Raw genomic sequence first — 144,179 nt, 5'->3', positions numbered from 1 at the left:
TTCCTTTACCTTTTATACAGTAAGTAGACATTCCATAATATTGTACCTAATAGGTACATGATTACTTTTATGTCTTAAAATTGGAACTTAACCAATATTAGCAATAGTGTTAAAATAAAATTTATTAATAAGGTCAAAATAAAATTTATTAACAAAGTACAGTGTTTTTTATGTCACTGAAGAAAACAAGCATGCAGTCCATCTAATCCTACGTGCTCTACCTGAGAACCTGAAAACCAATACCTATACTTGCGTTATTGCATCTAGGTCAAGTACCTAACTATGAAGAAAGTATGTAGAAGTTAAAAAAAACATTACATTTCAACTTTCATCTTCCACATTCAAAAATTCAATATTGACAAAGATTCGAACTCTGTAGCAAACAAAAGACGCACCTCGCACCAGATACAAAAACTTGGGGATCAATAATCGGGTGCAAGAATAAACAACCTAACAACCTGTAAAGGCAATTAACGGACTTATCTCGTGAATAACGCGATCAAACGGCGGGCCGGGGGTGAGGGGGAGGGAAGAACTTGTAGTTGGAGCGGCCGAGAAAGAGAAATCAATCTTTGAACCGAACCTGTCGGACGGAAACGTTTATAGTTGACGACACGACTCCATTGCCTTGATAGAACTACAAATTATTTCAGGTTACCTTTTCAGGTTTTAGATTTGAAATTGGTTCTAATTCCTCTTCTAACATAAAATCGATTATTCAAAGTACATAGGTGCACACACAGGTGCTCATATACATATTAATCTTATCTTGCATATCGCTAGTAACAATAACAATTACTCAGTGTGATATACGTTCCATGACCCTACAAACTATGAAAACTAACTACTGCTAAATAAAAAATTGAATCCAAACTATAAAATAAAATGAAATATTTTTACAAAGTCTACACCCCTAAATATAATATTTATAAGTTGATGCCTAGGAACTTTATTGCAGCTTTTTTGGTCGTCGTAAAGTTTAAATGACTCATCGTCGATTGCCAGCGGCGGACTAATTTAAATATCAAAACTAATTTGTCGAGAGTGGCGCAGTTTGATTGTGGCCCGAATTAGGTGAAACATTCCGAGGTAGCAGGGCAGGGGAGAAAAATTGAAATCTTAAAGGGGTAAGTTTGATCACTCAGAGGAATAATGCGGGTATTTGCAAAAGGTTTGGTGAATTTCCCTTGCATCGAGTACCCTGTTTTTATCCTTTTCCTTCATAAGATAAAGTAAACACACTCTTTTTATGTAAATAGGTAAAGTACATTCGTAGTACCTACAAAATAATCATTGCGTCTTCGGGATAAGAATGCACGACTATTTGACTATTTCGTCATAGGTACTAAAATTTGACAAATTTCGATCTTTGGTAAATTGCTGGCCTTTCTTAGAAATCCAAAATATATTAAAATATTGGAAAATATACTTACACATTGAACTTAACTTTTTGATACGAGATAAAATCACTTTTGAGCATTAGTCCAGGTTCCACAGGTTAGGTTAGGTTAAACCTAGACCATAATCCACCAGGTTGGTTAATGAGATATTCTTTATATATTATTTAAATTTAAGTGATTACGTATTTAACTAAAAATTTGCCCAATTAATTTCGCCTCCCAGCTCCGAATCACCGGAACTACGCCCTCCGAAGGGTTCCGATCGCGTTTAATTAGCAAAAATCGCGCGACATTTCATCGGGCTGTCAAACTTTTCCTACAATTATACTAACTGCTTGAGTTCAGTTAATTTGTTTTGCGCAAATGACCGGCCCTTAATGAGAATTAAGGTGTTTATGGAAAGGGTCGATAATGGAGCAAAGTTGATTTCATTTCGACAATTAATGACGGCCTGCGACGGGTTTACGAGCCTAACTCCAGTTTCACTTCCTTTGCTTTACTTTTGATATACGAGTACTTACCTACTTACGCTAAGTTTGCGCCTTATAGTATGTCTGTATCTGTAGAAACTCATAAATATCTTCTTCTTATATTATCGTCATCTAGTAACTTTAGATAACTATAGATTTTTTTAGCTTTTTATGTTTTTTAGTACTTGGGTAATATGTAGAATGTACTACGCAAAAAGAACAAGTTTATTTTTTAACTAAGTACGATTACTAATGCATCACAGCAAAACACTAAACTCTAGATTAGAAAACTAAACTTTTCATTAGTTTACTCATAACTCAAATAATTAGTGTTTGTGGGTACATTTACTCATTAAATCTATGCAAGTACAAAACGCGACCTTGAAAATACCTACCTTGAATGACTTACAACAACACTTCGCGAGCTCCGAAACGCACATTAATCACATCTGAAATCAGAGGTATGCGGAAGTGAAGAACTACAGTAAAACCCGTTTAAGACGATTTCATAGGGACCCAACCAAAAATGCGTCTTAACCGAGAAAGCGTATTAACCGGGATAAGGAAAATAAAACTTACTAGTAATAAATTATGCACTTATAAATTACCTCACGATTAATAAAAATAATTAATTATGATTTCCTGATCCATCGGGTGTTATTTGCTTGTCGCATTTGGAGGTAAGTAAAAAAGCTTGATATTCTTTAGTTCAACACCTTTCGAATGAGCGGGACAATTACCAATGAATAGAATTATGCGTCCAATTTTTAATCTGGAAGTGTTCATCTAAAGATTTTAACAAGTCGATGAAACGAATGCGGTTCATCCAAGCTCGAGATTGTGCATCCTATGTACAGGGAGCGATCTTAGTTGATTTATCGTTCGGCCAGTTACGAAATAGGTGTATTAAACGGGATATCGAAGCGTATTAAGCGTTAACGAAATGTATGACGACATGTCTCAAAATGCAGGGACTGGCGTAAAATGGCGCATTATGCGAGAAATCGTATTAAGCGTGATCGTATTAAGCGGGTTCTACTGTATATATCTATTACACACAACAAATACAAACAAAATAAACAACTATTTCTAAACAATACAAAAAGGTGCTATTTTTTAACGAACACAATTATAATTAAAAAAAACATTCGTTCTCAGTGACTCTGAAAACCATGAATAATTACGTCTTGCAGCGTCTTAGAACTCAAATCTCAACCTCAAAGAAGCCTCGCAAGAGATAAAACGAAGAGATTCCAACAGGTATGGAATAATTTAAGCCCACGCTATCTGTGCAAACAATTAGCGGAAAGAGGAGCTCGGGGCAAATGTTTAAAAACTCGGACAAACAGAATAATTCATCCGAGATCTCTTCACCCTTCAAAGCGGATCTCAAGTCTGCCGCAGTCCGAGATTTTTCCTGGATCCGTCCGTGATGCACAAGTTATGAGAAAGTGGCGGTCTCTACAAAACTCTCGCGAGTAATTTAAAGCGATTTCTGTAGACATCTAAACACATATAACAATTTACATAGAATTGCTAATTCTCGCACATGATCAGCATAAGTTAAAATGCATAATGCTAGCATAATACTTACAACTCTACGGGTTTCTGTCTTGAGACCATTTGATCTCAAGACTAAGACGCTTATGACCATTCTATAAAAATGGGAAGTATTTTGATCACCATTATTGCATAGATATAGATATAATCTGATTTTAAACTATCATACTAACCTTTAAATATCTACATTTCACGATTATAAACGATAAAGTTTAAGTCACTGAGCTTGTAAAAGTAACCTACTGCGTGAGGTAAGCAGCGTTGTAGACGATGCAACCTCTCATCGTTTGCGCCGCAGCCTGATTTATATTTGAGACGGCGGAGCGGCAATTACTCGCCGAACTGGAATCATTGCCCTCCACTAATTAATTCCTCCCTCTTTTAATGTTCAAAAATCGCAGCCTCTAATTAGGTTTTAATTCGTTTTATTGGACCAGTCATGAAATAATGGCGGACCACTTGCCGGGTCGCAGGCCCGTTTTATTGCCAAACCTTTCCGATATTTCAAGTTTACGCTCCTAACTTAATATCGGCTAATAATTTTAGGGCTCACTTAGAACTTTGATTACGGTTTTAGTAAGGCATATTTTTGTTGAAGAGCGTAATTCCAGTTTCCAAACTTCCTGCTGATTAGGTTAGGCAAGTTTTTCTTTCACGTTTATGACGAACTTTAATCTATTGATTTGTCAATAAGCACGAAAATTCTACGTTAGATGTTGTCCCTGAAAATATTTACGCATATCAAAATTATCGGCCTATAGTGTTCAAAAGCGCTACATATTTATAATACGAACTGACAATAACAACCACAATATTAAATTCACTCAGTGGCGTCAATTAGATACAACTACTATTTAATATATCTATCAATTGGACTTCATTGTTGTTCAATTACTTACCTATGAGACTGTTGATGTTTTGATGTGGGTTATAAGTATCTTCAATGAGGTGTTAATAAAAAGCATGGTTGGTAATGAAGGCGCTGTAGGCGGCGCTGGGCGGCGTGAGGCGCGAGCCGCGAGGCGTGACGTCACAGCGATCGGAGGCGATTTTTTCCGGCGATTGGTAATCGGCTAAGTCATTAGGAGCCGCTTTGTTTTTTATCGGCGGGTAATGACGCGAGAAATGTCGTTAGCGGCGAGCGGGCGGCTGGCAGGTGATGATGAACAGGAATTTATTGACCAAGAAAAACTGTTAGAGATTTCTTACAAAAGTCAAGTTTTCCGAAAGCAATCGGCTAGGCTACGTTGATAAAGCATCATGTAGAACACTTCGCTCCGTTATTTTCCATTGCATTTCCCACGTATCGCGGCGATAAATTACAGACTCAGTGAGCAGAAGTCAAACAACATTGCCCGGTCGAAGGGAATTGTAAATTTGTTCAAAATCTGGTTTAGTTTTTACAGAATTTAATGAGTAAAAATACGAGTACCGTAAATGCATTAAAAATTCAAAATTGCAACTGCATGAGAAGTTTACTTATATTTTTTAGGAATCAAAGAATTTCACGGTTTTTTGCATTCACAAAAGGAACTGTTATAAAATCGCCATTTCTCACTCTATGTTTCAGCACTAACGTAATAAAAATGAAAAACGATGATCAGTTCCATTTCACGATAAACTAAACAAAACACGCAGCTTGGATCCGAAGAGAGCTTAATTACATTCAGAGAGATACCCGCTCGGGTCCAACTTCGCAAATTAAATATTATTTTTTCCTTTGGCATGTTCAAACTTGTCCGCGGTCATGTTCCGAGGTTAACTAGTTACACAGGGCTCAGTGCACGCCAACCGCTTTAATATTCGCCACTGGACGTCTACAATTACGCTCGAACAATTTCATAACTCCGGCCCGCCTTTGAGCGCAAACTCCACAGAAAAAGAAAGAATATTAAAAAATATATCAGCTACAGCGCTGCGCAAATAAACAAGCGATACAAAAAGCGCTGCCGATACAAAGGACCCCGTAATTAGATTAGTGCGGAGTTCTATCGGCCCGTTCCGCTTCTTTATAATTTGCTCCGGGTTTCTAGACCTGCGGCTTCGCAAGTGCACTTCCGATCAGCTTTGATTTCTAGTTGTTCTGGATTTCCAGTTCAAGGAGGTCACGGAAAGGCCGCAATACTGGGTGTACTGGAAAGTAAAATCCGGCCCTTATGCTATTCAAAGGAATACCAACTAATAAGCAAATGATTATGCTTGTGGTAAAACAGATAAAAATATTGATATCTATTATGAATCTAACGACATATTATTATGAGAATTAATGTGAACTTTCCCAGGAGATAAGATTTTCAAAATGTCTCCTGCATCCACATTATATTTACCAATCAACTATGTAGTCAGAAATATGAAGTTTACCATAAAACAAGACATAGGTAGATTCAAGGCGTTCCAACTTATCCCTCAGGGGTTAGCAACAGATCCGACCCCAGGTAGGACTCCACTTTGCTCGTCTGTTACTACTAACTATATTATAAACGAAATATTCGTAAATACCTTACTCATAAAGAAAACATATCTAAACCTTAACTCTTTAAATTACGATCAGAAATCAAATCACCTATTTCGTCTAGCATCGTCTAGATAGACGGTCGATGACCGACGCAATATCAACCGACACCTATCGCAAGCAATTCAAAGATGGCCGCTTGGGGCAGTTTTACACCGATCTATCAGAAAACAGGTTTCATGGGAAAAATCATTGACAATGGACAGCAATTACTATCTTAGCACAAAGCCTTTCTACAATAAGGAATTCTGTTTTGAATTAAAATAATCTATTCGCTTACGATTACTAGTTTTAGGTACGTTCCGATATGATACGAGTACGTACAAAACCATTAATCTGCCTCGAAATCAAAGTGCAAATTATTTTTTAATTTTTCATAGTAGCAAAAAGTTATGTAACCAGCAATAATTTCAACATAGACATGGCCTAAAAATTAGTACAAATACATTGTTGCTCTTGCGTCGATGCCTATGTAGGTACGAGTACTCATACCATTGACTTTGTAATTCTAGTACTTGGAGGCAAAAATCGGTGTGATGGTTGTACTGCTACAATTGAGTGACGCTAGATTCCATTACCTCAAAGCAATGCATACTCAGTTGTCTACATAAGTAGAAACAGCTAATAATCGAATTATCCATGATCATGATAGTATGATCAGATAGTGGGCACGGTCGTCAACCCAAGTAATCCCGCACGACACCTATCGACAGCCATTCAAGGAATCTTGCCCCTCGAGACATTTCCATATAGAAACTACAGAAACCTTCTCAGTCTTTATGCAGTGGCATGTTTTGAAATAGGAATGATGAATGAAAACTAAATTTGTATTGAAATAAAGCGGATTTACGTTCGAAAGAAAGAAGATGTTAGCGCCATGCAAATGTTACGACAAAATTGAATAAGTGAAATACATGTTAAATAAAATTTTACATATTACATTGCTGATTTACAAAAAAGTTAAAAATATAACAATAGCCGACACCGACCTACTAAATATAAATAACTGAAGAAGACCACGATAGTAATGTGTGTAGTCATAATTTTATGTTATTAGGTACATATAAGGTATTATGGTTTCAGTATTTATTAAACTTAAACTCTACTATAGTGATATTTATCGAAGGACTTTACACTCACAATGATTTACAATCGAAAACATTACGCAGTTACTTAAAAATTAAGTTTCAAAAATATTTTTCTAATTTCTAGTGTAGATCTTTCTAGTGTCTATAAGCAAAAGCACCTCATATCGACTATAAGGTTACCGATCAAATCACCCATTTGACACGACGGCATCTCGTAGGGCCGGCCCTCTGCCCGCGGCTAGCCATAACACCAAATCTTATGACTTTGACGATGCCTGCAATCTGATGCAATTACTTTTACGACTGAATTATCGATAAATACGCTGCGTATAGGTACTGGCAAATAAAAAACGAATGTTGTAATTTCAAATTAACTGATTTTTCTTAAGTTTAACTATTCTGGCAGTAGCATATACTGAGGCCTGAACTTATATTGACGAAAGTTTCACACAAGGTGGACTAGGTACCACTTTTGATTTAAAAAAGTCAAACGCAATGCGGGATATAATTATGTATAAATTAAGGGCTGGTAGATTCTAATTTATAGGCGTTATATTTCAGGAGGCGTTTCGACTTAGTCCTCAATAGCAGCGCAGTAATTATCGAGTTCAAATAGCACTACAATCATATTTGGGACAGAATATAGGCATTTAACACTTATTACACATGCTCATACGCTATTCGAATATATCTAAATAGAAAAAGAATTTTAAAAATAATGTCAATGTAAGAGTTAGATATATACGTAGGTGCCAATTATAGCAAATCTGTAGCACAATTATCGGCATTAGTAATGTCTTGTTACATAACATCGCAAGATGCAACATCCTAAACGTGTCAGCTGTACACGTGTTCCGTATCGCTACTGCCACGCGTAATGAGATTACATGTGATTCATGGAGCCGACGCAATGCAAGCTACACTGCCTATCATTGCATTCATATTGTATTCAATATGTCAATATTTGTGAAGGTTTTTGATTTAATATCAGATAGGAGAAATATCTTGGCCTTTTGACTACGCTTTTATAAGTCTGATTGCTAACCATCGTTTTTTTTAATTAAAACCACTAATCAAACCGCTAACCAAAGCAAATTGATAATTGACACTTATGACGCAAATAGTGTTAATACTTAAGATATTTTGAGTTTCGATATAGATTTAATTTATTTCAAACAATACAAACACGTATATATAAGTATATTTTACCAATGAAGTATAGGTATATGAAGCTTCTAAATATTTGTAACTCTAGTTTTTATGTATTGAAAAAATAGAACATGAGAACTTACGTAAAAATGTGACAATATTGGAAAATTGAGTTTCTGTGTGAGATCGCACCTCGCAATGAATTCTCGATTTTACACGCCGCAGGCAACCTACATATAATATCTAACACCAGCTCCTTTTATCTGCACTAGATTTCAAAGTCATCACAGTTCTTCTATGAGCTGACTTGAAAGATAACATAACATAAAAGCATCTGTGACCGTGTTTGTTCAAAAAAAAATATGTGTGATTTTCTTAATAATCTGTATTTAATTTTTGGATAAACAGTTTGTTTTTCGTTTTCTACTAAGATAAGTGTAAGGGTTGTATCTTTACGACAATATTACTGGACAGTGGCCGCATGAAATAAATAACTTTAAAAAATACTGCTATCTATCTGCTGGTTTTTACCCTTCACGTTCGGTCACAGTCACATTTAGTCAACTTCTAGTACATTCGGGAACAGGGGTGCAATAGATACGTACTATTTTAAGACACCCAACATAAATCTAAAATACATACTTACTGTTTGAAAAACATAAACTGGTATATTGTATACTACGGTATGTATACGTACATAATATCACTGTTTTAAGATTGAGTTTTTGTGTAAAATCGCACCTCCCGGCGGGTCCCTCTTTATTCCCGCCGCGGGCTGGCAATGTTCGAAGATTCGCCGCCACATCTCCTTTCGGATGATTGTCTCTCAAATAATCTTCAAATCTAACTGGCCGTAAAGACAAATAAGATTTGAAAAGGTTATTTTACTTTAGTGCTATGATCTTGTAAAATGTACCTTTAGTTATTATACTGAGTGTCTACTTATCTTGATATGTTTAAATTTGCTGATTATATGTATACAAGTATATGAGATTTAAATCATATCTGACTTGTAATCGGTATTATAATGGTGTTTATTTTATGATTAAATACTTTAATTCTTATTATTAATTAATGTAAATGGCAAATAAAATACCGTTATAATTAAATAAATAAATAATAATAATAATTAATAAATAATAAATGTCACGATTTTTTCTTTAAGATACAAAGTAAGAAGTAACGTCAATTGACGTGAGATTTTATCGAACATTTTTTATTTAATTATTCAATACTAAAATTATAATAACACAGTAATTCCGATTGTATTTCTGTATTTAAGAACGGAATTATGCTACCTGACATCAACTTCTGAATAGCAGCTACCTTTACGCAATACGGTTAACTCGTATCTCATTACAACGTCGATACTAACGCAAACATGTTTGTTGACACCTGACCTACACACGTTGACGTTGAAATAAGGAAAAACATTAATATAGATAATTAACGTAGGAGCCTAGGAAAATAGTTATATGCATTTAAATATGTACCCACATACATTAATCATAACGTATTATTAAGTAGAGAGCGCTTTAAAAGTTTTAGGTACTGACACACAAGGGACGACATACAAGGAAACTTCCTATTTGCAGATTGTGGAGAATTCGTGATATACCTTAGTAGTACGAACACGTATAACGTATAATGTAATTAACTTATAACGATTAGGATATATTGTTAAGGTTCATAGAGACTTTACTAAGCAGTCTGACGGTCATATCTTCAATATACTGCATTGTACCTTATACTAGGTAGATTTCGTTCATTACAGGAAAATTTAATGTACGAGTATAATAAAGTCTCAATGTGTGAAATCACGTTGCACGTGATGTTTGCATTAAAGATATTTTATTTACGAATTTTGACCGCACATAAAAGAACTTGCTAAGGACTTTAAATTTTGAAACACGAAATATAGGAAACACGCAATTATAAACAATATTTTATGATATCGGAAGAATGTTATTATTCCTTAACCACATATTATTGCGTGTAAAGAACAGTTCTGCAGAGGTTAGGGGGCAATCACTATGATAACACAATATGCTACAATAGTCAACTGTGTAACGGATTTCTACGAAACGGTAGCGGTTATCATAAACACGAAACGTAATTGTACTGATAACCTACTTAAGTGTCAGGTATTTGAATTATATTGAGATAGATAAGTAGGGTAAAATAAATATTTGATAGAAAAGACAAGGGAAGCTTAAATAATGTTTGAATCGTTTATTATTAAGGATTTGTTTCTGGAAGAAGACTTTATTACGGAAGACTTTAATATCTACTTAAGCGTGGTGGAACATACTCCGAAATTCGGTAATTTGTGATGATTGATAGATGTTCCGCAGTAGAACATTAAATAAGTTGCAAACATTACGAGTAATAGTTTTACGTTACCATAATATAACAATTTAGTTTACGCTGCTGTATTCAAATCCAGAAGAATTTTTCAAACGTTCAAAGGAGACGTGGGAGACAATCCAACAGAAGTTCTAACAATATCGTATACAAAATATATTCTTCACATAAAATGGGAAATCTTCTCTACAATCTCACACGCGTCTGCACTTGAAAATGTCCGTTGGACGCAGCGGTCATATCAGTAAGACGCCGCTCGAACACCGCGCTCCAATAAAACTTATCGCGTTTTTGTTCTTACCTCTCTGATACATCCCAACCGATACTACAGCCTTCCCAACCACTCGTAGTACAAGAGGATAAAGGATATTTTCGGTAGATGGGAGTTCAGTGTAGAGTGGTCGGTTTAATACCGAGGACAGCTGAGATGATCTAAATAGGCGGATTGGGTTTTATGAAGGTAGTTGATCGCGGAATTTCCTCGGGCGCGTGACGCGGCACTAGGGACCGCGGTTAGGCCTTTATATCGCATGAGTAAAGGTAAGGTTTTTGGTGAAATATTCACATGGTAAGCAAGTATTTAAGATAAGCAGCAAGTGGGTACTAATGAAGTAAATTCTTTAGCCTTAAACGAAAGAGTTAGTTTTTGTAAAGGACCACTTAATCTTATTGGACAAATATTTACACACATCGATATAAAGACCAATTGTATCAACAAGATAGTTTAATATATTTTTGTGGTAAAAACAAATAAAATAGCATTCTCTACTAAAAACCTAATACTAGTACTAATTGAGATTCCCAACGTAATGGTATCGTGGGCTCATAAAATATCTAAACCCTAAACCGAAATCTAAATTTTCCGTATAAGTATCTGCTTAGCAACTTTTCGTAACAGTGATACTGTAAAAAAGCTAATATTATCTACAAGTTTATTCTACCAAGATACAACTGAACACCATATGCAATATTTCACTGACCCTCTCCACACCGAAGTCAAAAATACATGTGAGCTTTCTTCACCAGTTACCGTTTAAAATTTATCAGGGCGGTAAATCAAATGACAGTGGGTGTACATTGACCCTCGGTCTTGCAAGGATAAGATGAATGTGCGGGGAGGGTGGCGTGGTGGGACACAGGTGCATCTGTGTGTCAGCCACTACACATATTACAATGCCGATCATGTAAATTATAAACAGTAGGTTATTTAACAATGATACTTTACGAGTGTTTAGTTTGTGATACTCGTACATAGGTAATCAGCTTGTATTTTGTACGTGTTACTGTTGACGCGATTTCTTCCCTGTAAGAGGAAAAGGAATCAAGCATACCGAACTACTGCTTTGTTCTACTTCAATGCGGATTAGTGGAAGAAAGTAAGGGTTCGTGGCTACTTGCGTTATTATTTTTTTAACTTTTAGAGATCCCGATGTTTTACTATTGTTAATTAAAGAAAATGACAATCACGAGCAATGATAAAACATGCAATTCAAAACATATGTAGAATAATACGTGCATCGGCACAGCGCGTCCCACCGCTGGACAGAGAGATGCATCTCTCCCCACAACCGTGAGAGGATTAAAACATTTTCCATCACGCTACTCCAACACGATAAAGTCTTATATCTAATGTTCATTTCTTCTTTGCATCTGCACCATTCCACTGATCCTCTTCATAACACCAAATATTATAAGATATATAGTGAATAATATGCACTAGTAAATGACTGGAAACACGTGTTCTTGTAAGATAAGATAAATCGGAGAAGGAGGGGTGGACGCAGGTGCGTGCGCGAGGTAAACGAGAGTCACGTGACCACAGGCGCATATTGCACGGTAGTCGTACGGCTGTTTCAGGTTATATTATGTTGTCTACAATTGAAGGTAACAAAGTGTTTAAAATAATATGTGTAGTAAATTGTGAATGATCAAAATTAAAGTACTAATTTGAATAAAGATTTAAACGTTGATTACGTATACATTTTGTATTTTATACATTCAAAGTCAGTCTTTTAGTATGCCACTACTAAATGGTTACGGTAATTTTCTCAGGTCATGATTCAATAAGAGACGGTTTTGCCTTTTGATTTTAGATCACGTTTAAATCCGGTTCAGTTAGAAAAGAACTATACTATCACACAAATTCTAAAATCATAACCCACCACGTGGCAACCCTACATACTAATTGTTTTAACAGCGGCAATACGACAGCGTAATAAAATCAGGAGGAAAGTATCGTGCACGTAACTTTACACGTGTAGTTGCCGCTCTCCCGCTCTCCCGCTCGCCCGCTCGCCCGGGTCAGGTCCCGCGGAAGCGCGCAACTTCGCGTCGCTAATTGTTGTTCACAATTTGTTCGCCGCACTCCGGCAAGGTGATATTTAACATGCCCACATTTGAATGTAAATGCGCAAACTTCATCCCGACCGAGTTTTGACGGCTACCTACGCACGTAATTTTCGTTTGTCCGAGTTATAAATTTTCCCGGAACCGACATCTCATTTAAATTTTAATCACCCACTTCCTTCGCGGAATTAGAATCACAATCGGCGGAGCTTTTCGACTGATTAATACAGAGCTAGACGAGTGTAGTTTCGTTCGGAAGCGGAGGTAGGGCCCTTCATGGCCATTGAAATTGAACAGAAACGTGAGTGGACAAATTGGAGCGGACCGGGTCAAGATAAGGGCGACCGCCGAAGGAAAGGGAAATGTCCATAAACAACAGGCGACTCGGTCCCAATTAATAAAGCAGCCAACACTGAAGTAGCGCAATTAATTCTGTGCCTTCGGAGATTTTAATAGTTCACATAAATCAGAGCGAGTGGCCGGTGGGTTAATCGGCGTTTAATATGCCGGACCGGGCGACGGCCTATCGCGCGCCGAACTATCTCCTAACAAATATATTGCTCGCCACCGACAGATAAAGCACGATACGTGATTCGGAAACATCCTATTTGGTGAGATTTTTCCTTCATTACCTTTTGTGGTGTTTTTTCTTTGCTCTAACCTTGGCGCCCAACGTGGGACTGAATTGCTTTGATTATGAAAGCGGTGCGTACGAATAATTTCACTTGTGACTTTATTTAGTCTTAGTTTTATGAATACACTGCTTGATTTTATCAAAGAAACAGTTCTCGAAAAACTACTTACAAAAAAGATATCCACAATCACGTAAAAAGTAAATGTACCTACACGTACCTACTGCCCATCTACAAATAAACGAGATGACCTATAAACAAGACAATAGTTCAAATATTCATTAATAGTATAAAATATGAAAGCTAACCATAAGCAGAAACGATTTCAATGTTCCCCAGCTGCAAGATTATTCAATTATATTTAGAACACGGGCGAGTGTGCCCAAATCCAATTGAAGCTAGACTTCAGTTCGCGTTAAGTGGTTATATCCCCTTGAACAGTGGACAACGCAGGGATGCTAAACACAAGGTGCAAGGCGGGAAGGGGTGCGACACCTCGGGATATTGAATTTGCGGTGGTGGCGACTCTCAATTGTTATCTGCCACTGCAAGGTCGCCGCTGAATAGCCCCCGCCAGGTACTATAGCCCTTTCTTTTAAAATAGGGTTGTCACTAATATTTCACATTTAAATATGTAAATATTACATTATTAGTATACCATACAATAAACACCTACAGCAAATAACATATTGGAGGCACATTTTAAAATCTCAATATTTTCTTTATTACTCAGAGTAATAATAATATTTAAATTGACCCATAAATTACCACAGAACAAAGAAAACTATAATTTTGATAGATGAAGAATCTATAATTTTGATGCATTTGGAATTAATTGAGCTAAAGATTCAAAAACAAAAATTGGAATTTGAAATAGTATAGCTTCGAATGAATGTTAAGTGGTAACTTCGGTCATCCCACGCCACCCATGACATCATACACTATTATTGCTAAAAATACTCGATATTCGTTACAAGTATCTATAGAATTAGTAAATACGTCAATATAAAAATGACGTTTGTTTGTTTGGTATTAATGGTTATTTGCGATTAAACTTTGATTAATAATATGTGTATAGATCTATGAATATGACAATAAAAAAAGATATTTACGCTCAAATTTTAAATTCCCAGCCCTGTCGTGTTCGCAAGGGCGGTCATTGGTCAATTTATTTCTTGCAGGCGGCCCGCAGTTATCACGATTGAATTAAGCAACTCGGCCCTGCACCGTGATTTAGGGCCAGCGGCCTTTGTACACCTCTTCGCAACACGAGAGCCCGTTAACAAACCCCATTCAATTTTGAATAATGCTCAGATTATGAGCATTTTAATCGTTTGTATGCCATTGGTATAGTTTTTATATTTATAAAGATGATTTAATGAAAATTTCATATAATTGAGCATTGTCAAAATACTGTGAATGGCGGTGAATTGCTTTAAGTACAATAAGTTGTCTACAACTTTTTCACATTTTTGTAGCATATTTCAACGCAAAGTTACTTTGGTACTTCCAAAGAAACGTTGCATTGAAGTATACTATACATTAGCCTAACCTATTAATTATCCATCGAGTATATGTTTATTGCTACATATCATTTACGATATGTTTCTTCATCTAATACGCAGGTGCCTGCCAAAGATATCATGTTTTGGAATCCATTTCATACCTTGAAGCAAAAAACGCTGATAGAAATCCGTGATACCGTTCCACTATTCTAAATCATTCATTGCTGATTTCCCAAAGTTTCCACCGAGCTCTCGGCCCTCAAATCGCTGGCAAAAAGGGAATTTGGAATTTTAATCGTGGGAGAGTGCGGCTGCGACCGAGTTCGGTGCCGACAGTTTATTTAAGGTTAATTTCGATGAATTGATTCAACGGTCAGTTTTAGTTTGCGATGTTGCCCAACGAGGTCAGAGTTCAGTGAAGTCGAAGCGATTTGTTCGTTTACTGGTTTTCAATTGATTTGCTAATGGCGGTAGCGGTGATACGATGTTATTATAATAAAGTTCGAATAAGAGTAAATAGAAATCATTTGTGAAAACGTAGATTCTTATTTATATGTTAGTAAATATAGTGAAAATTTAAATGTTTCTCGTGAATCTCGTTTTCGTAGTCTTACAACTTTCATACTTCTTATTTCCGTGTTTTAATAACAAAATATTAATCAGAACATAATCTTTTTCATTTTGACATTTCATTTTAAAACTAGATTAATTAATAAATAATGTCTATTATAATTAAATTATAACTAAATACAATAATCAAAATACATAATATAAATTTAATGACCCTAATGAACCAGCCGGCCGCTCGTAGCGCGTAGCCGTAGCGGTGTCTACGATGTCTACGAGTGCGGGCTACGAAGGCTGTTAATTGCGTTATAGTCGTCGATGAAAGGTGCTCTAACTTCGTGCTAAAACTTTCCACTTAACTTTGCTTAACTTCGCAAGTCTGCTTGACCCTCGTCGCAGCCATTAAGAAAATTCATTTCATTGTTTATGCTATAACTGTAAGTGCCGCTAAGTGTTATTATTTATTATGATTGCATCAAGGGAATTACTAAATTCACAGAATTTATCAATTTTCCTACTTCCATTAGAAATATTAACGTTTATATTTGTAGATTTTTTCTTTTCACGCAATTTCATATATAAGTCCTACATGTTCTTATGCCAACATTCCCTCACTAAGATGAAACAATCTCCTCATTCGCATTCGAAACCCGCGTCTACTTTATAGAGATCTGGAAACATCGCTAAGTAGAAATAATCCATAATTTATTGCAACAACTAGGAACATCGGCATTTGCATACAATATCAATAGAACAGAGATGATAAAAGTGAAGCATCCAATCCGGCCCACGTCGATGGCGGCGTTACATCAAATTATTCCATTCCATTTTAGACGAAATGTATACAGAGCAAACATGAAAAGAGAACAAAATTAAGCATTAGAGCGGGACGCGAGGCACGAGCGGAAGCGGGCGCGGTGCGGTGAACGCCGCTTGAGACAAAGTAAAGGAGAACTTAATTATTTAGGTTTTATCATTGCAGCACGTGTACCAGTAACATTATAAAAGCAGTATCAACCATGGCTATGTTCTGGTTAGAAGGGACGATTCTGTCCCAATGTTCAATCTTTGGGAGAACTCTAATCGTATATGAGATTGATTACAGTTGTGTATGGACGTTACTACTTACTATCACGTGAACTGAAGAAATTAAGTTACAACGCTTGATATTAAAGTAGTTAGCCACACCCTTCAAACAATAGTCTACCTCAATTATATAAAAGTATATTTTTATTCAAAGCTGCTGCACTTGTTTACGCTACAGTCATGATAAGATATCGACATTGAATTGTAGCGCCACAGAAACTATATACTAGCCGGACTTATCTTAAGCAAATATTTACATACTCCATACCAATGCAGAGACAATGTTAAATTGAATTATTCAAATACGACGTATGATCCGGTACCGGTGATGAAATTAAAATTTGTCATGAAATATGTGACAAATATATCTCTACCAGTGGGCGGGGCCTGTAAGTAATATGTTTTATTCTGCAAGAACGTAGACCCATGCTTGACACCTTTACCACACACGTGGTGTTTCAACTTAGACCTCATAGCAATTTAACTAAATTAAATGTTAGCGTGACTAGTATGACCCTTATCAAATGTACTGACTGTTTGTCTGATTTTATTCATTATAATTACTTCTATTAAGTATATAAATATCAGAAGAACACATTTTCAAATAGTCTCTTTACTGTCATTGGCTTTATTTGCCATTAACTTGTTATTCATATACATTTTATCTCACTCACGGTGTTTAATTAATCTATTTACGTACCGTTTGACGTCCGCACCGCACGGATCACTTGAGTGCGCTTGAACTCAGCTTAATAATAATAATAAAATATACGTGTTTGTTTATCACGTTTCGCAATTCATTAAACAAATATAATTATTTTCACTGCAATATCAAAACAATATGATTTAAAAATCGACGTTATATAAAACAACATATCTTATTTAGAGATAAGAATAGAGGTCAACCAAATAGGTTACTTTCACATAAAATCAACTTAAATAATCAAAGCCACATAATACTAAACCTTATGTTTACAATCACTTAAGCTGTATAAAAAATCTCTTATATTTCTAACAGTCATCAATACTAAATACATATACATACTCGTATTATAGGTAAGTTATAAAATAAAAAAAAGAAACAGTAAATATGATAATTCAACATTAGCATATCAGAATTGTTTCACATTTTGAGAATAAACATTGAAACGTGAACATCTGGAGTCAGGTAAGTATATTATATGCCATAACATGTTCGTAATCGCTGCCGCTCATCACTTATGGCGTTCACAATTTAGATCCGCGGCGGCTAAGGCGCGCTGGGGCGGCCGCGGCGGGCGGGCGGAGAGACATCAATAATCCTCCTTGTTATTCTTATGCAAATGCCCCGGTACGATAATAAGTGGAACGCGAATCACCAGACGTTATACAGATTGGAAGAATTCGCTGACAGCCCCACCGATCACACTATGCCGGATTTCCGCATGCAAACATAGAATATCATTAATTAATTAAATAATTCGTTAATTTTACTATATTAAATAGTTTAATAAATATAATTATTACTACGAATATTTGATTTATACCAAATTTTGTGGTTTAGGTTTCTAACTTATTAAGGTTAAATAACCAAACCACATGATGACACTATAAAAATAAAAATTTACGCATCAAAATATATGTGTCTTCAATTAAATATTGATAAAATTTGTCTCTTATGTTATTACAGGAAAATGATTTGCAATATATGAATAGTAGAACATAGTATTTATTTTGTTCCATTTTTATGTACAATATATTTTAGGAAAATAACTATACTCAAATTCTTTTGTTATGCAGTTTTATTCTTTTTTTACAATCAATATGTTTCCCTTCGAATTAATTTAAATTATTTTATGTAAGTACAAAATGTTTTTGTACTGTTTCCACCACATTAGGTGATATTATTAACAACACGTTATACGGTCCTAAAATATTATCGTATTTAATGAATCTAACAAAATATCCCCCCGTGTAGTCGTACAGTGCGTACGTCGTCGTAGTATTGTAACGTACGACGTACTGATTCGATCTAATCAGCGGCGGCGGCACAACGCAACGTTATTTGTGACTTCTTCATTTCTCTCATTGCTATCTTATTAAGTGTACTTGGCTTCAGCCCAGTGTGGTAAGGGACATGAGAAAACCGACTTGAAGTAGTACTACTAAGCCCGTGAAGTAACAATTGTTCTAAGGGAAAGTGAAAGAATTTTGTAATATTTAAATTACGTGTTTGATTGTAGTTTTAAAGCTTCACCAGTGCCACAAAAAGTATTCATAAGAAAACCTGGAATTTTATATAATATTTTTTATTTTTCTACTAAATAATCTATTCCCACAAATCCTGATCTCTCCGACATGATTCGTCGTCGTTAACCCATTACTGTCCCACTGCTGGGCACGAGCCTCCTCTCATGAGAAGGTTCCGATATGATTAATACTTATAAAAACTTCATGTCTTCTCTTGACAAGAGATATAGACCTATAAACCTCATTATTAACTTACAATTAAATACTTAAATGACATACTACAGGTACCGTGAACAGTTTATTTGACAAAAGAAATAATATAGCAGAATAATACCATTTACAATATTATTTTATTATGACAAATACCTTGTGACTGATAAGTTGTTTAATGTGAAATGAACGCAATTATGGAAGGAAGTAGCACACAACCCGCGGCCATACTCACACTAACACAAAATAACTCTATGCGTGTATACGTGTAGTAGTGTTATGAATGCCCACATACAAATAAATCGTTTATTCAAACAAGCGCGTGTTATCGGCGCCGGTGCGCAAAAGCGATAAGGACGCGGTCAGAGGGCAAGGCGTGTAACACCTACATAATTAAATGTAAAACTAACGTTACCCTGCGGCTTCACTCACATATATGTAAAATATCATTTAACCTAATTGACTGCAGTTCAATCAGTTTTTTATACTTACCCTATATATAGCAAAAATGTAGACATGCTATTAATTATTAAGTGTAGTCGCCTCAATTGTCCATTTAGCCGCCAGCACCCTTGAATGGCGCTATGTCCAAATACTACATTCTTGCAACCTAAGCATGAACCTTGAGACTGAAAGTAATAAACTTTTGGCCGCACTTACACCATAAACAGTTCTGTTCTTCTGGGGTTGTAGGCGACTAGTGGGAGCTCGAGCCGCCTGACCAGTAACCTCAAAGGGATGGCGGTATGTATGGGCACACAGTGTCGTACACACTAGACGGTGTAGCGAATCTTATGCTCAGCTGTGACGACTCCAGCTGCGTTGCTTTGGAGATCCTGGACCTCCTGGATCTTTAAGACAGCGTCGACGACGGTTATCGGGGAGGGTTTTAGTGCAGTAAGAATGCCACATAACCCCGTGTCCTTCCCGTGGCACCAGGCACCTTTTGAAGGTTTCCCCCTCGTCAAAAAGGGGCGGCCAGAGAATAAGACATACCGACATAGATACGTTCGAAAAAAAACACAGTCGGGTAAAAATCAAAAGAGTTTCAAATTAGGTACTCCTCAAAACCAGCGACCCATCTATGATAGACGGATAGGAACCGGAACTGCATTCATTAACTTCGAATAGTGTCACCTTTTTAAAGTTAAGCACTTTTATATGAAATATGTCAACCAAGATGGCGTCACCCCTACCAGCCATGAATGGCGCGTATGTAGGCGATAACGACACATGAATGAGGTGACTGATAACGCACACAGACACACAGCCACGTACGTTTGTAGTGATAATTCTTACCTTGGATCATTGGATCATTGGATGCTCTCGTTGTAGGCTACTAGCTTCTGTTCGCAACCACTTTACAGTAATTTACTTTATCTGCATGAGAAGTACGCTATTATAATACGTTTGAAATTTTTTTACATTATTTTTAATGAATATTGCGTACCTATTGCTGATGTTATTCAATTAATTGCCTTTGAATCCTTAAAAAATGATTCAGATGTCATTCAAATCAAGTAGTTCACATTCACATGTCCGCTATAAATTATTCTAATTTATATTCTTAAAATAATAAGCTTAAATTGTTTGGTATGAATGAATAAGTAAAGTTTGGTATTAAAAGTAAAGGTAGTAAAACCTTTCAGAGTTTGGACTGACCACCGCAGCATTTATTTAAGTATTATAAAAGGAGTGTTAATCGTTACAGTGTCCTCGCTTATAGGATATGGTAAAACAGAAAAATTTACTCAAGCTTGTTTTACCCTTATGTCCATTAGGACAACGTACTCAAATTCTATTACGAGCCTACAACGGATATCCATGGGCAGCAGAGTCCACTTACTATCAGGTACACTACATGATATGCACCTTATTTTCATAAACAATATTAGATAGCTTTAGAATTTGATAACATCTGTTTGCATTATGTATACATTATCTTATTAATACAGAAGCGAATACATAAAACATTTTGCAATCTCCATAAATTACTAAAGTTGTCGTGTTTTGACACTATAAAACGTGGGGCAGTTTAACGCAAATAAAACGAACCGTGACACCTACGTCTAGATGACGGGAATAAAGTACCTCACGATAATTATACGTCGTCACGACTCATCGCAGGCGAACCGTGAACACGTCGTGTCGGATCTGTCCCGCTGTATCGCAATATTCTCTTTTTTAATTTAGAGAAGAAAAATGCTCTGGGAAATAAAATGTTTTTGCATAGTAGTCCTCCGTGTAGTGTAATTTTTACACTTAATAGTTTACTTTACTATACTGTAATTTGGGAAGCATTTAGTCGTAATTTATATCATTAACAAAAACAATAAATGAAGACAGCAAAGAAAGACTGTAGAAAAACGTCTGTCTTTTTGTAAATATCTAATATTTTCGGTAGCATCACTTCATCTTCCATAAGGGCAGAAAATTTTAGAGGTTATAACTCATAATAAAATCGTCTTAATCGCTTTCAAGAATTCGTGAATTGCGTGATGGTTACTTGTCGGGAGCCATATATATCTAGCCACGAGACTATGTACCTATTTTTTTCAAAATTCCGACAAGCACAATTTCACTTTACTACTATAATTTAACACTTTGATATACCTATTCCAGCTTTTAGTAGAGCATGATGTATTAAAGTAGGCCTCCTCTTTTAGGGCAACAATAAAGAAGCCGGCTCTTGTTTATCGCATCACCGCGAGAGCACAATAATTTGCGTTACCTTATTACACTGCAGACGCGCTGTTGACGTGAGTAGAGATACTATTAAAACTACTAACATACAGGTTGAGCTGTAAAATTGTCCAAAAATAATATCTGAATTAATAAATATCTGAGCTACTTTTTATATTAACTGCCTCTTAATTTGATATTTTTCACACACTCATAGCCTTATCCTAGGATTGCTTGTAGTAGCCACAATTACATAAGCATAAGGACAATTAAAAAACACCTAAACGATTAAATAAGGCCCTCTGTGGGTTAGGCCGATATGCTGACCGCTCCGCCATACGGATCATCATAATCTTGTAATAAAAATTACAAAGAGTATTAAAATTGGACCTTAATTCGAACACTCGAAAAGTAACTGTAATAGGTACTCCAACAAAATCTCTAGTTTGTCGGTAATGACGTAGAACCATGTCTGCTGATATATATGAAGCATGGACTACGCTATGTATTTTAATTTTCAAAAATAATAAGTGTCATTAGCTATTTATCTTTTGTTATCCTGAAAAGCTGCAAAAGATCTAATAAAACCTACTAGATCTAGGTTACATCTGCAACACATCCAAAAACAGAAGATCTATCAGATATCTGATGTCTAGAAACTGTTGCTTTATTGTATTCAGTTATATTTTTGTAATTTTCCTAAATAATTGAACCAAAGTAGCGAAAAAAGGATAATATTTCTAGTTTCGTAAGTCATATCGTTGTTATATTAGTATTTATAATTAGTGTTCAACTTTTTTTTTGTTTACTTCATGTCGTTATTTTCTGTATTGCAGTACTTTACAATATTAAATTTACAACGGAAAAACTGCGGACGTTAAAAAACATGTTTGCCTGTTTGCGCAATTGATTTGTATTGTTTACGAAATATGTGGCAATGAAAAATAACTACTCGTATTACTTTCCTGTCTTTTAGTTTTAACAAATATTGTTATTACTAAATAGTGGTAAACAAATTTGTTACAAATGATCGTATGTAAGCATATTTTTTCGAATCTAATTATTATACCAACCAAGTTTTCTGTGAAAAATGTTATCACACTTAGGTACTACTACGTTATAAACGTCACAATTACGTTATAAACTTATACCTACTGAAACCTAGATTTGAACACACGTGTAGAGTTCTCCTACTTTTCTTTTTCAGAACTCATTGTAGTTAATGAGTACCTATATGTTTACCTAGGTATAGCATTTATGTATAGCATTAACCCACTATTGGACACGTTTACTGAAAATGAGAAGGAGAAAATGGATTGATAGGGTTCACACTCCTGAAGAATTTTTTTATATATCTCTCAGACATGTAAGTTTCATTGTGATCTTTATCTTCGTCGCTATAAAACATAATAGACGATGCCTGATTTCGGTCCTGGACCCTTTTTTTTCTTTTCGAGGGGGAAACCTTCAAAAGGTACCCGACGACGTGGGAGCGACGTCGGGTTATGTGGGATTTTTACCGCACTAAAGCCTCCCCGGTGGCCGTCCTCGGCGCTTGTTGGAGAACTCCGGGATCTCCAACGGAACACAACCGGAGTCCTCCAAGCGCGATGCCCGAATCGGGCTCTGCCCTAGGGGAGCGTTCGCTCCTCCCGCAACATCTGGTGATTACGACGGTATGCGACCACACATACCGCCATCCTTCCCGGGGTAGCATACTGGACGGTTCGAGCACCCACTCTTGCCGCCCGCAACCCCGGAAGCCCCCCTTTTAGTCGCCTCTTACGACAGGCAGGGGATACCGTAGCCCTATTCTAGTCCCGGAACTACAGGGACATTCGGTCCTGGACCTACAGAATCAGAGGCAAAATTTTAAACTAATTACTCAGTTTGATTATAGATTTTACATAATATATTTTTAATTATTGATAATATATCTAAAGAACTAATTATATTTGTTGATAGGCAACCTGTATATATTCTGGTGTAATTACAAGCGCCGCGCCACCAGTAGTCGCCGGCGGCGCCCGCGCACCGTCATTAGGCTAATCGTACGAGTATAAAGCTGTCTATGCATGGGATGACTAACGATCGACTAACGAAAATATAATTTTCTATATATTTACTGCAATTTAATACGAAATTTTCAACAGTTTCTATAAACTCGTTTTATCGTGATTTGAGTCGTATTGCAATTGAACACTGTAAGATGAAGTGTAAAAAACGTAATTCGTTATCATTGCCGTATCACCTTGTAATACCAGCACGAAAATATTAAAGCGCGAATATAGGTATTATAACTTATTTAAAACATAGTTTTTACGCGTCAAATCGCGTTCTTTTTTGCAACCTAAATATTAAAAAAAGCGATAACGATAATTCGACGTTCTATAATAAATAGGTACCTATGTACACTAAAATTAAAACATATATCACTGGTACACATGCTCCTAACTCAATAAGTACCTTTTTTTTTGTTATCGAGGGGGAAACCTTCAAAAGATACCCGACAACGTGGGAGCGACGCCGGGTTATGTGGGATTTTTACCGCACTAAAACCCCCCGGTGGCCGTCCTCTGCGCTGCGTAGAGGGCTCCGGGATCTCCAAAGGAACGCAACCGGAGTCCTCTTAGCGCGTTGCCCCGTCGGGCTCCGCCCAGGCGAGCTTGACGCTTGCCACACCATCTGGTGTGTACGACGGTATGCGACCACACATACCGTCGTCCTTCCCGGGGCCGCTGGCCGGGCGGTTCGAGCTCCCACTCTTGCCGCCCGCAACCCCGGAAGCCCCCTTTTAGTCGCCTCTTACGACAGGCAGGGGATACCGTAGCCCTATTCTAGTCCCAGAACTACAGGGACAAACTCAATAAGTACCTAATGTCAATGTCTATACTGACAAAGTACGGGTTAATAAAATTCTTAAACCTTGCAGAATTTTATCGAATTACGCAGAAATCTTATTCATGTACCTAAGTTTCCTCAATATGTTTTCGTTACCGCTAAATCAAGTAGGTAATAAAACATTTTATAGGCGTCGCATGACTTATAAATGTTTTGACAGGATTCTAAAATAGAATATGAACAATTCACAACCTCCACACCTATTTCGACCTTGTAACTTTGTAAAGCTGCTGTGTTCATTTTTAAGGGTGAAGTAATTCAGAAAAATTTACTCAAAACATTCCATGTTAATCTTCGGGAATATAAAAGCACCTGTTACTGACTAGATATAGAATGTAGATGTCTGAAGGTGGTCCCTTTGTGGTTCGACTCCAGCGGCACCGGCAGCACACCTACATCTGCCTCATAACAGCATTGTCAAGCGCTGCTGTGGACTGGTTTGAAGGGTATGGTAAGGGAGACCTACTTTTCCGAGGCGTTCCAGCTTAGTCCTCAGAAGTAGCGACGCATCTTTGGCTGACCTCAGATAGAAATATCCTATGCTATCTACTCGTATATTATAAAATATCTACATTATCTTTTACTGTTTATTTTATTGTTAATTTACACTTATAATATGAAACTTCAAAGCGAAGAATTTAAAATAAATAAATAAGTGTACATAACGCAGCGTAGGTACTCGCATGTAATAAAGTACCGTGCGTCCATACGTTATCACGCCGAGGTGAAAACCCACGATAGCGCAACGACCCACCGCCGACAACTTATCGCACTTTTATATCCTACTTCTAACCGACCATTATCATAAATAATATAAAAATAGGTACGTCGTGCTGTACACGACGAACTGTAACCACAGATTGAGTCTGTACGTGCTGTATATTTGCTGTGCCCCGCGGTTTCATCCGCGTTAAAAAGAAAAAGGGGCACAGCTAGTTCTAAAATATAAGCAGTACTCCTTATTACATCAGCTACCTGCCAATAAAAGTCCCGTCAAAATCGGATCAGCCATTTCAGAGATTAGCCAGAACAAACAGACAGACAAAAAATGTAAAAAAATGTTATTTTGGTGTACGTACCGTATGTACATTCATATGCATGTAGTAAAAAGCGGTTATTTCAATATTAAAAAAACAGACACTCCAATTTTATTTACAATATATGTATAGATGACAATGTTGTTAAAGTTCTACAATATTGTAAACCCAAACATTTTTGTCACCGTAAAAAACGTTTTCATCATCATAACTATTTGTGATAGCTATAGTACGTTCGTATACGGCCTCCACGTACGGTTAATTGTAACGCAAATTGTAAATACATAAGTTAATGGACCTGTAAGTTACACATACCATCTTATACAAAACTGTTTTCATATTTCTGCTGCGACTTTTTTATGTTTTACTATTCATGTTTTTTTTTACAAAATGGCGATTAATTAAGTATCCTACAACGATTTTATATTTCCATTCATAATAATTAGGTTTATCGAATTTTGCGTAACAATCACATTATGTGTGAATGATTTATCATTTATCATCTTCGTACGTAAATTAGAGCGTGCGCAAGCTCGTCATCAACTACGTCACAATCTTAGCTTTTAGAAATTACTGTGTTCATAAAAAGAGCAAATTACATTTTAAAGCCCTCGGAAGTACTAAGATATTATGATAATAGATTTCATTTTTGAAAGTTTCACGTCAGATTCACCATTGTTATACCTAGTTCTATCTACAGAAATGGTGTGAAGGAAGTGCTAATACGTATAATTTGAATTGGCCCTCAGAACAAGCATCTCATATCATGTATTTTATTCATATAATATGATAACATGAACACGTTTGCTGCAATGAAATCATAAAAAACGGAACTCAATCCACAAATGCATCGCCAGTAACTCATATCATCTGTACTTCCGGACACGGCATGTTTCACGGAAATGCTCGTGATAAATTACAATTACCAGCAACTAATCGTTCACTGGTTGATTTTTTGCTTCTGTTATTACATCATGAACGTGACCAGATGTAGAGGTAGGTAATATGTAACGTAACCCAGTTTAAGCTTTGATTATCTACATTTGAAAATCTTGCCCCGCTGGTGTGTATATTTTTTACAAGATGGGCAAGTAATAAATAAGACTCCGGCGGCACCACCGCCGCCTAATAATAGCAGTGTTAAGCGTTGCTATATTCTGGTTTGAAGGGTGTCGTAAGGGAGACATACTTTTCCGAGGCATTCCAGCTTAGTCCTCAGGGCGTCCTTAGGTATTAGCAGCGCATCTCTGGCCGACCTCAGGTAGGAATCTAATCTAGGATGTCCATGGGCGGCAGTAGCCACTTGCCATCAGGTGGACTGCATGGTCGTCTGCTACCCTGATATTATAAAAAAAGATTGCAGTCAACCAGATAGAAAGTTGTCACTGCCGCCCCAGTTGTCTCACACTATATTCTCACTCTATATTGAACAGGTTAGGTACAGGTAATTTGCGTCCTGCGAACTCACATAGTCGTCTCATATGTAAGTCAGACTCCGCAACCTTCCGCTGAAACGCAAAACTGCTTCACGCTAGAAATGAGTAGGGCAATGAGGTGTTTGAACCATACTAGATTTAACACTTTGGAGATGATAAGTTTTGATAGTAAAGTAAGTACCTAAGTAGGAAAACAAGTAAATTATTAGATAATCGTACGAAACGTGTAGAGATCTTTGAAAAACATCAATGAGCGTCATGTGATGCTATCCGACAGCATTATCCTATAAGGTTATTGCCTCCGTTATTTTTACTGGTATTGCGTCGTAATTTAATTTGTGAACCTCGGCGGAATGAGGCCGGCGGGCCGAGGTTGTGTCATGTAGGTGCACTGGACGCGTCCTGCGCTCGCACCGAACAACTTTAGCCCGTATTGCGTAGTGATAGAGATTCGGGTGCATGCAAATAGTGCTTGTTACCTACGCGTGCGGTGTAAGTGTTGACGTCAATCGGTGGGTTATTTGTGTGCGTATTATCTGCGCGATAGGCCGGGGGTGAAGGATCGCCGACGCAACGTTCACGTGTCGCCGATCACCCGTTTCTAGGAAGATGAGCGATACGACTGATTGATTGCCCTTTGTTCGCTACGCTTTATTACCTACCTGTTACGCACGGAGCCGAATTTGTCATACTTGAAATAGAGAGGAGTGCAAGTTGAAAACTACTCACGATACTACGCATCTATGATACAGGTGGTTCTTCCTTTAAGAACTTAAAAAAATGGTTTTATGTGATATAAGATTTTATTATGTATTAATAATCAATTATATCAACTTATATATTAATAATTCTTCACTGATAACAAGAATATTCTATTATTTTATTTAATAATATAAATGCCCAGTTTAGATTTGTAGATTAAAAATGTACTCACATCATGTGGAAGAGGATATTAACACAATTTTCCTCATTATAAGTTTAAATTTCAAGGGAATGTTCAAGTAGGTAACAACGGATTTAAAAAGGCACTTCAATTGAGGAAAACACTTTACCGTTATTTTTCTTAATAAAAGTTTAAACTACAGGAAATTGTTTAACAAAATATACTCTGAACAATTCCAACCCGTTGCTGAGCTTTTTTCAAAACGAATCTTCACTTTAAAACTTAAACTTTAGAACTGAAAACTGTTAGTAATCTAACGGATTTGTCACACTAGATTAGTGGCACCCATTGGCACGGTTGGCACCGCGCCAACGCACTGGCTTATTGACTTCGCGTCAAACACCTTGATCCATCTGAACTTCTGGTAAAACTCTATTCTTCCGATATAGCCTCAACAGTTCAAAAGAGCGTCACAGTAGCCTGCTGTCACTGGCCCGCTTGGCACCGCGCCAAAGCAATTGCATACGTAGTGTAGAAGTAACTATCTGTCACACGTATAGGATTTACGGTTGACATAACTGTAAATCGTATTGTTTTTATTGCTTTTATATCTTTAACCTAAAATAACGGCTCTGAAATTTACGGAATTTGACCTATTATAAAGTGTTTTATATTACTACGAAATAAGATATTAGCAGCTATAGATTAGCTAACATAAATTGAAAATTACAGGTTACAATTTTAGCAGACTTTTGCAATCATGCCGATTATGGTAAAAACAAAAATAATTTCCCTTAATTGATGGTCAAAATGTTGTAATTTCCTTGACTATACAGGATTAAGACGGATCCAGTGGCCTAGTGACTGGCTAGCCCTGTTGGCACGCTGCCAACGAAGTGCCAAACGAAATAAACTTCGATATTTGTATATAATTTGCAGTTGTGAATGAACGGTCTTTTATAGATGTTAATGCTCTACGTGGTTTACGTGTGGTATCACCATCACACCTTCTTCTGTATTAAAGAAGTGCAAGATATATTCTATAATCAAATTCAAAGAAAAAGATTTAAAGTTCTTTATAATTGTCATAAAGGACAGTGATTACTTTACACCAGACGTAATGCTATAATGCTTCTTCTCTTACTGTTACCTAAATAACAGTAGGTACATATCTGGTTTGTGTGATGTAGCGTTATCAAATATTTCAGTACTTAAGTCATGGTTATTACAATTATTCGTAATAATATAACTACCTATGTTACGGTATGAACTTACCTACACAGTCTTAAAAAATATATTTTTTTTATTTTCCAAATAGCCTACATATATAATAAAATACGGAGCCAAGCTACAACCTTCTATTAAAAATCAGTTAAAACAGACTTCACAAAGGCTCCGAAAAACTTGCTCAACACAAAAAGCCCCGAAAGCCGCTCCAAGTGCCCATCGCGCCAAATTCCTTGCATTAATTCCACCGGCATCGGAAGTGGCGCGCGAGGAACAAAGAGTGCGCGGCGGGAGGTGGATCGCGAAACTGCATTAACGCTCACGCCACATAAACCACGGCGGCGCCACCGCCGCCACCGCCGCGACGACCGAGCCACCGACACACTCACGCACCTCATAACACTTGGAGTTACACTTTATAATGTAGCGAACCAGCATTCAATCCCCCTGATGGTAACTCGCCCATAGACAGCCGTAATGAACACCTGATAACATTAGATTTCTACCTGAGGTCGACCACAGAAGCGTTGCTATCTATGAGGTCTAAGCTGGAACGCCTCAGAAAACCACACCATTAAAAACCTGAATACAGCAGCGCTTAATAGGTGATTAGAGAATTGCTACAAAAAAAAACCGACTGCTTAAAATAGCCTATACGTTCTTCAAATACGTTAAGGAAAAGATGAAGCTGAAATATTACCTAATACATGCTACAAACTTAAACGAACATGACAAAATTATCCGACAAACTGAATGTGATATATATGTAACCTAAAGGTACCTACTTGTATATGGGAATTCCACGTACCTTTAAGATAAGACTTTAAGTTATTCTACTGAAGTTGGAGGAAAAAGGTGTGGGGGAAGATCTTAACACGTACGCGTGTACCGATATGAAAATGATAACGTTACTGGCTAACTAAATAGCTTATGGTAAGTGTACTTAGTTATGCGTTACGACCTTCCTTATAAATTAAAACGAACTTAAAAATAAACATTTGAAGCATTTAGGAAATTTACATCATAGCGATAATTTCAAAACTTTAATAACACGCCAAATATTGGAACGAAGTATGTCAGCCTCAAAACTTGATAAATTACATATTTTTAATACTACCTACGAAAATACTAAAAAAGTCGACTTTATTAACAACATTAATATATTTCAAAAATGAATTTGAAACCATTAATTGTTTGTAGGTTTTCATAAAAATATTATATGCAGAAAGTAAATCCAAAAGGAATATGAATGTAAATAGGTTCCCACCGGAGCGGAACAGTGGTTGCGAGGCGGTGGCGCGAGCAACGGAAACCTGCGCCATAAACGCTCCTCGTGTTTTACAACCTTCACACTTTGAACACCCTTCGATCGTCTAATATTTTAGTACACAAAAGCGAATTTTGCATTCATTCCAGATTTGTTACAAGACCAACGCTTCGATTAATAAATTTAGGCTTGAGTTTAGAACGATGAAAAATTAGAAAGTAGTTAAAATACATTTGAATAGAAGTTGTAGACTTTACATACTTTTGAGAACTCGCAAGAAATGTTTTATTATTTTTATGTTAATATTGATATTCATACGTGTAAAATTAAAAAAGATCTTCGCAGATTCCGAGATTTTTAAACAGTTATCACTGTTATGATCATAAGTTTGTTGACGCCTGTTTCAAATAATTAAGTACTTATCCATATAACGGAATAGAATACTGTATTTTCACTAATAAAAATGGTCTCATTGTTTTATATTGGCTTACACATGATGAGTGTTTAAAAGCACAGTGATAGTGAAACGAAGGGCGCTCTGCGAACGGAAGCGGTCTCGTGCCAACACCCGCTCCTGCATCCCAAGTCCCAACAAACAAACAAATACATTATACGTTTTCTTTTTTTTTAAGTATAAGTACAACAATAACAATTACAAAGCTCGTATATTATTTGTATTATACATAGTTTTTTTTTTATATTATAGGAGTAGCAGACCAGTATGTAGTCCACCTGATAGTAAGTGGCTACCGCCCAAACCCAGATAGGATTAGATATTCCTATTGAGGTCGGTAACAAATGCGCCGTTACCCCTGAGGACTACCCCTAAGTTGGAACGCCTTAGAAAAGTATGTCTCTCTTACCACACTTCTTATAACCAGAACACAACAGCGTTTAATGCTGTTATAAGGCAGAAATAGGTGTGGTGGTGGTGCCGCCATAGTTGTACCACAAAGGGTTCTACCACCTTCAACATACTTAGGTAAATTCCATATAGATAAATGAAACAAGGCTTTTGGAATAAAACTAATTATTTATTAGATTTAGAAAATTAAGGCAAAATTTGTGAGATAATAAATCTTTTAAAACATTAAAAAATACTATCTAATTATATACAAATAATAAATAAGTACGATAAACGAAAAGATACTGAATTTCGTGTAAGAGTAAATTCCGTCCATTTATTTATATCTTAATTTTCACAATTAAGCCATTAAGTTAGTAGTTAACTATCATATAAATCATTATTAACAAAGCGCACAGTGATGCATTATTTCATACATATAAGTGAAATATTATTCCATATTTAATGAGTAATACACCCAACAACTAAAACACAACAATGTTACCTGCAAATAAACAAAGCAAATAGGTGTTGTAACTAAAATAAAAATATTCTCGCAAATACCGCAATCTGTCAAGCAATGACTAAACATAATATAGGTATTATGTAAACATACAGAACTAGATTTCATTGTTCTTAACACGGTATGTGGTTGGGAATAGAGGCTGTGGTTTTTACAATTTGTCCGTCTCTACATAATACATATGTAACATGTACATCGTAGGTACTTGCATCGTTTAAAAAAGTAGCGTTATATAAATATTAATGCGTTTTCCATCTCACAGGTATACAGTAGGTCTACACAGAACGACACGAAAACAAGAGACATGTATTATCTTATATATAAAATTCTCGTGTCACAATGTTAGTTACCGTACTCCTCTGAATCGGCTTTACCGATTTTCACCAAATTTTATGTGCATATTCAGTAGGTCTGAGAATCAGCTACTATCTATTTTTCATACCCATAAGTGATAAGGGTTGTCCACCCTTAACATTTTTTTATTTATATGGCATCACAACGTTTGCCGGGTCAGCTAGTATAGTATAAAATCTGCTATTTTGTCATACATAAAAATGTAGGGTAAGCTGTAAACTCTAAGCACCAGTAAGCTTTTGGTACCAGTTGCAGTGGTTTCAGTAAACTTCCCTACTTAATTAGTGTTCTGATTATAAGATCAAGTTACTTTTAAGAATGACCTACTAACCAAAGTGTGGGACTTAAGGAATAAAATGTGAAATAAGCTTGCAATTTTCAAAAACCATAAACTTTTGTTTTGTGGTAACTCACGACATAGCTTCTTTCGCATAATATAATACGTTCCCCTGCGTTACACTTTTGTTCTGGCACTTTCGTCGCGTCATCTCGAAGGGTCGCATTAATTAATTAACAAATAATAACAATAGTGGGGTACGTTTTTATGAGCCGTTTTAAACAATGGCAGTCGTAGTACCGTAAACTAAGTTGGAACCCTTGATGTGTGAGTAATGATACGAGATATTGCTAGCAAAAATAACCGCGGCGAATTTAGAATTAATTTCACGGAAGCTTCAAACTAAAGTCCATCTTATTTCATTATCCAGAAAATTGAATTTGTTGTAACTTGACCAATGCTATTCCATAATAATCCAGTTATAACAATTTACATAATTATGGAGACAACAGCGAATAACCTACCTACTGTATAAGATAATGGTTCAGCTTACAAGATTTATTTAACATTAGTTCAAACAATAGAAACTTGTAAATAATTAACCGCAAGCACACCGCAGTGATACCTTCAGTACATACTTACCCAGATACGTAAATATATAATAATTCGTACAATAGTGTTTAAGTATAAATACTTCTTACTCTTTGTAAACTAAAGAAAAAAATATATAATATAACCGGAAATTGTATCCAGTAAAAAAACAAATTAGAAATATTCGTGTCTTGGAAGCACCTTTACCTGCATCTGACTCTACTTTATATCTAACAATACGAGTAGGTATCAAGCACTGCATAGTACACTGTAGCACGATAAGTTACAAATATGTGCATGTAACTTTAATTATACTTATGCCGTTTCATTTACATTACTAAGTGTTTATTCGAAAATAACGTTACATTTATGTTTTAAATAATATTATTATACATACAATCCGTTTTGAACTAAAACATGTATTTGATTTAGTGAAAAACGTTTATAAGTATTGTTTGTTAAATGTTTGCAACATCTGTTTACAATCTGAGATTTACTCTCATGTAAAACCACAAAGCTTATTACTTCAGATGTTTGTCACTGCCCATCTGATAAACCTGCTGACAAAAAAGCGACAAATCATAAACCATAGATACATTTCAGGCTTTGTGTTTTTATCTGGACAAACAAAGGATTTACAGCTTAGACACACTATCCGTAGCACAAGTCAAGTATTAACAATTACTTTGACACTTCTAATTGCAATGCATCCTGTGGAAGTGCAGACCATCTGGCACCGGAATGTGCCAACACAATTATACTTGGAATATTAAACTTTATGAATGAACACATAGAGGTGTCGTCGTAAAGGTTGGTGGTAGACAAAGCGGGCAATCGCTAGAACAATTAGCGTTTGTTCAGGAGAGACGTGACTCGGATGGTCGCCACATGTCGCTGTGAATAGGTGACAGAGATGCCACTTCAATGAGCCTTGTTGTTCCTGTTTGCTGCATTGTGCATCCTGACAAGTTATGTAAAGCTCATTAAATGGGTCGCAGGAATTAAGGAAATTATTTATAACTTAAATTGTTCTTTCAACCTTGCTTATTATATGTGACGTGATTTAATGTATTTAAATTTTAAAATGAAGTAAGATTTATTCACTGTATGTTTTATTTTCATAAAAACATAATAAAATGCTATTATTGACTGGTCTTTAATAGTCCATATTTTGTATACCTAGGTACCAAATACTTAATTTTAAAATGTATATAAACACGGAATAAGGAAAACACACAGCTTATACCTAAAATTGTTTACCCAATTTTTGCCGTGGGTTTTTGTATATACCTACTTAGACAATTTTAGTTAAGTATCTACGTCCTGCATTAAAACCAACTGCCAAATTTGACGTAACAAATTTCGATAACAGGGAATTTTGTTCTATATAAAAACGGCTACAAGTGCAGGTATTATACGTACAACACACACTAACTAGTACTCTCATACTCTATGACATTAAAATCACTTCATTTTTTGTGGAAGGGTTGCAGGTCAGATTAGTGACTGCGCTGAGGGCTGATACCACACCGATAACCTAAGGGCTACAGGCTGACATTCACTCTCCCCTTATCAGTTAAATAGATACGTAGTTTTTACGTTTCCTAAAGATAACCGCTTAACGTTTATTTTTTTAACTCCGCCTGTCGAAGCTGGTAATAAAAGATATGTTAGAGATAAGAACTGTTTTGTATTTCGGTAGGATGACTTCGGTGAGTTGAGTTTAGATAAGCTATTTGCGTGTAACTGTTTATTTTTGGTTTGGTTGTGATAATTTCAAAACAATTCAACATACATTAGCGCTACGTACACATCTATAGTGCTCAAACATAAAAACTCCCATTGTTACAATTGTTAGTTCACAAAGAATTAATTATGCACATCACTATTGGCATACATAATTTAAGGTTAATAGTGATAACACAAACAAGTGTATAATATACAAATATAGTTATTTCAGAATCAGACCTGAGACTGACATGGTACCGACGTGGTAGGTAAATACTTGAGGCGTTCCAACTTAGTCCTCAGAGGCACAGAAAAAAAATGAGATATATGTACTGTGTCAGAGGTCTGTAGCCAACCGCAGGTAGGAATCTAATCTTATCTATGTTTGATTACAGATATCCGTGAGTGGCTACTGCCGCTTATCATGAAGCCACTTATCATCAAGTGGACTGCATGCTCGTCTGCCACTTCTGAATTATTAAAAAAAATACGTATACGTGCATGTTTTTAGGGATTTTTAACAGGTCCTTAATTTACCTATATTTTACCAAAGCGTCTAAAGAAAACTACATTAAGAAATATATATTGTTATCTCCGCAGAAACATAGTTGAATTAATATTATACAATTGTGCGTCCCACGTTGAAATGAGACAGGTTATCTGGCGGCCTTATCGCTCCAGGTCGCAGGCCACGGTATAAATAAAAAACGGACAAGTGCGAATGAGACTAGGGGCCTAAAATACTTTAACTTAACTAAATATTAGGTCAGATTATGACATAAGCATTCATCTTCATGGTAAGATGCCGAAAGTATCAGCATGTTTCGACCGAGGAGGTGCCACCTCCTCGGTCGCCACACCTATTATTTATCAGCGCAACACAGTTCGTTTATTTCTTAAGTACCTTGAAGAAATCAGAGATGTATCTGGGATATTAAGATGCAACCCCTAAACTGATGACGAGACGAAGGTAAAGCAGCAGGCATTCTTTATTTTAAGTATGTCTAAGTCTACGAGTTCAAGCTAAGAATTTGATAATGAATTAATAAATAATATATATATATATATATATATATATATATAAGATCAGGGGATATTTTCTTTTGAAGCATAACACACTGTGATTCATCTAAAACAAAGTTTATTTATTAAATACAATATTAACATTTACATATAAAATATCAACTAAAGCTTAGGTACTTACCTAAAACAAAGAATCGACAATTAAATGTCCATGCTTACTATTGTTAACTTAAATATTATTTTACGTATTTAAATCAAAATATTCACAAACAAAGCTAGGTTTTCAATAAATTATAAAATAATATTGAAAAATACGACTTTTATACAACATTGTCAAATGACAAATGTCATCAAAGCTTATATCTCCCCCCTTTGATAAGCAATTTTTTTTTAATATATGTTCAGTAAAAATTAGCTGCAGAACTTAAAAATCAGCAAGCATAGGAATGAGCTTTGTGACATGATATAGTCCAATCGATCTTGTTCCACGACCAGTATTTATTTTAAAAACTGAATCCGATATTTTTTCTTCAATTTCAAAGGGACCAATTCTAATTTCATCCAATTTTTTTTTGTTTAATTTGTTTCCATAGTCAACATATACCTTATCTCCTTTTTTAAATTCATGTTGTAATCTATTCTTGGCAAATAAAATTTTATTATATTCGTGCGATTTTATTGACCTTTGCATTGCTACTTTCCTGTCTTCTTCCAAAATTTTTGTTAACAATTGTTTTACTTTTAATTCATGTGGTAACAAGTCTGTAGACTCACCAGATAGCAAATATTTAGGAGAAAATCCTGTTACAGAATGGTTTGTTTCATTGTATCTATTTCTACATTCTTCCGCTATTTTTGCCCAATTTGTTTTCCCTTTCGATTCATTCATTTTGCATCTTATTTTGTTCACAATAGTCTGATTTAGTCTTTCGTTCAAGCCGTTTGAGAACGGTGCGTCTACCGCTGTAAGTATTAATTGAATATTTCGGTTCTTCAGGTATTTTTTGAATTCAATCGAATTTAAAGCTGGATATTGATCAGAGAGTAATATGTCTATTTTTTCTTCTTTAGGAATTTTTTCTATAAGTTTGATGAAGTCTCGAGCATGTTGATTCTTAGAACATAGGATATATGCGTACCTCGTGAAGTGATCTACTAGTAGATGTAAATATCTTTTTAACGATATTTGACCCCCAAATCCTCCTATTGTATCCAGAGACATTATTTGAAAAGGCTTATTAGCTGGACCCAATTGCGACATAAAGCCATATTTTCTATTTAACCTTGTTTTATTTTTTATGCATATCTCGCAGTTTTTGCATATATCTTTAATATTTTCTGATAGATTTGGTGCTGTATAAAACTGTTTTATTTTCGATTCGGTTTGATTTATCCCAGTATGACAATATTTGTCATGAGTTTTTTTTATTATATCTTTACTGTAATCTTCACTTAGAACTATTTTTTTCCTATTTTTCCCACTTTTCTTATAATAAATTCCATCTTCTAAAACAATGTTCTTCTCAAGTTCTCTTATTTGAAAATTTTGTGCTTGATCATATTTTATGTCATGACTATCAACAATATTTACCGTCCTTAAGTTATCTTCAATATTTTCATTAATGTCTAATACTGGGTTTCTGCTGAGACAGTCTGCTTCTGTATTATTTTTTCCTGGAAAATATTTTATTTCACAATTATACTGTGACAGATAATGTGACATATCACCTAATTCATCGTCAGGTCTGTTTCTTATATTTAACTTCTCTAGAGGTTTGTGATCTGTATAAACAGTAAAATAGTTTCCAATCAACCAATGCTGCCAAAACTTTATACTCTCTTTTATGGCTAAACATTCTAAAAATATAGCTTTTTTAATTTTTTGTGACTCCTTTAATTTTTTTGAAAAATACGCTACCGGTTTTTCTTCGCCATTGTGCTGAATTTGTTTCAAAACTGCTCCTATTCCTATGGCACTGGCATCTGTATAAATAAATATTGGTGCTTGTGGATCATAAATGGCTAGTATTGGTTTGGAACATAGATAATCTTTAATTTTCCGGAATGCATCCTCACACTGTTCTGTCCAATTAAATCTCTGATCTTTTCTCAGCAATCTATGTAAAGGATCAAGAACTATTGAGACATTCGGAATGTATTTTCCATAAAAAATTATTTTTCCTAAAAATTGTCGTATTTGTTTTCTATTTTGAGGAGCAGGAAAATCTTTTATTGACTTCAAATTGTCTTTTAGAGGTGTAATCGTATTCTTTTGTAATATATGACCTAAATATTTAACAGAATCTGATGCAAATTTACATTTTGTTAATTTTAACCTGAAACCTTCTTCTCGAATAGCCTCCAGCAATCTTTTTAAGTGTGTGATATGTTCATCAAATGTCTTAGAGAAGATCAGTATATCATCAATAAAATTCACTGCAAATCCTGTCAGTCCATTTTTCCTTATAATATTTCCCAAAATCCTTTGAAATATGGCAGGTGATGTCTTAAGGCCGAATGGTAAACAGGTCCATTGGTAATGACCCTCTTGGGTTACAAAACCAGTCTTATATCGGTCTGTGATTTTTAATGGTATGGACCAAAAAGCTGAATTTATATCTAGAGTTGTAAAATAATTACAATTTACTGTTTTTGTTATTAAGTCTTCTATGAGAGGGAATGGTTGTGATTGTGGTATAATAATTTTATTTAAATCTCTGAAGTCTATGCATAATCTACTTTTTTTCCCTTCGTCCCTTTTAAATGCTAAGGTGACAGGTGCCGCAAACGGACTGTAAGATTCTTCGATCAATTCATGTCTTAAAAGTTGTGAGATTTGATTTTCTATTTCTATCTTGTCTTGGACTGAACATCTATATGGTCTTTTATAACAATATTTTTCAACTTGCAAATCTATACAGGCTTCATACTTCCTCACTTTCCCAGTGTCATATTTATTTTTAGCAAAAATCTCCGTGTAACTATCCAATAATATGTTTATTTGTTTTTTTTTGATCAGTATTTAAGTATTCTGTATCTATATTAAATTCGTTTGTATCTATACCTTCATTAAAATTTACTTCATATTCCTCTTCTTCTATATTTATTTCCTTATTTTCAGTCTGCTTATTTTCAAACATATTTTTACTACATATTCTAAAATTGTCTGTTTTTTTTATTTGGATATTTAAATTCTCATCATGAGTCAATCCAAATTTATATATTGAATCTAATCCTAGTATTAGATCATACTCAAAATTCTTATGTTCAAAGATAAATGCATTTATTTTATTCTTCTTTTGCAATAACTCCGCATCCAGTGTAACTAACCCTTTAGTTTTACCCCCTCCACTTATTGTTTTTATTGTGTCATAACAATAATTTGGCTTTATATTCTTGACCTGAACTAATTTTGAGTTTATTAATGTTATTCGTGAACCAGGGTCATACAGCCCCTTAGCTTCTAATGTATTATTTAACATCACCTTAATCTCAATTAGTGGAGGGAATTTTAGTTTTTTGGATCTTCATTACTCAATTCAACTTTTAATATTGAATTAGAATGTAGGTTTTTGTCATCGGTTGTTTTTTTTTCATAGTTATACCAGCACACATTTTCTGGATGATATCTATTTAATTTTCCTTTATTCTCACAAATCCTGCAAGATTTTTTTTCAATTTGTCTTATTTCTTGTTTATTGTATTTATTTGCCGTGCTTAAGGCTTTCTTTGTATCGTGTTTTCTAGTTAAACTTTCTAGTCCTCTTATGCAGTTAAATAAGTCATTTACTTCTTTAAGACTTTCTCTGTCTATTCTGTCCATTATGAAGTTTGGTAGACCGGTGGCAATCAAATAAATCAGGGTTTGTGTATCTATTGATTTGTTTATTTCTAGTAACAGTCTCTGTTTTTTTAAAGCATATTCTAACATAGATCCTTGTATATATTTAAAATTCATAGCATACCTAACTGGTGACCAGCCTTTATCAGCAAATGTTTCACTTAAACTTTTCTTCCATACAGACCAATCAGAATCTATAGTATGTTTAATAATCATTGATGTGTACCAATCTATACAAGTATCATCCAATAGTAATCTAAGAATTTCTACTTTTTGTAAATCTGTATCTATTTGTAAACGTGCACATTCACTTTCAAAGGTATCTAACCATTGTGTAACATTTGTTGTATTTCTTGAAAATTTTTCTATTGAAATATCTGCTACTAATCTCGTCTTATTTTCTGCTTTTTTCAACAATGTCGGTTCTATTGATGACGTCTCATGAAATTCTTCTAATTTCTCAAGTAAAAACCCATTAAATTGTAAGTTTCCATCGTCTAAATATGTTGATTTCATTTCCTTGGTTAATGTTATCCAAACCTGTCTCTTATCATGCCTTCTCTGGAGAGAATTTTTTATTTTGTCAAATATTTCATGCTTTAATATTTCTTTGTGTAAATGCACTGATTGATACTCTTTAGGCTCAAGAAAAGTTTGGTTTTGTGTATCCGTAATGGAGGTTATGGCATATATATTTGTCTTATTATCATCCGGTTTAGCTTTTACAATAAATTCAAATCTTAATTTCTCCATTGTATAGGTTGTCAATTTTTTTATTTTTTCACATGTACATGAATTGTCGATTTATAAGATCAGGGGATATTTTCTTTTGAAGCATAACACACTGTGATTCATCTAAAACAAAGTTTATTTATTAAATACAATATTAACATTTACATATAAAATATCAACTAAAGCTTAGGTACTTACCTAAAACAAAGAATCGACAATTAAATGTCCATGCTTACTATTGTTAACTTAAATATTATTTTACGTATTTAAATCAAAATATTCACAAACAAAGCTAGGTTTTCAATAAATTATAAAATAATATTGAAAAATACGACTTTTATACAACATTGTCAAATGACAAATGTCATCAAAGCTTATATATATATATATATATATATATATATATATATATATATATATATATATATATATATATATAAGTTTAAACTAAATCGTATACATATGAATCATGTTGTTGAGGAGCAGATATTTCTTTTCATTGCACGGAACCCTAAAACACAATGATTATGAAGTTATGTAAACTACTCTGATAACAGAATACCTATAGATGTTGATAAAGTTCACATCATACCGCTTCATACGAGAAACCGTTGGTTACACCGGTTTTAAAACTAAATATTAAACGTTTAAATTTTTGTTCAAAAAGTAATTTTGCACTTAAATTAATAACAATAATAGGTCACCTTCAAAATGCCTGACTGAAGGAAATTCCTTTACTACGGCTTCGATTTCAAAAGTTAAAGAAAGTAGCATAGGGAGAATTCTCTTTAACTAGGCAGTTCCTAATAAGCTAAATATCACCTGGATCTCCATAAAAATAGGACATGTTTTTTTATATTATTAAGACAAGTTTAGATTATACGTCGTTCAACACGCTGATCGAGTGCGAATTGATGTCTATCAATTTTACGCAACTTTGAAAAATCTCAAACATGCAATGGTCTCCTTCATCATGAATTAAAGTAGGGGACAAAATTTCTGATATTTTTTACACAAACCTCAGAAATATTAGAGTTACGTGCATAGGATTCAAAACCTAAAATATCCAAGTAGAAGGAAATTGGCAGTAAGAAGTAGAAAAGTGGCATTAGCCACTGTGCAATCACTGCTCAAACTCAACTCATGACTAAATCAACAATTAGTCTCCAATTATATATGTAGTTTCCATCTCTCTCAACATTTTCCCATAATTACAGCCTCCAGCACCGGGAGTCCGTTACATTACAATCGACAATAGCTCGCTAATAACATGTAACATTGTATGCGGGCGATCGAGCACCGTGTATTTATCGCTACATAATCGTTTAGAGATCGTGGCGATATCGCTATGGGACGATACAATGCGGTTTTGCAACGATAATACTAGTGTTGTAGTCATTTTAGTGATATTGCAAACGCATGAACGTTATTTACCTTATAATGATTGCGTTGCCCAGTATCAGGGGTAATAGTAGATAATAATTGTACCTATATTCTGAATGTAATTTCCTACTACCTATGTTGCATAGCTTTGTCCTATTTTCAAGTTTATGTTTATCGTAAGAGATAAAATATATCTAGGTATATAGGTAGAGGTATCTTTAAATTAAATATGAAAATTTAAATTCTATAATCAGGTATGCATAAGCCTATGTCTAGGCGCATAGGCCAAATTATTCTAATTCAGATCTATTTAACCGCACAAATCTGACCACGTTTTGTGGTTTATATAAGGTGTATCAGAAATATGAGTAGGTATCGAAACTTCCTCACAGATCCTCTCAATGAGAAGGAAATAGTCAAATATTCGATAGATGGGTAATTCACTCAATACATACCTTAATACCAATAATTACCAAATACATATTCGTGTCTAGAGAAAGCAAATTATTGTGAGTCATAGATAAAAGTAGGTAATAGAGAGATCTATTATTAAGACAGGTAAATATTTTACATGTTGTACTAAAATACATTCTCCTTCGGAACGTATTCCACGGAATTTCCCATCATAGTAACATCATCCTATACCTACCAACAATAAATTTAATTAACGCCTAATAATACCAGCAAAAAGTTAACCACAACTTCTACATGCGTATTATCCCTCCAGGGAACATAGTTTTTGTCCCTGTAGTTCCGGGACTAGAATAGGGCTACGGAATCCCCTGCCTGTCGTAGGAGGCGACTAAAAGGGGGCTTCCGGGGTTGCGGACGGCAAGAGTGGGAGCTCGAACTGTCCAGCAAGCGACCCCGGGAAGGACGGCGGTATGTGTGGTCGCATACCGTCGTAAACAAACATGGTGTGGGAGGAGCGAAGACTGCTCCCCAGGGTAGAGCCCGTTGGGCATCGCGCTTGGAGGGCTCCGGTTGTGTTCCGTTGGAGATCCCGGAGTTCTCCAACAAGCGCCGAGGACGGCCACCGGGGGGGTTTTAGTGCGGTAAGAATCCCACATAACCCCGTGCCGCTCCCACGGCATAGGGTACCTTTTGAAGGTTTCCCCCTCGAGAAAAAAAAAAAAAAAAAAAAAGGTAAAAACAAGTACCGTATCATTTAAATTTATTGGGGAAGTACAATAAAATTCATACATTCGATAATTAAAAGAAATGAGGTGCAGTTAATAATAAATTAATTCCCGATATATAAAGATATTGTTATAACATTTTCGCAACGCGGTTATATTTTTTATTGTTGTCTAAAAACCAAGTTATACACTGATACCTTAATAAATTTGTGAACAAAAATGTTTTTACTTTACGACTCACCGTACAGCATTTAATTTACGTACCTGAAAACGGTATCGGTACCTCACCAGATGTTCATGTTTGTTAACGCTGAGCGTGAGAAGCATCTTTATTATGATTTATATAAAACATAGGTAGTAAAATTTGGAACCCAACCATCTAGCAGATAGTTGTGTTTTTAACTGACGAAAGTCGCAGGTACATATGTGAACATTTATATCGGTTTATATAAGTGTTATACGTGGTAAACATATAAGTACGTGGTAAGGTGGTAAAGGTAAACGTAAAAGTGGTACCAAAAGTACCAATTTGTGATTCCATTGCAACGATAACACACTCCTATTGCTAAATCATAACAGCATTCTTAATTGCTAATGTGTTCTGATTCACAGGACCGGTAAGTTTAATCAACTTAGTCCTTCGAGTTACAACGCATTTATAGCCTCAGATAGGTGTCAATTAGTATACAAGATTGATTACAGACAAATGATACCTACAAAATAATATTGCCCCCCACGGGACGAGGCCACGTGTGATGTGCTCGCCGGGAACCGAACACGAGGTTAATACCTAAATAAACACCGATATCTGACACCGCTGTTACACTTCAAATATGTTATTGGTTATAAAAAAACAAAGATAATTAAATCAATACTTTCTTAAATATGTTATACGTTAAATATGTAAGGAAAAAATAATATAGATTTAAGTTGCTTACAATATAGGTATACGTTAAAACGGCCAACGTACCTACAATTTTAATTAAGGTGTTAATTTAATTAACAACTAAATATAGGTACCTATCTACAAGGAAAATATTTTGTTAATGACCATAGGACGGAAATTGTAATACAGAAAAACATAATAATCACCTTGTTACTAGATAGGTACATACCTATCAGTAATAAAGCCCAAAATGATACCTATGTAGCTATTTAGGTATTTAGATTTTTTTATTATTGCACACTATTCTCTCGCCACATCAAGTTCTAAAATCAAATAGGCTGACATTTCTAAGTACTTCTACATCGCAGTCTAACTCTACCTAATTCACCAATTACCAAACAGTTCATACTCGTATCATAAATCTACCTTTACAGTTGTAAAGGTAGATTTTGTGGAGTTAATGTAGTTACATTAACTCCACAAAATGCTACAAGAGAATTTCTGAGGCTAATGGTATAGGTACATTATACATTCATATTATTATTATTAACTATATTTATATTTTACTATGTACCTACTGTAGAGTATGTGAGTATTATAAATGTGTTATACCTAAGAACTACTTATGTGTACGTTCGTTACATTTTGAGACACGCCTGCCATACGATACTCGTACCGACTCTACATAATAGAGCATCTTCCATGTAACAAAAGATGCAGGCGACCATTATTATGGATGTCACCTATCAATTTCACGGCGAGCTGCCGATCCAAAAACAAAGCCCGTTGAATACAAAGAGCTTTCCCAAAGCCTAGGTGTGGACACGTGGTGCGCACGTGTTCGCAAGGTGCCATTGTCTTTAGGTTACACAACGGATAAATTACCTAAACACTTTGTTTTATGAGACTTGTCATAAGGTCTAACTATAAATCATCATCAACAATTTATTGTCTCACAGCTATGCAAAAGGCTCCTCTCAGAATAGAAGGCTTGGCCACACACCACACCACCACACTGGCCAAGTGCCGTTTGACAGATTTCAAACCTGTGGGAACTTCTTGTTAAGATCTTTCAGGCATGTCAATGTATATGTTATTTGTTACTAATGTTAGAACTTATTTATAGCGACTCGCTTAAAGTTTATTCATTTTTGTATATGGACTAAGAAATAAATAAAAAACATAATATATTTTTAATATTAGATAATGATTAAGTAAGATTTGTTCCCAGTAATCGTACTCGTAAATACTAAAACCTTAAATAATTCTGCAGGAAAAAAGGTAAGTATCATTATTATAGAGTTCATAAGCTTGTAAATTATTCATATTAAGATCCATTAAACCTCCTAAAATATACTAGTTATACCTTTGCTACGACGATTCAATTTAAATTGTACCTATCTTACGAACTATCGTCGACCTAACATGTTAACAAAAACATATAAAAGTAAACATTTTTGTTTAATTACTATTCTCATTTATACTTCTTAATCACAATAAAATACAAGTAAACAGAACATACGTTGATCTCACAACGTACAACGTAAGGTGACGGCGAATGCGCGCCGAGCTACATGTAGCGCCATCTAGTGTCCGAAAGCCGAACTAAAAGTGCAACTACGCACCGACATCGTAGCAACACTAGCATAACATGGCTTGTATTTTGAATATGGAGGTACGATAATAAGCAATAATATAAACTTTGTAATAATAAGAAAATATTTTTTATTTATCTATAATTTTATCCAAGATAGTGCTTAACAATAATAAAGCAGTGTATTTATAATTATTATATTGCTTTGTGTTAATAAAAATGATAATAATATAGTTGTTATCAATAAATCTTCGAACAAATATTTATTTCAACGTCAACTTAACGATTAGGTACTCGCAGCGCACGTCATTACAACATAACAAGACGCTAGATAGAGACAGGTAGAGCTCCGAGAAGGTGGAGCGTCAAGTTGTATATAAACAAGTTGAAAAGGTGGGCGAGCGGTCAAAAAGTGGTCGAACGAGTTCGGTGGTGATATCGGCGGTGCAGCGTGCATGTTGCATCGTGCGGCGAGCGGGCTACGGCGGGGCCGGTGGTGAGACGTGGACGGCCGTCGGCTCTACTAATTAAGTATAGGTGGGGGACGTATTGGCGCGGGGGCCGCGGGCGCGCAGGGCGGGGCGAGAGGCGGGCCGGCTTCATTCCGCCGCGCGCCGCGCCGCAGACAACACGTAGTCCGCGCGCGCGGGCCATGGTCGCGAGAACCGATGAGATGTTCGGGTGCTATGGTGACAGCTACTCGTACCGCCTGTGGAGCCTGGCCAACGTGTGGGGCGCCTGCCGATGTGAGTAGCGCCGGGCCAGCCGTGCACGTGCGCCCGCTTCGCCGTAGGACTTTAGCCGCTGACGTCAGCGAGGAGGCTGTGCGATCCCGTGTAGTACAACGTAGATGCGGCTCGGAGCCGGCTCGTGGTCGGTAGTGCGCCGCGTCGGTAGTCGCGGTCAGTGAGTGGGTCGCGGTGTGAACGAGGTGTCGCTCGATGAAAGTGCAGAGCTCGCTTATGGGAGTTGGCGGTTGGTACGAATGCTTGGCGGCCGGTTGGCTTGCGGACATGCGGAGTAAGCAGGTTCCCACGTCCACCACCACGGCCAGGCGGCTCGCGGCCCTGAGTAAGCTTCTTTTCCTTTTACGTTTATTTGCTGTTTATTTTATTATCCACTTTATTTTTATGTTTATTGTACCATTTTATTTTTTCATTTTATGTTTTCCACTTCTCAAGTTGTATCACTCGATATTATTATTTCTCATAATTTATCAAGAGCACTTTCAATTATTAACTTGGCTAAAAAGTTGGAAAGTCGGCGAAAAGTAAAAGTTAAAAAATTTAAAAGTTTTCCCCGAGTTAAATATTTGGTGTATCTAACCGTTAACTGAAACAGGTGAAAATGATATCACCTCTCAGCCGCATTAAAAATAAAACTCGAGCACGTCTTCATTAGAAATAACCTCTGTGTTCGGTAATCTCCCCTCGACTCCCCTGGGATATAATTCATCCACTTGAGAATCGGGAACAGGTATACACAGACTTGAAAGAAAGTTTCGTTTGTCGAGGGGAACCCCGCTCTTTCAGCGTCTTAAATCGTAAATGATTATGTTGTTTTAATTCATTTGCTTTTTTCTTTCTTACCTTTTATTTTTTCTTCGTCTTTAAACGCCGCCTGTCTGGAGTGGATAATGTGATGGGGACGTTTGATGTGGTAGAGACTTATAACCGTCGACTGTGCGTAATTTTTCGGACGGTAGAGTTCGAACGTTTGAATACATTAGTGAAAATAGTTTTATTGTTTTGATCGAGTGTACGGTTAACAAGACAATATTATTATGTACGTTTCATGTTGTAACGATACTCAATGGATCCCAATTACGTCGGACGCAGATAACATCAAGTTGTACGGGGTTTATCGTTATTCGTGTTTTGTAAACTAGTGCGCATCAATTAATTGTTTACGTATTAACGTTACTTTAATCGTCGTCATAATCTTCCAGAATATTTGGATTATAAATTTAACATAGCTCTTCAACTCTACTAAACTCAGTATTGTTGTAGTGCAATCAAATTTAAACTCTTATGAATACTAATTACAATTAATTTCTTGCAAATGTTTTTGAACTTGGCAAATTTTTAAACTCAGTGATAATTTATGTAGTATAAATAACGTTTAATATACTATTTCAAATAACTGTGTATCGTGTAAGTCATTAAAAAGTTACAAATATCGTTATAATCTGTACCGTAGTACAGTGGCGTAATGTAAGGTAATAAAACTTTTTGATATATAATATGTTAATTTCGTTTGCCTAAGGAATTTTATGAAACACCTACGTGACTTTCAAAACTAATATCGTCAAAAAGACTAAACATGTAACCTATTACATGTTTTATTATAATAAATGTATAGTGGTTTCATGAATTATGAACAATGTTTTGGATTCACGCCTTAAGTAGGTACCTATTTTCGTGAAATATATTAGTGTTAATATTAATGATGACAAAAATGCTGTTAAAATTTGTTGAAATATAGATACATACCAATACCACTAATGTTGACATTCTATAGATGCACAAGTCTTTCGATGAACCATGTAGTCTTACTAATTATTTGTTTGTTAACATGAAATCCTCTGCTTCATTAGCATTTACAAAGTTCCGATCCGCTAATCACTTGTAAATATCGTTTCGGATAACTTTATCACTAATTAAACCACTACCTATAATGATATGGCTAAAGGTACGTTAGTAGAGTAATGGTATTATTGAACAAATTGTGTTGTTTTCAGATAATTTGGTTCGTCTGATAACTTTATTGATGAGTCAAATACTGAAGATGAGCTTTAATTGAATACCTATGTCTATTGTTAGTCATCATAAACTATAAGTAAAATATAAGATGTTATTTCCAGAACCTGAGTCACGATAGGTATTTTTCAAGACCTGCAGAAAACTTAATTGTATATTGATTTTTGATGTGTCTAACATGGAAGTGAGTCATTTGGAGACTTTGATCGGGATTTTGCTTCCATAAGATAATGTTGCTATCTTTGTTCCTACTGTGTTGTGACTTGTGACTGATTTTCAGTCACATATATGTACTATTAAAAATGTTGCGTTTTATATAAAGATTCGGTTTTGACATATTTATAATGCCCACATCGAAAAGGGGTTAAAAATACTTAATAAATTACTAATATTAAAAAAATACTTAATGTAGATACACTATGAGATACTAATATGTTTGTGATTTATACAAATCACGTGGAATGCTTTATTAGCTCTTAATCATGTCTAGTTATTTGTGTTTACATTATTTATCTCTCACTGTATGGGTTTGTTGCCTACTAAAATTGTTATTTTTCTATTATTGTTATAGTATGAAATAAAAATAATTATAAATACCTAAAATTATAAATATTTTATATTAAAAAAAATATATTTTCTTAGTAACTTTAAAACAATCATAATTACCTAATGTAGGATAAAATGATGGCGTTGCAGTTATTTATACCACAAATATGTTACAAACCACTCGGTATGGTTATTGATTTTAACCGCAATAATATTTACAATCTGAATTTCACGGGGAATTTTCATAAATGTATTCTATATACTTATTTTTACTTCGTGAGCATAAGCTGACTCATATTGTTAGATAGAGTCGCCTAGAACATGTCTACTTGACTTGAACTACCCATTATCTTATCAAATATCCTATTTTATATTAGAGATATGTGTCTTTGTGCGTGAAATATATGTCTTTTTATGCCAAAAGAATCCCAATACAAGAATATCATGTTAAGCGCTCTACCAAGTATCTACAAATTTATCACTCCATAATTTGCGACTACCGTTTTGGAATTTAAATTTAGTGTACTGATAGAATAAGAGTGTTACTCGCAATATAGCTTCCAAGATACCTTCGTATCAAATTAGTCGCAATAACGTAATGTATGGTCACCACATGGCACAAAGCGATCGTACGAACACGAAAGTAAATGGGTACCTAATGGTAGTCGCAGTAAATAACAGCGTCGTCGACCGCAATACAATAATTGAACAAGCAGCGTGCGTCCATATAATAAGTTCAATAATAATTCTCTCAACGCAATTTACAGACGTTTCAACATGGTCTAGTCTAGGCGGGGTTTTTTGTTGCAACACGTCGGCCGCCCCCGACCGCACAGGTGCGACCAATCCCCGCTCGCGCTTGCCACAAACAATCATCAACTTCTTATCGCTACTTCGCTGTGCGATAATTATTCTTGTGCACTTGTGTGCATGTCCATATGTGTGCGTATGTTTTAGCGTTCCGCACCAAAAACGGATTAATTAAATGATTCTAGATTATTCTTAAAGTCAAAAATGTGCACTTATATAGTGTGGGAAAACTTCATTACATTAATAGGCTAGAATCTAGAATAGCTAGATTTTTTGTAGATCACCTATCAAATAAAATCTAATTGAAAATATTAATGAAAATAATTGGTTAATTACATAATACACAATTATGAATCAAGGTAGTGAATACTAATAAATGTAAAATACTATATTCATTCTAATATAGTATTTTAATAAAATACACTATAAAATAATTATTCATTAATTTCATAACAAATGCAATTCCGTAAATGCTAAATATATAGAAATATTTCAAGATAATGACGCCCGTTATTAATAACCAATCTATCCAATGTTTTGTTTACCAAATAGTGAAATCTGATAATTTATTCATACTTGACGTTGTCGTTTTTTCTATCTTCAGTCGACAAAAATTGGATAGATATAACTTAAGAACAACAATATAATCACCTGGATCCTACCTTATATAATTTTATCAACACATTTAGAGAAGGTATTGTGTACGCAACACTGATTGGCCGAGCCCGACTCACAACTGACTGGTTTTTATCATCGGTGAACGGACGCCAGTGCACACAGATTACGAACGATAGTTTCGTGTGTAGGTGTATCATCCGCTCCCTGATAGGTATTGCACATAACTTTGTAATGTCATATCATGAGGATAAAAAATATACCATATACAATTAGGTACTTACGATAGGTACGCGATAACAACGGAATATGCCGTACCTACGAACCGCGGTGGGGTACGCGTTACCTATTAAAGTAAATACTTTTTACGTACTAATAATTTTAATTGTAACCAATTTAATCACATGCATAAGATACTATATAAATAAGATATAAGTTACAATATCTAATTACATTATAATGACTATGACTTATATTACACTAATCTATAAATGTGAATGCTATTTTGGGATATATTATATTTAACTGCTTACAATTATTATCTATCATAACAAAATGGCTAATATTTCAGAACAAGAATACAGTTATTCGAATTTTGTTACGTTTAGATTAGTGTTGCGATTTACGTGACGCGACTACTAGCGCCATCTGTTGTCGAGTAGCGGTGATGTTGTACAAAGAGTGAATTTATTGTTATATTAAATTTACCGTAACATTTTTACGCAATTATATGCATATTTCTATATCTACTTATTATTTTTAGCAGATTTTCCTGGCTGAATTCTGATTTGAAAATTGTAAGGGAGATTGATAAGATAGGTAGGTAATTTGATTGCTATAAAAGTGTACCAATGTAGCGTCCAACGATAATTATGTTTGGTGTAAAATTATTTAGTTGTATATTCAACAGACTCTTTATTGTAGTTATTATAATTTACTTTTAAATATCTGTGACATCTTTGTTGTAATTTTGTGTGCGCTATACAATTATCTTATGATATAAAGTCTTAAACAAAAAAAAATACGTTTTTCTCATAATTTTTAATTTTAAAATTAAAGTATCTACGTAAACAAATATAATTAATCAGTTAGTTCACAAAAAATAAGGCTGAACATGGAAGCACTTCAAAAATCTTTGTAGAGTCATGTGAATATGACAACGCATTATTTTAAATTTCAATAGTATAAGGTATAAGTAGCTTTTCGCGATTGCAAACCACATAGACTTAGTGGTGGTTCAATGGCATATTATACGTCTTCATGAAGAAGGTTCTAGTTTCGATTCTTACTAATACCTAACACTAAATTAATTAATTATTTAAAACTGGGGAAGTAGATAAATAAGTGTCTTATTTATTATGTATGAGGTATATAGGGTGATTTTTGTAAGTGATAAATATTTTGACGACTAGTGTAGCGAAGCGGTCACAATAGCGATCTGACACGCACGTTCCAGGTTCGATCCCTGGCCAGGTGGATATCTAATTAATGAATTTAAATTTCTATTTCGCGTCTGGATGTTGTACCTTTATCCGTTTTTAGGGTTCCTACGATAGGTACCTGTAAGAAAAATCCTAATGTATATGGAGTTGAGCAGCGTTATTATTTCTTTTTTTTGGTAAGGTAAAATAAATTTAAAGCAAATGTCGTACCTACGAGAAACAACAGAAATTATCAAATGAATTTCAACTCGCTCATGTTACACCAATCATAATTCCGGCACACGGTAAACAAAGCAAACTAACAAAGGTAGGCAGCGCTGCGTTATCTGTGCGTGGGGTAACGAGGCCATATTTTCTAAAATTCAATACCGGTGTCCAGCCGCCGCCCGCAGCGCACGTGCGCCCAGTCCAGCTCGCTTAACGACCCACCGTGCTAGCCTGATACCACTAACTAGATAATTCATACATTAATTATAACTGGAATTGTAATACGTAATACGAACAGTTTTATGAAATTGAAAGAAATGAGCAGATCCTTTGATGTTGTCAACTCCATATTGCATGGGAGATCCACTTGAAGTCAGTCGCAGGTGCACGCTACACTTGGGCTAAGTTGAGATGTTCCGTGTTAATCCCATCCTTCAAACTCCAGAATGCAGCAGAAGGTGGTAGAGCCCTTTGTAGTTCGACTCCGGCGGCACCACCGCCACACCTATTTCTACCTAATAACAGCAGTGTTAGGCGCTGCTGTGTTCCGTATTAAAGGATGTGGTAAGGGAGACAGACTTTCCGAGGCGTTCCAGCATAGTCCTCAGGGGTAGCGGCGCATTTGTGGCCAACCTCAGGTAGGAATATCTAATCCTATCTGGGGTAAAAAAATGCAGCAGTGCCTCGCGTTGTTATAGGTACTTAAGATAAAATAGCTGTGGTAACGGAATCAGCGCAGTCGAAGTGAAGGGAGTTCTATTATCGTTAGGTATTTTTATAGCATTAGGCTTGTGGTAGATATTATTTGGAAAATTGAAAAACCCTTCATCTTAAAGATCTACATTTCAAAATTCGAAAGTTACTCTGTCTAGTTTGTAATTACCTAATTACAATGTATGTAATTGGCTATCTTGCATTAACGTACATTTTTACTTACTGAAATAGGTACCTATAAGCTATGCAAAGATTGTTTTAAATCGACTCCTAATAGTCTGAATACACTTTCATATGACCAAGGTCACATTAATCGAATCCTCAATAAATACAAAGAATTGCATTTTAAACGAGTCCCAGATGTGAGACCTATGACGATGCGTGCTAACGCCGCCAGAGCCCGCTAGGTGCGCGGGCCAGCGCTCGGCACCGTGGAACGCGGCACACTAATTAATACGTCGCGCCGTTGTTTTGCTCTTTATTATCCTTGATTTACGACTACCACGCACCGACAACGCTTTAAAAATGATATTACGCGCCAAAACGCCCCGTATTACACAAATAACCGACTCCAAATTGAATCGTTGCCTCGTTTGTTTTTATACAGCGCGGAAAGGTGTCCGCGATCATTTTGGACGCGAATGAATACGGTTAATTGTTTATTTGCTGCCGGCCGCCGTGCTGCGGGAGCAATCTTTATTGTCCGTTTTATTGCGCTTTACAGGCTATTGACGATTTTTACGGTTTCCAACGTAATTTTAACATTATTAGGGATTTTTTATAACCAACAGGTATATTAACACCGCTTATTTTAATAATTTATTCTTAGAAATAAAATATTTGTTAAGTTATCAAAAAGTTTGTTATATTTTATTGTTACTTTTATTTCAAAACCCCTAAGTATCGTAACTACATGTTGAACTACAAAATAATAAGTTAAATATTTACATAATAGGAACGTTATAAGTAACACCTGTCCAAAAGTTCCCGCTCGCCAAGCTCCGTACAAACATACAAAACTCGCACTTTACGCATTCTCTAAATAAACCTCGTCTCTCATTACTCAGCACGGGATACAGCCGACACTCGCCGTATAGTCTCGGTTTACTTAATTTATAACAATGTAGTATTTATTTGGTTACAGATTTCAGAATTTATTGAATAGTAATGAAGTGTAATAAGATAGGACCCGTTCACTGTGGAAGCATGTAATACAATTATGTTTTTCTCTTGTTGCAGTCCGGCCGCTGGCAGGTGGGGGCTCCGAGGGCAAGCCGTCGGAGGAAGAGGAGGACCGCGGCGGGTCACCGCTGGGCCCCGGCGGCCCCTTCCCCTGCAGCCAGTGCCGCGGCGCCTACCCCACGCGCGAGCAGCTCGAACGCCACGAGAAGCTCCACTCCCCCAACACACAGGTGGATACAGTCAAATATGTCAGTGCTCATTGTAATATACCAAACAAATAGCATTCGAAATATTCCTTAGCTCAAATCGAACTAAACAGATAAAATTCTAATGACTAAACTTTGTTGTCAACAGACGTGCAAGATCTGCCACAAGAGTTTCATCAATGTGTACCGACTGCAGCGGCACATGATTAGCCACGACGAGAGTGCTAGACTGCGGAAATTTAAGTGCAACGATTGCGACAAAGCTTTTAAGTTCAAGCATCACCTTAAGGAGCACTTGCGTATTCACAGCGGAGAAAAACCTTTCGAATGTGCCAACTGTGGGAAAAAGTTTTCTCACTCTGGTTCATATTCCTCTCATATGACCTCGAAAAAGTGTCTTGTAATGAATCTCAAGATGGGAAGAATAAAACCCAACAATCCTGCCCTAAACCCTGATCGAAGTCCATCAAGAAAGCGATCAAACGCTGTAGTTGCATCTCAACACAATCACAATATATCACCTAATGGCTTCTTGCCTATCCTTCCAAAATATAACGCTGCAGCGTTATTTGCATCAATGTCAACACAAGAAAATAAATTTTCTCAACCATCTCTGCCCCAACCAGGCATGATGGGGTCATACTATATGGGTTCATACCAATCACCACATGGGATACCACTCGTTTCAACACCTGGTCTTCCGGCTTCCTTAAGCCAGTTTATGGCTCAGCTAGCGTCTTCGCGATACCCACCAAAAAACATAGAAAATCCGTACAGCCCAAACAAATTTGTTGCTTCCTCGGGAGATCCTGAAGATCTTATAGAAGAAGTGACGGAAGAAGACGACAAAAGATCTGAAGGAAGTGCAGAATTAGTTATGGACATTGAAGATGACGACGCATTGTCTGTTAAAAAAGAACAAGACGATCGAGAAACAGATCTTGGATCTCCTCAAAACTTCGAATCCGTCCCTTTAAATAATAATGACCATGACGTCGATAATAATCATACAGGATTTAATACAATATTGCAATCGGTCAATGCATCTGTTACAAAGCATTTCTTTAAAGCGAATATGGAAAATTCTTCTCCGGATTCGAAGAATAATACATTAGAGCCATTACCTCCTCCACAATGGGTTGTAAAACAAGAGCCTGAAGACTCACATCAATGCTTAAAATGCAATGCTACATTTAATACTAAAGATGAGTTACTAGAACATGATAAACTTGTATGTGGAAATATGTTTAGAAAACATGAAGGCTTGGCGGCTCAAGTAGCTGAAACTGTAGCCTTAAATAGACTAGAAGCTGAAATTAGAGCTTCTATTCAAAGTGGTGTGAGTGCCAGCGAAGATGAAGATTTTGGTCGAGACGAACGTGATGATAAATCTTCGCTGACCGATTCTGACAGAAAGATTAGAGTCCGTACTGCACTAAGTGAAGAACAACAGACAATACTAAAAGAACATTATGCTGTAAATCCACGACCAAATCGTGATGAGTTTAAGAAAATTGCACATCAAATTAGTCTCGATAGTAGGGTGGTACAGGTCTGGTTTCAAAACAACAGAGCAAGAGTACGACGAATGACACAAACAGTTGCGATGTCCGACCAACCTTTGGATCTATCTACGAAGAAATCAAATGTATCAGTGACGTCAAGCCCATCGCCGTCACCGCCTTGCAGCATTTCAGTCACACATTCCGACTCCGAAGAAGCGGTGAACTTGAGCCAAAAATCTTCTCGTAGTACAACCCCACACCATACACAATTTTTAAATACGTATCCACATTCCAATTGCTCATCTTTATCTTTTACTGACTTTGGACAATCACCCTCGCCGGGAGAAAATATCAATGGACATAAAAGGCTACTGTCACAAAAGATACCCATAAGTCCTATTTTACCAATGGATAAACTTCTCCAGTATAATGACATCGCGAATGCTAGATCTCCTATCCTCGGCATGCACATGCCGTCAGACACAACCCGACAAGATTCAAGTCCGTCATATGAGCGACATCCTTGGGGCGACGAGTTACAAACGCCAATCGAATTCGACGACAAAGCGTTTGTACTTAAGAAAAACAAGATGAAGAAAGGTACTGAGTTTAAGGAAGGTGAAGGCCAATTTGTCTGTGATCAATGCGACAAAACCTTCGTCAAACAGAGCTCGCTGGCGCGGCATAAATATGAACATTCAGGTTAGTAAATTTCATACCTGAATTACCTGTGTAAAAACTTCTAAGTTTAAAAATAAATCATCAAAACAGACACATTATTACCTATACACATATTGATTTAGGTCCTAAAAATGCAGTATTAATAAGATATCTTTCAATGCTTTCAGGTCAACGTCCCTACAGATGTTTGGAGTGTCCCAGAGCATTTAAACATAAGCATCACCTGACAGAACACAAACGACTCCACACAGGAGAAAAACCATTTCAGTGCTGCAAGTGCCTAAAGAAGTTCTCTCATTCAGGCTCCTACAGTCAACATATGAACCACAGATTCGCTATTTGTAAGCCCTACAGAGATTAAGGTGGTAAAGTAAGTAATTCCAGCGTCAGAACATGATTGATGCTGTAACTGTAAAAAATAATAATTTTAGTGATGTAGCTACCTTCGATTTTTTCAAAATCAATCGATTTGCGAAAAGACGAGTCGCTAGTCAACGTTTTCATGTGATAGTATTTACGCCACGCGTATCTGATTGCTAATTTTTCGAATTAATGCCTTTAAAATCAAAATTAGCAAGTTAGGTACGCGTAGATTGAAAACAAATATATTATTATAATTATTATGAAACTTGCATCAAGTCACTAACTAGGTGCTCTTGTTAAATTCATAAATTATTAAATTACAAAATATATTACTTACTTGGTGTCAAAACTGTTAGACCAAAAACAATCATGATATGCGAATATTGTGAGACAGAAATTATGTAAGTTTTAGGTACGAGTAATTTTCGTGCAAACATTTTCAATCTAAAAACGATTGAAGTGCAAACAATTGATATAGTTATTGGTTTTGACTTTTAACTTCATTATAATTAAAAGGTTAATAATACTCATAATAACAAAGTATTTGTTGCCCGGTATTTTTGTTGGGACATAAATAATATAGGATCAATGCTCAATGTCCTATTTTTGTACAATAGATCATAATATTTTGATAATTTGTATGATTAATTACTTGTGCCAAATGTACCAAAGATGAGTGCCATGCGAAGCGCCAAAGATGTAATTGATCTTTTTAGTATTTTAATTTGATGATAGTTTTATGTGCCGCATCCCAAAGGCCAGTACCTGTATCATAATACTCCTTGATAATAAACTTTATTTTATTATTATTTTATATTGTGCCAAATATTATATAATTAAGGGTTGAGTGCGTCCACGTCGTTGCTCGTTTTAAACTTATTTTAATGTTTTAAAGTAATGGTACCTATAAGTATATATGAGTGCAACTATGCAACATTGAATGCATTGGATCGGTTAGATGCTTAGGTTAATAGACCGCGTGTCTATCGTGATGACAATATAGTAGAATAATAGTATCCGTAATACTTAGATTTTGTGTATGTACCTACTAACGTAATGTATTGAACAATATACGTACAAATGAGTACACATTTATTCATCGAAATCTTCATTCATTCTTCCGAGATGCTTCTGAATTAGAACAGTCGATTTTTCATCATCAGCTAGGATGTTATCAGTATTCTCTATTTCCATAAAATAATAAATCTTAAAATTTCAGAATTTATTTTCTATTTGTTAAAATTTTAAAATTAGTGTAACTAAGCTTCTCGTATTTGTAACACATTAAGTGTTTAGATAGATTAAATCTTACTTAAGTTTAAAGCATTCCATAATACTCCTATGGGATCTCTACTGTGTTTAAAAAACTCTTTCGATTAGTCCAAAGATTAGAATCTATTTAGAGTTGTACATAATAATTATTGTAAATAGTATAGGAATTTATATGTAAATATGATCGCTTACTCAAATACTAACACTAGCGCGCGGCGTCATTCGCCGTGTCGACATACAATGAATTAAGAGACAATAATCACCATCTTTTTATTCAAATACAATATGATTATATTAATAAATTGTATCTTGTAAATCAAATTTTAATAGATCTAGTGTTGTTGTGTACATTGTAACTTAATTTCAAAGACATTCTAAATTGAAATAATTTTATCACTTGTTTAATTATATAATAATTTGTCGCTTTCTCAAAATTCATTAACTTTGTACTTAATTCGCGTTGTATATATGTAACGATAGACGATGTACCAACTTATTGTCTCATTTTTCATCATAGGTAGATACCCATAAATATATCTTAGCTATGGAGTAATACTTTGGACTTTACTTAAAATCATACTTTTACAATATTTAAAATTACCTACAAGGCAGCTGAACAGTGTATTTTCTTTATATTGAGTAGAACATTAAACTTTTTCATTTCTCTGTCACTTCAGCCCTATGTTAGATCAGAAAGTTCCTATGCAAAATACACTTTAAGAGATACAAACCTAACGATTATTTATAAGTACCTAAGTAGATAAAATTAATTTGTAAAGGTTTCTAAGCAACGAATTACCTACATAAATTATTACCATAGATTATTACACACAGTATATCTACCTACATTTCTGATTTAGTGCAATGATAGATCTATGGACACAGTATTTGATCGAGTTCAATGAGGATGACGACTCACAGCTCTGAGAACAGTTTTAAAGCTTTATGTTGACAGCATTTGCTCTATATCTATGCCAGACTGCTCCCAGCTTGAAGTCCAAAGCATCCCCAGTCAACTTTGATTAAACTGTCACCATACTTATGACAGGCTCTCAACAACAATGAAGCAACGCCTTGAAGGATTCATATCCTAGGGGGTTACTCCTTACGTGTGCTCAGAACTTGTTATCATGAAAGCTAATAAGTTGCAATTATCAAGCACATTAATTAACTTAGGTAACAAGTCGCGAATCACCGGGTGGCAATAAAGTGCCAGCCGTCCTCCTCATTGTCATCACTTGTTAGAGTTATTACAATAAGAATAATAATATAATTATATGAATACTCAGTAGTTGGCACCATTCTAAGCGGTGGCGTTTAAGCATCAGTATTCCGATACACTTTCTAATGTTACAAGGTTACAAAAATTATAAATCATAATAAAAATTATTATTATTCTTATAAAATTACTTATCTTTATATAATGTATGTATTATATGATAATTGTAATTGGATTAAGCGAGCCTGTTTGAACTATTTCATATTTTATTATCTATTAATTTGTAAGTAATTTCCAAATTGTGACCGGTGGGCTAGATAAACCAAAGATTAATTAATTGTTAACGATATGACGCGGAACCTGTACCATATAGTATCCCGTCATCCCCTAGCTATAGCTTACTTTAGTTTAGTTATGTGCCAAAAATAATTTTAAGTAAGGCTTCAAGTAAATTTTATACGGAATGGAAATTTTATTTTTTACACTAAAGGCATTATGTACTATGGCAATGTTTAGTTACGTACTTGTGGAATAATATATTGCAGAAAAGTATTTCTTCCTTTCTTTAAGTATAATTTTAGTGATAATAAGCCAAACGTGAATTCCTATTGCCATAATGTGTTTGTTGTATCGTGAGCGCGCGCAGCGGTCGCCGGGTTGCGACCACTTGTTAAACTAAGGTACTCTAGATTGTTAAACTTACGCATAGATTAACATGTGTTAAAATATTGCCTATATAAATTATAGTAATTCATTTTACTTGATATTATAATGTATATTAAATTTATGAATATTAAAATATATATATTGACATTTCAATGCAACTTGCTGATTTAATTTATACTCCCGCTTCCCTTATTCCTCATCATCGACACTTCGGGTACAATAGCGGTTTGTAGACCCAATAAACGACAAATCTTCACCGTTAAAACTTAGAGAAATGACATGCAACGGGTAGTTTCGTTGCGATGATTTATTCACCACTAAAGCAAATGTTGAAGAATTCCTTTCCAAGAGACTTCCAATAATCAATAGTTTCAGAGGGTCGGGACTAAAGTTTATAACCCATTCGTCGCGACAGAATCCCTGTCGGCGTGTTTTGATTTAACATTCATGTGCGGTATACGCCAATTGGCTTTTTTTTTTAATTGCTCATATCTTAGCCAAAACCAGCCAAAAAGAAAACATATTTGCAGTGTGTACACATTTTTTATAGCACAGCAAGTTACTGTTCACCGTTTCCGGAATTTGAACTTTTAGAAAAATTGCGAATTACTTGCTAGTTGCGGAAGACGCCTAATGGCGTTTTCCAGGGTTTGACAACCTTTGATTGTTTATATTAATTGACAGTCCAGTCGGCCAAGTGGTTAGTGAACCTGACTATTGTGTCGGATGTCGTCAGTTCGAATCTCGCTCTGGACCAATAATTGTGTGATAAGCACAATTATTTTTTCAGTGTCTGGATGTTTTTTATCTATCATATTTAAGTATTTAGAAATATATGAGTATGTTTATCAGCTGTCTGGTTACCATAGTACGAGCTCTGCTTAGTTTTGATCGGATGGCCGCGGGTGTGAAAGTGTCCCATTAATAAGAATCAAAAAATATATTGACATATTCAATTAATATATATTTTTTCTATAATAGAGGTGTTTCTAGGGATCCCTTTACTTCGCAATAATAAAATGTTTAATTCTAATTTTGCTTTGACATAACGAATTAAGTATGACTTTTAATTTTATAATATTACTATATAGATATTAGATTATTAGGATACAGGAAAGTATATCAATGTAAATTTTACATACGGACATAAAATCTTATATGAATCAGTAGAGAAACGTATATTTGCATATTAAAATTCACTAAAACTGAACGAATATGTATGTATTTAAATTATATAAAAGTTGTTTAAAATTTTGTACTCGAATTTAAATAAAGAATAAACGTTTTACTCGACTGACTTATTTTATCATTTGGAATTTTCTCTTTTTTAAATTTATCGACATAAATATTTTGTCGACATCGAATTTCGATAAATGTTATTCATGGGCATCATTGACTGTCATATTGACAATGACACTATTGACGTATTGCAAACGCCGTCTGCGTTTGCAATATACAACTTGCGAGACCGGTGGGTATGAAGTCCATGAAGTCCCATCTTGCTTGCTTGACATACTATAAGCAGGGACTGTCCTATAATGAGGCAGCAACCCAAAGAGTATAGTAACCATATAGGAACATGGCCATAGGCGAGATGAGAACATCGAATTTGATTTGAATATGATGTTAACCAAATACTTTACGGTAACGGAACACTAATAAAAACACAAGAGGTTATACAATATAAGGTAAGTTACGTGTAAGAGACAGCCCTACACGTTAAGGCTGCATCGCGCAGCCCTACACCGTGCTCACGCTGCCTGCATCGTGCCTTCGCCAGTGTTGGCAACCTGGGAGATGGCGCTGATCGTACCAGGGGCGTAAAATTATCGTATCTGCCGAAAAATTATCGTACATTTCATAAGAACGCGTTAGTTATTAATGAAAATAGATATTTATCATAAATTTATATTGCACTCGACCGCCCGACCGGCCCGACACGTCATTTTTCGAGTTTTATGATTTTCACATGGGTGCACCGCGCACCCGGGCGCGATGCACGCGTGAGGGATGGCGCGAAAATTTGTGCGATTCAAAAATGTTACGAAAATTAAATGGCTTCAAAGTTAATCAAACAATTATTAAATTTATTTATGCATACTTACAGTGACAGAATATGTATTTATGTATCGAAGTTTATTTCTATATTTTCAATGTGTTGACGTCACGCTACGATATGACACTTGACCGCCTGTTTTGGCGTAACGTTCCGTTTACCGTAATAAAAATATATTTTTTATTAATAAATAGCCCTTTTTTCGAAAAAATGATCAATGAAAGGCATATATAATACGTATATGAATTCATTAAAACAGTTTCCCAAAAAGTGTCAAGTAGCCAATTATCGTACATTTGCGTACGATAATGACTCGCAATCGTACATCGTACGGTGGTATCAAATTATCGTACATGTACGATAATTATCGTACGGTTGCCAACACTGGCCTTCGCGGAACGGCCAACGCTGACGAGGCGCATCCCACGTGCAGGTGGCCGTCCACCATGGGAACAGTTCACCTCCATCGCGGAAAGTGACACTATCTATCTCATATATTTCTTATTATTCCTTATTGTTACAAGTTGTGTTTAAATTTAAATAAAAATTTAATTCGTTCGGGAAATAGACTATTGCAATTCTTTTCCTCGATGCCCAAGTCCCATAACTGGTATATAAACAAAAGTAAAGAATGTATTAACCATAGACAAATATACTGTTTGGTATACAATCAATGATTTCATGTCGTTGGACTTTGAGATGTCGACCAGTAAGCTACGTCAACTGTCAATGTCACATTAGCAGTATTATCACGTCAGTCGTCAATAGATGACTTCTTGACGAAGACATCAAATCGTAGTAAATTTTGATTCTTATAAAAATAACAACAATCAACAGTTTCGAGTTAAATTCATCGTTTTAAAAGTGACCGATGATCGTACAGTGAACCAACATGGGTGGTAAGGCCAAGCAATCAAACAGAACCAAGAACAATGTGAGAGTAAGTGCATTATCAATAGTTATGTTTTTCTTCAAGCCGCCATCTGCTTCATATGGAAAATCAATAGCCTCTCGAATGTTACATTCATATGAACAAAGATTATAATATTCTTCATAACATAAGGTATAATTGCCCTAACGTAGTCCTGTGCCAAATTAAATATTTGACGCTTTTTGATATGGAGTTTGATGACAGTGGAAGAAGGATTTTCTTCAGAATTCCCGGCTTTGATAAAAGTAATAGCCACCATTTTGCGTTTGAATTTTTAATATACATTTGGCTGTTACCCTATTAATAGTTATAGACACAAATTGGTACATTCATGCAATGGTTTGGAAATAGTTGAAAGAAATAAAGAAAGCACTACTTGTGCAATCTAGTTATAAACTAAATGGAAGCTAGATTGAATTGAATCTTACTATTAAATATTACATTGATGGGATTCAGTGATTATAAATAAGGTTGTAGATATATATTTTGTCTTTTTGTTGTATATTCTTAGCTAAGCCCCTGATCTGATGTTGATAAAGGTAGGCAAAAAAAGATGAGATGTTGCGAATTATTGTTCTTGGTTGGCTACTTATTGGTGATTACAGTGAAGTCTTCTGACCTTACTAAATAAATATGACCTTATAATACAAAAAGAAAACAAATTGAATGTTGACTCAGCCCATCCTAAGTAGCATAGCTTGGGAGCCAAGAGAATCAAGTTTTTCGTATCATAATATAATGTGTATTTTATATGGAAACAGCTTTGAAACTTAACTTGCAACCATTTTGCACAGTAAAAATATCACTGAGGTACATTTCTATGATTCTACAAATGGTGGTACAAAATTCACACATTGTTTGGACCTGATAATTGTTTTTAGCTGATTATTTCTTTATAGGACAAAATTCTTGGCCGCTTTTGGTGACACAAACCTATGCCATTGACTATAATATCAATAATCTTATTTTATATTATGTATCTTATTTATTACAGCCATCTAGCAGTGGTCGTAGCGCTGAACTAATCAGCAACAAGGTAGACCCATCCCTGCTACTGGTGGGGCCCGGGAAATTACTCCCTTCTGTGTTCCCCGGACTCGGCAGTGGCACTCAAGAACGGCCACTCAGTAATGAGTTCCTCCTATGCTTCAAGAAGTTCCATAAGAAGGACCCTATCACCAAGATCAAGGTTAGTTTCACTCAATAATTTTCATGTTGTACTATACCACACCGCTCCAGTGAATGGGTGAAGTTAGTGACTATCCTGATTAGTATGTCTTCAATCCAAAACATTTAACTAACTCCCAATCCAATTCTAAACTTTATAGATTGGCTGAGCTTACATAAGCCATGGATTTATAAACTTTGCAGTTTGTCCATTGTTTTCTTTTTGTTGTTTATTTGTATGTTTACTTTTAAATATTGAAAGTATTTTAGTCTAACTTTTAACCTAAGTATGTGTCTCTGTTTTTCAAATTTGATATTTTATGAGGAGACTTAAGAAAGAAAGAACATAATAATTATTTCATTTGTTTTCGCTTATTTATGTTTGCATTTTATATTATCATTTTCAGGCCCTTAATGAGCTCAAAGAATTAGTAGCAAACAGCGAGCAAGATGAAGTGGTCAATGCACTGTCGAGCTGGGCGCACTACTACCCATCCTTAACAGTTGACATGGATAGAAAAGTTCGGGAGGCTACACAGGTATGATATAGTCAATACATGTTATTTTCTTTTTAATATTCTCTTATGTCTAATGTCTACTAAAGGGGAGGTCTGATATATCTACCTTAATTAATAATATCCTAAATTAATTAAAAATCACTAAAAAAAATTATTAAATTTCCTATTGTAGCAGAAAGTCTGTAGTGGAAACAATGCCGTGATTTTTTTCCTACATGGAAGTCAATCAGTCAGTACTTCACCATTGTCTTCTGGTTAACCGATTCCGTGCGGATGGCACCACAGTTGTGCCACATCCGATACAGTTTTGCCGCATCCGCACGGAATCGGTTAATATTGTAGACATGCTTATATAGTTTTGCTTATATATCTACAGGGGCAAAATCTGGTCTGCATTGAATAGCCAACATCAAGTATTAGTATTATTTGTACTGTGTTATAAATGTCCAAAGACTTTAGTTCCAGTTATGTACTACTCTTTTATAATAGGGTGTTGTAGGTGCCATAGATACAAAAACAATATACATAGTCAAAATATAGAAATCTAAATCCATTTTTCACAATTAAGATGCATGCTTCATTTGACTGTGATATAGATTACCTACTCAGTTACGATATCGCATGACGGTTTGGTTGTATCGCAGGCGTGCCACGGCGACATCGTGCGCAAGTGCGGGCGGCAGGTGGCGCTGCAGCTGAAGCGGCTGCTGCCCGCCTGGCTGTTGGCGCAGCACGACGACTATGCGCCCGCGCACTACATCGCGCACAACGACCTCAATGTATGTATGCACTTTATATATTTTAAGTTGTTCTATTTGCAAATTAATAATTTATATTTATCTTGTACTACTTATTAAATTAAAGCAAAATATATTTTTCAGTAATTTTCTCGCTATTTTCAGACAACATTCCCTAATGACAAACTGTCAGAGGCGATAAAATTCTGCAAGGTGGAAATAACGAACTTGCTCCTGGACAACCTGAAAGGAAACGCAGGCTTCTTGTTAAGTGGTAAAAAGTATGTATGGATCATTTTCTTAATACTATTGTAGTAGCAAACTAGCATGCAGGTCACTTGATGGTATGTGGCTACTGCTGGCTGTGGACATCAGTAGTCAACCCCACATAAGATTAGATTTCTATCTGAAGTTGAATATATCTTGTTTCTTCTGAAGACAAAGTTGTAATGCCATACTTTATGTGGCTTCTTTTTCACACCCACAAAAGTAGCCATCTTGTGTGAAGCACACACTGCTGTTATTAGGCTGAAATAGGTGTTTTGGTGGTGTCTTTGAAGTCGAAGCACAAACATTTTTACCATCTGTGCATAGATAAGTATAGATATCTGTGCATAGATAAGTATAGATATCTCACTGCCTTGTAATTGAAGGAAGCCATTAAATGGTTGAAACGGCTGACAATTTTGTCAGCCATTTATGGCTGACATGGTGTAATTTACGCGGAACAATGCCGACATTCGCAGCTAGGTGGTGAAAAACACGAAATCGAAGAAAAAGCGCGGAGAAATGTTGGTTCATTCGTAAATGCTCTAAACACTACATTATTAATATTTTTCAAACACGAAAATAGATGACACATTATCATTTCAATTGTCAAAACTGATTACATTTTCTTGTTAGGAGTGAGTAATCTTTACTAATCTATGACCATACCCATAAAAGTGGAACACTGGAATTAGGCTGAAATAGGTGTGTTGGTGGTGTCGTTCGCCACCTTCTGTGTGTGCAGGGTGGACCCATAAAAGTGGAACACAGCAGCACTTCACACTGTCGTTATTAAGCTGAAATATGTGTGGCGGTAGGGTCTCTAGAGTCGAAGTACATAAAGTTTTACCACCTGTGTGGTGCAGGGTGCAGGACGATGAGGAGCGTCAGGCGGTGCTGGCGCGCGTGACGGCGAGCTCGCTGCGCGCGCTGTGCCCGCTGCCGCGCGCGCTGCCCGCCGCCTGGCTGTGGGACGCGCTGCAGCCGCTGCTCTGCGCCAACACCTTCTGGGCGTTCGCGCAGAACGACTCCCACCACGTCAGGTACGTACCGACACTAACTGCATGGAAGTTTAGTGCTAGCGCAGAATGACTCGATGTCATTGTATGAAAAGTGCTGGAATGGCACAGGTCGCAGCATGTCCGATGTATACGGTATACATACGCTAGTCACTGTCATTTATATTGGATTCCGATATATTTTTATTTCAGATATTCAATATCCGATATTTTTGGTAACAGACCTTCACCAATGTAGTTTCTCTAGTTAAACTGCTCTAAATCTGACAGGATATCTGTGCTTAGCAGAGAAGCAATAATAGGTTAACGATAAATGAGGACGAAGTATCTTTCTTTGCATACGTTTTGTTCTATTACCTACTGTGTGTGTGCTTCAGGGCGGCGTGGTACGTGCTGATGGGCGTGCTGGCGGAGGAGTACCCGGAGCGGCTCGCGACGCACGGCCGGCGCGCCGTGCGCGCCCTGCTCGCGCACCGCGAGGCCGCGCCCGCGCACGCCGCGCCGCACCGCTGGCGCGCGCTCGTCGCCTTCATGCACCACGTGGAGGTACCGCGCCAAGAGGCCTGCCCTTTTTTTTTTTGTTTACGAGGGGGAAACCTTCAAAAGGTACCCGGTGCCGTGGGAGCGACACAGGGTTATGTGGGAAAGAGGCCTGCCCTAGAAATCCTAGCTATCCTGTGCTAGCAACACACGCTACGCAACGCATGTTAGACCTTTCCAGCGTGACTGGACAAGTGGCGTAAGGTCGTCAACGTCGGAAATACTTTCGCGACACTTTTCGGCCCTCGCCGCAAACTTTCCGCGATCAGGAGGTAGCTTGGCAGGTTCCACAGGTAGGTACTTAGGATGTCACATTGATCGCTCGTTTCACATGGTGCCTCAGGTGGATCATGTGATACAACAGACCTGTGCTGCATGAGCGATGCTCTCAGTGTGCTGCATCTTATTTACCGACCCGCACCAAACTAAAGATGAAGGTACAAAATGTTTATCCGATCACGCCTAACCTATGGGCGCTGGCGTAGTTCGAGCTGGTGTCAGAATCAAATAGGAAATGTCTCCAACTCTTTACCGCCCTATATTAGAAACGATGTCTTCAACAAACAACATGCTTGATCTTAAGGATAATAATGCCTATGCAACCCATGACTTCATATTACGATCATATCTTATTTACTTTCATTTTAATTACCTAATTTCTCTATTGTTTTCTTCTAGGATTGGCCGTCTTATATGGACAATAATGATCTTCTTATCAAAAGATTGTTAGACGTATTAGAAAATGGTAAGTTCCAGCAAACTCGTGTACTTCAAAATAAATATACAGTATGTATATTGATACATAATTTGTTTCTTCCAGCGGCGTGGGGCGAAGCTACCAAGCTGACAGTATTAATAATACCGATTTTAACGCATCTACCTGCGGAACTCCTCACCAGAGACTTCTTTATGACTTTCTTCAATGCCTCATTCAAAGGGTTAGACAAACTCTTCAACTTTTAACTTAATAGAAGCCGTTGTGCATCGTTATAGTTAATGAGATATTGTAAAAAAAAATATCATTTAAAACCATGTTCTGTTCTGCCCATTATGATTAAAATATTGTTGATTAATTTCAGGCTTTACCAAAAAATGTTGCTGAGCGTGAAGAGCGAGCGCGAGAATTGGAACAACATGATCGCGGTTTGCATCCGCTACGTGTCTACGCACCACCAGGGCGAGGACTACGCCGTGGCGCTCGCCAGCTGGGCGCACCGCACGTGGCTCGACACCGCCCTCACTGTCCCCGAGTCACACGCCAAGGCTCACCTGATCAACTCCACCGCCACTCACATGGCCGGCCTGGTCAAGTACTGGCTCGATCAGGCCGCCGGCGGCAATCTCATCTTCGATCAGATGATCCGCAACTTCTGGCTAAACATCGGCTCGACGATGCTCACTCAGGTCGAGAAGTTAACCACCGACCGCGATGATACCGTTAATCTGATAGAAGCGCACACTCTGTTTATCATGACTCTGAAGAGCGCCTTCATCCACGGCGGCAAAAGGAAACGCAGCATTAAGTTTCAGGACGAACAGGACGAAACCGCGAACCTTGTACCCTTGCAAATTGAGTGTGATGAGATCACGTACAAGAGATTCCATCATAACCTAGTGGATGCGGCGGAGATGCTCATCGGTCACTACTTCGAATTTGCGAGTAATCACCGACTCGTGGCCACCGTCATACCCACTCTAATGACTTTGTTCAAGGAGTTCCACAGCAAGGAGCTGTTTAGAATGTTGGCACAGAAATTTGAGGCGGAACCTATTTTCAACTTTTGCAATAGGGTACTAAAGGAGTGGTTGGTTGACGAGAATCTCCGTTGCACGGCTGTTGTTGAGGTCACGTTTATACTTCTGCAGTACATCAGCGAGGAGGAACAGAATGCAGTGTTTGATTCCTTTGAAAAGGTAATAAAACATTTATATTAATACGATTCAATTACTTTTTACATTAATTATAATTCTTGATAGAGAATTTATATAATATATCAAAACAAAAATTGTATAAACGAGTGAGTGTAAATCGCGTTAATGTTAAGACGACACATAACAATTATGGTTTTAATTAATATTTCAGTACAAATTAAACAAATGCATATTTGATCGTTTTAGATATTAATTACATTTTTTTTTATGAATAGTAGAATGACGTTCATCTAGTTACGAGTAAAATTATTTGGGTGTTTTTTGTAAATTTAATATTCTGTAGCGACTTCCCGCTACTCGTCAAGAGATGGCGCTGCTGAATCACGCTATCGAAGTTTTTTAAACATCTTGCATATACAGGGTGAATTATGGCAAGGTATGGAAAAATATGTATTTTCTTCATAATTTTCCTTTTCCTTTAATTTGCCACATAACATTACTTCCCAGAATTTGATATTTATAAGCGACACTATCAGATAGTGGAATAATATAGAGGGTGTATTTTTTTTCAAAATGAACTCGTTCGATTCCCGGCTAGGGAAAAAGTAATGATGCAGTTTTAGTTTTTATCAAAATCGGCCTCGTGACAACTTTCAGCATTTTTCGCTAATCCTTATAGTTTCGGATTTGGCCCTGAAGGCCCGTTTGAAAAATTCACCCTGTATATAAGTTCCGAACTGAGACCGTCGGAGCGCGGCCGCTCCCCGGGCATGATTACCTAGCCGGGCGGGTGATCTCCCTTTGCCAAAATTCCAATAAGTCGTGTGAGTAACGTGTTGTCGCGGCAGACGTCCCCCGTGGTGGTGGAGTGGTGCCTGGCGCTGGCGCTGGCGGCGGCGGGCGCGGGCGTGGCGGCGCGCGCGGCGCGGCGCTGGCTGCGCGCGGCCGCCGCCGCCCGCGCCGCGCGCGCGCTGGCCCGCCGCGACGCGCCCGCCGCGCGCCGCCTGCTGCTCGCCGCGCTCGGACGCTACGAGGACGGAGGTAACCCTACACTTACTTATTATATCTACGCATTGTACGGTATACTTGTTAAAAAATATATATTATAACAATGTTCCATTCCGGTACACGATACGAGAGGCGGTAACTATTACATGTAACATAAAAAATATTTAAAATAAATAGTATCTCTGTATATTACAATACAATTTAATATAAACGAGTCAATATGCATTACGTTATGTTTCACGGTAACCGTTTTCGTAACGTTTCAGTTTAAAAGTATTTATCACAAAACTTTTATGCGACGGCACTTCGAGAGTTTTATATAATTAATGAGCTTTTAAAGTATTGAAATAAATAAGACATAGCAAACCATAGATTAACAGCCCTCTTATGACTAAATTACTGTCAAAATATACATGTTTACATAATTATTCTTTAAAAAAATCGATATATTATTACTTATTTCCAAATTTTCCTTCCATGCCTAAACAGAGATGATCCTGAGCAAGGAAGCGATCGACGGGGTGATCGAAACGAGCAGCGAGTTGCTGAACAATCTGATCGCGCACGACGCGGAGATCACGTTGCCCAACGAGACGCAGAGGCTCCGGGCGGAGCGGGGCAAGGGGATGCGGGAGGGGAAGGAGGGGCGGGGCCGGCGGCGGGTGGAGGAGGACGTGTGCGAGGGGCTGGAGGCGCGCGTGCAGCTCAGCGCACAACTGCTGCGCACGCTGCCCGCCTCGCACGCCCAGTGTGGAATCCCCCTATTGCTCAGCCTGTTCCGGCTCACGCTGCACATTCCCGTGAGTACCTGTTGATTATGTATCAAGGAGATAATAATATGCAAGAATAAATGTGAAATTGTCACAATGAAATAACACGAGATCGATCATAATATATCTGATATTATTACATTGTTCAATCGCTCCTTTTAAATCAAACTACGGCTTCGCCAAATTTGTTTGGTTGTCCTTGAGCGTTATTTATACTAGATTTGTCATAATAATTATACCGATATAAAGTAAAAATAAAATAAAGCATGTAGACTAAAATACAAAAACAAAAATAGATGTAGTCAGATTAAAAAATATACAAATCCTTCATTTTTACTAATCTTTCAATTTCTTTGAGGTATTAATTTTTTTGTACGGAACTGCAGAGCCAACCGACATCAGGTGTGTTTTATTTTCTATTTCCGTGTAAATATCTCAAACTTATCATAATTTTCCTTTTTTGTATCATACCCTGGATAGGTACTCAAAAGAGCGGTAAGTATTGTTAGACTACCTGGCATACTTAGTTGCATGATGTTATGCACAGTAGTTGGTTATGAAATAAATGTTATTTTTAAGCATATGCTTTAAAGTATATTAATTATCTAAATGCTTTATTTTCTAGCTGTTTTGTTACATGTAATGAAATTATGTCATAAATGTGTAAAACTGAATTTATATGGATAATCATTTCATTGCTGTGATAATGAAGTAACTTCTTATCGAAAAACATAAGAAATTTAAAAGTAATCCTAGGGTTTTTTATGTACCATAAGAACAGTGATTAAACACATTGTTTAGATGGAAACTTTTCTAACATTGGATGAATTTCTAATGGAGAGTCCTGAAGCTGAAAGTATGATGTCATGTCTCTATCTCCATGACTTCTTACTCTGCCGTCGTCCTTTACTTTATTCTATGTTTAAATGTATCAAATTATATGGAATTCTTTCTTAGCAAATCTTTATAATGTTATGATATTTGTTATTTGCTTTGCATATTATTCTTTTATAAGCAATATGATTTATTGTGCCTATGTATTATTTGTATTTGTGTATAGCCTGCACTTGTTACATTCATATTTATCAACCTATGGTATAATTCTTGAAGTTAAAGCAGTATTAAAAATGTCTAAAGAATTCAACTGTCAATAATAAGTCTCTTGTCCAATTAAAGTCAAAGAATATTTTCTATTTGGGGTTCTTTGTTGATATTGTAATTTTAATGAAAGTCCCTTAATAATAGTAACATACAAAAAGGGATGTAATTCATTGAACATCCATAACATAGCTTGTGCGTACAATTTATGTATAACGTTACAAAGGCTTATGACAATCATCAATCAATAAAATAAAGCATAAAGTTATTTAAAATTTCGGGTAGAGTGTAACCCCAAGCCCTCTGGCTGCGGCTGTTTAGTAATCTTCACATCAAAATTGTCTTAAAGTGTAAATTTGATTACATTGATCTAATTTAAATGGTCCCGAAGAGAAGCTGCTCTGACGCGGATCGATTAGTCTCACAACAAAGCGCCGCAAGCGGTGGAGCGTTTAACAATAGGTGGTGTATTGCAGCGCGGCTCAGCGCAGCTAGCGCTGGAGGCGTGGGCGTGCGCGCGGGACGCGTGGCGCGGCGCGGCGGCGGCGCTGGCGGGCGGCGCGCGCACCGACCTCGTGCGCAGCGCCGTGCAGTACATACACTGGCATCTCTTCCAGGAGTTAGTCACACGCTATTTTAACTATTCAAAGGCATAGACTAGTAAACATTACTCACTCCTAACAAGAAAATGTCACCAGTTTTGACAATTGACATTGTCACTGTCATCTATTTTCGTGTTTGAAAAATATTAAAAAAATGTAATTTTTAGATCATTTACTAATGAAGCGATATTTCGACATTTCTTCGATTTCGTATTTTTGCACCACTTAACTGCACATGTCGGCATTATTCCGCGTAAATTACACTATGACAGCTATTAAATGGCTGACACATTTGTCAGCCGTTTAAACCATTTAATAGCTTCCTTCAATTACAAGGTGGTGAGATATCTATACTTATCTATGTTTAAAGGAGATTCTTTATAAAATTTCTTTATAAGGTTATTTTATGGTTATTTATAAATTTTTGAACGTCAATAAGTACTATGTACCTTTCGGAATCCTATCGGAAGATGTTCCGTTGTGCTAAAAAACGCGAAAAGTAACTGCATTACATACATCTAACGATTTGTTTAAAAATTTCTGCACAACAACAGAATAAAAAATATAATTCAACATAAAATAATGTTTCATTAAAAATTGTTGTTAACTTACAAATCATTATTCATTATTTTTTCAGCTTGGAAAATCTAAACATTCAGCGAATTGATCACATGGTTTCGCTCTGCCCGCATTTTGTGATCCCCAGCGACGATTCGCCCGTGCCCTCCGATCCTACCGATCTCGTTGTGCACTCTAAACTAGTTCTAAACATCGAACGCAAAAACCAACCTACCCTAATTCCCTTGGACGTGTTCGCATTACAAGTGGACGCCATCTGGGGCAACATCAACTGTCCTTTCGAGGACGACAACGACTTCATTGCAGAAGTGGTCAGAGATAAAGCAGTACTCACAAAAGAAACCCTCATGTTACACGTGTACGGCATACTGTTCCGCGCGTTATACATGAAGACCATAGTACTACGCAAAGTCGAGACCGATGATGAATCGGACGAAGATGAGCCGACCTGGTGCAATGACATTCTGAAAGTGGACTACTTCCAGGAACAGTTTTGCAGTGTTCTCTATGATTGTGTGATTCTTGACGTGCTCTTCGACCGTTACACCTTTGTAAGTATACCATACTTTCTATCCGAACAACAAAACATATTAAATTATTATTTACAATTATTTTAATATGCCCTTAATTTTTAGTGGCGTCACTATGACATAATTAGTGAAGTAAAGAATCGCATGGACAACATACTCAAGGAAATAATATGTGAAATCTCAGTAGACATGAAGGAGAAGCTTACAGCCTTACTCGGGGACCAAGCCGACACGCACGGCTATTACTGGGTTTACGCGAACCAGTACTACAAGGATATGACGGTAGAAGTGCAGCGTGAAAAAGTAGCCCGAGAGAAAGAAACACGAGAATCTGATAGCGCAACAATAGTAGATCTTTCTGAAACAAAAGATGATGATAAAACAGATTCAGAAGTAACAGATAAACCTGACGATGATAGAGTACAATCAGAAGGTGCAGACGTGGACACTGACGTTGAAGATCAAAATGAAAGTTCAGAATCTACTCCCGTTTCTTCGAGCTTTGAAATTATCGACAATACTGATATTGTGGATTCACTTACACTATCCAACGTGGGCACAGAACCCAACACGGGTGAGAGCTCGACTAAGGAGGAAGCTGTTCCACTCACTGATATTTTAAAGGCATATTACAACAGTTGTAAGCGAAGAAAAACCAGTTATTTGAATAAGGCTGCTAAACCAAAAGCCAACGTGGCTTCCAAGTCTGAAGATGTTGCTCTATACCTTGACATGTTGGGAGAGATGGTCCTTAAGAACGGATATTTCCATGAAATTCAGGTGAGAATGGCTACGTGTACTCTATTGATTATATATTGTCTAATAGTTTTTCATTCAAAATTTCATTCATCTTTGTAGAATTATTTCCGAAACAATCAAAAAATCAAAAATGATTGTTTCGTACCCTAAGTGACTTCAACTGGAGCTTAAGTATTGTTATTAATTTAAGACTATAAGTACTCATTTTTTTAATAAAATATTAATTTCAGATGAAGGCTGCATTGATAAAGAAACGAAAGCAAAAAACGGAACGACAAATGAGAGATAAAATCGAGTACAAGTTGACTGAAATGGAATTGAACGCTGAACACAAAGTACAAGAAGGACCGAGTTTATCCCATGAGAGGGATAATGAAGACTATATAAATACAAGCCTAAGTGTAAACGAAATGTATTCGAAGTACGAAGAAGATGTCTTATACACAGCAAGTGACTTGGCGATGATTCGCAGTTACTACTGCGTGTATGCTGCCCAGGTGCCACAAGTGGATGAGTTCATTAATGACGTCGCGAAACTTAAGACTGAGGGCAACTTAGACGCCGTTATCAACGGGTACTATAGACACAATGAGACTTTGCTCTTTGAAAGGTAAATGAGACTGTTCCTATAATAATGGCTTATATCAGATTTTGGGGCTAGACTTGTCTGCAGTAAATTCATATTTTTTTTCAAGTACAAAATCTATTATAATACTTGTACGTGTTATATTCAATACTTGCGTATTGATGATCGAAATTGAACAATTTCTTGTAGGCAGAACTTTGTTGATGTTGATCTTTGGTAGGTAAAACATTGGGTAAATTGTTTATTGGTTATAATTGGTTTTATTTAGAGTTGAATATAGATTGCTCACAATTGTGCAATGACCACACATCTCGTGGATTATACACTGGTTTGTTTCTGCAGTTTTTTTTTATTTTTTTTTTATTTTATTTATTTTTTTTTTATTTCAAAAAACAATTATAAGATATATAATTTGGAAGGTGGTAGAACCCTTTGTGGTGCGACTCCGGCAGCACCACAGCCACTATTTCAGCCATATAACGGCAGTGTTAAGCGCTGCTGTGTTCTGGTTTGAAGGATGTGGTAAGGGAGACATACTTTTCCAAAGGCGTTCCAGCTTAGTCCTCAAAGATAGCGGCGCATCTGTGGCTGACCTCAGGTAGAAATATCTATCCTATCTGGGTTTGATTACAGATGTCCATGGGCGGCAGTAGCTTACCATCAGGTGGACTGCATGCTCGTCTGCTACTCCTATATTATAAAAAAAAAGACAGAACTTGACAAATGTTGATGTTTGATACGTAAAACATTGGGTACATTTATTTAGAGTTAAATGGATGTATTTGTACCACTTTGTAGTGACCACTCATCATCAAAAGGTTTATACATTAATTATTTAATTCTATAATTTTTAATTTTAGTTTTTGATTTTGTGTATGTCTTTTTTTTCTTCAATTTATTTTTTTGATTTTTATCTTTGTATATTTAGTTTTAAGATTATAATGTGTGCTGCAATTGTCTTGAATAAATGATATTATTATTTATTTAACAAGATAATATGATGTTAAGTTACGTATTGTTATTCAGAGATCTAAAAGACGCGAGCTGGCTGCAGCTGTCGGGCACGGCGGCCGTGCTGCAGGCGCTGTGCGGCGCCGTGCCGCGCGGCGGGGCGGCGCCGGCGCCGCGCTGGGACTTCACCAACATCACGCTCTGCGCCGTGCTCTCCTCGCTCGCCACCAGCAAACGCCTGTGGGGCACCACCAAGGTTACACCGGTTTATAATATGTTATCGAAAATACATTTTTAAAATCCGTGTACTTCATAAATTTGCAACGTTAGAGGAAAGTAGGTAAGTGTAAGTAAAGAATAGGGGATAAAGAAGAATTTTATAGGTTAAAAAATAAAATTCGGTTTTCGGTAATCGATTTAAATATAACCAATACTACTAGTGGTACATAAGAATACGATCTTAATAATAAGGTTATAGTCCGCGTAAAACTGCTAGTCCGCTCTGAATATAGAAAATAATCGCATCGCCATAGCAAATTGTACGACTATACCTGCTTACAACAACTTCAAAGCGGACTAGCAGTTTGGCGCAAACTATACCAAGACTATTATAGCCTATAAAATGATCGAAATAAATACATGACAGTGACAGCCTGCTTATTTTATTAGCGTGCGCCCTAATGTACGTACGGTTATTGCGACAGATGGCGCTAGTAGCGCGTCCCGCACTAGAGCTGTTCTGCGCGGTGCGGCGCTTCGTGAGCAACGTGCCGCGCGAGGCGATGCGGCGGCGGCCCGCGGCGCACGTGGCGGCGCTGCCGCGCGAGTGGCGCGACATCTTCGCGCCCGACGCCAACAAGAACATCTACCTGCTCATATGCCACGTGCTCGGTGAGACACGCACGATAGTCTTATATATGATCTATGTTGGTGAATTGTAACTTGAGTAATCGTTATTTATTTTTTCACACGTTAATTTGACCACTCACAGACAAGACTTGAGATCCAAAAAAATATCTGGATATGTTAAGACATCTTTTAATACTAACAAACTTCCTAAATGTTTGAATAGGTAACTTTACCGAAAGCACGTACAAAAAATATACCCTAATGCTTATTCTACAGATTGAAATTATATGTAGTATAATTCTAATCAAAAATCTTTCCAGCTTGTTTTAATATCAACCAAAAGTAACGGAATCAACTTTAATTTACTTTTTCTTCCGGTTTTGTTTTATCTGCATTTCTTACCCAAAGTTTACCTATTATCAAGATTTTCGAATCAGTCATTTAGTTTTATTTTCTTATATGCACGATTGCTTCGTTACCAGACAACAGCTCGAACGAGGTGACGGCGAGCCAAGTGGCGGTGATCCAAAGCCTGATGTCAGCGGCGCGCTACCTGGACGCGGGCGCGATGCCGGCGGTGCTGCGCACGGGGCTGCTCTCGCTCGAGCGCATAGTGGCCGCCGCCACCACCGCGCTGGTGAAGACAACGCACTACGCGTACAAGTATCTCGCCTACTACACCTTGAAGAGTGTGGCGCCTTCGCTCATTGAGGCTGATTGTATGTTGTTTCATTATCTTCTTCAATCTTTCTTATAATGTTGTCCATATCGTTTGACCAAGATATTGAGAAAGCTAAAGAAAATAGGATCAATTGTTTAGATATTGTGTGGTGTAATGAATGATTTTTTTTAAACTTTAATCACAATAATATATTTCTTACATCGTAAATACATAACAATACGCGATATTATTTATTACATATATACACATTCACATTGTAAGGGTCTATTATTATTCATTGATGAAAGATTACTATACAAAAATCACACGCGAGTAAATTTATGAGCCAGCGGTGCGTACTCGATGATGGATGTTTCGTACATAAAACCTTGTGTGTGTGTGTACCGTATCTTGTAGCAGTGTAGGTATGGTTCATTCGGGACGCTTTTCTTTCGATCGTAACCCCCACACTTCAGTCTGTTACATACGATCGTAATGTATGGGTGTGAATAGTTTAATATCCGTGATGTTATGTTGTCAGTGGGCGTGCTGGCGGCGGGCGGCGGCTCGCAGGACGCGGACGCGCTGCCGACGCTGAGCCTGCAGCTGTACGACGAGCCCTTCGACACGCTGCAGGAGCTCGTCGACGCCGCGCTCAGCACATACGTGTGAGCACACACGTCACGCTTCCCTTAAGGCCAGGCCACACAGAACGCGTATTGTAGCGCCGTGCTAGGGCTTTAGAGCTAGAAGTATAAAGGCCTGGCTACACAGAGCACGTATTCTAGCGCCACGCTAGGGCGTTAGCGCTAGTATTAAATCCTGACGCCGCTGGGTTGTATTGTACTGAGTTACTAGTAAGCGGTCACACAGAGCGTGTACTCGAACGCGCGTTCTCGGACGCGCGCGCGCGTAATTTTTCCCATACAATGACGTTTGTACGAAAATCAAAAAAAATGCTATGCCGAGACAGCCGTATGCATACGCGCTCTGTGTGATCGCTTAGTAGTAACTCTGTACAACACAACTTCGCTCTAGAACGCGGTGTCAGGATTTTCTTCTAGCGCTAACGCCCTACCGTGACGATAATATCGACGAAATACACGATGTGTTCTGTTTGGCTGTTTGGCCCTTATACCTCTAACTCACGTTGTTGACGAACCTTGTCCTTGAAAATACCCAGGATTGTTTTAATTTGGTATTCTAGTTAATTTTGCTTATAGTGTTATATTCAAGGCTGTCTCATCTAGAATATGCCCTAATTATATAAAAATACTAGTATTACCAACAATAATATTTTTGTCATTATTCATCACGTAATACATATATTAAAACAATGTTTAATATTTTACAATCTTTGATCACTGTTCCTATTAGTGATCGAAGTATAGAATATAATAACATATCATAGGATTTTTATAATGTCGACCAAAACAAAAGTATAGTATTAAATGAATGTCTCCAGCGTGTGTGTGGATGTCTGCGAGGTGGTCCCGATGTCGGACAGCCACTCGGTGATCCTCGGCTACCTGCTGCTGGCCGTGGCCATGCACGACCACTGCATGCTCGCCACCAATGATCTGGCATTGCAATACGTCACCGTTTTCAAGTAAGTCGTAGATCACATATTCAAAGATAGTTATAAATAGCATTTTATGTTTGTTGTAAGAATTTAAGCATATAGATAGATAGATAGAGGTTAGAGAGATAGAGATAGAAAGGTTACAGTAGCCAAATAAAAGATTCAGTTAAACGGAAAATGCCTCTTGTGTATCAAATAGTACGAAAAAGGAAAAACTAAAATCGTAGAAGCGCGAGCTGCAGCGTGTGAACAAATTCCTCTGAAATGCGCGCGTAGGTCGTCGGAGCGATAACGTCGCACGAGACCTTGATATCCAACGGTTTTTCTAAACTAAAACTAACACTGCCTACAAGCATACATAAAGTTTTTTTTAGAATGTATCATATTGTTTATAAAAAATGGCATTGTCAGAAAATGTTGTTTTATTCACTTATTTTGTTTTTTTATTATTAACTAGTTGTTGCCCGCGGCTTCGTTCGCGTTTAAAAGAAAATAATATGACATACTAACTTACATCTCGTAATCGATCTCCATCTCTAGTTCCCGTGGGATTTCCGGGATAAAAACTATCCTATGTCCTTTCTCGGGTCTCAGACTATCTTTGTACAAATTTTCATTAAAATCGGTTCTGTGGTTTAAGCGTGAAGAAGAGACAAACAGACAGACAGACAGAGTTACTTTCGCATTTATAATATTACTAGTTTTTGCCCGCGACTTCGCCCGCGTTTAAAGGAAAATTATATGACATACTAACATACATAAAACTGAAAATTCGTACCTTCATTGGAATGGCAGTGGCGCCATCTAGCGAAAATTGATCGTACCAACTCTGAAACCTTCGTAGGCTCATAGACAACAACTTTGCTAAAGATCATCACTTGATCAAATGCATAGTTTACGATTCAATTCTTACTAATATCGATTAAAATAATCGACTTTTTGGTCCAAAAGATCGATTCTCCGATAAATGGATCTTAGATTGCCATCCCTACTTCCCGTGGGATTTCCGGAATAAAAACTACCCTATGTCTTTTCTCGGGTCTCAGACTATCTTTGTACAAAATTTCATTAAAATCGGTTCAGTGGTTTAGGCGTGAAGAAGAGACAACCAGACAGACAGAGTAACTTTCGGATTTATAATATTAGTAAGGATTTGCAAAGAAATTTATTTATTATAATAATAACAGAAATATAATACTACTCATTAAAATTAAAAAAATAATTATACTTATAAAATAAAGATGTCGTCCAAAACTCCAACTTGTGGCATAGTGCCCAGAACGTGCCCAGGGAGCGTTGCCTCGCTGTATGGCGAGGCCAATTTTTTGGGCAACAACGCTGCGAGCCCTCCGGTCTCCCGAAGCGAGAATAAGCCGATAGGACAACTCTTTCATGAAAAGTTTCATGTCAGCCGACCACGGCCGCAACGTCTCAGTTCACTTATTGGAATATTCGCTTACGCAGCACGCACCCGTACGCGGAGGGGCTGGTGCCGGCGGCGCTGCGGCTGCTGCCGGCAGGCGTGGCCGCCTTCGCCGCCGACGCCGCGCCCGCGCTGCCGCGCCGCCTGCTGCCCGGCTTCGTGCGCCCGCAACACTTCCGCCTCGACGGTCAGTGCGCACATACAACATTATATTCTAGGAAAAATGCTGAATCCAATTGACGCCCTCTCGGTTTCTCATGCATTTAATGAATGATATGTTTAATTAATGTTTATTTAAAATGTGTTTAAAAATACCACGGTTTCATGAAAATATACATAAGGTTTACCAATTTCATTCTCGCGTGTTTGACCAACCTCAGATAGAACTCTAATCCTATTTGAGTTGATTAAGGAAACATTATATACCGTAAAAAATATTTATTATCGATATACATGTACTCGTTATAAATCAAATTTTAGTCTAATATAATATTACTTCACAAATTTTTATTAAATTTTATTATAACACCGATTACCAATTGCAATAACCTTGTTAACACTGTAGCCAGTGTTAACAAGGTTATTCACTATATTCGCGAACCTCTATGCTCCATACTCCTGCAACTGTTCCACATAGTGGGTACGTTCGCGCTCCTGGAGCGTGCAACCACTCCATTCGGTGGCAGTTTTTTGGCGAATACAAAGGGGAGCTCAGTCTGTTCGTGGACGCGAGCAAAATACCATCTTCATTAGACCGGTTGCAGATGCGTGGAGCAGTTATTTCGCGAACATAATGGATATCCAGCTTGAGAGTGTGGTGTGTGTCGTAGAGGTGTGCACGAGCGCTTGGCTAGCGTAAAACTGCTAGTCCGCTCTGAATATAGAAACGAATCGCGTCGCCATAGCAAATTGTATGACTACAACTTCAGAGCGGACTAGCAATTTGGTGCGGACTATAACAGTTGCGATAACTTTGTTAACATTGTAGCCGGTCAAGTAGCAATCACGGTGTTTGAAAGTGGTAGAACCTTTTTTGGATCGACTCCGGCGGCACCACCGCCAAACCTATTTCTGCCTAATAACAGCAGTGTTAGGCGCTGCTGTGTTTCGCTTTGAAAGGTGTGATAAGGGAGACATACTTTTCCGAGGCGTTTCAGCTTAGTCCTCAGGGGTTGCGGCGCATCTGTGTCCGACCTCAGGTAAGAATATCTAATCATATCTAGGGTTGAATACAGATGTCCATGGGTGGCAGGAGCCACTTACCAACAGGACTGCATGCTCGTCTGCTACGCTTATGTTATAAATAAATATAATTCAAAAAACTAAAAAAACACGCTTTTATGATAAATTCAACTAAAAAGTAGAAAATAATTTTCAATCTAGGAATCAATTAAGGAACAGTAAATAGTATAATTGTGAAAAAAACGTGGGGTGCTCTACTTATCAGTTTTCGAAAAGAAAAGTTTATTAATTTTTAGTATTTGTTGTTACAGAGACCATCATTATGCATCGTCTGTAAAAAAAAAATCAAGTGTCTATCTATTACGGTTTAAGAGATAAAGCCCTGTGACTCACGAACAGACAGCGGAGGGTTTCGTTTTACCCTTTGAATACGGAATCTTAAATATCATTCTACAAGATGGCATTATAGATATGTTTCAGTACATTTGAGTTATAGGGAAATAGCATTATTATTTTTCAAAACTAAAAATCAATCAATCAAAATAGTAACTTTGCCTGAACTTTCCCTAAGGCGCTTTCTCTCGCCTCGAAAATCGTTAATCGTGAGGATGTCGATGAGGACAATGGTACAAAATTATTAAAATCGTGTATTGTCATCAGTTTTTGATAATTCTTCAAAATTTTAAATAAAACTGAACGTTCAAAGTGGATAGAAATCGGGTTCAAAGATTCCGTTACTGTTACGTACATACATACATACATACATACATACATACAACCCAAGCTAATAAAAGCGTGTTAAAAAAGAGTGTGTTGTATCGCAGAGGTGTGCACGAGCGCGGTGGTCTCCCGGCTGGCGTGCGGGGCGCTGAGCGCGGCGCTGGCGGGGCCGGGCAGCGCGGCGGCGCGCGCGTGGTGGGCGGCGCGCACGGGCCGCGACTCGCGCGCGCTCTCGCGGCTCGTGCGCGCCGCCGTGGCGCCCGCGCTGCTGCAGCGGCAGTTCGCGCAGCTGGCGCGACGCGCGTACGAGCTCGGACCCAGCGTCAAGGTGAGACACTAGTGGGTTAAGATTTTTGTCGCCAAAAACTTAACATTTTTTTTGGAAATTACTGTTGTTAGTTTCCTGTACAGGGTTAATTAGTAATCATCATTCGGCGCTCGATCGATCCGTTGATCATAAATTTTAAATCCTTGTCATTACGAGAAAAGACTGATGTCCAACAGAAAATCAAGAAATCATACAACTGATGTAAAATCTCGTTTAATTCATATAAAAATATATTAATCGAAAATATGCAAAATTATGGTTTTAAAATAACCTGTCTTTATAACTATAATTATGTAAATGTAAGAATCACGGTAGTTTTGTGTACAAAAACATTTTCAAAAAAGCTTAACCACATTAATTCAAATTAACCATATTTTTCCCTAAATGAAAATTGTCTCCTGGTTTAATGGTAATTAAACGCTACTCGCATTACATTATTGAATTTATTAATTTACTATAAATAGAAGTAAATCTGAAATAATGTGATTTTTAATTAAAAAAAGATGAGAGGTGTCAAAGGGACACCCGGATGGAGCGAAGTTCCTTTCGATTAACTATTGAAGGAATTGTAATAACATTTTTGTTCTTTTAAGTTATAAAAATATTTTTTTATCATTAACAAATATAATGTAATATAAACTAGCCTCCTTTCGCAACGCGCAATAAGGTACTTCATTCCAAAAAGTAAAGTAGAATAATTTCAGTATAACGCATCTTTAGAATTACGGTGATGTAAGTATAATATACACGATAGTTTATAAAATAATAATAATGACAATCATGTATTTATTATATGTTTTCTAAATTAAAATTGTTCATTTTTTTTTGGTTTGAATGGGCATTCAAGGCTTCTGTACTACGTTATTGTATTTCTAAAATGTAAACTTGATTAGAATGGAATTTTTAGTTAACAGCTAAAATCGTTTGCATTTTTTTAATTCTATAACTTTAGTGCTAGAGTTAGCGTGTCTGTCATTTATTTATTTATTCTACCAACAGCTTAACAAATAAAACTTATTAACTATAATATTATACGTGTACAACTGTTCTATGTATGTAAGCCAATTATAGGCGTGTGCGTGTCGTGACGCAGGTGGCGATCACCCCGGCGGAGCGCGCGGTGTCGGTGTCGCTGCAGACGGACGAGCGCGTGCTGGCGCTGCGCGTGACGTTCGCGGCCGCGCACCCGCTCGTGGCGCCGCTGGTGCACTCGCCGCCGCCCGGCCCCGACCCCTACTGGCTCACGCTCTACCTCGGATACCGGGTGAGAATACCGACGCGATAACAATGCACTGTGTGCTTGCAACGTAACTTGTCATATGGAGGAGGTTTCGTGAACGACACGTGTTGATGGTGTCATACGTTTAATGAAGCTGTAATCTATATATATAAAAATTCTAATGAAACAAGTGAATGTCGCAAACAGACAAATTTTATTTAAAAAAATAGGGTATGCATAAACAATCATACAACGTTCAAGAGATGGCCTTACTAGTTACTTTTATTATTTTGATACATCATTTTTAACAAAAATCAATTGCTGTTAGTCTCGGTAAAACGCGAGAACCGCTGGACCGATTTGGCTTATTTTAGTTTAGAATAATTTGTGAAAGTCCAGAAAAGGTTTAAAAGGTGAGTAAATATGAAATATATTTCATAAATAGATTCTGAGGCGGTACAAAAAATGGCCGGGTCAGCTAGTAGCATATAATAATTCCTAATTACATTCATCATCATCAAAACAAGCAGTGATAGCCTAGTGTTTAAGAAACTCGGCCTCTCGATCCCACGATCGAGAGGCCGAGGCCCTGGGATTTTAAACGCGGGCCCCATGGCCCGCGTTTAAAATCCCAGGCACCTCCAATTTATCAAAGTTATGTGCGTATTAGAAATGAATTATCACTTGCTATACGGTGAAGGAAAACATCGTAAGGAAACCTACACACCTGAGAGATTTATATAAAAAAATCTCAAAGGTGTGTGAAGTCTACCAATACACACTTAGCCAGCGCGTTGGACTAAGGCCTAATCCTTCTCATTCAGAGAGGAGACCCGTGCCTATATTCGAGATACTTTGAACTAAAAAAACTAAAATTTTCTTAGCAAAACAAATTATACTAAGGAACATAAATAAATATAGTCACGTTAACGACTATCAAACGAGGAAAAATATATCGCCTTTCATATTAAATGGTCTACCAATGTAAATTTATTATAAGTAGCAAATATCATCTAAAATCGGCTACGATTTCGATGCAATCCCATTGTCAAGCTATAGCTAATAACTTGAGTTTTGACACAGAATGGACGGCTGCTCGAGGCATCGCACATGTGGCTGACGGCGGTGGGCGTGGCGCTGCGCGACACCGCCCCCTGCTACGTGTGCTACTGCCACACACACTACGCCGACGGCAGCGTGCCCGCCGTGCCCTGCAACCAGTGCCACAACAAGTTCCACACGCACTGCGTCGTGAGTACAACGACACTTCACACTGCCGCGGCGCCACAGTATAAATATGGAACAATGTAGAAACTCCCTAAAAAGCGTTTTAAACGGCACTCTCACACAAACATGCACATCGACGAGGCCCCTAAGTGGTTTTCGCAGTGCTGCAGTAGCGAGTGTCGCATCAAAACGAGTGGTCTCGTTGCTATTTGTTTTCTATTTATTTGCGCGATCTTTTCTAAAAATGCCACGATCCTATTGCGTGGTATACGACTGTTTGAATTAGGCTTTATCGAAACCGGAGTTATCATTTTTTAAATTCATTTTTATGCTTATTCATCTCATTTATTGCTTTCATTTTTATTCATTTGTATGCTTCCGCCAAAACTCGTAAAAGATTACGCCATAATTTATAACAAATTAAAGATCTACAAAAAATCAAAGTAAGTTGTATCACAAATTCATTGATTATAATAGCACAGTAAATGCTTAAATAGAAATAAATAACACTATTATTAAAAAATAATATAGTGACAACCTTATTACTTCAATGTAATGTAGGTAATTATTTTATCAACTAGGCTTAGTTTCCATAGTGTTCCATATTTGCATTGTGGCGGGGCGCCGGCGGGGGCTACGTGTGCTACGCGCGCTACCGCATGCGCTACGATGCCGCATGCACTACGATTACTTATATGTAGCATTTTTGACATTCCTCGAGTTCCAATTATATTGTAGTATGTCTTTTTGGCCAATTTATATAACTATTCGTACGTTTCCAGCGGCGCTGGTTCCGGTCTTCCAACCGCTCCAACTGCCCCGTGTGCCGCACCAACTTCTGATCGCCGCCTCACCGCCCGCTGTCCGCCGCCACTTAATAATCTACAAGCATAGATTAGTATAAATATCTCACTGCATTGTAATTGAAGGAAGCCACAAATGGCAGACATACGTAAAATGGGTGTTTTTCAAACACGAAAAAAGATGACAGTGACAATTTCAAAACTGGTTTTATTTTCTTGTTAGGAGTGAGTAACCTTTACTAATCTATGCCTACAAGAGACCTCTCACAAATACAACTACTTTGCCTGAACATACGATATTGAATAAATACTAATAAATGTCAACAAATATCATATTTAATAAATTACACTTACACGTATTCTATTTGCATTGTTACTAGTAGTCACTAATATTTCAATAAATTCGTACTTAAAAATAAGGTATACATGCAAAAAAATTACACTTCGTAAAATTTAATAGTCGGTTTTATTATTATTATCTAAAACTAACGTAACTTGATGTATGTATTTATATTCGTATTCTTGTAGTACATTGATAATACAATAATTTTTATAAATTAAGTAGACGATGAACTAAAAATCCCTAAAAATTAAAAAAAATCTAGTTCAGTCATAAATCTATTCGTAAAGTCTGTAGGTATTTTTGCTATATTATTATGAATATTACACTTACATTTTGAGATATTATTAGTTTATTATACAAGAAAAATATCAAGATTTCTAGATGACTAACACTACATGCCAATATATAAAATATTACATCATTTAAAAATATCTATTATACTAGTAATATTAGATAAGCTTAATGAAAACACTTTATTGTGATTGACTTCACAGATAGAAGATAGAAATAGATAAAGTGTTGTCTTTGCTCTATTACTGTTAACGCTCTACATAGACATACGGAGGTTTGCTGGACTATATTGCAACCTCTTAATATATTTGAATCACAATTACTTATTTTGAATTACCAAAACACAGTGACAAAAGCTTGAAAAAGGTAAATTAATATCGAGGACCTAAATATTATATATTCCGATAAATACATAGTTCACTTTGATTCATCTTAAAGCATTAATATTAAAGTAGAAAATCGATGTCTATAATAATTATCATACGTAACAAATCATTAACATGAGCGTTTTAAGGTCATCCCTAAAACGCTCATGTTTCACTTTAAATCTTACGTTACCACTATTAACATTAAGTTATAGTTTATTGCAAAATAATTAAGTTGTTATATTTTGTTATCAAAGGATCTATATATCGAGTATAGATTCAAAAATAGTTAGTGTGCTACCGAAACCCTTCCACCAAAGGGTTTTCACGCTGCGGAAGATTTATTGTTGAGTGTGTACGTACATAGACCTGTATTTGTTTTGGTGATTATGTACTTTAAAATGTTACGTTACTTGTCTTTTTTACAAGCGTTTTTATCATTGCATCGAAACTGAAGTTGACGAATTGTGTTTAAAATAAATAAGTGTTCTAATCAATGCAGCCTCATTATTTGTTATTTATTAAATTCAAAGCTGGGAGGAGGCAATCTATTATAAACGTTATCGTTCCATCAAGACTAGAAAAGTAAAGGTTATTTTGTTAATAAAATATAGAAAATAATTCATTGTAGAATTAAATTTATGATTAGTATAAATTTTGTTTGTAAATTATTTTGTATATATAAGTGTTGCTAAATTTGAATATACAACCCTTGTTAATCATATTGTTACTTGTTACGAAACAACCGGCTATTTATTGAATATTGATTAATGTATGGAAATATTTTGCTGGTGGTAAATAGGTCAGAATGTATAAGTACTTTAGTATGCCACATGCACCCGTATTAATATTCAATCTATCCAATGTATATATGTTATTGTTACTACTAACTTTCTTCAAAGTTAGCCTTTTCCTTTACTTTCCAGAATTTAGACCTTATAAGCTAATAATGCTATCGGATGATGGAATAATACTGGTGTGCTTTTTTTCAAAATGAATTCGTTCGATTCCGGGCTAGGAAAAGAGGTTTAAAAAATCTAATGATGCAGTTTTAGTTTTTATCAAAATAGGCCTAGTAAGTCCTTTCAACATTTTTCACTAATACTCATAGTTTCGGATTTAGCCCTAAAGACTCCTTTGAAAAAATCATTCAGTATATTGTTATTGATATATTTGCTATTACCCCATACTGACATGTTGATACTTGATAAAGGTGCTAAGATGGAATATGTATGGTAAAGCTCCAGTTGTAAATATATTGCCTGCGGGTTGTATATTCGATATGTAAACTTATTAAAATGGCCAGATTCTTTCTTCAACTGCATAATATGTTTTTACCCGTTACTTAGACATTTGTAGTTATACCACTTTTGTAAATTGTGATGTTTAGAATAAAATTTACGATTATTTATTAACATAAATGTGAGCTTAATCTTCGTAGATCTATGTTATAAATGTCTTTAATGAAAAATAAAAGTTGATAAAAAATTCAGTGACGGTTTTATTACACTTAAAGTTCCGATATATAGGGTAGTAAGGTAAAGTAATTAATAGATTCTGATAAGGTAATACCATAGATTAGTAATCTATGGGTAATACAAATAAAGTGTATCTTAAAAAAAGTTATAAGGAGAATTTTTATATTCTTCTCCATAGCGAACATTCCGAAGCATTAGTAGTAAATTGACTTCAAATAGAATTCTAAATCTCTGTTGATTCTATCGTATAGTACCACAACTAGCTACTGACACTTTAGAAACGTATTTATCATTTTCTTTACCCACTTTAAAAATGATAGACGATTTCTTATTCAGATTTCATTTTTTTATCTTGGACGCCACATAAAGCTGTGTTACTGCCGCTTCGCATTATATTTGTTATTTAAGGAGAAGTGGCAAATAAACTTATAACTTTCCTGGTTAAAACATAATTTACAAATTAAGTAGTGAAATACAAAGTACTTACAGTAATACCTTTTTAAATAATTTAGTACCTGTAGGTATTGCAATATGGATTTTATCCTGCTATTAAACACATAAGCCTACTGCTTATACGTAGACGAGTATCTACGAAAGAGGTTCAGTGAAGGGCATGGAATGAGGGTTGATGCGGATAAAAAACAAAATGCGCGCGCAAAGCACCACTGAGCATGCGCATAGCGGCAATTTTACGATGTGGAATTGCAATCAAAAGTTACATGAACTGCTCCAATTACATTGGTCAGACATTAACAAGAGGCGCGACGTAGCATTCCCGAGAATGCGCCCGCTACTGCTGTGTGACGTGTCCACTACAACCGGCGTCGTACACTTGGCTGGTATTATTCTCTATAATTTAGTTGTATTGTGATATTTGTTATTTATTATTATTACTTTTTGTTTCTTCTTTTTAATTATAATAAATTTTACTAACATAGGTTTTTAAGTACAATGTAAATACTAACAAAATATGGACTATGTCTGAATTAAATGGAAATAATAATAATAATAATCCGTAAAGCATCTTGCTTACGGATATGTAGAAACAAATTCGTTTATAGTGTTATTCACATTATTGCGTTTAGTATATATTTGTATTGAGTTATCTGGTGGATTTTGTAATGTCATATTTAGAAATTTGGTTTTTTAGGTGTAAATGTAATCCACACACGAGCTCGCCCGCGTGCACGAGGGCACAATTGTCAATATTTTATATGGAAATATTTTTACGGTAGAAAAAGCTTGTATATTATCGCCTTAGCCAAAACTCGGGTTAGTTTACAGAGATTTGCAAAAAATGTTAATATACAGTTATCTACACATTTTTGGGAGTCATTTTAAGATAACAACGGTACTTGTATAGATAGATATTTACAAATTGCGAGCTTCCTATTGTCACTATGATGATAAAGAAAGTGTTGAGTGATACAAGAATACCATGTAACGTAGCAAGTGATCAAGCAATCAGTTGATGTTTGTAATGTAATACATATGTGAGTAGCGAGTGACGAGTCAAATGACATGTTTAGAAAGATGCCTAATTAAAATTAAGGAAATAGTGTAACAAGCCGAGATTTATTACAATAAATCACTGCGTAAAACGGATTTCTTAATATTACCATTTATAACATTGTTAATGATGGACTTTTACGGTCCTTTGTTAATTAACCAAAACATATAGGTACTATAATATACCTACTCAACCATGTTTGGAAGGACACGCACAATTCACCCAATTCAACCTACGCCGAGGCTAACGGATCAATAAGTATAACGCGTCGCACATTTAAAGTACGTTCCCAGCACGATGTTGTTATATATTATATATGTATAACGGCGCGGGCTATTATTTTCAATTAATTTTAGTTAATTTTGAGTTGAAGCTATTTAATCTTATTTTATGATTTCCATTCAAATTCATTAACTATTATTTTAGTAGACTATTTTTGGAGCGGGTAACTCCGGATGGGGTTGCAAGTGTCGCCTTTTTGTTATAAGAACTATGATTATTGTTTCGTTTTTGAGAGTGAGTTGACAATTGACGTTGATGGCGCGTGGACTTGTAAATCCATCGGCTCCGAATTTATTATTTTCTTGTGTGCTTCTTTGTTGGAACCGAAAGCAGTTGGTGCACTATGAAGGAACGCCATCTGGCATTTCTATATCGGTCAGACGCGAGGCTCGGCGATCTGACATCAGAAGTGGGATGCCCAGGAGCTCCACAGCGTAGTGAGAGTGACAGTTGGAAAATTTTATTTGAAATGCAGAAAAAGCAAATGAAGGAATTCGTTCGTGTAATTAGAGAACCAAGCTCTTATAATTCTAAGGTCACATTTGGTGCACGGAAGCGACGCACGCGTCTGGTGTAATATAGTGGATTTAATCTTTGCAAGAGAAGCCATTATCGGGTATTCATGTTATTATTACAATGAGTAAAGCCCTCAAAGGATCTACGACCTCATGGTGAGCACAAAATAGCTTTAGAGCCGGTCCACACGGCGCGTTGCGTCAGCGTTGCGGTGCGCGCGTCGACGCAGCGCACCGTGTGAACACTATGATTATTAGTATGTAAAACGACGCACCCACAGCGCAACGTCGACGCAACGCTGACGCAACGCACCGTGTGGACCGGCTCTTACTGAAATAACTTGGCCTCAGTTGGGAGACCTATTTTTGGCAGATTTTGTTAAAACTCCGGCAGCCTTTGTGTAGATTGTGTATTGAGACCCCTACGGAAGGAGAATGCATGTCCTCGTATGCCACTCGTTTTCTTAGTACACTAATGAGTCAGTGGCGATCTTTAGCGGTGGAACAAATTGCCATTGCTGTTACTATAGCACATGCTTCCAAATTGACACAACTAACTTACCTAGTGATGCGAAGAAACCACGAATGTATCACGCTAGAAGATGATATAGTTGTGGCAAGATGGGCCACGTCTCTGCTGAAATTTCTGCATTTTTAATAAAAGCAAAAGAGATGTAATAACTAATCCCCGTTCTGAGTTTTTAGGTAATCGTACGCCACAACAAACTATGGAAGCAGTAGCCACTAAGAGACCCCTTATCTGCTATTCCTGCGGTGAAAAGGGTCACATGGTGACACACTGCCCGAGGAAGGTCGATTCCGGTGCTGAATGATCCTTACTTAAAGAAAGTGTAGCTAACATATTCTCAGGTAAACGACAAAATGCCAGAGTTATTCGGAGTGGTATTTAAGGACCCGCGTGGCGGGGCGGTCACCATGCCGGTCTGAGGCGCGGAGGGCCCCGGGTTCGATCCCCGGCCAGAGGGATGTCTAAGTGATGAATTTAGGTTTCTGGTCTGGGTGAATCTATGTTTGTCACTGTGTGTGTCCATGGCACCCGCGAAACAGGTAGTAAGCTGATGTGGGGTTGTGAGTGTAGAAGGCGTTTTATTTTTTTCATTTATTTATTCAAATGTTAACTGTAACTTGCAATTATTAACGACAGTAGTGTTACAGGGCATTGCGTTTATCTAGTTGTTTCACGTTGTACCTAACCTGTGTATTTCACATGATATTATGATAGGTAGAGATTTACTCTCATTGGGGTTTTCCTTTGAAGTATGTCAACTTATTCTGAAGATACGACGACTATACCGACTTAGCCCTGAAGAGCGGCAAATGGCCCTAAATAAAATTAACGAACTATTGGACTCCGGTCTTTCTCGTTCTGGGAGGAGACTCGTGCAGTGGGACAGTGATGGGTTAATGATGATGATGGTGAGAAAAAAAAATTAAAATATTAACAGACAAACCGGTCGTATCGATTTTATTTTTTTGATGTCGATAAATCAATCGAACTGCACACAGATGTGAGTGCCGATGGGTACGGAGCCGTTGTTCTCAGTCACCAGACAAAACAACAATCTAGCAATTGGTTACAAGCAAAACAGAACAAGATTCTTAAAATAAAATCAATAATAATCAAGTTAGAGGTAAATGCCAGATTTTCATGTTCCAACAGAATTAGATATTGGCCTGGAATTATCTACTGACAGAAAATCAGGATGCACCGATAACGGCGATGATATGTTATAGAATATTGCCTCCTATTTAGGCAAGACCCATATCTGAATTAATCGTATGATGTAAGTATTCTTGCTGTGTGGTATTTTTAGCGAACGAAACTTTAATGAGAAGTGTAACTTAAGTGGGGTGGTGCGGGAAGCCTGTGTGGCGTATAAGCCTGTGTGGCATAAAAGCCTGTGTGGCGTAGATGCCTGTGTGGCGTAGAAGCCTGTGTGGCATAGTAGCCTGTGTGGCATAGTAGCCTGTGTGGCATAGTAGCCTTTGTGGCAGAGTAACCTGTGTGGCATAGCAGCTTGTGTAGCGTAGTAGCCTGTGTGGCATAATAGCCTGTGTGGCAGAGTAGCCTGTGTGGCATAGCAGCTTGTGTAGCGTAGTAGCCTGTGTGGCATAGTAGTCTATGTGGCAAAGTAGAATGAGTGGTATAATGACCTGTGTGGTATAGTAGCTTGTGTGGCACAGTAGCCTGTGTGGCACAGTAGCCTGTGTGGCACAGTAGCCTGTGTGTCATAGTAGCCTATGTGGCAAAGGAGTATGTATGACACAGTGGTTCTGAATATATATCGGGTGAGTATGAGTTGTAATCGTAACGACTTAGTGTTTTGTGAATTTGTACAGTTCATAGTAAGGGGTAAGACTCTTGTCACGTAAGTTTATACGAGATTAATACCCAGTTTGTACTTTGTTTATAATTTGCTCTCTGCGTTAATTTAGTAAAGGGTCAGTATGGCCGAGTGTATCGAGGTACGCAGTGTGGTATTGTTTGTTTTCAAAAGGCATCGAAGAAGCACACACGAGGACGTGTGATGATGCAGGACGGCCGTAACGGCGCGGGCTATTATTTTCAATTAATTTTAGTTAATTTTGAGTTGAAGCTATTTAATCTTATTTTATGATTTCCATTCAAATTCATTAACTATTATTTTAGTAGACTATTTTTGGAGCGGGTAACTCCGGATGGGGTTGCAAGTGTCGCCTTTTTGTTATAAGAACTATGATTATTGTTTCGTTTTTGAGAGTGAGTTGACAATTGACGTTGATGGCGCGTGGACTTGTAAATCCATCGGCTCCGAATTTATTATTTTCTTGTGTGCTTCTTTGTTGGAACCGAAAGCAGTTGGTGCACTATGAAGGAACGCCATCTGGCATTTCTATATCGGTCAGACGCGAGGCTCGGCGATCTGACATGTATATCTAGGGTGGCGCACAATTAATCACCCTATTTTGTTTTTGAATAACTTTTGTACTGAATAAAAAGAAGTCATTTTGAGTAACAGAAATCGTTACCAGGACTCGATGTATTATATACATGTATATATATACAGGGTGAATTTTTCAAATAGGCCTTCAGGGCCAAATCCGAAACTATAAGGATTAGCGAAAAATGCAGAAAGGAGTTGCGAGTCCGATTTTGATAAAAACTAAAAGAAAAAACTCCACCAAACTCCAAAAACTAGAAGAAAAAAAAAAAGAAAAAAATCCACCATTTACGTTCTATAAAAAAATAAAACTTCAGTAATTCAAAGTTCCAGCCATTATTTTACCTCGTTAGGGGTAGAATTTCATTATTTTTCTCCAGCAAGCCAGATACAGAATTTCATAGCGTTTGCTTCAAAATTGACGCTTGTTCAAATGAACTTTCAACCCCTATTTTACCCTCTACGGGGTTTATTTTTTCAAAGGGGATAAATAGGTGTGTCCTTGTACCTATATTTATAGTAGTTGCTTCAAAATTAAAGGATTTCAAAAAAACTGACATCCCCTTTTTTACCCTCTTAGGTGTAGAATTTCCAAAAGGCCTTTCTTAGTACTTATTTACGCTATATAGCGAACACATGTGCAAAAAATCAGAACTCTAAATTGAGCGGTTTTATATTGCGGCTTTATATTGATTTCTGAAAAATGAAAGAGTCATTTAGTTAGTCAGTCAGTCACCTTGCTGTTTTATATATATACAAATATGTTTTTATAATCTCCTTATAATCTTCTTTAATTTCATACCCTACTCGGAGGTTCGGTTGACTTTTTTTAAATGTTTTACTATTTCGCGCCATAAATCCACCATTTTGATTTTTTTCTAACACCTATCTAAGGACACTCGGGTCATTGAGACGAGTATAATGACACCTTAATTGTCGACATTCATCCGGCCGTTTGTTAGACCCGACCAAATAAAGAAAGACAAACATACAAGATACGCGCGAAAACCGTAACCCTTCCTTGGCAGTCGGGTATATATAGTTTATGGAAAATATAGGTATAAACTTATCACGATTCATATTTAATCGACAATTTAAAAAAAAATGTGATATTATAAATAAAAACACATAATTATGCTGAACATTTATTCAATATAAAGATTATATGAGAAAGCATAGATTAGTAAAGATTACTCACTCCTAACAAGAAAATGTACCCAGTTTTGGGAATTGAAATAGTTGCGTAAAAAAGTTTTGCCACGTCTCTGTGCTAAAATGTCCCTAAAATATTTGATTTAATTTTTTATTTATTACATAAATTACGCAGTTTTCTCTAAAATTGTTTTTATTTGTCAAGAATTCAAGACGGCGAAGTATCTTTACTAATCTATGTGAGGAAGTTGAAAGATGGGAAGTGCTCGTTCTGAAGACGGCTTCTAAGAAGATACAGTGTCGGGTCAGGGAGTCGCATAGCTCGGGCTACATTGGCGTAGCGGGCTACGGTTAGTGGCGTGGCATGCCGGAGACATTCATTCTTCATCATCTTCATTCCTCATTTACGTCGGTTGGCAAGTTTAGGAGCCGGCAAAATATACCTTTCTTTTCGCCGACAAATTGCAGAGGCACATTTCTGACTGTGTTTATTTGCCGACCTATTTTTTCCGCCGACTAAATTCTAGTAGGGGAACGCATAACCACACGCTACGCCACTGGTTTCGGCTACGCCAATCAGCCAGATTTTCACACTTTAAGCGAAGCCTAAATTTCCTTTCATAGCTGTAATTAATCGTTATTAACATTGAAGTTGTTTCTTTAGATATAGAAATAACAAGTAACCAACGGGTTACTTGTTTCTTATGATATTAGTCCAGATGCACCGTAAAAAAAGATATTTTTTATTGAAATGGCAAGTCCGCGAGGTGTAAGCTGAGCTTTGCATTTGTATGAGTGCACATGGATAGTGTAGATGTGAAGTCAGATTTAACACATTCAATGCCAATACGATTTTGTTAAGTCCTTGAACTTACCAGGCGATTCGCTGGCACTACATACTAATTAAAAATTATCTCGAATCGGGATTTAATACCATCATTATATTTTTCATCCAAAACAAAATTACATAGTCAGCTTAATATAATAATAAATAATTTATGTTTTTATTATCATATAATAAATCATTAATTAAAAGGCCGAAGACCTGCGGCACTGGACAATGCAATTGTAATTTTTTCTTAAATTATAAAAATAATCGTAAATTAGAGCCACCGTGTAAATGTTCATATTAGCGTTTATTTAGTCTACACTTTGAACTTCAGTAGAAAATACGGACGCGTTTAGGAAATATTGGCGAAAAACATTGGACTCGCCCGGCGAGTCCCAAGCACATGAACGAAATTTATGTCAACTCGGGCGAGTCGTTGGCACTGAACGTGTTAAGCGCGATGCGTCTTTTAATTGATTTAAACCGGTTTATACAGCTTTTTGGCAATCATGCATCTTCCTCACTTCTTGTACTGGTAGCAGAATTGTTTCATATTTAATATTTTGTTTTTGTATTCGATTTTTAGTAAAATACTAGTAGCATCCAATATAAATAAAAGTGAATGTGGCGAATAATTTAAAATATCAAAAATATTTTTTTATGTTGAAATGTAATTTAAAATAACATATATTTTTTTTTAATTAACTATAAATGAAACGTTAATACTTGGTACAATTCATGAAATTGAATTTTATAAAAAATGTGAAGGCAGACTAAAAATTAAAAGTAAAGAAAATAAACTTTGTCGTAGTTAAATCTACCATGTTTCCGCATTGTACAATTTCCAAATCACATAGGTACATAGCTCTGATTCTGTCTAGACTTTCACGAAAAATTTCGCGACATCTGTTAGTATTATTAAATTGTACAATGTAACAAAATGGTGGGTTTAAATACTACAAAGTTTATTTAGTTAATTTCATTGCATTTTTAAAAAATATATACAGGAGTACCTCTTCAACTTATGTACCTATAAAAAAAAAAAATTATACAATTTATTTTTGAAAGTTTTTTATCTGACTCTACTTTTCACGTTATAAATCCGTAAATAATAAGTCCGAAACGTCTAAGCTCAGCTTAGACGTTTCGGACTTATATCTATATCTAATTTTGTTTAGTGTTAGTTTATTGTCTAATTATGTTTGAAATATAGAAATATATATTTATGAAATATTTTTTTTAATTTTCGATGCCATATTGCCCATATGTTGCGTTGTGTTAAACTTGGAACGCTTCCTCCCTGAAATAGCTACGCTTCTGTAATCGTGCCCAAATTCAGACTGTTCCTATCAGAGATCGTTTATTTTATCTATACACCTTAGTCCCCATACACACCTGTGTTTTACTTTTAAAATTAAATAATTGCAAGGGCATGTAGTGTAACGTGTTGCCTTATGCCTGGTGATGCGTATTAGCATGGTGCTGACCAGTGGAGTCTGGAGCGGGTTCTGGTGGTGGGGCGGGCGGCCATGGCACCACATTCAAGAACATATGTTTCCATACATTACCTGTAAATAGTATTATTAATTATTAGATAGTATCTGTTATTAGTAAGTATTTTTAAGATATGCCAGTATCTATGTAGGACTCGCAACAAATATAAGTAGCCATAAATAAAGGGAAAGTGTCGACTTGTAATTTTAAATTGGATAGGTACTGTACTGTACGCTCTGTTTTTAATTTGTATCGCCCTGTCTATTGTAAATCTTGAAACGACTAAACTAATATTAATGGAACCTGTACAAGAGCAAGAAATGGTGAATACCAAACGTATAAGTATAAGTATAAGTTCAATTATTTAAAGCCCAGGTCTGGCCGGGTCGCTCTTGTACGAAATTATCTTTTCGGGGAGCGACTGTAGCCTTCAAATGTGATCACAACGGCTGTAGGTAAAAATCAACAAGTACCTATAGTCCACGCCATAGGTATTGCTAGTCCGATCTAAAGTTGTTGCGAGCAAGTGTAGTCATACAATTTGCTTAGCGACGCGATTCATTTCTATATTCAGAGCGGACTAGCAAGTTTACGCGGACTATATATACGTATATGTTTCAATTTCTAGTGTCAATTGCTGTTGTATTTGGTTTGAAGGATGTTGTGAGGTTGACGCACATACATAGGTGCACGCAAGAATGCAGGCATGGCAACGCAAAGTTGTCAAACAAACAGAGGACTCCAATCCTATCTAGGATCGAATACAGATGCCCTTAGGCAGCAGTGTCACTAACCGTGATATGATCTATTGAATGCTTGTTTGCCAGTCCTATATTAAAAGAAAACAGAAATAAAATAAATGTATCTGTACTGTTTGTGTTTCACCTTATGTTAAAGTATCGGCTCACTGCTGTACACACCGCACGCACATCCATCTTACACCACAGCTTCCAGTAGAATGAGGGGGGGGGCGTGCCCCGCTCACACCATACCGTTGTTCGCGGCGTGTACACGTGAGACGACAGAACCTTCATATTACTTCTCATACACTACATCCCTCCTTTATTTTAATAAAATAGCTCATCAACCAACATCAACTAACGTATCTTCCGAGTTATAATATCATCGGTTATTATAAGCTTCAATTTTTTAACCACTGCATTAACAAAATTAGTAACTTCATATATTGACCAATAATACATTTCAATTTTTATAATAGAGTTGTAAACGACGCGTTATTGAAGTTGTTTGACCATTGAGTCCTTTTTATATTATCTGTATTGTCTTATATTTCATCTGTGTTTGTTATTTTCTTATAATATTGAGTTGTCAAAGAGCCTTGTCATGATATATTTGGAGTCGCTAATAAATTCCTAAAATATTGCTTTCTATAATCTTTTCGTGGTTATAACTTAAGCATCGCTTGGTCCACAGCAAGAGTCCTATTTAATTTCACTTTATTTTAATTTCAAATTTATTATTGTTACATATTAAGTATCGTCAAGCTTCCTTCAAATACATCTACTATTACTAATGATTATTTTCACCTTTTATAACTTTACTAGCTTTATCTAGTCAATGTTTCATATTATAGAATTTCGTCTAGCTTCCTTCACTAATATAAATAACCAAACATTAGTTTTAGTTTACCTTCACATTTCTTTAATCATTTATTCCTCATCTATCTTCTACCATTACATATTTTTATTTTCACTTTCTTTATTAGTTCCTCTAGTCCTCTCCTTCTCTTATCCTTCTTTTCATCTCGTCTTCATTTACAGCTTTCCACTTTCCTTCTACCTTTCAAGTTCATATATATTTTTTATTTCCATTTTCTTTTCAAGTTACATTAGTCCTTTCCTTCTCTATTTCTTCTTTCCATCTCATGTCGTTATAACTTTCCACTTCCCTTCTACCTTTTTCAATTGTATTATATTTTACCTTAATCATTCTCCTACTTCATTTCCTAATTCTACATCCATAATCAATTCTTATTTATAACATTAACATGAACTTTTACTCCTGCTTCTAGATCGCTACTTTATGCTTTTCGTCTTAGGTCTGCGTTTTGCGTTCCTTTTCCTTTCTGTCCTGTCTTTATCTCAAGCTACGTCTTCGATCATCAGTAATTCATCTCTAATATTTCTTTAAATTTATTTATTTAATTCATCTCCAAAATTACCTCAGATCCTCTGCCATTTCCTGCAACCATTGTTGCTTATTAGGACTTCTGCATACGTCATTCCATCTCTTATAGAAACAGTAACAGACTTGTCTTTTCTTTTCCTCTCTAGTATGATGACATCTCTACTATTTGTCACAAATTTTCTAACGGGATCATACATTCTATGACTTTGATATTATTACAGTAATGTTTCTTTCATTTTAAATCCCATTTAGCTCTTTACTTTGGTATGTGTTCCCTCACTGCACTCCCAAATATACGCAAGTTCGATATCTTCCCGGTCCACGCTTCATATGGAATATTTTTAATATCTAAATTTACTGTTCGTTTTTTTTAAACAAGCAGCTGTATTGACAGCTTCTGCCCAAACTTTCTTTTAATACCCATCTTTTTATTCTGAAAATTATCTCTTAACTTTTTGCCTTCAGAAAGTAAATGAATGTAATTCTGCTATAATCGTCAACGAACAACAGAAAATATCGAGCCTCACCCATGGACTTGCTTTCCATGGGTCCACAAATGTCTGAATGGACAATTTCTAGTGTTTCTATTGCACATGTACTTGTAGAAAATGGCAACCTGGACTGTTTGCCTTCACAAGACATTTCACAGCTCGACTTGCTTGTGTTAAATGTATTATTATATTGCAATCCGTCCAATAAACCACACCTTTCATTTTCCTCGTATCATTGCTATTTATATGACCGAGCATCCGGTGCCATGTTTCCATCGGCTATATTTTTTGTCAATAAACAATCCAGTATTTCTGATTTAACTTCATATACTCCATCAAATAAGGTCTGCAGCAACCAAGTCACCTAATTTATTTCTTATTAAGCACTTGTTGCGTTCAAATACGACACTGTTCCCATTCTTAATTAATTGATTGATTGAAAATAAGTTAGTCGTGAGGCTTGGAACACATAACACATTATTCAAAGTTATGTTATAATTGTGACTTGTTGTTACTTCCACATCACTAGAACACGGGAACTTTTATCGTATTGGCAACGACATTTTTTACGATACGATAATACATGAATTTTTCAACCAACTTTCATTCGCAGTCATGTGTATACTCGTACCTGAATCGACTTATTCACTTTTACTGAACTCTCCGCTGAGAAAAAGTAATGCCATCAAAAACAATGCTTGTAAAAAGATCCAAGTCTCGCCATTCAATTCTTCTACCGTAAAAAGTCTTGAGATCTATGTAATACCAAGCCGGTAATGTATGCAGTCCCTACTTAAGGGACCTTCTGTCTTAAGGTATTATCTCACTATCTAACCTAACAACATCTCATGGGACCATACCAATATTAAAAATATTTTATGTTCTAAATAAATTAACGTGGCAATCGTACTGCAAGTCACATTGTGTTTTCATCTTATCATATCGCATCACACAAGTAACATTAGTACGATTGCCACGTCAATTTATTTAGAACATAAAATATTTTTAATATTGGTATGGTCCCATGAGATGTTGTTAGGTTAGATAGTGAGATAATACCTTAAGACAGAAGGTCCCTTAAGTAGGGACTGCATACATTACCGGCTTGGTATTACATAGATCTCAAGACTTTTTACGGTAGAAGAATTGAATGGCGAGACTTGGATCTTTTTACAAGCATTGTTTTTGATGGCATCTCATTCCTTTTTGTAGATATTTCTACTCTTTTCCTTTCCGGTACCTTCCACTAGTTGAATCTCAACAACAGATTTTTTAAAGGCAATTAAATTGTTTAGGTAGTCTTTGTAGTTATGTAAATAATCTTGCCATTCATCATCACTTTCATTCGAACATGACAATAAATTAAATCTAAAAAAGTTACTATTTTGACAACTGAAATTATGCCCGTTATCCTCAGGAAAAACATCTTCTAAAAACATCTCTACTGATTGTGATTTATTTATTTATTTATTGGGATTTAACGTGTCTTCGTATTAAATAATCGACATCCCTTACTTTCTTCTGAATATCCGACAAAAATCATTGGTAATCTTTCACTGACTTCGTCGGACTCCGGTTTTTGATATAAACCACAGTATTTACTGCTCTTGCTCAAATTAGTTTCAATTTATAATAGACTTCTGACTTCTGAAATGAAATGAAATATTTATTTAATAATGATAACATTCGTTTTAGACTTCTCGCATATACAATAATAGTTCTGTTAGCTGTTTCAACCACAACAATTTGTTTAGGGGTATATAGTATCGCCTTCTAACGTAGAATTCCATTTGTTGATAAGAAAATATTGAAAGCTCTATTACAAAATGTCGTCCCACCATCTGATCTCATACATTTGTTCGACTTGCTAGTTCCCTTTTCAACACTTTATATTTTTGAAATTTCTTAAAGACTCACTCTTATGTTTTAGAAAATAAACATTCATCGTGTCATTCGAGAATAATAGTCGATAAATAATAACATGTACCTTGAACCGTTGAGTGAACTAGCTTCCATGGGACTACATAAATCTGTATGTACGATCTCCAGTATATCGTTCGTTCGCGTTCAGAGGTTTGGAAATGGTTTCTTACTAGTCGTCATATCCGTCGGTAATGTTCACATTATCAAGACCAGTCATAATATTCTTTAAAATTCGCATATATTCCGGATTAATATAGGCTAGTCTTCTATGCCAATATTTATTTGACATTGTCAAATTACATGTCTGTGATTTGACAAATTGTATATATACCATTTACGTTGTGGCCAGTTGCGATGATAATATCCATAGAGTTACTAATAGTGCAACCGTTTTTCAAGAAATTAACAGTAAATCCTTTTTCAGTAAGTTTACTCACCGCTAACAAATTCATACTTAAAATTATTTATATTAAAAAGGTTTCTTATAATAATTTCCATGTTTTTTCCGGGTAGGTACTACCACAAAATAAAAACTAACAGAAGTCAATCTTCATACAAAGTGGGCTGGAGTAACGCACACGTAGACACCACTTACCGACTCGTTATCTCGGGGGGACTCGAGCGCATACGTGCGCGACTGTCAGTTCATTTCTGACACGCGTTTGTAACTGTTTTGTACAAGCAATGGATACCCTAATTGTGCAATGGACGGTTGTTTAAATTCAACGTTAAACTGTGGATTTTCGTTTTTTTATAGCTATCAATTATCAAGCCACTAGGAGCTGATATTTTTGGTGATCATGGCAAGAATATGTTATAAAGTGGATATCTAAGCTCGATTTATATAACAGTTTCCTATTTCGAATCATTTGAAACGAACTTAACTAAATTTTTATAATATTGCGTTGAAATGTTACGTACCTAATATTACGTAAGTTGAAAACATGATTTTTTGTTCGTATATATATTGGTTTGTCTTTAATGCCATTTGGTAGGTTTATGTCTAAAACGGATAGGGCAAAAGGAATTGTGTAATTAGGGTAATCCGTTTAGAAGTTATTAGGGATTTTCTATTGTGAACATTGTAATTTTTTGTGCTTACATATAAAAATTATTTTCATAGATATTTATTTATGCTCAATAAGGCCGAAAGGAGATGTTTCAAAATGTGTGGGCTCCCGGCCACCTTTTGTACACTATATTAAAAATTAAGAAAACTTGCAAAGAACAATTGGTAGGGGTTAATTTTCTTCAAATCATGTTCGTTTAATTGTTAATAAACAATAATTTACACTTAAACTTGCAACACAACAGTGGAAAAACATCATGGCGGTAGTGATTACCGTAATAATATCATCTGTCATTCTATTTTAACTTACTATATACATTATATACTTTTTAATATATTTTTTACGCGAATGGGCGTAGATATATAAATATTGTATTGTGTGTATTGAGAAACAAGGCCTATATTTGATAAACATTAATTATATTTACTTTCATAAATCTTGACTTAAAACAAACATACTAAAATATGTACTTCTATACCAATTTATTTTAGTTAAAACATTTAAGTGTGTAAATAAAACAACTTTAAGTACACATTTGATCATATTTTACTTATTCTTCACTTAGATACATTATTTATTCATTTTAAATATCTTCCCTTAGCAATATTTTCATCCAATCATGTAGCAGGTTCTGTAATATCCTGTGACGAGCTCAGCCCAAACATCAAACAATGGGCATAATGTGAGCGCAACTACCTACGAGTACGGTTCGTTGCCCAGCGATGCAGTTGCAATAATAACTGATTATTTTGTCATCCCAAGAATGTCCTTGTCTTGCTAATGTAATTATCTAAAAAAGAGAAATGTAAAAAGATTAGTTTCTCTAGTTTAAAATTATTTACGATTATTTCACGATGAATACAACAACTGATGTATATTTTACCTGGTGACATTGAATCCTTGTCAACACAATCCACAGCGATCGCACGAAAATCACAAGAGTCCATAAAACATAAGCTGGGTAAACAAGTAAGGTAGAATCACTCCATAATCGTAAGCAGCACAGAGCAGAAACATATTCAGGATTAAAATGGAATCTTCTCATCAGTACCTACATATTTATTCAACATTTACATTGGAGTCCACTATTATAATATGTATATATCCACTTTTACGCATATCAAATTGACAACTTCTTCTTTTTTAATTTGACATGTCACTTACATCTATAAAACCAGATACTATTTAAAAGGTGGTTTTGTTATTATTATTATAAATAATTAATTAAATTCAGAAATAATGACGGGATACCCAAAATAAAAGCCAGGTTGTAAAGTAAAGGTAACAATAACTTTACGACAAAAACAGCGAAATACAGAATTACCGACATCCAAAGAGTATAGTAACCTATGTGTGGGGTACACATAGGTTCCCGACATCGACAGTTTTGAAAACTTGACATTGACAGTATTCCGCCATATTTAATATTTCAATGAGGATTGCTTATTTTAAATATTTTTAAACACGAATACTTTAGGTTATCAAAATATATATGTATTTTTCTTCAATTATACAAATTATTCGTGTTTTTAGTTATAATGTACATGAGATGGCCGAAAATGAAACATCTCCTTTGCCTAAACACTTGTTTCCTTGGAAACAAACTTATTATTATTTTATAATGCGGTGACAGTTGCTTAACCTCACGACAGTTATTGTATTTTGTGTATGTTACCGTTAGATTGTAGAATACGTTAGCATACACATTAACTAGGCTTAAGATTAGCTAGAAAATATGCAGATTAACTATGTAGTTAAAATTCGAAACATCTTTTCAGACTTGTTCTTAGGGCTAAAACACATGCCTTTTTACGACACGACGACGTATCGTGACACATAGCGACATCGTGCCGCAAAGCGATATTGTTTCGTGAAAATATACAATGTTTGTCGTAAATTCATGACACGACGACGCATCATGGCATGCACGGGTCGACGTCAAAGGGTGAAAATTGATACAATCTTCGTTTTGTAGTTTAGGTAGTGGGCAAGCTATCTGCGTTTTAACTGATTTAGGCACATTAGCCGTAACATCTAGTTTTTTTCTCATGACATTTGTCAGAAATTCGGAATGTTTTTGATATTATATAACTTTTTAGGGTTCCATACCCAAAGGGTAAAAACGGAACCCTATTTCTAAGCTGTCCGTTTGTCTGTCTGATATAGAGCTCTATTTATGGAACCTTAATAGATAGAAATTTAAAATTTTTACGGAATATGTATAATGGTGGCCGCTTTAACAATAAGTACCAAAAGTAAAAAGAAAAACTTTCAAATAAAGGAAAGTTGCCATACAAGGACCTTCTTTTTCTTTATGAGGAGGAAATCTTCAAAAGGTACTCGACGACGTGAGAGTGACGCCGGGTTATGTGGGACTTTAGCCGCACTAAAATCCTCCGGTGGCCGTCCTCAACGTTTGTTGGAGAACTCCGGGATCTCCGACTGAACGTAACAGAAGTCATTTAAGGGCGATGCCCCGATCGAGATATCGTATCTAACCCTTTTTTAGTCCAGGAACTACAGAGACAAACATATAAGGACCTGCTATTTTTTAGCGTTATTCATTTGAAATGTTCACAATGCATTATATGGCTGCTATAACATCAATTAGTAAAAATAAAAATAAAATAAACAAATATTTTTGTGGTACGGAACCCTCAGTGTATTAGTTCGATTCGCACTTCACCCATTATTTGAATTGAATTTAAATTGAAGTTGGAATTGAAAACGTCTTTTGTCTCGAGAATAAAAACAATTGACGTCGCCTATAATAGTAGGGGAGCCCAAGACGGGATTTCGAGAGTGACTCGAACGCGGCAGATTAAGATATGGGAGATACCTTACATCCTATAGAGTATCTTAAAATATCCATTTGGGGGGTTCAACCAGGGAAGTCCATCAGACTATTAATAAAAAATCGTATTATCTATAGTAGCTTAATTACATGCTGAAAACAATAAATTTATAATCTGATGGTTTGAGGGCGGCGTTAGGGAGTAATAAGGTTGCAAAAAATCTATACCTGGACATACTCGAGTACGGTATTTTTTTTAATATAAAGGAAATAATGCTAGAAAATATGCACTATCTGATAGCGCCATTTATTAGCATGGATCCCTGGAAAGTAATGGTGTACAACAAACTAAAGGAAAAGGCAAATTTTATGGAAAATACATTATTCTTTATATATTCTCATTCTATTTTTTTTTTCAAATCGTCAGTATAAAAAACCCCTCCACAAATCGTCAGATGAAGGGTTATGATAAGTAAAACATCAGCTGGAATTTCCTGTATAATAATCTTACGCCCTCGAGTGTGTCAAGATAACGTTTTTTTTTTGCATTTTCGAAGAGTCACTGACAGTCTTTCGAATCGAATCGTCAGTCTTTCGAATGGGGGACTCATCTGGGGTAACTTCATATCCCCTTTGAAAATATAATGTGTTGATTTTTTTTTCCATTTTTACCTCTCGTATGGCTGTCCCTATACAAACCAGCAGATAAACATATTTCCGGCATCAGAGATATATACTCTATCACTAACCTGCCGCGCCTTGAGTATGTCTGACTCTGCTTTTTACATTTTTCGAATCATCTAGAAACTATTCCCACGGTGAATCGAAAAATATCACACAACCTTTTCTTCACTCTAACGTGTAATCTACACAATCGTATACGTCCTATTGACGCTCGAGTTTCTACCCATTTAACATCATGGGCTCCCCTACTACTCGTACATTTCGCGGACAGAAACACAGATTCATTAACTGCAAATGTAACTTTGTAATCCTATATAACTTATATAGGATACAAAGTTATTTAATGTAGTTGGTGTATCTAGATAACTGGACAGAAATTGCAAAATATTTTAGTTTTTCCATGAGTTATATACTAAACACTAATTGTATTCTCAATTTCAACCTTCTATGTCTGCTGGAAGTGCCTTAAACTTTTGATGATCGGTCAGTCAGTCAGTGAGTGAGTGACAAAATTACGAACTTTAACTACTTGTAATTCTTAAACTACTGGTTCAAATTGAATGAAATTTGAAATGTACTGTGTCTATATAATGCTTGCTTGGCTCCTGAAAATTCAGGCTTCTAGCTTCATATGCAACGAAGTTACAGGGGGTCAAAAATGGGCCGAATTGCTTCGGGAAAAGTATGGTACGGCCGTGCCGCTTCTTTTGGCTCGACTTGGCGGAGGCACTGCCGTGCCTCCAGACAAGCGTCACTCTGTGTCTTTTTCGCAGATTCTCGTTCAAAATTTATTACAATAGTGACTGTCTTCTTTACAACAATAGCATTTTATTGATTTCGTGTTTTTCAAATTTATATTTGACGTATTTAATTCGAATTCTGTCATCCGTGTTTGGTGGTGCTGCCATATTTTACTATTTTTTCCAAATTCTAGATGCTAATGCTAAATAACATTTCGTTTCATTGCATCGACTGATTCCATATCTAAAAATTTTGTCTTGATAGAATCGACAGTAATATGAATTCCGGAATTTTCTATTGCCATGATCATAGGCATAAATCGTTCTGGTAAATCAGCCATTAACAAAAATTAAGTTTCCACAATTGAAGTCACATGTTCCGTCATCCTCTCATACATTTCTTATAGAAATTAAATGACGAAGCCAATTAATCCTCCGCAAACATCCTGAATCATCCAACATAGCTCGCATTGTTATCCATAATTCCTTCGTGGACTTTATTTCTTTTATGTGCACAAATAATGAGGAGTCAATCGTCAAAATCAACTTGGCTCGCGCTTTTATATCTGGCTTTCTCACTGCAGTCTCGGTTCCTCCTTGCATTCCATCAGGAATGATATAAAATACTTCTTACAATTATGATCAACTACATCTCACTAAAAGCTTTAGTCACTTCTGTATTGGTATAGTAACATCTGATGCTTCTAAAATAATATTCAACGTTCTTTTGCAGCATCTCTTATGGCATATATGACATATATGAATCAATTTTTTTAGTGTGAAATTTGCCATTATTATCCGGAAAATCACCATAAACGCTCAGTCATGAAGCCAACATCATCATTTGATGACTTATTTCCATCATCGCGAATCCCAAATACATCTAAACACAAAACGGGCATCATCCGTTTAATAACTTACTTCAATTATCAATAATCCCAAATACATCTAATCACAAAACGGGCATCATCCGTTTTTTAATTTACTTCAATCATCAAGAATTCCAAATACATTTAATCACGAAACGGGCATCATCCGTTCCATGACTTGCTTCAATATTCAAACATCCGAAATACATCTAATCACAAAACGGGCATCATCCGTTCCATGACTTGCTTCAATATTCAAGCATCCTTCATCATCATTTTACTCTACTAGTATTTCCCCAACGTCATCATCATCATCATCATCTAAGGCGCTACAGCCACGCGTGGGCCTTGGCCTCCACAATATTCCTCCAGTCTGGTCTATTCTTGGCTTTTTCTCTCTATTTCTTCACGCCCATAGTTATCAGGTCCTGTTAAGTCCGTCTAGCCACTTTATCTTTGGCCTTCCACAATTTATTCGCTCATCTGGTTTACCATTTAGTAGACGTTTTAGGTACCCTCGTTTCACACATCCTTTCCACATGTTCTGCCCATCGTAGGGCAGTTGCAAACTGCAAACTGTTCCCAATTAGACGTCCAACCTTAATGACCTTAATAACGTCAGACTCGTCATACACATGATTGACCTCGTGGTTGTACCGAGTTCGCCAAACCCGTTTTCTTGCACTGCACCGAAAACACGTGTTCGAATTTTTCGTTAAAATACAAGTAATGAATCCTCGTCCTTTTCGCTCAGTATCCAACATTCAGATCCGTATATCAATATCGGTTTCGTTTCATGAAAGTATTTTTGAGCGAAAGTGTCTTAGCAGGCCGAATAGCACTTATTAGCCGCCATAATTGTCCTGATTATGTCAGAAGATACATCGTTTCGATCCGTTACTAATGAGCTAAGACACACGAATTCGTTGACCCATTCAAAGGTATGATTGCCGATCGTTATATTAAACGGTAGTATATGCAGTTCTTACCACGATCTTACAAATTTTGTTTTTGTTAATTTGACTTGAAGTTGGCCTCCGCAGATGTTTCTGCTAGCGCACGTTATGCACCCTCTATTGCAGGCAGAGTTCTACCTATCACATCTAGGTTATCAGCATATCCTAGTAACTTCCATTTTAGTCTGTTAGGCTGATTCTCCATTAACGGTAAAATAGATATCTCACAATCTCAATTTAGAAAATCAAACAATAAATTTCACATACCCTCAACCACCGCTTCACTTCCTTAGGGTTTTTTTTTTTTTTTTGCAAATTCCCTTTCGAGGCGTTCACCCACGCCATACAGAGGACCCATGCGCAAAATTTCAGGATTATAGGCTCAGCGTCCTCGACCATGCACCAATCTCTGACCTAATCAGTTCCCTTACGATTCCGTATTATATGCATTAACGCCTAATAAATTTTAAACAAACGTTTTCTACACTCACATCCCACATCAAGTCCCCCCGCATTGCGGGTACCATGGTCTCATACAAACATCCAGACCAGACATCTAAATTCATCTATCAGATATCTGTCCGGCCGGGGATCGAACCCGGACCCCCCGCGCGCCAGATCGATACGCTGATCGCTTCGTCACGTGGCTCATTAAATAATAATAAACTCAGAACTATTTATTTCATTATGTAAAAATAATATTCATGTAATTACGAGTACCAATGTGTATAGTAATCAATCGAATCGATTTCTACTAGGCCATATCATTGTCAAATACAAAGTAATTAAAGCAAATAATAAAAATATTTTTCATATTAACGAAATAAACTTCAACACACTATAATTGCAATACACCATAAATCAGAAATATTATTATTCCTTTTTTTCATTAATATTTACGATTAACGAAAAAATTCTAAATTTAAATTTGTGCATCGAACGAAATCTTTTGTTTGTGGTTATAACTACGACGCAATTAAAATGCGACGCAATTTCTTCGTACCGATTATTATTTTTTTTTTTTTTGTTTTATTGAATTATGAATATTTAATGCTTTAATTTCAAGGCAAAATCGACAAGAATTGTTATTTTTAGATCTTCTTTTTATATTACATGTATAAATTACACTAATTTCTTTTGATTCGTATTAAGATCAATTATTACGTCTTACTTATTATGGAACTTTTAAACTTGTATTAAACAACTTAATACTGATCGAACAATCCTATGGATTATATTATCTAAACAGTACTCACAGACTCGTCGCCAAAATATGTACTGTTTGTGTTTCACCTTATGTTAAAGTATCGGCTCACTGCTGTACACACCGCACGCACATCCATCTTACACCACATCTTCCAGTAGAATGAGGGGGGGGGGCGTGCCCCGCTCACACCATACCGTTGTTCGCGGCGTGTACACGTGAGACGACAGAACCTTCATATTACTTCTCATACACTACAGTATCTACTCACTTCTTTGGATGAGGTAAACGGCAAGAAGCGTCAATATTTTCTTTTCGTGCAAACTAAAAGAAGGAAAGAATCCATTTAAGTACATACTTATGTAGCTTAGAATACATTACCTAATTTAATAAAAACATATACAGGTACGTATACTAGTATAGGTATATTTTTGGCGTCACCTTTATATGATCTTATAATGTTAGGTAAGTGTCTTCCTACTGTGGTTACGAAATATTGCAAATCGATACTTATCTAACTAAGGGAGATCGTTCAGATATGTCCATAACTTTGAAGTAACCCAAATTACTTATATCTATACATAAGTTAATGTGTTTCTTTTATTCATCACAATGTAACGACGCCTTGATGAATTTTAATATTTTACCTCGTAACATTGTTTGGTAATTTAGTAGCTCGTAGTGAGGTACCCATAAATAAGATATTTTATATTGTTTAACACAATACATTGTTTTTAACATTACAGAAAAAGTTAAAGAAAATCGTAAAATAGTTTTTGATACTTACAACAACAATATGGTTTCCATGCGTTCAATGAACCAGATTTTACAAACTATCCTATTCTCTTCACACGACCACTCGCAATTTTCTGGTTTGATGTCCATAAATAAGATCGAAAGAAACACTACAAATAATATTTTTAGCATGATGAAATATCCTAATTCATTCGATGATAAGATAAAGAAAGTGAGGATGGCTAGCTTGATCGCAGCCTGCAGGACCCGGGAGCGCAATGCGCACGTGCGTGTCGCAAAGCCCGCAGTCCGAAGTTATTTCCAAAATGTTCATCAAAAACACAGATGGCAATGTTTCTTTTACATAACTACTTATAACTGTATGACCTATATCAGTCCTATTATATATATTATATTATATTAAAAATATTGTGTAGGTATCGGATCAAAACTTTGCATCAATTTCATTCATAATCAATTTCAGAAGTAGCTACCCAAAATATTCTAGAACAGCTTTCGCCAAGTGTTCTGTGTGAATGAGAAACGTAATTATACAAAAGCGGCAATTTCTGAATAACTTATTTATTGGAACAAATTACATTTTATTGCCTCTCTGAATCTTGCCGATTCTTGCCTAATTAACTTATAATGTGGTTAGGTATATTATATCTTATTTAATAATAGAAAAAATGTTATAATGTCAGCAGATACCTGCTACGCGCAGACACTACTAGGTTTCTAATACTTACCGTACATTTATTATCTATGATAGGTACGACAAGACACAAGACGCAATTTGATAAACGAGGGGCGTCGCGGAGGTGCTTTCGGGGAGGTTTGCGCAGATGAGTTATTGATTAGTACAGACGCGGCGTATTTGACCCATTCAATACCTACCTATATCATCACAATTGATTTGAAGCTAAAGGCAAAGTTTTTTTACCTATCATATAGAAGTAGCAGTCGCGCATTTAGTCTAGATACCTAATGGTAAGTGGCTACTGCCACTCATATACCTACTTCTGTAAACAACCCCAGATAATTTCAAAGTCTTACTTGGTGTTATCCCTAAATGCGTTCCTAGCTCTGAGGAATCGGCTCGGATAACTATGTCTCTACCACCTTGTTACGGATAACTATGTCTCTACCACGTGTTAGGGCGGCGTTTCGAAGTCGAATCACAAATAGCCTTACAAGCCTTCTATCTACTCTTGCTCGACTAAGTACATTAGGTACCTAGTGTAGTTTATTAATAAGTGAATATAATACAATGGAAAATGCTCTACAGCTCCTCGCCATCTGCGCCTTTTAGTACCAATATGTGGATGGCCATAGGTACTACTAACAAAAACAATAATACTTGTGTACACAATAAGACAGATATTTACAAAATAACTGTCCTTTTAACAAGTAATAATTATTGTTTTTTAATACAAATTACTTAAACTACTTAATATTCTTGCTCTTTGCTTTTGCTTCCACTCCGTATCAATTTAACACTCGCGATTGTGGAAATAATAATAAGACGAGATCCTCTATAGTTCTGTTTTCACGATCATTTCTTTTTTATACGTGTAAGATGCGGATAATAGCTCTCCTCCAAGGTCGACGCTGCATTGGCGACTCTGTCTATAAATACTTTCCATCAGGTAGCCCGTCTACCTTATTATTATAGTTGTAGTAAAACCTATACCTACCTACCTGCCTATATATAACCTATCTATACCTTATAGGTATAGATAGGTTATATATATAATTGGGTGCATAATATAGATCCGATATTTTTTTAAATAATTAACACTAAAATATGTGGTAGTCCATAGTAAACACAAATCATTCTCAGAATAAAAAGAGACACAGTAGATTTTTTTTTATTTAGAAGTAAGTATACTACACATACAATAAATTTTTATAAAAAATAAAAAAGGAAACTTGTTTTACCTTTTTAATTGAGGTATTAATAGGAACATACATATGTAACTTAGTAAGTTAACTAAACTTATTTTCACCTAAACAAAAAACATAATATAATACAAAAACATTATTACAAAAATTATTGACAATTAAGTAATTGAGCAAAAGATTGGCACTCGATTTACTAAAGAAATTTTACACTTAATCGATGTTAATTTATTCCACGGCCAAAGATTAAATTAGCCTCTATCATACCATTGTAAGGTATTACCGCAGATACTAGATACGCCAAATTGTATAATTAAAATTACAATTTTAACAACACAATAAATATTTTTGAAAAAGGGTGTTTCAGAGGGATGACCAATTAAGCCTTATTGTCATAGTATTTTACGGAATAGCACAACTTTTAAGATTATTTTTGTATGACATCAATCAAATACTTATACAATGAGTTAGTCCCACTTATGAGAGATAAGTGCCTTTCCCATAAATTTAAAGAAACCTAAGACATGTTGTTGTCTTCTGTCTCATGGATGATAATGATTATGTAGCGGTTATGATGATAACAAACAGTTACTGAGCATTAACTTAAAACATACCGAACCCGATGGAACTTCCTGATATAGCAGAACTATAGAAATATGACGGCATTACTACATGAGTGCCCAAACGGGATTGGATTAATTGACTGCTCTCGACCTTCTTACGTTGACCCTAATCGCATTACAAATTAAGAAATGCTTTTGGGGCGGTTTAAAAGTTAAACCGTGATATATTTTTTACGAAACTTCAAAGCTATAAAATTCAATAATATATAATCAAATCATAATTATTATTAAGAAGATTACAAAATTATTTATCAGAAATTGACATCTACTTAGATACATAATACTCACCTACATACATATTTAGAGTATAAACTCTACTACTTAAGTAATATTGAAAAAAATTGTTAAAAGTTAAAATCTTTTTGAAAAATGTACGTACTCTACAGACTATTATAAAATTAAGTAGATCTAGTAGAGTTAACAAAAGTGCGATTCTCGAAGCAACGATTGGTGTTTAATTAAGTGATTTCTGTGTTTTTTTATTTGTGTTTCTATGAAATGTTATGAGAAGTTGATACAGAAATTGAATATGCGAGCGCAATTTTAAGCGGACGTCATATTTTAGGTAGGTATAGGTATCATATCGATGATTACACATTGTCAAAAATAATGACTAGAAAACGAGATACCTAACATTTTGATCGTTAGAAAGTCATCAACCATAAAGTGTCATATGCACTTAATGGTTGACTTATAATGTTATAATAAATAACTTTTATTTAAATAAGTATATCCAATGTAATTAAAATCTAATCAGTAGTTAATGCAAACCTCGCAAAGCGAATTCGGAAAGAAAATGGCCTTTTCGCAGTGTATACCTACGTATTGAGCTGCAGCGCCTGTAATTATTGCTTGGAGAATCGCATAGCAGTGTACAGATATTAAATATGGATAACTTGTTGCTATAAATAATAAAATCCAAAGTGGCAGCTTTTGTTTCTCGTCCATATATTATACAGCGAACGAGCGAGAAATAGAAATTTCGCCATTGGGGATTAAATATTTATTAAAACAAGTTAAAGGTATACGGATACAAAGGGTTTACATCTAAGGGTAAGCTCTACGGGGATCTCGCTGAGCCGCTACGTCCGCTCGCAGGGTAAAGGCTTACAGCAGGAATAACTCCTTCATATCCCTAGAAACATTAAAGAGAATATTCACTCTAAACTTGGAATAACAAGTTGATTGAAATAAGTGGTGGGAGAATATGATTCAGAAAAAAATAAACAATAGGTTATACCCGGCTTCCATGAAAAGTTCGTGTAAAAATATATTTTAATGATTGTGTAAGTCCTTGCAATTCGACACCAGATGCCAACGCCACACCGTTCTAATAACCACAACACAGGAACACTTAGTGTGTTCCTGTGTTGTGGTTTAAAGGGTATGGTAAAGGACACATACTTTTCAGAGGCATTCCAGTTAAAGCTCCAGGGAGCTCTGGGGTTTATTACAGATGTTCATTGGTGGCAGTGACAACTTACCATAATGCGGTCTGTATGCTCGTTTGCTACTTGTGTATTAAAAAACATATAATTACTCGTCAATAGTGGGGGGTACGTAGGGCACGGGCGTGAGCCGCACGTGGTGGTTGGTGGTCTCGTCGAAGAGCAGCACGCCGTGCAGCACCACGCTGGTGGCGGCGTATGCGCGCGACACCAGCCCCGCGTTGCGGATGCGGTCCACTACGCCGTACACCGAGTGGCCCTGGGGAACAGGTGCTTTAAATAAACAGTCGGTATTGATCATTTTGATTGCTTTATATCCTGTTACGTGTTCGTTGTGTACCTACAGGTATTTTTGGCGTACGGTAGCATTTTATCTATACCGTCCATCTGTCGCCCTTCGCACCTTATATTTAAAAACAGTTAACTTAAACTCTTACAGAATATATAATTTTTATAAATATGCAAGTAAAAATATAATAGTAAAAGAGCCGCCGTCGAAGAAGTACCTAAATCTCTTCTTAAGAATCCGGGACCTTTCAGAACACATGGCATAAGAAACTAGATATTAGTTCATTAAAACAAAAATTGAATTTGTGTTGTATTGCACTCTAAAACACTACTTGAACAGGTACCTACTTGATAAATTATTTATTTACCTCAAGTACCATCATTTTCAAAATACTCAGAGCGACGAGCATATCTTGATATCTGTAACCAAAACAAACAATTCTAATCAAATGTAAAGCTTAAAAATAAAAAGAATGAAGGTATGAAACTAATGCACACTTTAGAACAAAGGATTAATACATAAGACTACACGAGTTAGTCGAGCCGAGCCCCTGTAATCAATTTAATCGCTCATCCGAAATATAATATGATACAATATCCAGAGTTAATCCATATTAGAGACACACCGATAGGGAACATATTCTACAATGACGCTCATCTACAAAATCGAAGTCAATCAATGGAGAAGTACTTACATAGCAAATCTGAAAATCCGATTGCGGACGACAGCCGGGTATTCATTCGTGATGTTGAACACTCTATCACACAGTATGATGGTGACGTACACAAAAATAAGGAATAGGGACTTTATTAACATTTTGGTAGAGGTCTCAGATAAATCACGGCAGCGCGAAACTCACGAACTGCACGCTCGATGACTTCCACTGCACTGTCAGACGGATTTATTGATGTTTTCTGAAACGCCACACCAGCGACATCGCAAGCTTAAGTACTAAAATTTTACTAAAAATTTGCACATTATTATTTTATCATTTTTAAAGTGGTGTTAAAATAAATATATTTTAGAAATAATAGTCTTTTCTAATCAATGTCCTAGATTAAATAGACAGAAGAACTACAAATAGTGCACTCTACGAACGTGCTACGAATGCGCTACGGTGCTACGAGCTTCAGCGTTTCCCGCCATTTCTGAAACTATACTAAATAACCTAACCTTTGAAAATGCATGTATATTTTTATTGTAATTGTAATATATTATGCAGAACTTTTAAACCAGTAAATTAACATTGTTCTAAATTAAATTGATATTTTTATAGTAACTGAAAAGATTGCCTATAGCCTTTGTAGGTGTATGAGTTTAGGAACTTTTCTAATCAAGCTTTGAGAGCATTGACCTGCCGAGAGTTATATTATTGGATAACGAAATAAATAGGGACACAGTCTCGCACAGCCGGCTAAAAAAATCAATATAAGGTGATTGAAACGTATGTAAATTGGGTCTACTAATTACAATACGAGTATAAATGGATACTCAAAAACTTTTAAGCGTAACTACATATTTATATAGGAATATGAGTAACTTACGTGCGGTACGGATGATAACTGGTAGCGAACTAACCTATACAAATGAATATGAATGAAAATTATAAAATATTTTAACAGACTTCTCGTAATAAACGTGTCGATTGTTATACAAGATTTCCTATATTATATTTTCATAATGAATATTAGAGTTCATATAAGTTATGTTTTTAATTCTTTAATTGTTTTATAAAAGTTTCTACTCCATATGTAAAATTCTATTTATTGGCATAAAAAGGCATTAAAATTTATTAAAACTTTTTGTTTTTAATTTCCGTTCTTCCTAATTTTGCAGAACTTTATACCAATATCTATCTATATAATATATATATCTATCTAAGTATCAGCAGTGTTTAGTGGGTGCATACATGCATTCGTATAGTCTCGTCTCGTTTCAAAGACATTCATATCAGATAAAAAATAAAATGTATATATATCATTATACATTTTTCACTTCAATGGGTGTAAGATATCGCTCGCTTTGTGTTTGCAGCATAGTGCAATCAAGTAGGTCACACGTTTCAGATTTTTTGTTATCGAAATTTTATTTACTGTCCTATTTCTCTTTTCAAGATGATGAGCGTCACAATGACGTTTTTATTATTTTTCCATTAAATTTAATTTATGTCGGCATTGCCGCATTGTCTACAATTCTAAATCTAATTCGAAGACGTAGCCATAACTAACAGCTTATGCCCTTTACTAGCAGTGGCCAGTGTATTACTCCGGTCATTAAGAATATTGGTTAGGCCAAAAGCACACGAGGGTATCGATTAACTTCTGCTAACGCTTGATAACAACATATCGCATTGTAGGGTAATTTCGGCACGGCGTAGTGAATCGAAGAAACAACGACGATAAATTTTCGCTAGTCCAGTCCAAAATTTCAGTTATTTCATGTGCAAAAAACACGGAGTATAATAGATTTATTACCGAAAAAAGGATTTTTATCGGCAAGCACTCAATCTGCGTCTCTCTACCAAGATGATACTCTCGAAATTTTGTGGTATTTTGAACACTTATTTACCAACAGTCCACTTATAGCTCTAGTATACAGTATTGATCCTGTTTTGCCGATGTCACGGTCTTTCGTTTACTTCGACTCACTAACCGTTTATTTAATGTCGTTCCTTTATTTTATGGTACAAAATCTATGTAAGGAATAAAGAAATTTAAAAACACACCAGTTTAAATAAAACATTTATTTCTGACTAGATAATCTTGGACTTGGGATAAAATTAACAATAAGTATATTTTTTGTCTATAATTAGAATCTACATGCATTTAAATATTGAAAAACCATCAACCAGAAATATAAAAATTTGTCATCCGGATCTTATTTTTAACATAAAAGAATTAATACTTAATTCTACGTAAACCATACATTGTTCAATATAGGATAATTAATTGAATGCTTTCAACATAGGTGAACTGTATACCGTCTTCAGTATTGTTATAACACAAAACATTGTGATTTAATATAATTAGTGTGTTTGCAACTGGCGGTTTATCCAGTCTATATCCTCATAAAACCGGGGATCGCTCACTCGTAAAGCTGCACGCTTGTAAAAGAAGTAGTACCAGGGAGATACTGTAACAATAAAAATAAATATTTTTTGTGTGAATTGCATGTATGTGGTGATACATTTTTGTATCATCAAGAGTGCATAAAGATAAATATTTTTAATCCTACTTGAAACTGTTCAATTTTGTACATAACATGTAACAGGTAATATTTCGATGAATATAATTCATACTTATTCAATAATAATAATAATAATACCACTGGACCAAATGTACTCCTTTACAATTTTGCTATTATATAAACAAAAAACAAATATTTAACATTATATATTTTAAATCAGATATTAACTTTACTGGCAGAGTAAACTTACAGCATCTCTGCATAGTGGTCAATACAATGAGGATGGGAGAGGAAGTGGCTTCAGGGCTCCCCCACTTCTCCAGCAGCCAGACGGCATGCAACACAACGCTGGCCACTATGTACGCAGCTATGACAGAGGCCGCTGCACGGAACTTACGGATCAACACCTCCACTAAACCAGCCTGGAACAAATACATACTTTGAAATGTATTTCGAAATTAAGCATAACAATTTATTATTAACTGGTATTTATTAGTATTTGCTTGTCTTATTATCGTTATATAAAAGTTTTATTAAGAATAATGTGATATCAAGGAATTCGCAGCAACAGAAACATGATTTTATTTAATTTAAAATACACTATATTTTGCTGCTTTTTATGCATACCTGTCTGCAATGTCAATTAATACCATGAACTATTGATTTTACTTCTTATCATTTAGTTGGAATGCTTCCTTTGCAAAAAATATGAAGACAAATAAATGACGTACAGTAATATAAACACAGACATAAACTAAACTTTATATTTACGTTCGTTCTCCCTATTTATATTATTAAATTTTCAACTGCAATCCTTTTTATATTCCACAGGACTGGCACTGACACACTTTAGTAAAACTTACTTGAAATAAATACGTCGAGAAGAATGTCATCAGCATTATTGTCAGAGACAGTATCAAGAACAGGTCCTGGAAACTAGAGGATCATTTATTTATGAATTCATTCAAAGCCACAAACATTCTAAAGAAGTATGACATGTAAAAGGTTTTATGTTATCCTTATTTATACACTTACATAAATAACACAAGCAAACCATCCCGGCCTCTAGGAAACAAACTCAGGCAGTTGAATATGATATCGAGAAACATAAATATAAGCTGGCTGAATAAGCAGAAGGTGTATCTCGGCGTCGATAGCTTCATCGTGGCAGATTTATCGCCGGTAAATTATCATCCATAAATAAATGGAATATTTACATTGTGCCGAAAAAATGATAACCTGTGTTCCCAGACTTCCCAGTAAGGCTGAAGCTGTAAATAATAAATCAAATCGACCGCAGCGACGTCAGTGCCATGCCATGACGTCAGATAATTAAATGTCGTAAAAGTGAGACGTCACCGAGCCATGAACTAAATATCATTGTCTATGTTCTCGGAAGAAAATTATTCTATGTCAATCACAGACTTGATGCACAAGTTCGACAAACTTTTCTGTGTGATAGTTTTCGGTAACATTCATTTTTTGCGAGTTTTGTGGTATTCTAAAACTCGATTATGTTTACTCAAAAGTATTTATTTCTTTGGCCTAAACAAGATAAAATAGATAAACGAAAAAGGAATACATGGTTTTTTACTTTAAATGTTGTCTATGATTTATTATTCAATGCTACCAACCCAGCATTTTGAAACTAACCTATAATTATTTTAAATAATAAAATATAAGCTATTTTCTGTAGGTAATTTCTAAACATTACTATTGATTATTGCAAGAATAGCACTTTTATCCATATTATTATCTCTGTTAATTGAAACTTATAACAAAAATAACTATTAAAGTTGACATTTATTTTCGCGGTATCAACTGATGACTTAACTATTGCACTAGAAAATGTGAATACTTTGTTGACGTTTACATTTTTAGTGAAGTTTATTTATGAAGAAAATGCACATCTAAAGGGTATATTACGACACAAGTAAGTGCATTTAATAAGTTCTCTGTATGAAAAACAAACAATGATCTATTACTAGATTAACTTCCGTTATGACAGGAAAAGGAAGTGTAAGATTAGAGATCGAAAAAGGTATGGTGGGCTCTTGTCTCCATATCCTTATCCTGTTTCAAAGTATTCGATTTGTTTGTATATATTTAATTTGAAGACGCGCGAAATGGAAAATTTAACATTGTTATAATATGGACACGATCTCTATTTCATGATTTGTCAATACCTTTGCACAAAAATATTTTGTAACCTTATGCTGCTCAATATACCTATGGACTGCATACTATTTTTAAGTGCCAAATTATATGAGCACTCATTACATGAGTAATTCATTTTTAGGCTTAACTTATGTTAATAAATGTTTAGGTATTATAGTTAAGTATATTAGGTATTTGTTTTATTCCTATCTTAAAAGTATATCAAGAAAAAGTAGAAACATTGCTACTGATTTTCTGTTTTCATGCATTTCAGTAAGTTGTTAAAATTTATTTCAAATAAGTTTAAATACTCTTAAATCAGGTTAATTATTGATTAAGATTGATGAACTATGAATGCAAATGACATATTATTTATAACTTTATAGCATAACTTAAAACAAAAAATACTTGGAAATTCATAGGGTATCACAATTATTAAGCAATAAAAAATATTATTCATGCAATGTATGTGTTTTTTTAATACCATTTTAAAAAAATGATTTTTTTAGAAATGGACTCAGCTCAATATAATATAGAAATAGACTGAATGTATTAGGTACTCCATAATTATGTGTATGATAAATCTGATCTTATGAATTTGATATTACAGCAGAGCCAAGATGACGTCAGACCTTTGCGAGGAGGATGTAGTTCAGATAGCATCACCACAAATACTAACTGTAAGAAGTTTTATGATCATTCATACTAGTATAATATTAATTATGGAAGCTATGATGATGTTAAGTGATCACTTTTATGTAATGAACGTCTCCCACTAACTCAATACGGGTAACACGGGGAACTCTGGTTACCCTGAAATACCTTAGAACCCTAGTTTTGAGGATATCCAATTATGTGTATAATATTCTGTCAATTTATTTAAACCTGTTAATTTGCAAGTAGAAAGTATAAGAAATATATACTACCTTATCCGGATAAATATATTTTAAAACCAAATAAAACATTGAACATAGCATTGCCAGGAGAAATAATTTTAAAATAGTCTTATGGCTTGATAAGCTATTGTTGATTATTTATTTAAGTACATATTTTCATGATTAGAAACAATAGGTACCTGACTGCTTATAGATTGAATGAGATTATCCGGTATTGTGGATCTATGGGAAAAATAAATTCCAGATCTAGATATAAAACCTAAATAAATGACAAATGTGTTAGCCATTTAATGGCGGTCATGGTGTAATTTACGCGGTACAATGTCAACACGTGCAGCTAAGTGGTGCAAAAACACAAAATCGAAGAAAAAGTGCGGAAAAATATCGTTTCGTTCGTAAATGATCTAAAAACTAAATTTTTTAATATTTTTCAAACACGAAAATAGATGACAGTGATAATTTCTATTGTCAAATCTGGTTACATTTTCTTGTTAGGAGTGAGTAATCTTTACTAATCTATGGTCGCAATATATTTTTGTTTCTCGATCTGCGATCAAGACTAAGTGACTATGAATATATAGTAACTATCAATATGGGTATTACATTTAATACGTATTAAGTTTGATTATACGCGGGTATTGAATAAAGATTTTGTGTGTTTAAAACGGGTAAACGTTGGTTATCGGTAGACGGAGGCGCTGCCGTCGCCGACGGGGTCCGCGGGCCCGGCGGGCGCGGGGTACGCGTCGCGCGTGGCGGCGTCGTCGGCGGCGGTGGAGCTGGGCCGCCGCCTGCTGCTGGCCGCGCGCGCCGGCGACACGCCCACCGTGCTCGACCTCATGGCCAAGGGCGCGCCCTTCAGCACCGACTGGGTGAGCTCCACTTGCTTATATGTTAGTCCTACTCGAGCGAGCCAACTAGACTAATGTCAAACGTAACGTCACTCGTAACCTATGTGCGTACCGTTGGCAAAAAAATAATGACTTGTTGTGAGATATCGATTTATACCTATGAAATGTAAATTTTAATAAATTTATGTCTAATAATTTATACTTTAACGACTGTTACGAAAAGTAATGAGTACAAGAAATCATGTAAAACGTCAATCTCGCAATATCATTGTTCGCTCTCCGCTATGAATAGTCTTATTTATCCCCATTTAGACGCTGTCTTAGCACACAGCACAGTCAAAACTTAATAAATAACGTACTAAATAACAAAGAAACAATAACTATGTACACTGTAATCCAGAAATTATTCGTGAATTGTGAGAGTGAGAGTTTAGCTGCGAACAGTACTAAGATGTGATCGGGGCATGGGGCGGTACTCGGGGAGTAAGGCCACATTCTACCCGTTCGTCTAGTTGGCTTGGTCGACTTATATAAGGATTATTATTTTGTCAAATAAAGAAAATACATTTAGAAAATAAGTTTTACTTTTTGCTTGAAAATAATATGTGTGTGTGTGATTATTCTTGAAAATGAAGTTGATCTTTGTTTATTGACATTAAGGTTTGCGGGACCTGTGTTTTAAATAATTTGGCCAATGAAGCTGTCATTATGTCCAATATTCGTTCAAGTTCATTCCGTTCAATCACCTTATCTAAGTACAACTTGTCACATTTTCAAACATATCGGGATGAGCTTGACTCGTCATGCATGCAAACAATTGCGAGACATAGTTTTTCTATAACGTATAAGTGTACCGGTAGCTGGGCACGTCCCCGCTGCACCTGGCGGCGGCCAACGCGCACACGGAGACGTGCGCGGTGCTGCTGCGCGCGGGCGTGTCGCGCGACTCGCGCACCAAGGTGGAGCGCACGCCGCTGCACATCGCCGCGCACGCCGGACACGCGGACGTCGTGTCGCTGCTGCTCGACCATGGCGCTATCGTCGACTGCAGGTACTTGTACTGATTTTGAGATGATTCGCGTAAGCAGGAGCGTAGCGTGCTGACAGTGGAGGGAACGGTTTTGAGGGCCATTATTGGAAGGTAACAAAATTAGCTGCTCATATTTTATAAAGCATATTGGACATAGGAAGATCTGTCGGTCCCTGAAGATGGAATTGAAAACTTTGTATTGCTATCTTATTGTAAAGCCCCTGTAATCATGATATTTAAAATATCACCGAATGTTTTAATACTTCTAGAGCAATACTTGAACAAGAATGAATGTGGTAAATCGATAATATTACTTATTTACCTTGAAGCTTTAAATATATAAAGGCGGTACCTACAGTCTACATAAATAAATATTATTACTTAGAATTTTATCCTATTTGTAGATTTCATTCCAACACTTGTTCAATAACATCGATTATATGTCAAATGTGTTTGTGCAGGGACATGTTGCGCATGACGCCGCTGCACTGGGCGGCGGCGCGCGGCCACGCGGGCGCGGCGCGCGCGCTGCTGCGGCGCGGCGCCGACGTGCGCGCGCGCTGCAAGTTCCGCCACACGCCGCGCCGCCTCGCGCTGCGCCACCGCCACCTCGAGCTGGCCGCGCTGCTCGAGCGCGCCGAGGCCGAGGCCGACGCAGGTACGCTCCCGCAAGTTCCGCCACACGCCGCGCCGCCTCGCGCTGCGCCACCGCCACCTCGAGCTGGCCGCGCTGCTCGAGCGCGCCGAGGCCGAGGCCGACGCAGGTACGCTCCCGCAAGTTCCGCCACACGCCGCGCCGCCTCGCGCTGCGCCACCGCCACCTCGAGCTGGCCGCGCTGCTCGAGCGCGCCGAGGCCGAGGCCGACGCAGGTACGCTCCCGCAAGTTCCGCCACACGCCGCGCCGCCTCGCGCTGCGCCACCGCCACCTCGAGCTGGCCGCGCTGCTCGAGCGCGCCGAGGCCGAGGCCGACGCAGGTACGCTCCCGCAAGTTCCGCCACACGCCGCGCCGCCTCGCGCTGCGCCACCGCCACCTCGAGCTGGCCGCGCTGCTCGAGCGCGCCGAGGCCGAGGCCGACGCAGGTACGCTCCGAGACTTTACCAAACTAAACCGTAAAGGTCCCACATAACCCCGTGTCGCTCCCACGGCACCGAATACCTTTTGAAGGTGTCCCTCTCGAAAAAAAAACGTACGGTCCGCTACAAACTGCTAGCCGCTCCGAACATACGAACGAGTCGCGTCGCAATAGAAAATTGTAGCAGGACGATGACAGTGCAGGACCCCCCCGGCGCTCTCCGCTGCCCGCTCTCGCCCACGGGTACATAGCACATTTAGTGTGCCCTTACGTTACAGAGTATATGCTAACTAAACCTCAGAGCAACAACTTCAGAGCGGACCAGTAGTTTAGCGCGGACTATACGCACCCCTAGTATACTTCACGCCACTTTACCTAAAAGGTAAAGGATAAAAGCTTTCAGTCTCATACATATGTTTCTACACTTTACATGAATTATCTTTGTGTAAATATACTTGAATGTTTCTTGTAGTCTAAACTGAAATAAACTGAAGTTCGCCTATACCTATAATTTATTTATTTATTTTATTTTATTATTTTAAATAATAAATATTTTTTGTTTCAGAACAAATGGCGGAAGAAACGAGAAAGACTTTAAGCGTGGAAAGCTTAACCAGTAAGAAAGTTTACATGATTTATGAGACTTTTCCTATATAAAATATGTAGAATAAAAAAAATAATTATAATATTTCAGAAACTCCAGAAATTAAAATTGAAAAACCCAAGATAAAACTACAGCACGAAACAATAAAACAGCCAAAACTAGAACCCACATTAGAGGTAACTGTGTAGTTTTAAATGAAAATATCATTATAAGATCAGATGATTTTAATTTTAATAGCTTTTTTAATGTACTTGTGTTGAACTATGTACATATGAGGGTGGTAGAATCCTTTGTGGTTCGACTCCGGCAGCACCACCGCCACACCTATTTCTGCCTCATGACAACAGTGTTGAGCGCTGGTGTGTTCTGGTTTGAAGGGTAAGGGAGATATATTTTTCAGAGCAGTCCAGCTTAGTCCTCAGGGGACCGATTCTCAGACCTACTGAATATGCATATAAAATTTGGTGAAAATCCGTGAAGTCGTTTCGGAGGAGTACGGTAACTAACATTGTGACACGAGAATTTTATATATAAGATAATATCTATACCTTGAATTATGTTGTAGCTATTGTATCTTTTCTGTCTAATGCAATCTTTTTTGCATATTTTATTAATTTTTATCGTGAAAATTGTGGAGCGACAACTGGCCGCAGGTCGAACGCCATATAAAATGGCCAACTTAGTGGAGTTAGCTTTTAAAAAATTGTAACGTTTCGATACACGTGGAGTTGTCTTGTTTTCGAATTGCGATTTACTTATAGAATTTTTATAATTCAGGAATTATTATTTGGGAATCACGCCCAGGATCGTTTACTATCAAAATAATTAAAAAAACATTTTTGACGAAAAGTGGAGTTGGCTGATTTGCCAATAAGGTCGATTAATTGATTGATGGCTGAGTTCGACTCATTTCGCGGTGTTATGCTGCAGCATACTTGTCAACATTTTTATGTTATTGTTTTTAAATTATTATTTTTTTATACTTTGTTTTAGGTTTTATCGTGTTTAATTATTGTATCTTTTTGCGGTTGTTTATTTTGAATGTAGCCAACTTCCGCGAATAAATGATTTTATTGTTATTATTATTATTATATGTAAAGGCTGGGATCGGAGCGGAGGCGGGCGCGGCGGGCGCGGCGGCGGGCGCGGACGCGGCGGCGGCGGCGCTGCTGCGCAAGCACGGCATCACGCTGCTGCCCACCGACGACGGCAGCACCGTGCTCAACGCCATCCAGAGCGGCCGCACCGTCGTGCTCTCCGGTAACCATAGGAAATACTTCCAAACGATCTATGTTACCAATATTACTTAGTTTTACTTCCAATCTCAGACAGTGGTCGGGTAAAGTACGATATACAATACGAGTGATTTTACTTTAACCATATAAATATAATGATGCTATAAATTAATATTTTTTTTCTCTTTATTGGTTTACTTAACTGGACGTAACACATTACAACGAACATAAGTATATGCTACTTTCCAAAAACTGACTTTTTAGTGGTAAGTCATCCTAGGAGTGAACATTACATGCATTAGAAAATTTTTGATTACACTTCAGAAATAAAAAGTAAATTCTTAAAAATAATAATAATAAAGGTTAAAATCAATATACTTAAATAATGATGTTATGCAGACGCAGGTAAACTGATGCTAAAAGAAAGCGGGTGTTCATTGAGCATGGGCGGCGTGACGCCGGTACCAGTGACCGTGGCGACGGCGGGCGCGGGGGCGGCTGGGAGCGAGGCGGCGGCGGGCGGGAAGGCGAAGGGCGTGGTGCTGACGGCCACGCCGGTGCGCACGCCGCCGCACGGCGTCAAGGTGTTCAGCGTCAACAACCGCCTGTTGCTACCTGCCACCGCCGCTACCACCGCCACGACCACGGTTACCACCACGCCACACAAGATACCCGTTAAGAAGATCATCGACCCGCACGATTTACAGGTTCATTTCCACTCCTATTTTAACTTAATCAGAGGCAAAATATTTGGAAAATTCTGTCTCGTTAATTAATTATAAACATTAATGTTATCCATAGGTATAGATATCTCATCGCCTCGTAATTGAAGGAAGCCAATAAATGGCTTAAGCGGCTGACAGTTCTGTCAGCCATTTAATGGCTTGCATGGTGTAATTTACGCGGAACAATGCCGACATGCGCAGTTAAATGGTGAAAAAACACAAAATGAAAGAAAAAATGCGGAGAAATATAGTTTCATTCGTAAATGGTCTAAAAACTACATTTTTCTAATATTTATCAAACACGTAAATAGATGACAGTGACGTCGAACGAATTTCAATTGTCAAAACTGGTTACATTTTCTTGTTAAGTTACATTATCTTGTTACATAACGTTTACTAATCTACGTTACCAGCAAATGAAGTTCGTGCAGCTGTCGTCGGAGGCGGGCGGGCGCGCGCGGGCCGGCGTGCGCGCGCGCCGCCCGCCCGTCAAGATCATCATGAACAAGACCAACTTCACCAAGCTCATCGCCAACGCCAACAAGAGCGGCCTCATCTCCCTCAACAACGGCGTCGAGGTGGGCACTACAAGTTTTTGTAGCTTTTAAAGAAAACAATTTCACATTGATTGATTAATTTTCGATACTTATTTCAATACGTTTTTTACTTGGTAACAAATATTAACAATGACAAACGCTTGCTAAATAGAACTACAGTAAAAGCTCCTTATTCGTGCTTCCTTCATTCATCGAGTAAGTACATCCATACTAATAAAAGGATTCCAATACCTATCCAACTCAATATCCTTTGTTAATGCCGTCAAATGGACTAATAAAAAAAGTAAAATACATCTAATTACTTACGCCGAGGACTTTGACATAAGCCGCCTTGGCCGGGATAGTTGTTTTTGGGAATGTAAACTAACAGAACGAAAGCCATCTTATTACTCAATGAATAGCCTTAGCCAATCAATTATGTCTAAGCCTTAAGATAATTAATCAAAATGTTCAAAAACTAAATTAAATTGATATTTTTATATATCTGTTTTTTTTTTTCACCTAGAAACATATCCCCTATAATCCCATATAAATTACCATTCCATATTCACGGTTTCTGTATTCGCGGCATATTTATGGAACACATATCCCGCGAATAAAAAGCTTTTACTGTATTTCAATTCAGCATGTCAACAATGCCATTAAACTAAAACGTTTCCGCACGCAGGTGACAAATATGGGAAATGTGTCGAATGTGAGTGGGGCTAGCGTAGCGGAGGAGGCGGCGGCGGAGGAGGCGGGGGAGGCGGGCTGCGCGTGCGCGTGCGCGGGCGAGGTGCGGCGGCTGCGCGCCGAGCTGGCCGCCGCGCGCGCCCGCCTCGCGCGCTACGAGCCCTGAGCCGCAGTGCAAATATGGACCAGGATGGAACCTCCCGACAAGGCGTTCGAAACGGCACCCTCGCACGAGCGTGCACGTCGACGAGGCCCCTCGGCGGTTTTCGCAGTGCTGCAGTAGCGAGTGTTGCTTTAAAACGAGTGGCCCCGTTGCTATTTGTTTGCTGTTTATTTCCGCGATCTTTTTAAAAATGACACGAGCGTATTGCGTGGTATCCGGCTGTTTGAATTCGGCTTCATTAAAACCGAACTTATCCTTTTTTAAATTAATTTTTATGCTTATTCATTTCTTTGATTGCTTTAATTTTACTCATTTGTATGCTACCGCCAAAACTCGTTATAGGTTAAGCCGTAATTAATAACAAATTAAAGATCTACAAAAAGTCAAAGTAAGTTGTATCACAAGTTGGATCAATTCTACAGTTTTCCGTATTTAGAAGTACAGTGTAAACTCTATATAACGACACTGAAGGGACTGTGCATTTTATGGCGTTATAGAGAGTGGTCATTAAATGGAGAGAAGAAAAATCAGTATTAGAAAAAGAAAAAGTTTATTTCAGTTTAGTGTTAGTAGTTATGTACATAAAAAAGAATCTTATTAACGCTATTGCGTGTAGTCTGTTATTTTTGTCTGACGTCTTTTGCTGCACCATTAATTTTGTTGTATTTTTTTAATTATTTTATTCATATCTTCTGATATTGAGGCATCTTGGTGACAAAGGAAGTATTTTTATGTATGCAGTGTGCATGATGCCGACAGTCGAGTTTATTGCGGACTAGGATAATAAAGCGACAAAAGAATGTACACAGGTTCGCAGTTTTTACTAATTTTAGCAACTTAAAAGGTACTTTTTACTAAAATTAACTCAATTGTGGTCGTTATTGAGAGTGGGTGTAATGCTATGTAGAGTGTATCATTGTATGGAATACAAGCTTAACCAACTAAGCTAATTGTTTTCGACGCTTTAGAGAGTTTGTCGTTAAATCGAGTGACGTTACATGGAGTTTACACTGTATAATAATAATTATTATCGTATTTTGCTGGGATTAACCGACGCCGTGAGATTACCTACTTATATTATTTGTAAATTGCATAGTTATTGCAGTTCAATTGATTGATCATAATAGGACAGTAAATGCTAATATAAAAATGAATAACACTATTATTAAAAAAATGACAACCTTATTACTTCAATGGTGTATAGGTAATTATTTATCAACTAGGGTTAGTTTCCATACTGTTCCATATTTGTACTGTGCCTGAGCCATGTTGCACACGATTGCCAAGGTCCGATTTTTGTTCGACAGTCTAGTCATAAAATCATCGAAAGTTGTTTTAGGACAAAATGAATGTTGTTATTCAATTTTATCATTTTCGATATATTATTTACCAATATCATGTTAAAAATTAATGAACGATTACGATAAATCGGCTTCCAGTTATATAGCTAGACTTTTGTTCAAGTACCGGATTTTACAACATGTACGTCGCGACAGCTCGAGTACGAACAAAACGAACTCTGTAAATTGTAAAAATGTAGTGTGCTGTTTGAAGTTATTAAGTATGAACTACAATTGTGTGCGTTGTGTGTTAAAATAAGGAATATTAAAACGTTGAAATACAGATCCAATCTGATACCTGTTTGTGGTACGTCACATATTAATATGAAAAAAAAAGACTGAATGGACTTGGTCAATGGGTGCCTGCAATTTTACAATATTTTAAGTCTTTTTAAAAACACACAAATTTGTGTATGGCGATACGTGCTTTTAGGTAACTTGTACAACAAAGAAAATGTAACCTTTCTCTGTAATTTAATACAAAATTACTATTTCATTAACAAGATTTATTTAAAAATTAAGTGTATGAGAATAATTTTGGACAACTAATAAAAAAATAATAACAAATTAATAAAATTAAAGGGGTGAAGTAACGCAGGAAAAAATATATAAATTTGATCAATTATTATTTTGCGACATACACCACCTCCTAGTTGGACCTACCTACAAGATACTAATAATTTAAATAGAAAGCTTGATTCTAGTGAGTACTATTTCTTATTAGAAATATTAATATTTAATTAATTATCAAAAGCAATATTAACAGTGAGAAGAATGTTTCACATAACACAAATAAGATAAGTGTCTAAATATAATTATATTTTTGTAAGGTAATACTAAACTTAATTAGTTATTAATAAAACTAAACATGCATATAAATATCTCTTGGAATATAAGTATGGTAAGTCCCTTAGATTATGGATTTAAAAAAGTAGATGCCATGGGCATCTGTCTCTGTGATTGTAACTTTAAAGGAGAGTTGAAAAAGTCATTAGAACATTTTACACGTTTTTTCATGTACACAAATATACCTCAATTTGATTAATGTATATTTTTAGTAAACAAATTCACATATATTCAATCAATAATTATTATGTACGGGAAGGTAAAAAACACAGACCTGAAAAATGTTATGTCATTAAAATAATTATCTTGTTTGTGATATAAATCCTTTGACATGGCTTTTTTGAGCAGGTTGTTGTTAGCCCAGTGCTATAGTGATTATGTGTATCAGTTTGCCCTACAGTGTTTTATAAGATGTATCATTATTTTAAAATTATATATTTTAGTTTTTGGTAAGCATAAGAATTAAAAACATAGTATTTAATTACTGAATGACATTTTTACAACTTGCCACTTTTTTACGTATGTATAGATATACGTATGTATAGAAATATAGTCGTAATTCAGAGGAGAAAGAAATATTGTTTGCAATGATAAACAATCATCATAATAGGCAATTAGATTTTCTTGTTATGTGGTTAATATGTATTATGGTTTTGAGAATGAATGTGTATGTTTGTACGAATGCAGAGTTTTTAAAATTAATCGTGCATATTACTGAATTGCTTCAAAATTAATGTCATCATCATTTCACAATTTTGTTGAGAAAATTAAAAATAGCTGGAAATGAAGTGAACTTATAAACGAAAACATATAATATAATTTTAATATAGTCATTATTATCTAGTGTCTGAAAGATGTGAGAAAATAAAACTATTTTTATAAAAAATACTTCTATTTATTACTTTAATAAATAAAATTATTTTATTTATTACTTATTGTACTTACCTATGCAGTGATTTTCTTACATCCAGTTATTAATTTGTAGTTTTTTACAAAGTCAAAAAAATGTTAAAAAACAACTTATTACTTATAAATCATCAGATAATGTTTGGTTCGTAACACAATATAAAATACACTTTGTGAATTCATGAAATGGATTCATTTGAAATACATGATATTGTCAGTATATACAAAACAAAGATACCAATGCTACACCTATTTCTGTGTTATACATAGTGGTGTACTGCTGTGTTATCAAGGCAATCGAGGTATACATATAAAGGCATTAAACCTCCAATTAGTTATGTTTACTTATTGTAAGTTCAACTATCCATCTGTGATGTTAATTCCGGTAGGATCCATTTTTTTGGGTGTTGAGAACATGATATACATGAGTGGTTGTGACCATTTCTCAGACGTAAGCCAGTTTACTACATCTATGACGTGAATAGCGAAATTATTATAGATCCTTATAAAATAAAATTTCTTGCCTGATACATTTTGCCCTTATGTTTCATTAGCTACATAACAAAACTTGAGAGTCTGCAGTCACATTTTCTTACCGTTAAACAGCTCTTAACTCACTTAATCCCACTCAAAATGCAGTTAACAACACAACACAATTTCAATAATTCAAAGTCAGAGATTCCAGTCACGATTACTACACTAAGCTTGTTACTAGGTGTTGTCCCGGCGTTGTGACCTAAAATAGAAAACAATTCATGTATTAAAGTCAAAGTCAATTTTATCTAGAACTTATTACAGATATTCTTTGGCAGTTGTGGCGACTAAACACAAGAGGTACTGCCTATTTGTTTTTTTCATATATTTGAACCTGACTATAAAGCAGACGTGCTACCTGATGGAAAATAGGTAACCAGAGGAGTCGCCAATGCATCGACGGCTTTGAAGGAGAGCTCTTTTTTGAATAGCCCCATGTCATTGCGCTCCGGGAATACCTCGGGAGGAAGTTCATTCCACATCTTGCACGTCCATGGCAAGAACGTCCGTGCAGTTATTTTTATTAATCTTATATATAAAATTCTCGTGTCACAATGTTAGTTACTATACCAAAACGGCTTTATCGATGATCACCAAATTTTACATGCATATTCAGTAGGTCTGTGAGTCTGTTACTATTTTTCATACCCTTAAGTGATAATGGTTGTTCACCCTTAACATTTTTTTATTTATATGGCAACACAACCTTTTCCGGGTCAGCTAGTAACTTAATCATATTTAATTAAAAACTGCATGTTTAAACTGCATAAAAATTGTACCTGGCTTGCAACACGTCGCGGAATTGCGAAAGAATTGCGTTCTCCCGCTTGGCGCGCTCCTCCTTACTGAAGGCCGCCAGCGCGCGTTTCTCATCCGCTGAGTAGATCTGGTTCTCTTTACGGATTCGCACTGCCTCCATGCGCCGATGTCTGAAATTTTAAATCTTATTTTAATAACAAATTCAACAAATCAAATCAAATCAAAATTTTATTTATTCATAATGGGTTCTTTACAGAGCACTTTTTGAAAGTCAATACAACTACCACCACTTCACAAGGTGTTTCGTTATGGAGAAGAAGCGGCGAAAGAAACTCCATAACACACATCTTTAAAAAAATGATTTTTACAATGTCAAACTTAACCTAATGGTACATGTGTAGCAGAAACTACTTCAGACCACACCATTTTGTCAGTCAAATAATCACTAAGTTTATAGTACCCTTTTTTACATAGCATTTGTTTAGTGACATGTTTGAACTTTTTTTCTGTGAGATTCAAAATGTGGTCAGGTATTTTATTGTAGTAGCGAATACAGTTACCCATGAAAGACCTAGCCACCTTACATAATCTATGTTTAGGAATTGCTAATTTATTTCTATTTCTAGTATTAAAGTTATGGTGGTTACTATTTTTTTCAAACATTTTTCAATAATAAATACAACTAACTTTTATGAAATGTACTTTTAAAAACCATTATTTATTAAGAGTTTATGTAAGTTTCTTACCTGCTTCCACTCATAACATATCCTACAGACTCGTAAGCGGCTATTTCGTCTGAAGTGAGTCCTATCTCCCCTCTGCGCGGGATTCGCTTGCCCTCAGCTACGTACGCCGCCATGGCCGCGCCCTCGCCGGGCAGCAGCGCCCGCCCGAAGTCCTTGTGACCGAGCGCGGGGCCCACGCGCGGTGTCGGCCCCACCACTTCAGTAGATAGCTCTTCATCTTGTCTTTTGGATTTTGCAGCATCAATGGCTTCTTCAATTTCATGTTCTTCTGGAAATACATTAAAATGTGTCATTAATAAACTTTGGAGGATGGGTGATAATTTATTTAATTCTTTTATTTGTTAAAATTGTCTTTATGTACATTCATGATATGAATTTCATAACCACATCATACCATCATTTAGCAATCGAAATTAACTTGTGATTGCAATGGCAAACAATGTTAAGGTTTAACTGTAATTAAAGTATGTCAGCCAACCACTTGACTACTTAAGTGTGGCAGCCATTAATACATTGCTACAATCCAGTCAAGGACATCACATGCTTATGCTTAACCTGAATTAGTTTATGATGTCCACTTGAGATAGAATACAAGTGCTTTACTCACTTCCTTTTTCCACCCAGATGTCTTCACTACTGGTACTGCTACTCTCGCTACTGGAACTCCGTGACTTCTTCTTTTTGGCCTTTTTTCTTGCTTTCTTGGCTTTCTTAAGCTTTTTCTTCAACTTTTTCAGTTTCTGCTTGGTGTCCTCTTTGTCTTTATCCTTAGACTTTTTCTTTTTCTTATCTTTATTCTTATCTGATTTGTCTTGATTCTTCTTTGGAGAAGGTTCCTCTTCTGAACTGTGAATGCATTAATACTGTTATATCTTTTTCTATTTAATAAATTAATTCTAGTTGTCTTGATTTCAAATAGGGTGGATGTTACTGATACACATGAGTTTATGTATTATAAATACTTCCTAGACATAATTGAAACATGTGTTATCATATTACAATAGACACATATTATTATCTTATCTAATATTAAACAAAACACAGTTTTATTAGTAAGACATGTTGTGTATGTATAACATGAATTAGAAGCTTAGGTCTATGTATTTCTAGAAATTGAACCTTGAATCTTTTGTATGTCCGAATAGTTCTATGAGATTTTATCAATTAAAAATGAAATCAAAGCATTATTATAAAAACAAGAAACCTGACTGTTTAAAAATTGCCTATGTTACTCCAACAATTTAAATATATCCAACACTCATAACTTGAAATCATCAAGCCTTTTGGGCTGCAGACCTTGACAAAGAATAAATAATAAAATAAAATAAAAAATATATTCGAAAAACATTATGTTCCACAGTTAGGCAAAGAGGTTTTCAAGTATAACTTACTCTGGGTAAGGTGGTGATTTTCCCCACACAGAGGAACTGGGAATTTGTCCAATCCGTTCCCTCTGTTCTCGCCTTGCATCTAGAAACTCTTCCTCCTGTGGTTTATAACGATTCTTAAATGCAGGCCCCTTGCTTCCTCCTAACCCTGGAAGTTAGGCAAGTTACAATTAATAAAATTAGATTTATGATACACACATATAAAACATGTACTATGTAATAATTTGCATGATCTCAACAAAGGTATATTTAAAATGATAGTGCTATGGGGACTACATAAGGCATAACGGTTATGAACTCTAGTAAACAATATATTGCATACACAAGCATTATTTCATTCTTATACTTACTTAAAGATGGTAGTCTTTCTTTAAAAATTATGGTTAAGTATGAAGTGTCCTAAAGTGATTTTAATATCACATGGATTAGTAACAGTTGATACATGTCATGTAATTATTCAAACTAAATGAAAAATCTTTAACAAACCTCCAAGTCCGCCGCTACTGAATTCCCTGTAAGAGCTCCGGCCCCTGTTTCCATTGTAACTGGACTCTTGGTCCCCTCTGCTATGATTCCCTTCCCGCTCCGTACTGCGTCGCTGTGAACTAGACTCTCCATACTTGCGCGTGTCTCTCCTGTCTCTGCTGTCTCTTTTACGTTCTCTACTTCGCTCTCGTCTAACACTTCTGTGGCGGTCACGACTACGGCTTCTTTTATGGTCGGAGCTACAACTTCTGCTTCGGCTCTTACGATGGTCTCGACTGCGACTTCTTTTCTGTTCTACGCTGCGGCTTCTGCGGCGATCCCGACTGCGCCGTCGACTGTTCTCTCTGCTGCGACTTCTGTTCTTATCACGACCACGACTTCTGTGGCGTTCTCGGCTGCGACTCCGACTTCGGTGTCTGTCGACGCTTTGTCGGTCACGTTCACGATCCCTACCCATGTTTCAAGGTTGTAAACTTGTAATTTGCATCAGTTTTCGCATACAACATGCAAATAAAATAACCTACATTAGTGTAAACTCTGTAATTAACATACAACAATATCAAATAAATCCGTTTGACAGTTGAATGACTTACCACCTGTCAGTTCTATGTCAGAAAATAAAACGTCACTTTTGTCACAGACGGACACAAATTTCACAGATATATATTTTTTTGGAATGACCATAGATAAATCCTAGATTGACCTTAAACGTAATAATAATGTATAAGTAATGCTGAAGCTTCACTTGGCGTAAGGCGTAATAATAACGTATAATCACCATCTTCATCAACTCGTTATTTTCACAGTGTTGAAGTCTACAATTTGGAGCAATGGGGCACTAATTTTAACAAATGTTTACCTATTTCTATATAACAATAGAAGTATAAGTCCAAATATAGTGTTATCAGTACAAGATGTTATAATCTACTTGTATAATCTTAATAAAATTAATTTTGAACCAACGTTAGGTCACTAGACTTTTGAGGACTAGACCTCACGACCTTTACGAGACTTATTATGAAAAATTACCAATTACTGGGTTATAGACAAATGATTATGTACGAATCAAAACAATAACATTTAATTTAATTAGAATTTAACATAATAATCTCTTAATGACTTATGGATCATTTAATTTTGTAGGCTTTCAATGAGTAATTCAGCGAATGGAAATCGATGAATTGCATATTGAAGGCTTATACTTTTCTTACATTTTGGTGTTGGCTGTTCTATTGATAAGTAATTACCCTATAATAACAGTGTGACTTTAAACTGTAATTGTAATTGGATCCAATTTGCATTACGATTTCGAATAATTGGTCGCAAAATTATTTAGAATGACCTTAGTACCCGAACGAGGAACGAAGCGCAGTAACCGAGAAGGTATGGGCGGTTCGTGCCGAGCAACCGCCGCGCTGTCACGCGCCGTCACGTAACCGAACGAACGGACCGGACGTGACTACTACTACCATATTGCTACTGCTATTCTCTTATATCTAGGTTTCAGTTTAACAGCTAGAATTCAATTGCTGCTTATATAAAGACGTTTGTTAATAAGTTAGAAGCAAAACGCGCAATGTATAGCAATTATAGTCAATTCGTTGGACTTATAAAAGGCAGTAGTAGGAGCGTTGGCACTTGAAGTTATTTGTCTAGATCGCACGGAATGCAGCTAAGTACGGAGGAGCAATATTCGTAACGCCCGCACTCCCGCAGTAACCGCCGCCGCCATTACTCAGTTCGCAGTGTGGGCGGATAGCGACTGCGATTTAATCTGCGGCGAGTTTTGATGAATATTCACACCATGAATGCAGTTTACGACTAAGACGTTCAACCGCAGGGATCCGTTTATTTACATTTGCATGTGTCATTACGATTACCATTTCAGTTGGATCGCAGATAGAGGTTTCCTGTAAATAAGGATTTGTCATCTATGTAGCTGAACTACTGATTTAGTTTAGGTGTAGGTACTTAAATGTAAAGTATCGTAAGTTTTAAAGCATTTAGGTGAACATTAGCTTACATCAATGATTAGGTTTCTAGTGTTACTACTAAGACTATTATATTACTTTTTAATACTCTTTAATTGCATTAATTTGATTTTTACTTTTTAATTGCATGTAAGGTTTTAAACACATAACATGTATTGGGGTGGGCGGTAGGAAATTGCAAGTTTTTCCCATTATTATTATATTATTTATTTTTGAGGACGTTTTATACTCGCTACTTTACTACTATTTATTGTAATAAATATTGACTTCATTAGATTTTAATGAAGTTAACTGCTACTTTTAATTCATTGTATCATTATTATGGTGATCGACCTACTCGTATTACTGTCCCACTTTCTTAATATTATAATTCTAAACGTATTGTTATCGTATGTTTCTTTTGCAAGTTGACAACCTGATTAAAGTTAAAACTCCGTGGTCCAAGCTTGATATTACCTATATAGGTAAGTGGCTAAGTGCAGTGTCGCTGAGGGCCGCGTGGCCCGGTTGGCGCGGTTTCAAGGGCGCTAACCTGTCCCGTATGTGCGCTATGCACTATAAACCTAATTTAGCTGCTTGTGACACTATTTTAAAACCTACAAATATTTTTTGATTTGGATTTGCTGCAGAAAGAACCACGAAAAATTACTAGATTCGGGCAATATAAAGTGGACGTAAGGTGGCGATCTTCCGTATGTTGATAATAGATGGCGTTGCGTGTACCGCTATTTACGCTATTGAGTTAAAAGTAGTACATAATAATGCTTTTAAAATACAATTTACATACGACCCATATAGTGTCTAGTACTAGTCACGCAAGCATAGATCACGTGCACTCTTTAGCCAAGTTGAGAATTATCTTGTGACTTAATTAAATTAGTATTATAGTATTCGTATGTCGATAATTTTCTTTCGTTCTACCTTCCTTCGTTAATTACTTACTTGCTTCGCCAAAGTCATGACACCGGCAAAAAAGAGAAGCCCATTGTAATCTTCACTAAACATGCACTACTTGATGCGGTATGTTATCAAGCTCAGACTATAAAGGCAATATTTGTTTTGTTTATATAGGTAGATAAATTTTGTTTTAGCCGTGAATACAAAGATCTGACTAGGCATGAAGGACCAGATTACAAGGATCCAGACTGAGGGCAGTTTAGATTAAACGAGGTAGTTACTGGACCAATTACAGACAGTTGGAAATATGTACTTATTATTACATTGGGATTGACCAGGGTTGATGATTTATTTATTTATTTATTTTTAATTAAAAGTGGGATTTTTTCGCTGGGCGAACACATCATCCCGTACAAACAAACTATTAAGCAATTCATCTCATAACATTGTATAAAACGAGTACATACTTTTAAAATATTTTAAATTGCGCACATACGGAATTTCTTTCGCCACTTCCTCTCTATAACGAACCACTATCCAAAGCGGTGGTATTTTGTTAATGTTCGAAAAAAAAATCAATATTAATCAATTTTGAATAATCCAAATTTGAATATGATTTTAGATAAAATAATAATAAAAAAAATAGAATAGAACCCAAATTATTTTTTTGCTAAACCTAAGTCAGCTAACCTAAATAGCACCCTAGCTTCCTCCGACATCGGGGAAGCCAGAATGCTATTCAGATAGCCAACATGTGCAGACTTTACTCCCAAATATAAATTGATGGTTGATGATGATGTGATGTTATTCGGGTCTGTGTGTTCATAAATATTAATTAACCTTCTGCGACTGAGGTGACTTTTTTGGTAATACTTGACTGAGGCGTAGTCTAACAGACGTCAAAATAAAATACGCCTATTTTTAATATATATAAATAAAGCCAAAAAAATATATCAAAATAGACATAAATATACTTCGTTAATTTACAATATAATATATGGAGGCTTATATATAAAGCTAACTATTTATTTTGTATTTTATACTGAAATATGACATTTAAACAAGGTTTTTACACTAGGTATAGGTAAGTAACAACACGTATTTTTTAAATAGTCAAAGTAAGTTAAGATTTTCGTTTATTATTTTAATTATGACATCATTTTAGACCAAAAAAAGAAAATATATTGAAATCACACGGTTCATTTAGCCAAAATTTAGCCTCAAGTTTTGCCCTTTTTACAAAAATAAAATTTATAACCTTTGCAAAGTTGCGAGGCACACTCAAGGTAGATTGGTTTTTTACATGCACAGAGGGAGAATCTAAACTAACGCAGACTAGGGGGTAAATCATTTTCAGATTCCTCTATTACTTCCTGGTTTTCTGGTTTGGTTTGGTTTTCCCTTTCATCTGGAACTATATCTCACCTTCTAACTATAGCCATTCTTCAATTTCTTCGTCTCTAAGAACCTTAATATTGAACTTTCCGTTACAGTCTCATTTAGCAAGCCTAAAGGGATCTTTTTGGTTGAACATGTACAAAAGGAAAAAAATAAATAAATGTTTGACCACTTACACACAGCGCCAACTAGCCCTAAACTTGACACGTCCAGCACGGATACACATACTAATGCTTTTTTCTTAATAAAGTGTATTAAGATACTTATGACACACTCAAACTTATAAACAAAAGTTGTAATTTTTTCGTGTTTGGTCCTGCCGGGAATCAATCCCGAGTCCCTTGGAATGGTAAATATATGTCTTACCATGATGAAAATGAGGTTACGTCTAAGATATTTAGGAATTTTTGATGATCTACTGTGGACACGTATTATAGACACAAGGGAATTAACATGGTCTTGCTGATGTGACGTATATTAGAATCCAGTATTTATTGCTGTACTTTTACGTCTGTGAGACACTAACACCTCGTAACACGAAAAGTAAGCATGGTGTGATCGTCTAGCCGCGACTATCACATAGCACGAACAATCTTAGGAAGGTACTGAGCGAGACACCAAAACATCATGCCGCATTTCTAAATGGTAACGTTTTTTCGTTTAGCGGTGTCTGACAGACTACCACCTCAGCGGCAGAAGGTTAAACGTCCGTTTCAATTCAAATAGATAAATAATGCTTTCTACACTCGTAAGCTTACACTAGGATTCCCTTTATTGTGACTGTGTCTATGACGCGTACTTAGACGAGTACATAAACACCGAGACCTAGAACAAAGTTTAAATTCATCGTGTTGATGCCAAGAATCGAACCCGGTACTCTTTATGTATCAGACTGTTACGCTGACCGCTCTACTACACGTATCGTCTATGAATTATAGGTAGGATTTTAGTAAACGAATTTATTGTATTATCTTACAGTTAGTATAAGAAATTGAATAATATTCATATCTTTTGTTCACTTAAGAATGAGATATACGTTAGAGAATATGTAAAGGCCTTGACACGCGGGCGACGGCGCCGGCAGTGCAGAGCGCGGAGTGCGGACAGTCAGTCTAAAACAGTTTTAGCTCAAGTAACTCAACTCGAGCCTTCTACTGGAAACCTTGCTTTTGTTTTGTCTGCTGCCACGTAGCTTTATTTAGAACTAAATGTGTTTATGTGATGATTTTAGTACAAGTTCTCGTTTATATGGGAGTATTAAGTCATTATTCAGAAAACAAGCTCAAATTTATTCATACTAGCTAGGTACGTAAATATGTGTAGATTAGTGTAGAACGTAAAATAAAACAAAGTTGATAACAATGTGTTTTTTGGCTTGTCAAGAAGGCCACTAAGTAATCGAATTTAGGAAATGAGTAGTCATCCTATGAAATTATTTATTTTCTGCTGTTACGTACCTATATAGATAAGTATTATTTTGAAATTTTGACGGCCTACAGTAGTAGGAATCAAGTAGAACATTAATAGATAGGTGGACAGATGATAATATAATTAGATAAACGTTAATAATATACTTACCGACCCTCAAAATGTATTAATTACGAATTTATCAATATTGATTCTACGGGCAATGTAATAACCGTGGACATCATACTATAATACCAACGTGCATACTCTACGGATGTTTCTGTGTTTTGTCTGACATCCAAATGCATTGCACGGCGCACTTTTAGAGCTGTATTTTCGGAATAGCTTTTAAGCGCATTTTTCTCTCAAATTTGACCTATTGTTTGTACACATAGGATCGCATTAGTAACTTGTACTTACTCGTTCCATTTTCTACGCTGCTAAGCATCTACCTATAATTTAAAAATGGTCAGTTGTGTCTTTCAAACATTAGCCGTAATGTAGAGTGCATATTTTGATATCGTTCTAATAAATTCTGTTTAAATCTATCCGTACGTAGGTACCTATATTGGTGACGACTGACGATTAACATTCCCGTTTAGCATCTATGGCGTAGCTAGAGCAGTTAACCGTTAGTAATAATCATTCCTAACCCATCTACCACAGTTTAAAGTTTGACAATTTAGGAAAACTAAAATTTTCGAACTCCGAACTTTAGTACTTATACAAAAGTTGGATAAATAATAATTGTCAACGGGCATATAATCGCTAAGATTTGTGTTTTTTGTTATTTTCGTAACTTCTTAACTAATAGCTGTTACGGTTAAAGCTATTGTAACGGTTGTTTAAGTGTCCATAATAAACTATATTTATGTAGGGTCGTTGTGGAACCAATGCAAGTCGGCCAAGTGTCGAAGTACGCTCCTATTAGTGCTAACGAGAGGACACTTCACTGTTGTGGTTCAGACGCATTTGAAAATGCAATGCGCTTAATCACTTTCAAGATAACTCATCTTTAAATATAAACCTGTGGCAGTATGAAACAATCACCTACTATGAACCCTTATCAATTATGAGGCTGTTACATTGGCATACTTGCAATAGGTTTATACCTATATCTGTATTTCTTACAACGCTGAAATAAACTAAAGTTTGTTTTAAGAATATGCAATATAAATATCACTGAATATATTTATTTCTTATTAATCTCTACATTTCATACAATTCTGTATAACTCACGTGAGAAATCCTACTACTCAATTCAATTGTGTCCCTACAGAAAAGGCTCATCTTTTATTAAAGTTCTACCATCAAATAAATTGCTGAAAGTAATTTTTGGTCGCGATTTTCAGCTATTACAGTTGTCAAAAAGCATTTTGGCGATGATGCAACTCCAGTTGTAATTTGAAACGACACGACTTGATAAAATCATTCGGACGCAGGAAACAAAAGGGCGGAATATTAAAAATCTGTCAAAAGAATTCCCAATCCATCATCACTGTAATGAATTCCCCACGTCTGTGGAGAGCTGGTGCAAGGGGAGGTGGGTGCGGAGGGGAGGGTAAATTAATCCAGGCTAGAGATTGATGGGTGCCATCGGTATCATCCGTTAATCATCGACATGTCCCCGCCACTCCGACGGCGAGAACTGACGCCTGCTTTATAACTAGAAGTGATTACGTAAACTACGTTAAAGATCTAAGGTTAAACGTGCGATAATAAAGTGCCATTTTGTCTAACCATGAAGTCATATGGTAACCGATTTTAATATGTAATGGAAGTATCGTTGACCACATACAACAATGTGTGCCGTAGCTGGGTAATTAGATATCACGAAATTTATTTATAATATAGGAATAGCAGACGAGCATGCAGTCCACCTGATGGTGGACTATAAGTGGCTACTGCCGCCCATGGACATCTGTAATCAACCCCAGATAGGATTAGATATTCCTACCTGAGGTCGGCCACAGATGCGCCGCTACCCCTGACGACTAAGCTGGAACGCCTCGGAAAAGTCTGTCTTCCTTACCACACCCTTCAAACCGGGACACAGCAGCGCCTAACACTGCTGTATTAGGTAGAAATAGGTGTGGTCGTGGTGCTGCCGGAGTTGAACCACAAAGGGTTCTACCACCTTCGAATGAATGAAGTATATATATCTGGGATTGACTCTGGGATTGAACCAGGAATTCTCTTTGTATTATGTAAGCATGACGCTATTTCTCCAAGCGGGTCATCGAATATAATATTAGGTTATTTATTTCTTTGGTCGATATAAAAATATCCATTGATTTACGTTTTGGTAGCTCGACTTTTATAACATTGATCGCAATGAAATACGAGTATATTCCATCCAGTAAAATGTACTCTGCACGAGTTTATGCTCGTGCAGAGTACATTTATTTTTTAATAAAATAATTTTTATTTATTTTATAATAAAGTAATAATTTATTACAGGGACTGTTTGTTCAAGGTAGGTAAATAAAATTGTTGGGTCAGATTTATCAGCACATGATGTTAGCAAAGTTTTCGTAATAATTGGTCCTTAATTCGTATATTCATACTTAACTCCGTAATTATAGAATTTGTGGTGATACCTGGATTTGATAATAGCGCTATGAAAATCTGGTAAAACAAGTCGCACGTATATAAGAGATAGAAATACACTTATTACATGGTACTTAGTTTTGGAAGAAGTAGTGAACTCATATTTTTCACCTGTGAGATGATTTAGATTTGCTTGTAGATTTCTTTAGGCACTATTTCTATACGCCAAAATATCTGATATCGAGGAGTCATTTCTATCAGCATTTTGCATCAATTGAAGCGTCTGATAAGATAAAAATAAACAGATATAATATTTTTTATTTATCTATAGGACATATGTACCTACAGGATAATTAGGAATTTGTAATGGTGTTGGAACTGGTGTAGTCGACCACTGGCACAACTATTTCCGCATACAACCCCCAGTTTTAAATAAATACCTCTTGATTGAACAACGTTCCATATTGGTTAACTGGGTGAACCAAACACATTTAATTGAAGCTTTACCATTTATTCTAGAACCGTGTTCACCTATTTGTTGTACGTTTGATGAACGTTCCAACAACTGGAATTAATTACAACAGTTCATCCGCGCGGTCCGGCGCCGGGACCCATATTCCAGCCGCACCTAATATTTGTTTTGGACGTCCACACAAGTTACCGCCGGATATTGCATTTCAACCCTTTGCTTCACAAACGAGTCATGCAGGCGATTTTTTTCGTTTTAACATTGTTGTATGCTTAGTTTTCAGTATTGTCAATTCTGTCATTCTAGTAATAATACTATTCGTACGATAATCGGATTTAATACGGTATGACCACAGAATATCTGATGCCTTACTTTATTTTCTGTGACGTTGCATTGGCACCACCGTTATATCATTTCTGCTTATAGTAATGAGTTGCTTTTATAGTGTGTATGGTGGAATGAGCCCACAGTTTTAATAGGACATTTTAAATTTGCTTTTGTTATTAATTTCAAGGTACTCGTACCTTTGGGATGAAAAAAAAAATTGGAAATTTATGACCATAATATCGCTTATCGTTATAATATCAAACAGTGTTT

General features: G+C 36.2%; 6 protein-coding genes and 2 long non-coding RNA genes across 10 annotated transcripts; 3 read left to right on the top strand and 5 right to left on the bottom strand.

The window, feature by feature from the left end:
• Window positions 1-46,273: 46,273 nt before the first annotated feature.
• Window positions 46,274-59,811, top strand: zfh1 (Zn finger homeodomain 1). 2 transcript variants are annotated; one of them, XM_073083304.1, is made up of 4 exons: window positions 46,274-46,537; window positions 53,799-53,989; window positions 54,096-56,154; window positions 56,301-59,811. In XM_073083304.1, the coding sequence occupies exons 1-4, from the start codon at window positions 46,408-46,410 to the stop codon at window positions 56,492-56,494; spliced, it is 2,574 nt and encodes an 857-aa protein (XP_072939405.1). In that variant the 5' UTR covers window positions 46,274-46,407; the 3' UTR covers window positions 56,495-59,811. The 2 variants fall into 2 exon arrangements, with proteins under 2 accessions (XP_072939405.1, XP_072939406.1); XM_073083305.1 differs by having other exon boundaries at window positions 46,275-46,537; window positions 53,799-53,971.
• Window positions 59,812-62,443: 2,632 nt separating this feature from the next.
• On the top strand, window positions 62,444-88,128 carry Ltn1 (E3 ubiquitin-protein ligase listerin). The gene is made up of 27 exons (XM_073084029.1): window positions 62,444-62,649; window positions 63,635-63,829; window positions 64,215-64,346; window positions 64,970-65,104; window positions 65,228-65,343; window positions 66,196-66,372; window positions 66,726-66,894; window positions 67,567-67,633; window positions 67,709-67,826; window positions 67,968-68,802; window positions 69,609-69,801; window positions 70,258-70,568; window positions 71,019-71,033; window positions 72,113-72,255; window positions 72,876-73,368; window positions 73,453-74,127; window positions 74,337-74,716; window positions 75,719-75,899; window positions 76,348-76,534; window positions 76,975-77,211; window positions 77,695-77,821; window positions 78,619-78,762; window positions 80,200-80,345; window positions 82,165-82,388; window positions 83,482-83,652; window positions 84,691-84,858; window positions 85,617-88,128. Exons 1-27 carry the CDS (start codon window positions 62,602-62,604, stop codon window positions 85,674-85,676), a joined length of 5,847 nt encoding a protein of 1,948 aa, XP_072940130.1. The 5' UTR covers window positions 62,444-62,601; the 3' UTR covers window positions 85,677-88,128.
• Window positions 88,129-95,588: 7,460 nt separating this feature from the next.
• LOC140750462 (uncharacterized) lies at window positions 95,589-110,718 on the bottom strand. Its single transcript, XR_012103215.1, has 3 exons — window positions 110,505-110,718; window positions 109,989-110,041; window positions 95,589-96,912 (listed from the first exon to the last, which is right to left on the bottom strand). It is a non-coding gene; the product is annotated as an uncharacterized LOC140750462 (long non-coding RNA).
• On the bottom strand, window positions 102,999-104,619 carry LOC140750213 (uncharacterized). Its single transcript, XR_012103179.1, has 2 exons — window positions 103,354-104,619; window positions 102,999-103,260 (listed from the first exon to the last, which is right to left on the bottom strand). It is a non-coding gene; the product is annotated as an uncharacterized LOC140750213 (long non-coding RNA).
• Window positions 110,719-112,967: 2,249 nt separating the features above from the next.
• LOC140750454 (uncharacterized) lies at window positions 112,968-115,641 on the bottom strand. Its single transcript, XM_073083987.1, has 4 exons — window positions 115,409-115,641; window positions 115,082-115,133; window positions 114,518-114,684; window positions 112,968-114,112 (listed from the first exon to the last, which is right to left on the bottom strand). Exons 1-4 carry the CDS (start codon window positions 115,528-115,530, stop codon window positions 114,085-114,087), a joined length of 369 nt encoding a protein of 122 aa, XP_072940088.1. The 5' UTR covers window positions 115,531-115,641; the 3' UTR covers window positions 112,968-114,084.
• A 1,801-nt stretch (window positions 115,642-117,442) lies between these two features.
• Window positions 117,443-119,149, bottom strand: LOC140750137 (transmembrane protein 138). The gene is made up of 4 exons (XM_073083521.1): window positions 118,936-119,149; window positions 118,764-118,836; window positions 118,151-118,322; window positions 117,443-117,846 (listed from the first exon to the last, which is right to left on the bottom strand). Exons 1-4 carry the CDS (start codon window positions 119,061-119,063, stop codon window positions 117,740-117,742), a joined length of 480 nt encoding a protein of 159 aa, XP_072939622.1. The 5' UTR covers window positions 119,064-119,149; the 3' UTR covers window positions 117,443-117,739.
• Window positions 119,150-119,532: 383 nt separating this feature from the next.
• On the top strand, window positions 119,533-128,307 carry Atac3 (Ada2a-containing complex component 3). The gene is made up of 12 exons (XM_073083707.1): window positions 119,533-119,833; window positions 120,668-120,737; window positions 121,643-121,825; window positions 122,665-122,855; window positions 123,296-123,492; window positions 123,614-123,916; window positions 124,475-124,525; window positions 124,604-124,689; window positions 125,614-125,773; window positions 126,148-126,455; window positions 126,887-127,051; window positions 127,698-128,307. The coding sequence occupies exons 2-12, from the start codon at window positions 120,678-120,680 to the stop codon at window positions 127,866-127,868; spliced, it is 1,875 nt and encodes a 624-aa protein (XP_072939808.1). The 5' UTR covers window positions 119,533-119,833; window positions 120,668-120,677; the 3' UTR covers window positions 127,869-128,307.
• Window positions 128,308-130,924: 2,617 nt separating this feature from the next.
• Window positions 130,925-135,469, bottom strand: LOC140750020 (uncharacterized). Of its 2 annotated transcripts, none has more exons than XM_073083308.1 (6): window positions 134,871-135,469; window positions 134,388-134,532; window positions 133,604-133,842; window positions 132,997-133,264; window positions 132,271-132,420; window positions 130,925-131,693 (listed from the first exon to the last, which is right to left on the bottom strand). In XM_073083308.1, the coding sequence occupies exons 1-6, from the start codon at window positions 135,325-135,327 to the stop codon at window positions 131,669-131,671; spliced, it is 1,284 nt and encodes a 427-aa protein (XP_072939409.1). In that variant the 5' UTR covers window positions 135,328-135,469; the 3' UTR covers window positions 130,925-131,668. The 2 variants fall into 2 exon arrangements, with proteins under 2 accessions (XP_072939409.1, XP_072939411.1); XM_073083310.1 differs by having other exon boundaries at window positions 132,997-133,261.
• Window positions 135,470-144,179: the final 8,710 nt, after the last annotated feature.

Source organism: Epargyreus clarus, unplaced genomic scaffold (genome assembly GCF_041222505.1).
Source record: "Epargyreus clarus isolate Ecla_fem2 unplaced genomic scaffold, WU_Ecla_fem_2.2 ptg000019l, whole genome shotgun sequence".
In the NCBI taxonomy this organism is placed as follows: domain Eukaryota; kingdom Metazoa; phylum Arthropoda; class Insecta; order Lepidoptera; family Hesperiidae; genus Epargyreus; species Epargyreus clarus.
Note: the sequence above shows the minus strand (reverse complement) of the source record. Positions and strands in the feature narration are given on the sequence as shown.

Bases quoted from the DNA above. Each gene is read 5' to 3' on its own strand.
- zfh1 (XM_073083304.1), top strand. From the start codon at position 46,408: ATGAAAGTGCAGAGCTCGCTTATGGGAGTTGGCGGTTGGTACGAATGC. The intron at 46,538-53,798 runs GTAAGCTTCTTT...CTCTTGTTGCAG, and splicing joins CAGGCGGCTCGCGGCCCTGA to TCCGGCCGCTGGCAGGTGGG. The intron at 53,990-54,095 runs GTCAGTGCTCAT...TGTTGTCAACAG, and splicing joins AGGTGGATACAGTCAAATAT to ACGTGCAAGATCTGCCACAA.
- Ltn1 (XM_073084029.1), top strand. From the start codon at position 62,602: ATGGGTGGTAAGGCCAAGCAATCAAACAGAACCAAGAACAATGTGAGA. The intron at 72,256-72,875 runs GTTAGTCACACG...TTATTTTTTCAG, and splicing joins CACTGGCATCTCTTCCAGGA to CTTGGAAAATCTAAACATTC. The intron at 76,535-76,974 runs GTGAGACACGCA...CTTCGTTACCAG, and splicing joins GCTCATATGCCACGTGCTCG to ACAACAGCTCGAACGAGGTG.
- LOC140750454 (XM_073083987.1), bottom strand. From the start codon at position 115,530: ATGTTAATAAAGTCCCTATTCCTTATTTTTGTGTACGTCACCATCATA. The intron at 114,685-115,081 runs GTAAATAAATAA...CCTGTTCCCCAG, and splicing joins TGAAAATGATGGTACTTGAG to GGCCACTCGGTGTACGGCGT. The intron at 114,113-114,517 runs GTAATTATATGT...TAATGTTTCTAG, and splicing joins GTACCCCCCACTATTGACGA to GGATATGAAGGAGTTATTCC.
- LOC140750137 (XM_073083521.1), bottom strand. From the start codon at position 119,063: ATGAAGCTATCGACGCCGAGATACACCTTCTGCTTATTCAGCCAGCTT. The intron at 118,837-118,935 runs GTAAGTGTATAA...ATGATCCTCTAG, and splicing joins GGTTTGCTTGTGTTATTTAT to TTTCCAGGACCTGTTCTTGA. The intron at 117,847-118,150 runs GTAAGTTTACTC...TTATTGTTACAG, and splicing joins GACCACTATGCAGAGATGCT to TATCTCCCTGGTACTACTTC.
- Atac3 (XM_073083707.1), top strand. From the start codon at position 120,678: ATGACGTCAGACCTTTGCGAGGAGGATGTAGTTCAGATAGCATCACCA. The intron at 120,738-121,642 runs GTAAGAAGTTTT...GGTTATCGGTAG, and splicing joins CATCACCACAAATACTAACT to ACGGAGGCGCTGCCGTCGCC. The intron at 123,917-124,474 runs GTACGCTCCGAG...TTTTTGTTTCAG, and splicing joins CGAGGCCGAGGCCGACGCAG to AACAAATGGCGGAAGAAACG.
- LOC140750020 (XM_073083308.1), bottom strand. From the start codon at position 135,327: ATGGGTAGGGATCGTGAACGTGACCGACAAAGCGTCGACAGACACCGA. The intron at 133,843-134,387 runs GTAAGTTATACT...ATGCATTCACAG, and splicing joins AAATCACCACCTTACCCAGA to TTCAGAAGAGGAACCTTCTC. The intron at 131,694-132,270 runs GTACAATTTTTA...TTTCTATTTTAG, and splicing joins CGCGACGTGTTGCAAGCCAG to GTCACAACGCCGGGACAACA.